The sequence below is a fragment of the Eublepharis macularius genome, chromosome 8, assembly GCF_028583425.1.
Source record: "Eublepharis macularius isolate TG4126 chromosome 8, MPM_Emac_v1.0, whole genome shotgun sequence".
Classification (NCBI taxonomy): domain Eukaryota; kingdom Metazoa; phylum Chordata; class Lepidosauria; order Squamata; family Eublepharidae; genus Eublepharis; species Eublepharis macularius.
Window position 1 is genome coordinate 41,742,570 of NC_072797.1, and position 144,179 is coordinate 41,886,748.

At 43.4% G+C, this 144,179-nt stretch overlaps 1 protein-coding gene across 1 annotated transcript in view; it reads left to right on the top strand.

Moving 5' to 3' along the window:
- Positions 1-319, top strand: part of ENC1 (ectodermal-neural cortex 1) — a 16,518-nt gene extending 16,199 nt beyond the window's left edge. Inside the window, exon 3 of the mRNA XM_054987092.1 lies at positions 1-319. This exon is cut by the window's left edge and continues 2,850 nt beyond it. The gene's annotated coding sequence lies outside the window, so the exon portion shown is untranslated.
- The last annotated feature ends 143,860 nt before the right edge of the window (positions 320-144,179 follow it).

The following is a 144,179-nucleotide window of genomic DNA, read 5'->3' on the forward strand; positions in this document are numbered from 1 at the left end:
GCATTTTGTGGGCTGGTTGCTGTGGAAACTTGCAACAAAGGACAGCCTACCACTTCTGGTATAATTGTGTAGCCCCTTTTTTCTAGACCTGACACCTGTCTGAATAAGAGTGATTAGAGCTGAATAGTGCCCCTTGTGTCACAATTGAAGATGCCGTTCACGTACCCCTCCCCCCCCAAGAAAACCCGTAGAAGTGAAGAAGCAAAATGTCTATGTTCGTGTCTCTTTGTTTGCTACTATATTTTGATGTTTTGTAAAACTGCATTTTTTTCACTATGTGAACTGAAGGTCAATAAATTATTAGAAGTTTTCTCTTCAAGGAACGCATTCTTGAGCTCTTTTTTTCCAGGGGTGGGGGAAAGAGAGAGTTCGACTCTGTTTTTAACTCCTATTTTCTTAATAAAAAAGGGCATCTCCAATTCAGAGTTCACTGATTTGTTTTAAATGTCTGCTTCAGTTACACTTGGAATGCTCCCTTTTGTTCTGTCCTGTCGCTCTTACTATGAACTAGCTCTAGAAGTTCAACAGCTAAAATGACAGGAGCTTTAAGACAGCTCTGAGGACAGGAAATGTAAGTATGTGTAATTTTTTTTTGCCCCTAACCCTCGAAGCATGGTTTAGTGACTGATAATGCTTCTGAAGGAAATTATGCAAGTCAAATCCTGCAAGTTTATTCTGGGGTGGGGGAAGGGGTGCAAGAGAAAAAATAGTGTTTTCTATAGAACCTAGTTTTACTGGTATAAACTAACTTTTAGTTTGAATGTTTCTTAAGTAATATTTCCTATTTCCGTAGTCCATATGTAGTCCCAATGTGGGTTACAAAATATGGGTAAGATCCAGCCAACAATAAGCATATTTAAGTTTCAATTATTTCAGTGGGAGAATTAAAGCGCATTAGTTCCCTTTCCCATTGAACTCAATGGGATTTTAAAGTGCTTAAGTTTAGTGGATTCATGCCCAGCATTCCCAGTCTTGCAATGAAATCTGAGTGCGCCCTGTTCCAAAAGAAAAATTACGATTCCATTAAAGTTAATGGGAATTTTGCCATAAAGGCCCATTAATAGAGCCTGGATGTCAGCCCAGAGTTGTACATGCATAAATTTCATTGCATCATTGGAAATCGCCCTCTTTTTCCTCGAGAAAGATGAGGTGTTAGGTTTCAATGTAAGGAGATTCCTGGAAGTTTAAAAAAAAAAACAGGAGGATCAACTCTCAAGTGCCCATGCTGGGAAGGAAGTTCCTTTGTTAGGAATCAGGATGAGTGAGAACCAGCAAAGCTGAAGGCAGCAGAAAAATAACATAGCTTTAAAAATAAACGCAGCATATCTTGATACTACAGGATACTGCTATCTCAATGCTTTGAGGATTACACTTTTCCTATCTCTGTATCAGGCATCTGACGAATAGAACTTGATTCTCGAAAGCTTATGCTACAATAAAATTGGTTAGTCTTAAAGGTGCTACTGGACTCTTTTTGATTTTGCTACCACAGACTAACACGGCTAACTCCTCTGCAACTTTTCCTATTGTATATTTTTGAATGTGTAAAGATAGACTTATAATGGTTCTCAGAGGTGGACATTTACAGAGGAAAGTGTGTTGTCGCCTAGAAATTGTGGGTGAAGCACTGATGGGTGAGAATGGTGGTATGGAAATACGAATAAAGCAGAAGTGGAGAATGGCTGATTTCGCACACATTGGATAATGCACTTCCAATCCTCTTTATAGATCATTTGGAACGGATTTTTTCATGTGCAGAACAAAAAATCCACCTCAAACGATTGATAAAGTGCATTGAAAGTGCATTATCCAACGTGTGCGGAATCAGTCCAAATGTGAAGAAGACCCTAGCTACAGCCTAGCCTCTTCAGCTCTCTATATTGGACAAACCAGTCCCCTTCGTGAAAGAATGCGTGGACATAAATCTGATGGGAAAATCACAGCATTCAAAAACCTGTGGAAGGACATCTTAATCTCCCAGGATGTTCCATCTCTGACATGAGAGTAGCAATTCTCAAGCAGAGATACTTCAAAGGAAAATTACAATAGGAGATAGCTGAAACTTGAGTTTATTTGCAAATTTGGACCAATGGATCCTCCAGGGCTGAATCCAGACGTAGGATTTTTTCTCACATGCTAATTTTATGCACTTCTATCAAGCTAATTACAACATGTTTTACAGCTATCTGATGAAGGGAGCTTTGACTTTCAAAAGCTCGTTCCCTGGAAATCTAGTTGGTCTCTAAAGTGCTACTGTATAGGAAGCTTCCTGACACTCTTAATTTACAATATCCTACCCTCTGCCTGGATTATAAATACTCCTTCCTTTTTTCACTCTTTGTATCTGACGAAGGGAGCTTTGACTCTTGAAAACTCATCCCCTGGGTATCTAGTCAGTCTTTAAGGTGCTGTCAGATCTGGGTTTTGTTCTTCAACTGCAGACCAATGAGTTATCCTCCAATGTTCTTTGAAAAAGTGCAGGGATATCCTGTCTCCGACGAAGTGTCGACTCAAAAATTCATACTTTGGAAATCTTGTTGGACTCAAATTTTGCTCTTTTAGTGCAAACCCACTCAATATCTACCTGAAACTGTCTCTGAAAGGAGCCAAGGGAGAGGTGTCTGTTCATCTTCATCATTCATCTCAACCCCCCCCCCCCCAAAATCAGGTAATTAACTGGTCTGCATGTGTCAGTTCAATTATTAGACTAGATTCTACTAAAATACTAAACTAGATTGACATTTAGTTTTTTCCATGCTCTGGTCTTATATTAGCATTCCTAGAGAATATTATTACTACCCAGCCTAAGTAGTAAGGGAAAAGCTGAAGCAACATCTGGATTTTCTGTGCATCGGCTCTCTTCTTTCTCTTCCTTCGTGCATTGCCATGATTGTTGGACGACTGGGTTACAAGATTTTAATAAACGTGTTGTTGAAGAGTGCAACAGTGAAGAGTGTTAGGCAGTGGTTAGGCTATCAGAGTAGGACTTGGGAGACCCAGGTTGTTGTGAGGATAAAATTAGAGCCAGTGTGGCGCAGTGGTTAAGAGTGTCAGACTAGGATCTGGGAGACCCAGGTTTGAGTACCCATTCTGCCATGGAAGCTTGCTAAGTTGCTACGCTTAGCATTAAGCTTGCTAAGTGACCTTGGGCCACTCACGCTCTCAGCCTAACCTACTTCACAGAGTTGTATTGAGGATAAAATTTAGGAGAGGAGAATAATGCAAGCAACTTTGGGTCTCCGCTGGGGAGACAGGCAGCGTATAAACAACTTAAGTAAGTACATAGAATAAATAAACTTAGCCTACCTCATGGGGTGACTATAAAGATAAAATGGACTCTGTTACTGAATGGATAATGGATAAAATGCTACAAAAGATGTTGAATCAGTCTATTGATTCCAGTTGCCTAGCCCTATCCCAGCCACTTGGTATGCTTGAGCCAGTGATTGAGCCTAGGCCTGTCTACATGCAAGGCATGCATTGAGCCTAAGCAACTGAGACCGACCCACTTTTTTAATTTCAGGAGATGCCATTTGGCTCTGTGCCTGAAATGTGCGTGTAGACAGCCAGACCATCTGTCTTGTATGTGACCTTCCAAACAAGTCTGTGAATTGAAAGCATCCTTATTTGTTTGAGACATGACCGTTCAAAACGAGTCAACCTCGGGAGCAGAAGGCATGACTAGGCATTATAATTAGTTTGGTTAAATAAATTAGGGCTCCCTTATAATTAGGTTTAGGTTAGGCCTTTAGACCAGTACTGCTTTGAGAATCCTGGGGAACCAAATTAGGCAAAAAAATTTCTCCTATGTTACTTTGCGCAGTTGCCTTAGCAACCATAATCTTTATCTTTGAAGACATAGGAAGCCGTGAAGGAAGGCAAGCAGGAGACATTTCAGCAGAGAGACTGGCTAATCCTTTTCTTACATTGTCAAATTTTGGCGACTGCTGCCTAACTTGCATGCTAGGTTTTGTTAGATATGTCCTCAAATATTGTGCCAGTGGCTTTTATGCACGTTTTGGGGAGATGCTTTAATTTCATAGAAAAAGCCCATGGCTGGCTTCAAAGATTAGTGTGACAACAACTAGATGTTTCAGATCCTAGCACCTGAGGGGAAAACCACCAATGTGGTTCTTCAGTAGAAAAAACCCCGGTTGTATGTATTTTTTACTTTATTTATTGCGCTACAATCTTTTCCTTTTAAAAATTCTTCAATAAATGTTAGATTTCAAAATTCACTTCATCGGTTTTCAGCATCAACGCGCTTTGCTTTATTCAAACACCTTTGTGAAGCTCAGGTGCTGTGCTATTATACTACAAAACCAACTCAACTTGACCCCCCCTCTCCCAAACCAAAAAATGTTACATGCCCATAAGTATTATAACTGGATTTAAAGTACTTAAATACCATAACAAAGCACGGGTATCAAGCTAGTATATGTATATGTGTATATATGTGTGTGTGTGTGGGGTGTGTGTGGGGGGGGGTGGGAGGGGGTGTAGAAAAGCCCAGTAGCTTAATTGAAAACAGTAGCTTCCATTGTCCATCTGGAAAGATTGGAGGGTCGTGCAACAAGCTGCTGAAGCCTCCTTGTAACAGTTTGCAGAGATGTTTGGACGTTTGAAGGATCATCCAGGCCAAGCCCTGGACCTGGCATGTCCCCTAATCTAATGACTTGGACCTGACATGTCCCTAATCTTCTGGAAGGTTCAAGAACTCCATCTGCTATAGACCTTGTATAGAGCTGCCCTTTTTTTTTTTTTTTAAGGATGAACTGCTAATGCTCACATCTTCAGAGAAGGTTCCATACATTGTGCTTCTGCATGCATGCTGAGAGGAACAGCAGGGCAGTCCTGCGGGATCACTCAGTACCGTAGAGAGGCTTCCTCTATGACTGTCACCTTTGGCCTGTTCCTCATTATGGCACACCTTCTGGTGCTCAGCTTGTATTTCCTATGCCCAGCTCTCTTGGTCTGCTGGCCATTGTCCTTGCCTTGACACCGGTAAGGGCATAGGGCTGGCTCTTCCTTCTTTCCATAGGGTGTAATTCATTGGGCCCCACGCTGCCACCTGGGAATTGAAAGTGGGCCCCATGTCAGGAAGGAGTGAATACAATGCAGTATACTATCCTCTCATTTGTTCTTCAGAAGCCACCAGAGGAAGATCATAAAAGGATCATAAATGTTTAGCAAATGGTGCACCCTTGCTGAACATGGAACAGTTGCCTGATATAATTTCAGGTGGGTAGCCATATTGGTCTGTAGTAGAAGAGGAAGATTAATGGTCCAGTAGCACCTTAAAGACCAACTGGAAATCTTGTTGGTCTTTAAGGTGCTACTGAGCCCATATCTTGCCTCATATAGTGTATCTAGATAACAATGTTGTCTGAGCTGCTGTAGCACAGTGGTTATGTAGTTGAGCTGCAAACCAGCACTCAACTTGAATCCCAGTACTGCATACGCTCAGTAGGTGGCCTTGGGTAAGCCACTCCTCTCAGCCCCAGCTGTATTGGGGGGTTAATAATAGGGTTGCCAGGTCCCTTGAATCCCATGGCAGGAGACTGGGAGCCTGGCACTTATCTTGCGTAGGCTGCAGGGTCTTTCCTCATACACTCGTGTATGTTTCCTCATGCACAGGTGTAGCTCACATGTTCCTAGCGTGCGTGATGACTTCAATTCCTGGAAGTGGCATCACATGGGTCAAAGGGAGGCCTGGGAGTGCTCCCGTGCTTGCCAAGGGGCTGAATTGCCCCACCACGGGCCCGATTTGGCCTGAAACGGGCCTGTTGTGGGCCATGGGAGCATGCTGCGGTGGGGTGCGGGGGCGCGCCATGCCACTGGGGGATGCCCCAGGGGGGCATGCTCACCCATTGGCCAGGTTAGTGGGGGCAGAGGGGAGGTAGGAGCAGAGGATCCCCTGTCCCAGGTGGGGGAATGGAAAGCCTAGATAATAATACTGACCTTGTTCAATGCTCCAAGTTACAGCACTAATCTGTCTGGAAGAGCCGTAATAAGCACAGTTGTTATTATTAACTAGACAAAGTAACACCCATGAAGTGCATGGTTGTTAGCCTCACAATTACTCTGTGAAGTAGGCTAAACGGAGTGATACTGACTGCAACAATGTCATTTAGTGAGCTTCATTTTAAAGCTGGGAATTTGAACCCAGGTCTCTCTAAGCCACAGTAGTTTTATGCTGGTGCAATCCTCATCTAGTGGCCCTCTCACCTGTGAGAGCAAAATGGAGCATCTTTAGAATGAGGGATACAAATACCGTGAACCCTAGCAGGTTTTCAGGTAAACCTGCGATGTGAAAGAATTCGTAAAAGTCATCACTGAGGGAGAGACGGGTAGGAGAAGAACTGTACTTTAATCACCTGGCACTAATTTCTGTGATTCAATACCAAGAATATAATTAAAAAGCCCCTCTCCCCTCCAGTCTTCAGGATTTAAGGATTTTTTTAAGAAAAGGATTTCTGTCTTCTAGATTTGTATACTGGCATAAATCATAGCAATACAAACAGTGGTTTCAATACAGACAGCATATTTCTTGCACAGATTGGCTCAAAGGAGGAACCCAGATTTTTTCAGGAACACTGTTATTCCTTAGCTAGTTAAAGAGAGTAGATTAAAAACAGACAAATACATATAGGAGCTCATTGATATCAGGGCTCTCCAGTACTACATGGTGCCAATAATAATAGATTTCAGTACTATAAGGAGTAGTTACTAAGCAATGGGAAATAATCCTGGCTTCTTATTCTAAAACCATCCTTCTGTATTAATTTACTCCCTCCTTTTATTATTTTTTAAAATAAAGACCATGATCCAAGTAACCAGCTGCCTGAAGGTGATGTAAATTTGTACAACTTGCAGCCCTCCGAAACACAAATGTCTCTCTTCTTGTGTGCATGTCAAACACCTACATTTACTTTTTTGGATGCTACACTTTGGGCCCCTCATTGCTATAAGTGGAGACTAGCAGCAAAAGTTCCAAATCTTTCTGTTGTTTGTTATTTTTGCAACGATTCAAATTATCAATGTATTCAGTAAATGTAGCAGCAGCAACAATTAAAGCTATTCTACACATTAGAACAATACAAGGGTAACGTTTTTTTAAACACCTAATTTTCCTCTTGCCAGATGCCTGGAGAATGAGAATGATGTCACCTGGTGCCTAAAACTCAAAAGAGGGCATGCTAGTTACAAGGAGAGAGTTTCACAGAAGTAGATATGAATCATTTCAGATGCTGAGGACACGCAGAACTGGGTCTCTGTTGAAGATTTTAATGGCTAGGTATGTTATGGGAGCAGGCAGTCTTTGAGAAGCCCTGCTTTTACACCATTTAGGATATGATAATGATAATAAATGTACTTATAGTCCTCCTTTCTCACTGAGATCCAAGGTGAAAGTGATATACAATATAATCAACAGCTACAATAATGAAAAACAGGAAATTCAGTGAAAACAGATATAATAGAATATGATAGCAGGAAATAAACAAGCATAAAACTGAGCACAGAGATGAAAACTTTCTGAAACAAAGCATAACCAAATTTACATGGCATGTTGAACCTGGAAACAAGCTGGAACTTTTGAGATATATTCCAAATAAAACATCTGGCAGCTGCGATCTGGACCAGTGGAAATTTCTGAACAGATTCAAATGTAGCCACATCCAGACTGCTCTGCAGCAGTGTAACCAAAGCGTTAGCAAAGCCTAGATAATCATAGATAAATCTTCCTTTCTAGGAAGGAGCACAACTAATGAACCAGCTGAAGCTGCCTAAAGGTGCCATGTGCCGCAAATGACAACTTAGCCTCCATTGGTAGACACCAGTCTCACATCACCCAAGGTTTAAACGTGTTCTTTCAAGGGCAGTACTGCATCTCAATCCATGTTAGCTATTCTGTTCACTGACAATACATCCATCCGATCTGGATTTCTGTGGCCTTATCTGAACCAGCTAGAAAGGAGTAGAGTCCAGTGTCATTAGCATGCCTGTGATATTTCTCACTAGATCTCTGGATAACCTTTCCCAATGGTTTAAAGTAGATGTCAAATAGTGTGCAATATAAGATGGAACTGCATTATCCTATTTCTAGTGATAAAAGCCAAACAGGGAACAAGATAATTACTCATAGAATATCTGGGATTGAAAAACTGCTCTCCTAGTGTTTGTTCACATACAATCAATAATCCAGCAGAGTAGCTCAAATGGTATAAAAGTAATCTATAACTGGCTCTTCTATCTGTGTAAATAGAATCCTATGCCAGAAAATGAGAGTTTTTTCCTTTTATTAGAGCTTGGTGAAAAACAATAAAAACATTCTCTACGAAATCAGACTAAAGCTGTGAGAGGGAAAATGATTCTTCATCTGATTAGCAGTCTTATTTGTAGTCATCTAAAGCTGAGCACAGGTCTAGAGTCAAGATCTGTGGTTGCCTATACGTTCCCTGGCACTGTAATTGGATCTTGACCCCTGGAAGCAGGAGCGCCTTGTTTTCATTCAAAAGGTTTCTGAGAAACCAGACCTCCTAATCTGCAGGAAGGCCTGAATGGAAGCCTTGTTAGAAAGGGGATTAGGAGTCCAGCAGGACCTGCCAATTCTGTGGGACTGTTTGCGAGGGCTTTTGGCGGGCCCGTGCAGAGGCTGCAGGTGGTCCCAGGACCTCCCTTCAGCTTTATCAGAACACACAGGCTGGCTGGAATTCCCTACAGGTACTGAGGAAAGATGCTGCCTGCCTGGAGCCATCTGTCCTGTTTGTCGCTGCTGCCCAAACATACCAAATGACTTTTTATCATTAAAAAAAAGATTTTCCTCATGCTGCTGGCAGGAAAAGATGTCAAGTGAGGGAAAAAAAGTGAGAAGGGGAAAACCTCTCTTTGCAGGATACACACTTGAAAGGCATACACAGCTCAAGATTTTTTTCTGCATTTAATTTCAGTGCTGAAAGAAATTGTTTTATTCTGTCATCATAAACCATCTTATTGAGAGCAGTTGAAATGAAGTGCACCATGCCAATCTGTGGATGGTCACTACCTGAAAATAAGTATCAAATCAATGTTATGTGTTTATTTATTTATGTATTTATGCCATTTGTAGTCCACCTTTTTCACTGAGACTCAAGTTGGATTACACAGTGTGAGATTAGAACAGTCAATATCAGGAACATTTCCACAAACAATGCCATAGGGTAAATAGATACAAGTTCACAAAGACATCGCTTTAGTAGAAATCTAGAAAGATCTGAGTCCAGGAGTACCTTAAAATCAAGCAGGATATACATTTTGAAGAGTCAAAACTCTTCAGATACTTTTGTCAGATACAAGGGAATGTGGCTCTCAAAAACTTATACCCTGGAAAACTTATTGGCCTTTAAGGTGCTACTGGACCAGAATCTGGTTCTTTTTTGGCTACCCACTTGAAATTATCTCCATGTAATGTATTTAGGGTCTGAGTACCAGAAAAAATAATGTTGAGGTCTATATTATTTATAGTAGCCACTCTGTATCACTGGCAAATTCAATAACCTTGGAATACACCAAAATAAATTTCCCTGCTGCCTGAATGTTTCAAGGCCAACTCCTGTAGATGTACAACAATGGCAGAAGTCTCTCCAGAGTATAAGGATGCACAAGTCAAATGATGGCATTTATATTTCAAACTAGTTGCTAAGTAATTAGTTCTGTATGCATCACTCTTTACCAGTTCAAAAGTGTTTCTCACAACACTTGTTGCTTAAAAATTTATCTATGGCAGAGGTTCTTAACCTGGAGGCATTATTGAAATTCTTGGAACAGGTAGTAGTACCACTACAAAATGGCTTCTCGTGTTTTTGTGAAGAGATGCTTTGGGAAAGAAGTGGGCACCAGAAAACATATTGATAGGCATCAGGAGTCATTTCGTAGAAAAAGAGCTGGAGGAACTCATTAGCATAACTCATTAGTATATGCCACACCTCTTGCCATCACCGGAAGTGTGTCATTATTAGTATAACTGATTTGCATATGACACACCCCCTGACATCACCTATCCTTAGGGTTGCCAGCTCCAAGTTGGGAAATTCCTGGAGATCTGGGGAGTGAAACCTGGAGGAAGTGAGGTTTGGGGAGGGAAAGGACCTTGGCATGGCATAATTCCATAGAGTCTGGCAACCCTACCTATCCTGACTGTTTTGGACTTAATCCTGGCCGTTCAGGGCCGAAATTAGGCCCAAAATGGCAAAAAGGGGCTGAAAATGGTTGAAAAGGGGCCCAAAATGGTTAGTATCGGGCTGCGGATGAGTGGGAGAGTGATCCACCTCCCGTCAGAGGCCCGATCCAGGCCGTTTCGGTCCCAATCCAGGCCAAAATGGGCCCAAAATGGCTGAGAGTCATGTGACCTCTTTGGGAAAATGCCAGAACTGCATTCTTGTGCATTCCCCCTCGAAATGAGCCCTGATAGGCATCATATTGGAAATTACTGGCTTATGAAAAACAGCATAAACTTGAGAATTATAAACAGATTTGATACTGTTTGACTGGAAACTTTGGAATGGAATAATGGTTGTGGGCTAGGGTTGCTAGCTCCATGTTGAGAAATTCCTGGAGATTTGGAGGGTGAAACCTGGAGAAACCTGGAGAAAGTGGGGTTGGGGGAGGGAAAGGACTTTGGCACGGCATAATTCCATAGAGTCCACCCACCAAAGTAGCCATTTTCTCCAGGTGAACTGATCTCTGTGGCTGGAGACCAGTTGTAATTCTGGGAGATCTCCAGCCACTACCTGGAGGCTGGCAACCCTATTGTGGGCACTGATTGCCTGTTCTATCCTGAGAGAATTTCCTTTTTTTGCTTCAGTTTCTTTGTTTTTCTTCTATAATTGCATTTACCTTATTGACCACATGAAACCAAACATTTATTAAACCTCCATTAAGTCAATCAGTGGGGACTTGGGATTCTACTGGATTGAGAGGAAAATTTAGGAGGGTCTGTGTGGGATCTATTGCTGGCTTATTCAGATTAGCTCACTTCATTTGTCCAGGTGCCAGTTCTACAATCCCTGAGCAGCCTTCACAAATGAGAAAAGAAAATCAATCACAGCCATTGATGGGGGAAAGGGGATTTAAAAAGGAATCCAGCTGTCACATACACCCCTTCCTAACTTCATTGGGACAGGGAAATGTACAGCAGAATGATGGTATATCTCACGTTTAGCATTACCAAGGAATGCTGGACAAAGAGCAGGAAGAAATGTAGTGCTGCTACTTCTGGTTGTAGCCATGCACTGGCCGACCTAAAATATCTACTTCTCTTAGGTTGGTTGATATAATAAATTTTATTCAGCAGCACTGACAGAAGAATATGAAGTACATGTTGGTGCTTGTCATTGTTTACCTGATGTCAATAAACACTTCAAAAAGACTTGCTATTGTTCACAATCCAATTGTTTTGGTCCTTTTATGAACTTGGAAGGGTGTGCTCTTTTCTTCTTGAAACACAGGAAGCACATTTTAAACACATTCAGAATAAGTACTCATTTATCAGCAAAATGGCTCTACAGGAATTACCTCAGCACGATAAAATCAGCTTCTAGCCCACAAATCTTCTATGGCCAAGATGTAAAAGCCATTAGATTATTCTCTAATAAAAAGGTACCTGCTACCGATTGATCAGGTATTTTCAGAAATCTTGTTTAACATCTTGGTGAATTTATCAATCAGATGTGTCATCAAGAAAAGATACTTGAAGAACATAAAGATGCCTCAGTTGTTTGACTATATAAAAGATCAGGAAATTATTTCATCTACGACAACTACAGAGATATATTTATCAGCTGCAAATGGAACTAATAATGTAACATTTTTTCCCTGACATATTTTGATGAGAATTTTTTACCTGACAGTCAACATGCTTTTAGGCAAGATACTAGCGTTGGTCATATTTTATTGTTTATTTCAAAACAGATATCAAACAAAAATATAATGGTAGCTCCTAACCAGTTAAAAGCATACAGAACATCCCCAAATATCTATTCCATTACAGTAAAGTAGAACAAAATGTGCACCTTGAATGAAAGTGCTCAATACCCATTACTAGCTACCTACTGGCATGAAGATGCTTGCCTTAAAAATTGTGCCTCTACCACTTTCATAGGAGAAGACCCGGAGGGAACCAAAAGCTTAGCCTATATCTTAAACAGCTGACAGCCATCTTCTCACAATTCCCCTTCCTTGCTGAAAGAGACTGTGGCCATGCCTAAGGTATAAGTATCTGCAATAAATGCCAAGATCTTGGCTGCCTAGGCAGCCAGTGGCCTGTAGGTGTGTAGATGTACTTTCGTTTCTGGGGAGAAACTGTGGCTTAGTGTTAGAGTATCTCCTTTGGATGCAGAAGGTCCCATGTCCAATCCTTGACATCTCCAGTGAAAACAGTTGAATAATAGGGGGTATGAAAGATCCGGAGACCCTGGAGAACCACTGCTTGTAGTGATTTTGGTGGACCGATGGTCTGATTCAGTATAAGGCAGGGCTTTTTTTTCCCCAGCAGGAACACGGTGGAACGGAGTTCCGGAAACTCTTGAAAATGGTCATATGGCTGGTGGCCCCACCCCTTGATCTCCAGACAGAGGGGAGTTTAGATTGCCCTACGCGCCACTTGGCGGCATGGAGGGCAATCTAAACTCCCCTCTGTCTGGAGATCAGGGGACGGGGCCACCAGTCATGTGACCATTTTTCTCCGAGGGCAACCCACTGAGTTCCACCACCTCTTTTCCCAGAAAAAAAGCCCTGGTATAAGATAGCATCACGTTTTCATTCTGAAACTGGAGGTGCAGCGAGCAAGTAGGAAAGACAGGGAAAGTGGAGGGGAAAGACAGCAAAGTCAGAGGGTAGGGAGAGAGCAAATTAAAATGGAGAAACATGGGGGAGGGGAGGCTGGAGGGAAGGAAGCAGCAAAAAGAAGGACGAGGGGAAGAGCAGAACTGAGAGAAACAGGTGGAGAGAAGGAAGCAGGCAAGCAAGAGAAGTGGAAAGCTGTGAGGGGCAGGGAAGAAAAAAAGGTGGCGATAGAGTCCAATAGAGGACCAGTGGGGCCAGTGTGAATCCCCGCAGGTCCCTCAGTTTTTAAAATTCTAATTGCATAAAAGCTGTTTGCTTAACATGGATACCCAAACGAATGTACGAGTTATGAATCTGATCATCTCAGTTCCTGTAAAGGAGTTTATCATGTGTTTGCTTAAGTGTCAGATGATCAGGGACTAAACAAAAGAAGTGGATGGTTCTTAATTTCCTGCAATTTGCCCCCAATGTTACATTTATCAGAATATGAGGGAATGATAAAAAAACAGAAAGACTGTGTAGTTCGAATCTGAGAAGAGACACAGTGAATTTGGAGTTTTAAGCTAGAGTTCTTAGCAGAATATAGAATATATCAGAGATGGCCAAAGCTTGAAACATCCTTGAGACATGGCATCTCTTTTGCGGGTTGATGCAAGATTAGCTGGTGTGCTACTTGCTTTAGGAGATTGTTAGTATTCAATGGATTCAGCTTTTAAATGTGCAAATATATTTACATTTCAAAGACATGCCTGCCAATTGTTTCTATTTGCCAGAGACTGTGCTTTTTTCAGCTATCTGTCCTTGCTAAATCATACTCCAGATTTTGTCCTGAATTTTGTCTTTTGGGGATGATTTTCACATTTTTTTTAGTGTGAATTGCTACCCCTGGGCTCTCTGGAAATATAAAAGAACAGGGTGTGTATATATCATCTGTCTGTGGTATCACTACATGTGCCGAGCATGGATGCGCCATGCAGGACACAGCCTGCCCTTTCACATGCTGCAGCTGCTGAAGTATAATTTGAACTGTTGATAACCTATTGTAGGACAATTCTGGCGTTTATTTCAGTATATCTTTAACCAAAAGAACAAATAATCTTCAGGAAAAGGCAGGTAATAGCAGAGAAAATTTATATAGCATTCAGAAAGTGGATAGAACCTTTAGCATTGCATAGCTTTGGAGTGAGAGATGTCAGACAGTGATCCCTAAATAAACTTGAAGCTAAACTACCTTGTTACTTTCTGTAGAAAGGTGTTCTATAAATAAATGAAATAAACCAAACAAATTGGGATGTTATACTTGTCTCCCTATTTTTAAGTCAATGAAATGTTTACGATAGGGTTGCCAGGTTGGTGTAGTGGTTAAGAGCACAGGACTCTAATCTGGACAGCCGGGTTTGATTCCTCACTCCTCCATGAAGCCAGCTGGGTGACCTTGGGCGAGTCACAGTTCTCTCAGCCCCACCCACCTCACAGGGTGATTGTTGTGGGGTAATAATAACACTTTGTAAACTGCTCTGAGTGGGCATTAAGTTGTCCTGAAGGGCGGTATATAAATCGAATGTTTTTATTATTATTATTATTATTATTATTATTATTATTATTATTATTATTATTATTATCCTCTAGACTGGGGGTGGGAGTGGGAGACCTGTCACTCATCTTCTTCTACAACTTTGCACAGGGGCTGGTTGTGCTCCCAAACTTTGCAGAGGCCCAATTTGGGTCCAAATACTATGTCACTCTTAGTGATGTCCTTGTGCCATCCTGGGAGCATGCCTAGGAGACCTATTTCCCTGCCTTTCTCACCTGCTGGCCAGGTGACTGGTGGTGGGGAGTGATGGGTGAGAGCGGGGGATCTCCCACCCCCACTGGGGGACCTGGGATCTCTAGTTTAGGAGTATGCAAAGACAGCTTAATGATACAATCCCAAGAACACAGTTCCAATAGTAAGCTTCATTTAATAAAATGGGGCTTATTTTTGAGTCTGTCTTCTTAGGATTACACTGTAGGTCTCTAGAGCTCTCTTTCATCCAAAAGAAACTGAACTTTATAGTCCTGCTCCTGGGCCTCTTGGAAAAGTATGTGATGCATAATAGTTCCATTGGAGTGATGGAGAAGAGACAGCAAAGAAAGATGTTTCTAAACTCTTTTCTGTAGTTAATGGTGTCAAGCAAGGCTTTACTTTTCTCCAGCTCTTTTTACTATTTTATTTGTTGCTGATGGTATGAAAGTGGGATAAAATATGAGATTTAGGGCTGTTCTTTTACTTCAAAAGGCTACAACTGCCAAATGTAAGTGCTTGAAAAAAATGTGTCCAGATCTCTGGTTTGCATCTGTTGGTGCTCTAATAGCAGGTTCTCAAAAAGTGATAATCACTTTCGAGAGGAATGGGTACATTGTTGCCTGACCACTAATAGGAACAAGTCACAGTTTTTGTACCAATCAATTCAATGTAAAATTTATATTTCACCAGAATGGGGAAAGTAAATATTGGCTGAGGCCCAGTTTCAGAGGCCCTTGTAGCATTATACCCCCAAAGTGTAAAACGTGAAATGTAGTGATGGGGAGGGGTATTTAGAGAGCTCCCCCCAACAATTTCAGGGCCTAACCAGTAGTTTATTTGGCGTATGCATAAATCCAGATCAGAGATTGGCTATGCACTATATATATATATATATATATATATATATATATATATATATATATATATAAGACAAGTGTCCTGACTGACTTATCAACACCCAGCCCAAACCTAGGAATGTGAAATTTGGGCAGGACATTCCTTTTGTGGTGTAGAGGCTCACTAAGAAGGGATTTTAAGAAAATTGCCTCCTAAGGGGGTAAAAAGAGGTAAAATGTGTTTTCCCATAGAGATACAGCTTCCTGTGAGGCTGTGAGGATGCTCATCCCCCTCCCCCGCCAACCCAGCCACTCAGCCCTGAAGTCATTTGCATATGCGGCCTTGATTGGCCATCAGCCCAACATTCAAAACAGCATGCAGGACATATGCAGTACGTGACTCCCAGTCATTGAATGTGTCCTGAGGTAAAAAATACACCTCCCCTCTAGGGTTGCCAATCTCCCTGTGGGGCCTGGCTTTCCTGTGTGGCTGGCAGGCTGATGGGTCAGCTGTGGAACTGTATTCTGAGATAAAAATTAGATCAAAGAAACTGCAGACTGTTGAAGAAAGACAGTACAAGACTCCTGAAAAGGGATTTTAGATAAAAGTCAGTATGGCAGCTGAGTTTTTAAATGTTCATGGGAAGATGGTGCATGACCTTTCTAGGGGCCATTTCAATGCGAACCTCTCACATGAACCTGCCGAAGTGCCCACCACACCACCCCTCCCTCAATCCAACTCCACTTCACACTTATTGCAGCCATCACCTCTTACTGCCCCCAAGAAGCCTCCTGGCAGACGTTGTGCAAGATATACCAATGCTAAAAGGAGGAAGCAACTTAGAGATGGAGCAAAGAAGTATGCACATCGTACTCCTGTGGTGCACTGAGCAGCAGTGGGCAAATACCAGCAAGTCCCAAGTCCATGGATGGGCTGTGCAAGCGTGCCATTCTGACCCCCAAGAACAACAAGGCTGCCATCATTAATGAAACACAAAACTCCCTCGAAGGGCAGAAATGGAGTACAGATCTGTGGACTCAGTGGTGCAAATGGATGATGTGGTCCACTACCCTGTGGACTTCCTCAACATGCTCAGCCCTCCTGGCTTCCCAGCCCACAAGCTTCTCCTCAAAGTGGGGGCTCCAAAGTGGGGGGAAACCACCAATGAGGTCTACAAAGAGGTTCTTCAGTAAAAAAAAAAGGTTGTATGTATTTGTCACTTTATTTTATTGCACTACAATCTTTTCCTTTTAAAAATTTCTTCAATAAATGTTACATTTCGAAATTCACTTGGTCAGTTTTAGGCATCAACATGCTTCGCTTTATTCCAACACTTTTGTGAAGCTCGGGTACTATACTATTATACTACAAAACCAACTCAACCCCCCCCCCCAACCAAAAAATGTTATACATACATACATACATACATACAAACATATTATAACTGGATTTAAAGTATTTAAATACTTTAAAGTATTTAAAGTAGTTAAATACTGACCCGTTTTTATCCCCTTAGGGGGCAAATTTCTTAAAATCCCTTCTTAGTTGAGCCCCTACTCCATAAACGGAATGTCCTCCCCAAATTTCACGCTTTTCGGTCCAGGGGTTTGGGCTGGGCATTGATGAGTCAGTCAGGACACTTGTCTATATATAGATTGTAGTGATACCGCTCAAATATATCTGAAGACCCTTTCCTTAAGATGTCCCATCTTACCTCTTCTTGTCTTTTATTATTTAGCTTGATGCCCGTGCTTCGCTACGGTATTTAACTACTTTAAATCCAGTTATAATATGTATGTATGTATATATAACACTTTTTGGTTTGGGGGAGGGGGTTGAGTTGGTTTTGTAGTATAATAGTATAGTACCCAAGCTTCACAAAAGTGTTTGAATAAAGCAAAGCATGTTGATGCCTAAAACTGACCAAGTGAATTTCGAAATGTAACATTTATTGAAGAGATTTTTAAAAGGAAAAGATTGTAGTGCAATAAAGATGTCCCATCTTACCTCTCCTTGCCTTTTATTATTTAGCTTGATGCCCATGCTTCGCTACGGTATTTAACTACTTTAAATCCAGTTATCATATCTATGAGTATATAACGTTTTTTAGTTTGGGGCGGGGGGGTTGAGTTGGTTTTGTAGTATAATAGTATAGTACCCGAGCTTCACAAAAGTGTTGGAATAAAGTGAAGCATGTTGGTGCCTAAAACTGACCAAGTGAATTTCAAAATGTAACATTTATTGAAGAAATTTTTAAAAGGAAAAGATTGTAGTGCAATAAATAAAGTGACAAATACATACAATCTTTTTTTTTCCTACCGAACGACCTCTTTGTAGACCTCATTGGTGGTTTCCCCCCACTTTGGAGCCCCCACTTTGAGGAGAAGCTTGTGGGCTGGGAAGCCAGGAGGGCTGAGTATGTTGAGGAACTGCACAGGGTAGTGGACCGCATCATCCATTTGCACCACTGAGTCCACAAATCTGTTCAGTTGTGTTATCTTTTCAGTAACTGATACTGTGGACTAGACCCATGCCCCTGAGGAAGTCTGTTGTTGGACGAAATCTGTGTGATCTAATAGCTGGCCCCAGTTTGGGCTTGGAAGATTTTGCCACCGTCCACTGGAACATCTGTGAAAAGAATTAAAGAGACAGCATTTAAGAATTGGATACAAGATTTTCTACATTTATAAAGGACTTACCTGCTGGATAACTTTTGGACGCTCTTGGAATTGTCACATATTGGAGTGAACTGTGTGTTGTTCATTCCTTGTTGAATGTACTGAGATTGTATGATTGTACTATGATATATTGTATATGAACGGTTCTAGAAAATTAGCACTTAGGTACTTTAACTTTTGCACTACTGTTGAGTAGTGCAATTATATTGCTCCTGGTAAACATCTCCAGAAGGAAGGAGCTGCCCCAGTCTAATAGTTTAATCCTTGATTTCTTGTTCTTAATCCATAATGAAATCAACAAGGAATTTTGAATTATTATTGGATGTACCCATCATTTGCACTTAGAAAAAAAATGAATTAACCTCTATTGATGGATGTATTAAAAGGAAATTACATTATATGATCCTCTGTAAAGGATCCTCTGTATATGGATCCTCTGTATATGATTCCTCTGTAAAGGAAAATTGCATGCCTTTTGTGTGCAACATTAAAAGCAGGGGAACCAAGGGGATTGCATTTTGTAGACAGAGAAATGGAGGTTGCTTGTTTATCCCCACAGCATAACAGAAATGAAATACAAGCTATTGAGCAGAGTGAAACATATTTTCAGAGATAGTCTTCTTATATGATTATTCATCTCATGTAACCACAAGCTGAAATCACTTTGCTTCTTTAGAACAAATATCTGCCATTGAGCATGCTGCTAAGAACAACATGTTCACTATGCTCTCAGCATAGCATTTTAATAGCATTCCTCCTGGTATTTTTAAAAGCTTTTCTGCACGATAAAATTTTCATTTAAAGCAGCCATTGTTTTAATCAACTGCTGCATATGTAGTATATTGTAAAGATCTGAAGTCCCACAAAGGCATTACATATACCACTATGTTTAGGATAAACTCTAAACCAAAATTACCATTAATTAAGTAATTAGTCAGAATTCAATTATCTAGAGCATAGTTCCATTTCATTGCCCTATTGATAGACACAGAACCATTTAGTGTGTTGTTAGAAGGAGTAGGTCTCCATGTAAGGAAAGAACAAATTTGGCAGACCAAATGGCTTCTTGAACTGCAGGGATCTTTCTAATGGAAAACATATAATGGGGTTCTGGAATTTTCAGCTAGCAAAAACTGAAGGGTAGATGCAAAAGGGTGGCTACCTAATTTGCTGGAATAAAGATCTGTATTGTTCTCTCTTTTTCTACTGCTCCATTACCTGAATTGATGGCAGATCTAAGCAATTGTAGGAAAATAATATATTATTATGCTTAAAATACATCAGCAACTGATGGTAAGGAGACTCCCCTTGCTTTGTTCTGCCCCATCTGAGGGCAGCTGCTCTGGACCTTCCACGTGGGTTGCATATAGATAAATGTACTGTTCAACAACTCAGTGAAAAACATAAAATTAATGACAATGGGGGTTGTCTTCTGTCCCAGGTCCTTTTAGTTCTTTCACAGAATGAAAACTGTAAGTGGTAATTGGCTATACATTGGGAACCTTATTTACTAATGTGTAGCTATCAACAACATTAAAGGAACAAAGTTTTAGAGCCACTTCTCTATGCACAAAAATGTGTCATCGGGGTGGGATTTATCCCTGATGGGAAAAATCAATAGACTTCTGGGGCTGTGTTATGCCCCAGGTGCTTTTCAGTTTATTGAAGTAAAGCTACAAATGATAAATTAAGAAGACATTGTTTACTAATATACAGGTGACAATGTCCTAAGAGGACAAAATTGTAAACCAGCCTCTCTGTGCCATCTGTCAAAAGAAGGTGCAAGTGGGGTGGTCACTGAGTCCAATATAATGGGCATGAGGTACACATGAACATGCACATTAGGGATATTCAATAAAACACTTATTCAAAAACATATTTGATTACACTTTCTATGAAATATTTTAGTAATATAAAGAGTGTTTATATGCAAAGATTCCTCTAATTACCACACTGGAGTTTCCCTGCCCCGTTGAAAAGAACAACATGTGGGCTATGTGTTTACGTATCTAGCAGTCAAAGAAGAAAGAAAAGAGGAGCTAGCAAAGAAATGCAAAACATTTACAGGTGGAGCTCAGCAGAAAGACAGTTGCAAACGTTTGTGCCCCAAATATACAAATAGTACTGTAAGAATATAGCTCTGCTATGGGTAGCCTGTGGATAGAAACACAGAGCTGGAAAGGACCCTAAGGGTTATCTAGTCCCAAAGTCCTGCACAATGCAGGAAATTCACAGCTATCCCTCCCATGACCCCTGTCCATGTGCAAAGAGAGGTTTTTCAGACCTCTATGAAGTCTTTGCTCCTATTTTTAAAATATATATTCAGAAATATTTTACTTCATAGTTTAGGGGCACATTCATTTGAGAAAAATCATAATTAACTTCCATGTTACCCATTCTTCACCTTAAAATTCTTTTTAACAATCTCCCCATCTTTTCTTTGATATTTCTTCCATCCAGATTCTTGCAGAGAGATTTACTGTACTGTGTGGAATACCTGCAAAAGGAGTTAACCACTCTAGGAAGTTGCTAGGTAACAGAAGTTGCTGCATCACTGAACATCCAATGAGAGATGGTTCTGGTGATGTAATGTTTCTGTTTGGTTTATGCTGATATCATTGTAGAGGAAGCCAACATGCAGAATCGTTCAGGAAACAAGGGAGCAATTCGACCTAATTCAACCTGAATGAACTGATAAAAGATTGGTGTGGTTCTTATTTTTCTTCCTGTATGGTTGCAATTCCAAGACAAAAAAGCAAGATATTGTCTCCTTAAAAACACATCAACATTCAACATTAACACAGAAACATTTCATGCCTGCCCTGGGAAACAGCCAAAAATAGAATCCTCCAGTGATGAATTCTTCCTCTTCCTGCCATAATTCTTTGGAGAACACACTATGGGATAAAATGTAATCATTTTGCCTGTTTTTTCACCCCTGCCAGGCACAGCCATTGATGAGGAATGGAGGTGGATAAACTCACAGTGCGATCATATAATATTATGTGATAAAGATTCCTAGACATTAAGGCAAGAGGGCTAGAACTCGCCCCAAGTGCAACTTTTAGTGGCATCACCATTTCTGTCTCTCTCCCTCCCTCTCTGCATGTCTACTTCATTTATTCCTCACCTTTCTACCCAATTGGGACCCAAAGCAGCTTACATTGTTCCCCTCTTCTCCATTTCACCCTCACAACAATCCTATAAGATAGGTTAAGATTGTGTAACTGGCCCAAGGTCACTTGGGCCAAACTTTCTCAAGCTTTCATGGCAGAGTGGTGATTTGAACCTGGGTCTCCCAGCTCCTAGTCCGACACTCCAACACCATGCTGGCTACCATGGCTTTATTGATATGGTTTTAAATCTGTAGAAATACATACTTTCTCCCCGCTCCAAGAAATCTGCTTGATGAATGGCTGTGGCTACGTCTGCATTCTATTGCACGTATGCATTCTTATGTTCATGGGGTCCCACAACAGACAGTGCCACATGCAAAGAATGCATCAATTGATAAACTCTCTTGATAAAATTGTAGTAGAACAATTATGTTTGTAAATTGGAGCCTGGAATAAATCTCTAGACTGGACTATAAAACAACAAATTGACTTGCACAAAAAGCCATATGGGAATGAAATGGGATTTTATGAGTAAGAATGAAGCCTTTGAGTGAATTGAAATCTAGATGAGCATTACAGGACACACAAAATATTATTCTCCTGATATAAATAATATGCAAATAGTTTGTTGTAAAATGATTACCTTTTTTTAAAAAAAGCTGTCTTTGGATATATACTTCATAATCATGGCCTAATCATATATAAAATCACAGTGAAGATCAGAAATCTGTTTCCGTAAAACAGATATTTGCACTTAAGTTAACATTAGTCTCCTCTACAACTTAGTTGTGTTAAAATTCACATTTTGAATGTACTTATTTATAAATGAGGTGGGAGATCCCCCGATCCCCCCTTCCCCCCGGCGCCCACTCACCTGGGTGGTGGAGGGGTGTGCTCCCTGGGGCATCCCTCCCCAGGTGGTGCAGCACGCCCCCAAGTGGGGGTGCGCTCCTGCACCATGAGAGCGGGTGGCAGCAGCGGCGGCAGAGAGAGAGCAGGTGGCGGTGGCAACAGCAGGCTGTTCTCACTGCCGTGGTCACCACAGGCTGCTCTCTCGTCACTGCTGCTGTGGCCACTGCAACCCACTCTCTCGCCGTGACCGCCCCTGGGCAGCCCATGGCGGCAGGGACAAGGGGTGTGGCGGCAGCAAGAGAGCGAGCTGCAGTGTCTGCAGCTCACTCTCTCGCCACTGCCGCCACTGCCCCTGTGCAGCCCACGCCAGCAGGGACAAGGGGTGTGGCAGCAGCAGCAGCCTGCTCTCTCTGCCCCTTCCTGGCATGCATGACGTTGTCATGCAGGGCGCCCTTTGATGCTGCGTGATGATGTCACTCCCAGAAGTGCCATCATCACACACGCTGGGAGCATGTGCGCGCTTTGCGCACACGTAGCAGACCCTTGTAGGCAGCCACAGAGGAAGAGCCAGCAGCCCAGTCTCCCCTGCCAGGAGACTTGAGGGAGCTGGCAACCCTATTTATAAGCAGAAGGAAAAAAGAAAACCGAAGCCTCAAAATAAAAGCATACAATAAGCACACAATGAAGCCACTGAAACAGAAATATATCAAAAGGGTGAATATAATAAATATCAAAAATGGTGTGTACTAATTAAACATCAAATTGTATATACATAAACTACAATCATACCAATAAATACAATGAACACCAAGGTGCTCACAGGCACCAAAAGGGGTAATACGAATATAAGGGTGCACGCAGGCACTTCCTCACAAGTAATCCAAAAAATACAATGACAAAGGGATAATACCAATATAAGGGTGCACGCAGGCACTTCCTCACAAGTAATCCAAAAAATACAATGACAAAGGGATAATACCAATATAAGGGTGCACACAGGCACTTCCTCACAAGTAAACCAAAAAATACAATGACAGAAACAGTATCAGGGTGCATGCAGGCACTCACATAAATAAGAGCCAGTAAGGGTGGTTGGAAGGAAACCACCCAAAAACAGAAGCGGCTATAACGTCCAAAAGTAAGTGCAGTATGAAGAATGCAGAGGATGATGGAAAACAGATGTCCGACGTGCAGTCAGACTTCATATGCCACACCTACGGGATTTGCCAGCATATAAGATCTCACCCCGTTTCGTGAATACTTCACTTCTTCAACAGGCACATATTTCTTGTATACAATGTTGCAACCAAACCAATCTCACAAGTCTGCCTCAATGAAAACGCTCATAATGGTTTTAATGCGGTGACCATGGTCACCACGGGTTGCTCTCTCATCACTGCTGCTGTGGCCACCGCAACCCGCTCTCTCGCTGCGACCGCCCCTGTGCAGGGACAAGGGGCAGGGACAAGGGGTACGGCAGCAGTGAGAGAGTGAGCTGCGGTGTCTGCAGCTCACTCTCTCGCCACTGCCGCCACTGCCCCTGTGCAGCCCACACCAGCAGGGACAAGGGGTGTGGCAGCAGCAGCAGCCTGCTCTCTCTGCCCCTTCCTGGCATGCATGACGTTGTCATGCAGGGCGCCCTTTGATGCTGCGTGATGATGTCACTCCCAGAAGTGCCATCATTACACACGCTGGGAGCATGTGCGTGCTTTGCGCACACATAGCAGACCCTTGTAGGCAGCCACAGAGGAAGAGCCAGCAGCCCAGTCTCCCCCGCCAGGAGACTTGAGGGAGCTGGCAACCCTATTTATAAAGCAGAAAAGTCATAGAATATCATAGTAGCTAGATTAAGTGGCAGTTACTAAATACATGATATGCCAATTGCTACATAATCAGAGTTGATATCTGGATAATTTCAGCATTCAAACTGAAGCTTAGCATAAAGTAGCACATCTTAGCACAAAGTGTCTACTACTTTGTGAATTGTTAGCGTCTGTATGATAGCAGTACTCCTCTGCATTGTGCGTGTCTCCCTATTGCTACTTTAACATTTCAGGAAGACAAAGAACTGATTAAAGTCTTGAGAAGAATGACATGATATAGGAGGACTGATGCTAGTAACCTTTAAACTCCAGTAGATGAGAACAGTGCGAAGGCATCAGTGATAGCAATGGATTGTTAAATTGCAGCACTGTTGGTATACTGGTACTACATTAGCCACATCCAAACAGTTTGTCCAGATATAGTGTGCAAGCAGCTTCTCTTTTTCCTCCTGCCAAATGCTAGCGCTAGCAGTCAGCTCTGACCCTCACACTAATAGGGAAGCTTATGAACATGACTATATCATAAGCCCCTCTCCTCATGTTTTTTAAATACAGAAACATTGACTGGCGAGGCAGGAAACGATTGCCAACCCCCGTCTGGGAGCATGTGAATCATAGGCAAGACTGGCTATCAGCTGCACACCCCTGGAGATGTGCATAGATGTAAAGACGAAAGGCCTTCCAGGAGTTCCTGAATTAATCAGATGCGCCCCTGCCAGTCTTCCCACATCCACTCACTGATCAGGGCTCTTTCAGGGACCTCATAAGCCCCACCTGTCCAGCCAACTCACAAGGAGACCACCTGTTTGGGTAACACTAGAAGAACTTTTTCTTGCTTGGCAAGGGAGAGGCGCTTCTGAGGTTCTCAGCCACGTTAACCTTATTTCAGCTGGCTGAAACAGAGCAAGCATGGTAGTTCGCAGTTTCATTGGGCCACACTCTGCCTCTTCTCAAGGCCCTAATTGTCCTGGCAGGGGTCCTTTTACTACACTGTTTCATATTCGGAGAGGTAACACGATGTCTAAAAAATTATGTTTTGCCATTGTTTCTGGCACATTACCAAGGAATCTCAGACTAGTGTTTGTGTCCTAACAATTTGGGGCACAGTCCAAAAGTTAGGAAATCAGTTGTGCTTGAGGTTGCCTCTGTAATCATCATAAGGGGGATATAATGCTAGTTTTAAAAAGAGAAATGTCCGGGTTTTTCATGTACCCAGCTCAACACTCTAAGATATATGAAAACAAAAGTCCATGCACCAGATTTGGAGTGAACTCACTGAAATTACATAATCTGGTTCATTTATATAAATGTTATATCTGTGCCACAGCTGGGAAGTATGTAGTTTCTTTCATAAGTATGCTTTCTTAGGCGATTTAAAAGCATTTTAAAATGTGAATGTAACAAATTAGCCCTGTTGCTTTTAATTAAAGAGGCCAACCAATAATTTTAGTCATGTTTATGCAATACTTTTTTTTCTGTGACAGCTTTTAATCCCTTTCTCTTTGTTTTACTTTATACTGAAAGGCTTAAGAAACAGTCTTTAATTAACTAACTGAAAATGAGACTTCTAACCCTGAGAACTAGAGGTAAGAAAATCCGTTTAATTACAGGAACCTGATTTAAGGCTGAGGGTGAATGCTAGTTAAATTATAAATACCCTCTTTAAATTAGGCCTTCATTAAATGTGGGGAGGTGCTGTGAAGTCCCTTAATTTACATCAGCAACCTGTTGGAGCTACAGCCTCGGCTTTGATGGAATTGGTGGGAAGTTCACTTTCAAAATTTTCCCTTTGTTTAAGAATTAAACAGAGGAAACTAGATAAAATAGGATTGGCTTAATTTAGGGTTGTCATGTAAATTACTTGAGCTCCTTTGCCCTGTCTAATTTCTTTAAGGGAGTTTTTTGAGGCTTACTTCTAGCCTCATGTACCTCTGGTAAATATATATAATGCCCCAACCACGTGCTTTTTGGGTGTTCAATCATAAAGATGTCAAATTAAACAGGAAGATTAGGATTTGTATTAAGCATGTTGTGGTATATGTAATTTTGTACATTTCAAAGTCGATATTGCAAAGGTTTTAAGAAAAAATCATTGAAAATCATGTGAAAAAGCAATTGTGCCTTGGTCCTTAGTTTTTCCCTTATTGGGCTAAACACAAATTTCTGGTGGCTTTATATCAGCATTGGTGAATACATTTCTTAAGTATGATTTGACTTTCTATCTTTTCTTCAAAATGCTCTTGTGCAACCTGTAATTTTTTTGCGCTTTACATAAATCAATATATCTAATTTTCAACGTGGCCAAATCTGTCAGTGCTTAAATCTGGATATTGGAGCCATGAACTGACAAAACAGATCTCTATGAACCTCAGAAAAGGTTTGCAGAAAAATCTGAAATCTAAAAAACAAAACGAAACGAAAAAACTGAAGGGTTCACTCCCCATAAATAATAGGAGTGCCTATAGCTTTAAGAAGCAAATACCATCTGCATCTATTGCCAGGCAACTACAAAAGGATTGACAGTTGAAGCCTTGGTTTTTGTTAGGAAAAGGCAGGGGGAAGGGAGAGATCCCTTTCCAGGGGTGTTTTGGCTCTTGAGGAAGGTTTCCTCACAGTCTAGCCTGGCAGCAACCACCAGGTGACTAGATACCATGCAGGTTCCATGACTCACCCAGACTCAGCTTCTTGCTACTGTACAACAACAGCCATCCCATGGGACCTGATATGCTGTAATTAGAGTTTCAGACTAGGATCTGGGAGACCAAGGTTCAAATCCAAACTCTGTCATGGTTTCTGAGTGACCTTGGGCTAGTCATGCATTCTCAGCCTAAACTACCTCACAGGCTTGTTGTGAGAATAAAATGGAGAAGAGGAGAATGATGTAAATTGCTTTGGGTCCCCACTGGGGAGAAAAACAGGATATAAGTGAAGTAAATAAATAATAAATACAGCTGAAGATGAAGGGCAGATAAAAGGTAGGATGGTGGGTAGGCAGGGGAGAGAGGGGAAAGGTGAGGATATCGGAGTTGTCAGGAGGAGGGAAAGAGGAAATAGTGTGGGAAGGTGGATACACAGGTAAGTGAGGTGCCCCCTGCATGTCTTTGCAGGTTCCTCATCACACAACTGGGAATAGCCTGGTGACTGGCACTGTGCAACTTGGCCATAGTTTTCCTGAGTAGAGGTAGGTGAGGCAGATAAAGGTAGGTGGGTTGTAGGGTGGAAAGCAGAGATGTAAGGAGGAAAATGGGAGAGGCAATAAGGACTTTCAGGGAACAGAAAGAGGAAATATTGAGGGAAGGGGCATTATACCCTGCTGAGGTTCCTCCCCTCCCCAACCCCGCCCTCTCCAGGCTCCACCCTCCAAATCTCCAGGAATTTCGCAACCTGGAGCAGGCAACCCTAACTCCAATAAGAGTCAGACCTGATTTATATACACAACAGAAGTGGGGAGGAATGTTACAAAGCGAGTCTTGTAGTAATATCAAATGTTAAGATATTAAGAATAGTATTATCAAGATAATCATACTTAATATAAACAGGAATGCTAAGTTCAAGGGCTTAGTTTCCATTGTTCGTTACACAAACACTTAGGATTTTTAAAATATTTTGGTTTTATTTTTTTTAGAAAAGAATTTCACAAGATATTTGTTAAAATAAAAACAAATGCAATTTGATTTTTTCATTAAAGAATAAATGTATCTGATTTATTTCATTATATGTTAAAAGGAAGTGTATTGATGAATTAATTTAGTTCTACCCATCGAAAGAAGTGAACACAGCTTGCAGTTTATGAACTCTGTAATGAATGTTTTCCAATGTTTTCACAGTTCTACAGAAAGACAAACTTCACTGATCCTGGGCAGAAGAATCCTGAGGGGCTGCTATACCAGAAGACTGGAAATGTTAAGCCAGCATAACGTCTCCATAGATCAGTATTTCCCATTTTTTTCTTTGAAGAAACCCCTATATTAATTTTTCAAATTCTGAGGAACCCCTATCTATGAAAACATTTACAGGCCAGAAAAAGTTGATGCTGAGGAGAACAATTCAATTATGACTAAATTGTTGTCAAGAAAATTTACCTGTAAAGGGCTGCTATATGTGTGTGTGTACCTCAGTTTACAATGTAAGAAAAAAGTGAAGCATTTCCCTGTCTTTTTTGTATTATCTACTTTTTTCAAATATCAATATATCTAATGAAAATAAAGTTTACATCCAAAGTCAATATAAGGTCTACTTTTTACTTATTTATTCAATGATTTCTCACAGAACCCCTGATGATGTCTTGCAGAAGCCCCAGGATCCATGGGACCCTGGCTGGGAAACACTGGTGTAGATCCTCAATAGTGATGTATCTTTGGCCCCAGGGACTGATACCCTTCAAACAGTTCAATCCTAAGCAGAGTTACTCCAGTCTAAGCCCATTGATTTAAATGGGCTTAGACTGGAGCAACTCTTCTTAGGATTGCACTTTAAGTCCATTATTAGGAATATTAGGAACGTGAAGCACATTTATTTTTCACCATGGCCCATGTTACAAACTGATGTCCCTTATCTCAAGGGTATCTGATAAGCCCAATAAGCACTCGAAGCTGCATGCATGTTTAAGGATGCAGTGACTGATGTCTGATAATATTTAACAATATTTCCTTCACAAGCATCTCTTACAGAAAACTCAGTTCTATTTTTGTCATGCTTAAATATTCATAAACCATTTTTACTTTATAGAGGAGTTTAACATTTAACTTCCTATACTTCTTCCATCCTGTCAAACACATTTTGATATAACGAGAGCTACTTGTCTTCCTTGATCAAGGAAATTTTGAAGCCCAGTTCTCACAAATTGTTTGGCAGGATGTCAACAAATCAGTCCCTTCTTGTGGGCAAAATAATAGCTTGCTACTCCACTTGGACAAAGAAAGGGATAAGACAGAGAAAATCTGCTGAAAGTTTCAATCAGTTCTGCTAGGGAGAGACATAAGGACAGACTCATTGCAGAGTCTTTGGCTGTAATTCAAAGAATACACAACTAGCTAGCACTGTGTACTTTGGAGCTTTGGGTTTGTGTATCTCCAATACCAATCCCTTTTACTTCTTATATGGCAACTGGCTTTGGAGAGCCATGGCGGTGGCCCGGTGCGAGTGTACACACATCACCACTAATCTGCTTCTTAAAGGGATTTGGTAGAGGTTGGGAGGCAGCCGAACAACCCTAAGGGAGGCACTGCTACTGCACTGGTATCCATAGCAACCATGCCACTGTAGCTCAAGATGTCACATGACCATGATGGCAGGGCAGAAAGAACCTACCACTGGCTGAAGCAATGGAGGTGTAGATCAGCACACAGCCAACCCCTGAGGCATGGGAGGGATGGGATCCACTGTTTACATCCTACTCTCTTTAAAGGCTCAGACTGCTGTCAAGCAGGAATGGAGCACCAGATAAATGGGTGGGGTGGGAAGAAGTCCTTTTGTTCAGTGTGTGGAGGACCTAATCAAGGCTGCCCTGATACATGCCCCTGGAGGTGGCAAAGTGTGCAGACACCAGGGCAGTGGCCCTGGGAGAGGAAAAGGGTACACTCAGTCAAGCCTGTGCTGCTGAGCTCATTGGCAGGACTGCCATAGAAAGCAGTCTCTTGGTGACAGGCCCGGTGACAGGTTTTCTGATGCCTGAGGCCGGGGGCAGCTTCAGTGCTGTTATTGCCCACATGCACGCGCACCTGGACTGCGTGATGACATCATGTGGCAGGCAGCTGGGACAGCGTGTGTGCGCCTTCCCAGTTGTCCCACTCAGTTGCCCCATGTGCTGCCCCGGCTGCCTGCTGTGTCTGGCCCGCAGCTGCTGTGTCCGGCCAGGAGCACGGGGCAGCTGAATGGGAGGGCTGGGAGGCTGCAGCAGCTGCGGGCCAGGCACAGCCGGTGGCCTGGGTGGCACACGGATGGCTTCCTAGCCCTCCAGCTCTGCTGCTGCCAGCTCTGCGGCGTACGCCTCTGCCCCCGGCGCCCCCTCTGGCACCTCAGTGCTCAAGGCGGCTGCCGGACCTGCTTGGTGACGTGCCGGCCCTGCTTGGTGACTCCAGGCCACCCCCTTCAGGGGAGCCTGTGGGTTGTGCTGGGCCACTACTACAGCCACCAGCCCCCCCAAGCAGCCCTTAATGTGTGCCTGGCAATCCTAAGCAACAGCCACCAAATCCTCCAGGCGACTGCCCTCTGCAACAACATGCTGTTCTCTCCAACCCACTTGCCAGTTGCCTAAGCAAGTTGCACCCTGGACCCTCCTGCATGGAGCAGAGGGGAATTATATATGCCACTGTATTCCACTTCTGTTTTGCTGCAGAACTCAACATGGGTGCAGTGGCGCTGGGAAAACCAACAGCAGCTCCCCACAGCATGAACACCCCAAGGGCAGGGCCCTTTCTCTTGGTCACATACAATAGCAGACTAAAGGGGAAATGACAGATTGGGCAGAGGAGGCGGGCTGAGAGTGGTCTCGAGCCAATGTCATTCATTCTCAAATGAATACAGAGGGAGACAGTTGAGGAACGACTCAGACTTTACAAACACGAAGGGAATGCCTGGATGCATATTGCCAACTCCCTTTGTCTGGTATACTTGTGCCTGTGTCTGCTGGTCCCAAGGGACTTTCAGAGGCCGGTTGAGCCATCCCTTGTCCACAAGTGAGGCTGACTCACAGGCTGCCTGAGGGAGAATGCTCCTGGGGCTGAGCTGGAAATACAGTTTGAGAGGATCCCCAGGGCACTGTGATGGCCATGGTCCCAAGTTTCCCTGTTTGATTGCTCCCTGCCTGAAAGAAAACAGAGACATGTGCAGCAATAGCATGGGGCTCAGCCTTGTGCAAACTACAGTCCAGTTTGCTGTGCCTCAGAAGAGTCCAGGGACCTGGTGGGGGGGACAGAGAGCCCACTGAGGCAGCTGTTACTGGCATCCAATGGACATTTGCCCATCCAGTGAGGAAGTGCTCTGTGACAGATTGATTTTCTTCTACTGCTACTGCTGCATGGGGCTCTCATCTTGCCAGGGAATGAGTCCCAGGGCTGCTTGACCACCTTAAAGGGGGAGTACAAAGATCCAGCTCCCAGGCAACCTGATCCACAGTTGTGCCCAGTCCTTGCTTCTGAGGGGGGTAGGTCTGCCATGTAGAGTTCAAACAACCCTGTGCGGAGCTGCACGCATACCTTCCACTCCCCTCCGTCCCTCCTCTGGGAGCCTGTTCCATTGTTAGACATGGGCCTAGAAGGCCAGGCTCAGGCTGTCCCTGTAACACACCACTGGCCTAAGTTGTGGAGGCCACCATTGTGAGGGTGATGCCTGGCCTCGTGAGGGAAACAGGGGAGGTGGATGTGGATGAGCGAGCTGAGACAGGTGGATCCCCAGCTCCTTCTCTTTTGTCAGTGTGTCCTCCTCACCCCTTTGAGCCCAGTCTCTGGAGATGGGGTACCTATTAGAGGTCTGAATATTAGTCAAATACTCTGGACTTTGCTCCCCCTTGGGTTGTAAAGTGCTCACCCAATTTTGCAAAGTGCATCAGATGACATTCTTTGGGTGATTTTCAACAGGCAAGAGGGAAAAGAAACATCAAGAAAATCACCCTTTAAATCCCCAATACAGTGACAGAATAAAAAAGCATGCAAATTCCACTGAGTGACTCCATTGACCCTAGCACTGATAGTCAACATAACTTTGGGGACTGGAATAATAGGGAGGGTTATGTTCTGGCAATCTGCCCTAGTCAATCAGAATACATATCTGAGAGATTATGCAGGTAGGAATAAACACATATATATACCCTGGTCAATTATCCATGCCTCCTCTAGGAAGTCTCATTTCAAAAAGCCAGTACAGCATTTATATCAAAAACTGGCATGACCAAGTGTGACAGTCTTCATGTCTTAAAGAAGCCTGGAAGGGCTGTAGAGACACATTTGCAGGACTGTTCAGGGTTAATCCCTCTCAAAATCAGAAAGCTTTGCGTGGCAGGCTACTCTAAGGCTCTAAGGCTTCATATTAGGTAGCCTGGGCTGGAAAGAGGAGGGTTTTTTTCAGTCCAAGTAGAGATTCAGTGTGAAGGAGTTGAGAGATGGAGCCCTCGCAGAGAACAGTTTCAATACCGGCCAAAGAACTGGGAAAGTTGGCAAGGAGGTTTGGGAGGTAGGTGCAGACTCCCAAATGGGCCAAAGAAAGAGCTACCTACCCAGGTAGCTCTGGAAAGTGAGAGATCTCTGGTCAGGTGTGGTTGAAACTGCCTGTAGAGACCTTCAGATTCAGTTCATGACTGAAGGAAAGCACTGGTGTGTGAAGAGAGCAGGCTTGGGGCACTGGAAAGTTGGTAACAGCATTCCTAACTCCAGAAGAGAAAGTTGGTAACAGCATTCCTAACTCCAGAAGAGAAAGTTGGTAACAGCATTCCTAACTCCAGAAGAGAAAGAGAATACTAAAAGAAAGCCAGAATGCTTGGGGAAAAACAAGGGAACCAAAGCTTCAAAACATAAACCTTTAAGTAGTAGTGAAGAGCATAAGAATAGAAGTGTGTGCATGTTTTGAATTTTACCACAGAAATTTTCAACCCCTGACTTCATTTGACCTTTCCCCTCTAATGTAAATAAACTATTTAGTTGTTTTTGAAATTAAAAAAACCTCTGGTGCTATTTCTGTGGGTTTTTTTCATCCTCTCCATTAAAAGAATATATCTTTGTAATATCAGATCTGAAGAATTCTTGCAAACATGAAAATGTGCACAGTGTTTTGAGTCATTTTTGTTGGCCCCAATAAAAAGCTGTGATTGGGTTTAGGTTTTAGATTTTGTGCAGGACAATCCAGATAGTTTACAACATAATTTTGTTTTATAGAAGCCTAGCTTTCTGGACTCACTATGGGTCTCGGACTACTTAGATTAACATGTCTGTAATTGTAAATATAGGTTTCATTTGTAAAAATTCTTATGAAAAAGTCTAAGTAGAAATCATTGATATATACGTATACGTATATATGAAACATACCATTAAATATGCAGATAGTTACCTATGTCACTTCATTATTTTATGTGAGGCAATTATTGTTTCCCCTTAATAATAGTTTCACAAACCAACCAAAAACAGAGGCTATTTATGTCTTCAGAAGTGATGCACCCATGGAACTCCTTTAAATCACGTAAAAATGCGGAGCCCGTCCTCCCAGGGTCACTGAACTGCAAACTCTTGGATGATCCCTGTGTTGTGAGGAGACTGCTGAGGCTGATGTGACGGTGCTTTGCCAGTTTCAAGAAAATCTACAGGTCAGTAACCTTTTCTTTCTGACCTTTTAACTGGCTCTAGTGGGCCATGAAGACCTAAATGCCATTTTCTTTCAGATTCTTGGGAAGCTTCAGGCCTCTTTAAATCTAATTCTCCCTGAGAGTTTTGCTCTCATATATTCAGGTCACTGATATTGCAACAGCAACTTTCAGTCATGTGTGAGAGGGGAAACCTTTTGGGCATCCATGCAGTTGCACTACATGACACAAAATGAACAAGTAGTGGAATGTTTCCGTGTGTCTTTCTGAGCAGACAGAGATCCCAGTTATCTGATTTGCTTTTATTTTAGGATAAATGTCTTAAAGGAAGCCCTATGCAGACGTTCATATGAGAGTACAAATAATGCATGGATCAAAAGAAAATGGGTCGGCTCCGATGGCTCCTTCCCTAATGTCTGCATGTTAATGCTCCTATTTGAACAGTCCTACAGACACATGGGCACGTACAATACATACCATGCAAAAGTGAAAGGCAAGGATCTCTACTATGTGTAGGCTGGTCTCTGTATATGAAGCCTGAACATGCTTCCTGGGTTCAAAGAGCCAGTTTGGAGTAGTGGTTAAGAGTGCACGGAACTCTAATCTGGAAAACCGGGTTTGATTCCCCACTCCTCCACTTGAAGCCAGCTGGGTGACCTTGGGTGCTCTAGGAGCTTTTACCCTGCTGGCCTCCCTGCTTAAAACTTTGAATTAACTGAACCTCAGTAGGGCAAAGGCTCCGGAAGGGGAAATGCCAGAAATGGTGGAGGGAGTGAGAGAATCCGTCCCCTCCGGAGAGACCCCTGCTGGCTCTGTCATTTAAAACTACACTTCCCAGCTTACATTGCGTCCTGACATGTGAAGAACATGAGTCAAAAGTATTGTGTAGAGAGACTCTCAGTTTCACTGACTTTTTGAATATGCTTCTTAAGCTCCATAATTCAGGGTGCTGCTTTGCATTTTCTGTTCCCAATCCCACCCTTCCCCCACTTCTGGCAGAATTCAAAGCACAGATTTTTACCTTTAAAAACCTAAACAACTTGTCACAGATTTCCTTGCCTAATGGGTAGCTTTGGGCCTTAAGCTGTCCTTTAAAATAAGACAATATTATTTGAAGCACCACCTCCTCCCACTGTCCAGACTGCCCGTTAAAATCTTCCTCCAGTTCTCTGCTTTTTGTCCTCCCACCCACAGAGTTGATGGTGACCAGAGACAGGGCCTTTTCAGTGGTGGCAGTTCATCTCTGGAACAGCCTTCCCCTTAATGATTGCTTAGTGCCTGCTTTATTGTCCTTTAGGACCAGACCCGAACACTCCATTTTACCCATATTTTTAAGAGAGGGTTTCATCTTTCTTAGTTTTTATGGTGTCCTCTTACGGATATTGTTTCCAGCTCCTGAATATTATTTTAGGCTGTTTTTATGTTTGCATGTTCATATATGTTGCTTTTTATGATTTTATTGTGCTGGTTTTACTGTATGAGCTACTTTAAGCAGATCTCTGGAGAGGTGGCTTGTAATTTAAAAAAAATAAACATAGCAATCTAATTCTATTTTTGTTTCTGTACTGCATGGAATGCATGTGAGGTATCTGTGTGCATCATGGTGTTGTGTATGATGGATCACATGCATCTCCCTGCGTTGTTGTTTTTTAAAATGGCAACAGAAGATAACCCTTCTCCAAAAGAATTCTTCTGCCTACTTATTGCACTTATTCTAGTGTGGAACTCGTAATGAACATTGTAATAGAAGTCACTTTTGTGTGGTGCAAAACAGGACAATTGCTAAATGTTGTTAGACAGCGCTCTGAATCATACCCTTCAAATGCCTTAGAAATGTCTATGGAGTTATTCCTGATTATTCAGCAAAACAGCCCTTGAGTAATCGAGGCTCCTCGGTTTCCTAATGGTTTTAGATTACAACCTGAATTAGAGATGTCAGATAGCCAGGAAAGAGATATTTTTGCTAGACATTTTTCAAGCACACAAAGCTACTTCTAAGGGCAGAACTATAAGTTACATGAAGAGATCCCTGATTCATTTTCTGACATGTTTTAATATTCAATACAACCATGGGTGGAGGGGAACAGTTCCTCATTTGTTTCCTGATCTAAATTCAAGCACCACAGAAAGAAAAATGCAGGTGTCTCTGTGTGATTGATAAATAGATAAATAAATGCCCATCCACCCCATCCCCTGAACAAATAACAGGGGAAGTGAGAGAGAAGGAAACAGGGAAATGGTTGTTAGAGAGTGTCCAATTCGCACATCCTTCCCTGACCAAATTCGCAGCCCCCCTCGCCTTGACTGCATGTAGCTTTTTAAATTTAAAGGTCAGGTCTTCAGTTGTGGATTTCCTCACCTAATAGGTAGCCTGGCCCTTAAGCTGTCATTTAAAATAAGCCCATATTATTTGGAGCACAAAAAACTTGATGCAAAATGTGTCTCTTATAGAATGAATTCTGCTTACCTAACCAAGTATTGGTGACTATAGCCTTGGGTGAAATGTCCTTTGTAGAGCAACTACAAAGATAAATTGGACCTAGGCAATGGGAGGAGATGAGGCAGCATGAGAAGGGTGAGAAAGAGTGATGGCAAAGGAATATCACAGCTAAAAGAATGCTCAAGAAGAGAAGGGGAAGTGCTATCCAAATGGTGCCTGCCTTCCTGCTTAATTATGTTTATTGGAATAAAGCTCTTTTAGAAATTAAAATGCTTGCTCCTTGGAAGTGAAGGAATTCCTTGCAGGAATAACTCCAGCCTGTGTAAGCCCGTAGACCACTAAGTCATGCAAAGACACCGACAGCCCTAGGACAAAAGCTCTAGTTGATAAGGGAGGGAGAAGGGAAGCATGAGAGCCAAGCTACAAGTGATGCCTTACACAGGTTGGACACTTGTCAGCTTACCTCAAGTTTTGATGAGAAATGTAGGCGTCCTGGTTTTACAGCTTGGCTCTCCATTACAGCTGCAAGACCAGGATGCCTACATTTCCCATCAAAACTTGAGGTAAGCTGACAAGTGTCCAACCTGTGTCAGGCGTCACTTGTAGCTTGGCTTTCAGAAACTGGATAAGGATGAACCCAACCTCCTCTGTCTCCCTTTCACGTGCACCCTTAGCCAAGGTGGACCAGAGACCCCCTCTTCCATTACAACTTAAACTTCTCTGATGTTGGCGGCATGCTACCAAGTTCTGATCCAATTTGGACATAAGAAGCCCCAACATTTCCCCCACGACTCCTGTCTCCTTAGTGATTTAGCACAGGTGGCAAACCAAGGCAGCAGGCAGAAGGGTGTGAGCTGAGTGCCAGGGGAGACAAGGATGGTGAAAGTGTACCAAAGTCAAGCCAGTTCACTGCTCCTGATACAGCACATAGGATGCCTTTGGATTCCTGCCCCAGTGTTGCTTCCAGAGCAGAGTCTTGCAGTGTGAAGCATAGCGAGGGATGGGATGGAGATGAGCTTTTTTGATTGTTTGTTTGCTTACTTGCAAACACAGGTGATATTTGGTGGCTGGGGAGAAAAGAGTAAATAAAAGCAGTGAAATTATTGGCTGAAGGAAGAAAATAAGGACTTTATTGTCGGTCTCTTCCCTTAAAGATGAAGTTCTTGCCTTTTCTCAGAGATACCTGAGAAATTTATGTGGTTTCCTTTGCAGATTATAGTGACTCTGGGCTATTTTCCTGTTTCCTATACATTCAAATCTTTTTATTCATTTAAAAATTAAAGATTTAGGATCTAAACCAATTATTTGTGCATTACAATAATTTCGAAGAACTCCTCCAGAAGTACCTCTGCTTCCACTATCTTTTATTTGTTTATATATGTGCTTGGATTTGCGTATGTGTATTGTTAACTTTTATTAAATTAAAAGTTAATGTGTTAGGCCTTTTAAAAATAAGATTATTCCTTTCGAAATAATGAAATGCTTCTTGTAATTGGTGGTCGGAAGTGGTGGTCTGATGATATAGTAATGGAGCAATGGAAAATATGTGGACAAGAGGGTTGAAATTTACATTAAGCTCTAGTATTAAAGAAATTTTTTACAAAATGATGTATTGTTCGTATATGACTCCTGAAAAATTGGCTAGAATGTATAAGGGGGCGTCAAATGTATGTTGGAAATGTGCTAAACAAGAAGGGACATTTTTTCATATTGGTGGACATGTAAGAAAGCAAAGAGTTTTTGGTTGCAGATATAATTATCGATTCAGAAGATTTTGAAGATTAAAATTCAGTTAAAACCAGAGACTTTTCTGTTGGGAACAACGGACAGCCAGTTGGAAAAAAACTTTAGAACTTTGTTTTTATACTTTATTAAGGTGGCAAGAGTACTTTATGCACAAAAGTGGAAAACTCCAACATTGCCTACAGTGGAGGAATGGTGGACAAAAGTTTTGGAGTTTGTGTCAATGGCAAAACTTACTGCATTGATTACAGAAAAGACATTAAGTGTGACTCTAGAAATTATATATACTTGTTGCCAGGGGTCATTTCATAGAAAGAGAGCTGGAGGAACTCATTAGTATAACTCATCAGCATAACTCATTAGCATGTGCCACACCCCTTGACATCACCAGAAGTGTGTCATTAGCATAACTGATTTGCATATGCCACACCCCCTAACAGTTATCCTGGCTGTTTTGGGCCCAATCCTGGCCATTCAGGGCCGAAATTGGGCCCAAAATGGCAAAAAGGGGCTGCAAATGGCTGAAAAGGGGCCCAAAATGGTCAGGTTTGGGCCGCTGCTGAGCAGGAGAGTGCTCAGAGGCCCTATCTGGGCTGTTTCGGCCCCAATCCAGGCCAAAACAGGCCCAAATGGCCGAGAGTCAGGTGGGTGGGGCCACATGTCATGTGACCTCTTTGGGGAACTGCTGGAACTGTGTTCCTGCGCATTCCCCCTCAAAATGAGCCCTGCTTGTTGCGGAGAAAATCGGAACTCAACCTGTAGTGTAGTTTAGGGTTTCCCCCCCCCCCTTTTTAATTATATAGATATATGTATTTTAAGTATGTCTTATGTTTAGAATGTTGTGCTTTTTCTTATTCTCTGTTTATAGTTTATAGTTTATAGTTTATAGCTATTATGTTATGGTTTATAGCTTATAGTTTAAATAAAGAAAATTCTACCTGGAAGTGGTGGTCTGAAGTGTAGAGGTGAAAAAAACTTTTTCTGTAGTGTTTCAGAGTTAGGACTTGCACCAGAGAAAGTATACAGCTGAACCCAACCCACTTGTTACTTTATCTTCTTCTTCTTCTTCTTGTTTGCAACATGGGTTACAAAAGCATCAGAGATCTGCGCATGTGCGGCTGAAGCAAATGCATATCCCATTTGTTCCAGTATGCTTACTTGGATTCCACTGACTTAACTGGATGTGGGTTTTGATAGGAATAAGAATGTTCCTATCTGGAGACCACAGCTGTTATATGCAACTAGAGCTGCCCAGAGGGTCACACATTGGCTTTAGTAAGGTTTTCATGTGAAGAACTCTTTGTTTCTCAGGTTCTCAATGCATTACAACACTGATAAGTTTTGCCATTTAGTCAATATTTTTTCTGATTTATAATCTTACATTTTCTATGCTGGATCCCATATCCCTGTGTTGTGACAATTTTTTTAAAAAAAGGAAATGTCATTTATTCCTTACACCAGTGAGTTATGTGTTTTAAAGTGAGTTCTGCCACAGAATGAAACAAGTTTTCCTTGACAGATTGCTGTGCTACTGTATTTGATTTCAGTTTTCCATTGAAATGTACAGAACAAAATCTGTTCTGCTTTAACTTGTAATATGATTTCCCTCAGCAAAGCAATCATATCAATCATCTTTGGCCTTTTAAGTATATATTTTAAAATGAAACAAGTTCAATGGGCATTTTTCAGGTTGACCTTTGGAACTGAAGCCTGAATAAGTCATGTGTAGATTTTAATGATAAACAAATGGAACACTAAAGGCTAGTTTTTTTCTAAAGCTTGTTCAATGCTTTTGATGGAACTGCCTTAATTTATAATTGTGAGGGAGGTAGTTTGGTTTAATGCTATCATGGGGTACTCATGGGTAGGTGGAACCATATGAATGTAGATTTTTAAAATTCTTGTGAAACTCCCCTGTGGGTCATTTATTTAGGCAGGGATGCCAGTTACCTGCTGATGGCAGCCAAGCTCCCAACAGTTTGCCCCTCTGCCCACTGATTGCTGATGAGGAAGCAGGCCACCCAACAGCCCAGGCAAATGGGTGCATGTGTTTCACTATGCATGATGGTTTCACTTTTGCTATGTCTTCAGCTGATTCTAAAAGAATCAGCCCAGGCACAAAGGGCACATGCACACCCACACTCTGCACAATAAGTGGTGTCTTGGGCACAAGGAATGTCCAGAGGAATGCCACCTTCCACCCTCCCACTGGTCACCTGAAAGACCTGGCAATCCTCATTTAGGGGGCAATGTTGAATAGTAAATGAATTGGCATGTGAAATCCCACCTTTAGGCAGATCCCATCACATCAGCAAGGGCTTAATTTAAGTGCTAGCGTCAATTATTGCCATTTCTGAATTTACATGTCAGAAAAATTCAAACCAGAAGCCACTATAGTTTGCTAACCACAGGCCCATTTGCTAACCAGGGGCCCATTTCATAGGATTATGGACTGTTTCACACTTGTACGCTTGTTGCTTGATGACTGCAGTATCAACTGATAATCTGCATGTATGAGTGAACCATTAGATTTAATGCCACAGATGGATCTTTCATATCACCCCAACAGACTGTTAATGGACCTTTGGTCCATTCAAGTTAACCTGTTTCACAAAGTTGTCCAGTTGCCTCAAGGGCCACCAAACAGGGCATAGAGGACTAGGCCTTTCCCAGATGTTGCCTCCTATTACTAGTATTCAGAGATTTACTGTCTGTGCAAGTGGGGGTTCCCTATAGTCATAACGGCTGTAGCCACTGATTGACATTCTCCATGAGTCTATTGAAACCTCTTTTAAACCTATCTAGAAAAACAGTCATCATGAGATCAAGTGAAAAGAAATTAAATTATGCACACGAGTGTGAGAATCAACCATTTTAATGAATGTTACAAATGGAGCACTGAAGATTTAAGATGTTCAATCAGGTTTATGCCTGAAGGCTCTTCTTCTTATGAAATAACCCTGTTTCAAGCTGCTATAACTTCTTATCTTGCTCTCTGTGGGACACATTTTGGTTATAATTTTGAGGGGATTGAGAATAAGAACAGACAATTCTTGCCTACTTTGGTCAACTCTTCAGTTTATAAATTACGACCTCTGTCATTACACGGGGGCTGATATTTCAAATAAACAAACTCAGCCATACCATTTGCTTTTTAGCATTCTTTTCCCCGTGTCATGCTTCACGTTACAATTTGGCTATTTCTCCATCTTCTGTTATTTTTACTTCAGTAATTGCTTATTTTAGTCATAAACCTCTACAAACCTTTACCTTTACTGAGAGTGTTTGGTACTTAAAACTCCAATGTCCTCTTTGTCTTTGATCTTTCTTGGGCTTTGTTGTCTCAGTTGAGGGATTGTCCATTATGGGATGGTGTTTCCACAACATTTGATTTTTCCCATCTGCTGGTTGCTTTCCTGGGAAGATTCACAACCTCTTAAGAGTGCCACTCTGCATCTGTGAAATGTGATTAAAATACCAGAGACTTCCTCTGGAAGGTTGGTTTGGTAAGCCTGAGTCACTATCTTAAAGTTCAGCTCTCCCATTTTTTCCCTCCCACTTGGATGCTATTGCTGAAACAAATTTCAGTATATAAATCCATAATATTCTCTTTTTCTGCAAATGACTCTGTCTTTGCAAAAAAAAAAAAGGCACTAAATGGCATTTATTCAGTAGATAATAAATAAGTATATTTATTGCCCTCTTAAATAGGCACATCCACTTTTACATCACAAGGGAAAGCCTAATGAAACTATAAGAATACAAGGTCATATTTTTTTCTTTTACTATAAATAGATTGCTTACATTCTGGTTGCACAGTCTGTAATAATAAATTATGATTATTATTGTTTATAAAGAATTTCCCTTCCTGTTACAATTTATTTTTATTTCAGATGCATGCCATTTCTGTTCTATAAGTTTAGGGTGACTTACAATATTTTAAAATCCCCATCAATATATATTATGCTATATATCTTCATAAAATCTCTGCCAAATGACACTGAAATCACGTATGCTTTGCAAAGTCTAGGAAGATTGAATGTGAATGTAAATCAGTTTTCCTGCATACTGTCAATTTAAAAATCCTGTGGAAGCAAATTTTAAAACTGTATATTTGTTTTCATACATTAGAAACTTCATATTTATGCATTTAGAACTGCCTTTGAATTTTCCAGACATGCACATTAGGGTTGTTAGCACAAGGCTGGTAGCTGGTGGGAGACTTACCCAGTTGGGAGGGGGTGTCGCCGGTGACATAATGATGTTTATTTATTTTATTTATTTATTTTCAATTTTTATTCTGCCCTCCCCACATATCCAGCAGGCTCAGGGCTGGTGACATGCTGACCTCCCTCCCCATATGCCCAGAAGTGACATCAGCAGGTCACTGGGGATGCTCTAACATTTGGGCTAGAACATCTCCAGTGATGTGCTACTGACATCACTTCCAGAAGCATGGGTTTAGGTGGGTAGACCTGTTGGACTGCAGTAGAACTAGCAGAATTTGAGTCCAGTGGCACCTTAAAAACAAACAAGATTTTCAGAGTGTAAGCTTTTGAGAGTTAGAGCTCCCTTCTTCAGGAGCATGGGGAGTGATGTCAGTGTGTTGGGATGCTGCCCTTCCCCCAAATCTCCCTCCATTTTTCTCTCACTGCTCAATTGAGTTTAAAAGTGCCATCCTAAATAGAATCAGGGCTCATTTCGAGGGGGAACACACCGGAAAACAGTTCCGGCAGTTCCCCAGAAAGGTCACATGTCAGGTGGCTCTGCCCACCTGACTCTCGGCCATTTTGGGCCCGTTTCTTCCTGGACTGGGGCTGAAACGGCCTAGATCGGGCCTCTGACAGGTGGTGGATCACTCTCCTGTTCAGCAGCAGCCCAGTCCTGACAATTTTGGGCCCCTTTTGGGCCATTTTCAGCCCATTTTTGTTGTTTGGGGCCCAATTTTGGCCCTGAATGGCCAGGATTGGGTCCAAAGCAGCCAGGATAGTTGATGTCAGGGGGTGTGGCTAATGACACATTTTTATCTATCTATCTATCTATCTATCTATCTATCTATCTATCTATCTATCTATCTATCTATCTATCTATCTATCTATCTATCTATCTATCTATCTATCTATCTATCTATCTATCTATCTATCTATCTATCTATCTATCTATCTATCTATCTATCTATCTATCTATCTATCCCCCCAAAGCAGCTCACATTGTCTCCATTTTATTTTCCCAACAACTTGTAGGGGAGGTTAGGCTGAGAGTGTATGACTGGCCCAAGGTCATTCTGCAAACTTCCATGCCACTGTAGAGATTCAAACGTGAGTCTGTCAGAGCCTAGTCAAACACTCTAACCGATATACCCACTGGCTGGATTTGCTTAGGATAGCACTATAAGGGACGTACATTAATTCAGCCTCAGTTTCAGAGATAGTTGCCCAGTGCAGGGAACTGAATGGTTGTAGCTGTGATTATAGCTTTGCAAAGGAAGGCCATTACATTACAGGAAGAGCTTAATTACACTTTTATGTTTATTTTATGTAATCAGCCCTTTATAAAAGAGGCTTAGATATGTTTCAGATAAATATATAAGAAGAATATGAATGTGAATAATGTATGCAGTTCTGTGTGATGCAGGCTTTCCCCACCATGGATGTGCAATTAGATGAAAATGTGTAAAATTCCTGTTCTTAAAATAATTATACTGAATCTGAATTTAAAAATTAATGACCCGTTGAAGTAATTTGGAAAGCTCTTTAAATGCTTGGTATCCTGGCCATTGGCTGATGCTACTATTCTATGATGTCAAGAGTCGGGGAGAAGAGAGAGTGTCATAAGATAATGTAAGTAACATACAGGCACGCTTGCTGACCAGCCGGCGGGGTGTATCAATGTCACCACCAGAAAAGACTATGCTGAGGACCAATATCAAAGGTCAGTGGGGTTGGAGTTTTGATGACACTTGGCCTGTCTCCAAATGGTGGGAGAACCTGACAGTAGATTAGAAAATGCAGCACACTCTGCAACTTTCTTCAAGAATGGCTCCCAATGGAAAATGAGATTATCTTTCCCATGGAGCAAGCAACAATGGAGAGGAGGAAAAGAAGGAGATGTTGATGGGAAGCCCTTTAAATACCCTATGTGTACGCTATGGACTGCAAAATCCTTGCAGCTGTCCATGACTATACAGATCACAGATAGAATTCAGTGCTCTGAATTTCTTCTTATCACTGTGTGGTTAGAGAGGCCTTTCAAATCCAGTTTGTAGTACTTTGTTTCTATAATTGCAAGCAAAGCCTCAACTTCTTCTTTGTAACTTAGCTTGCCAGTCTGGGCTCCCATATTCCATTCCTGCCTGCTCTGTAAAACCACCTGTCTTGTTGGTAGGGTTGCCAGGTTCCCTTACACTCTTGGTGGGAGGGGGAGACCTAGCACTCACCTCTTGCTTGTGTGCTCCTGGGGCAGTGCATTGTCACTTCCAGGAAATGAGGTTGTTGCACAGGACTGGAAGCACACAAGCTGTTTGCAGTGAGCTGATTTGGGCCCCAAATGGGCCCAATTCAGCCTGTTTGGGGGCCAAATCTGCCCTCTGTGAAGTACGTGCACATTCTCAGCCTAGAAGCGCATCTGGGAGGCCTGTTCTCCTGCATTTCCCTGGTGGTGGCAGCGGCGGTGGCGGGAGGGGGGAGGATGGGAGCGGAGGAACCTCTACCCCCACCAGAGGACTTGGGGTTCCTACTTCTTGGAGTATCAAAGGCTTTGCTGTGCCTGGTCTGCATGTGCAAATTGCCTATGAGCCTTTTCTCCTATCTGTGTGAAATCTGGGTAAGGAAGACCCCTCCAGAAACCCTTTGGCTGAAGGGTACAATCTAACAGAATGGGAAAAGGTTAGGCAATTAAAGTCTGTTTCTAGCTCAGGGTGAGTGACATAGTAACAAATCTGTGTTGCCAGTTCCAAGTTGGGAGATTCTTGGAGATTTGAGGAAAGAGCCTAGGGAGGGAGGGTGAGGTTTGGGGAGGGGAGGGACTTCTATGGAGTATAATGCAATCGAGGCCATTTTCCAAAGTAGCCATTTTCTCCAGGGAAACTGTTCTCTGTTGTTTGGAGATCAACTGTAATTCTGGGAGATCTCTAGGTCCCACCTGGAAGATGGCAACCCATGAATCAAAGACGTAAATTCCAAATCCTGTGATCCAGAGACTTTCCCCCTTAATACTTCAATGTTTAGGGTGCAGCAGACAAGATGCTGGATGTGAAAACAGACAAGATGCTGGATGATCTATGACTGAACCTTCCCAACATCTTTTAAAACACAGAATCAGGACAGGCCTGATCATGTACACAGGAGGCCATTGCCTAGAATGCCAGGCTATAAGGGGCACCAAATGAGGTAGAAATGAACTGATAAGTCTTATCAGTTTGATGTAATGGTTAAGAGCGTGGGACTGGAATCCGGAGAACCGGGTTTGATTTCCCACTCCTCCACTTGAAGCCAGCTGGGTGACCTTGGGTTAGTCACAGCTTCTAGGAGCTCTCTCAGCCCCACCCACCTCACAGGGTGTTTGTTGTTGTGGGGATAATAATAACATACTTTGTAGACTGCTCTGAGTGGGTGTTAAGTTGTCCTGAAGGACAGTATATAAATTGAATATTATTGTTATTATTGAATGTTATTATTATCTCTAGATTTCAGTTTTTTCCTCCATATTGAATGGGGGAGGGGGCAAAGTTATAGTTCGCTGAAGCTCCAAACCCCCCGAGACTGGCCCTGAATACCTTATGCTTTCACCAATTGAAGGCAACTCATCACACTATTAAAAGAGGGTAAATGATGTTTATACTTCATCATCTTTAAATGCTAACAACAGCACAGGGTGATGGTTTCAGTTACCAAAATTGTGTAGGGATGGAAGGATTACAACCCCTCTGCTCTTCCCACATGGCCCTGCCCCCCCTTTTATGGCTTCCTGTTGTATTTTCTTTAAGATTTCCCCCATAATTCCTGTACAATTAACACTAATTCTGATTTAACTTTAACTCTACTCCTTTCACCCAGACTATTTATAGAAAAGCATCAAGGACTTTTAGGATCAAAAACAGTTTGGGATAGTAACGGGACATGCTAAGCACATAGATATTGCAATAGCTTCTAAACTGGTTTAATTGCTGTGTAAAAGTGGAGGGTTAAGCCAATTTAGCTGAATTGGACAAGCCCTCAGTGGGAGAGGGGAAATGTTCAAGTAGGGAAAGATGCCCTGGGCAATTCCTGCCAGAGTCACAAGCTAGAGTGGAGATAATTAGTTAATTTTCAAAAATATATAAAGGAAACGATTCAGGCACGAGACCCTGTGTTTCCAGACTTTTTTGCTAAAATCAATAAAGCTGGATATGTTTTTTCCAAATTAATTTCACTTTGGCAGGTAGTAATTTCTCAAGGTACCAGAGGGTTTTTTTTAAAGGTGACTCAGCTGACACATTTCAAAGGCCTGCTTATTGAAGAAATAGTATACCCAATGGTACACCCAAGAAAATTGCTTGTTGTTCAAGGAAACTTGAACTGCTTCTTGTTCAAGGAGAGAAGACTTTCAGGGCATTATGTGAAAGATTTACAACTCCCTCAGAATAACATCTTTCTCTTTCCCTCTTGCATTATTCTCAGGAAAGATTTTTATAGGAATAAGAGTACAAAGGATATAAAAGGTGAACTCCATGCTAGGGATTATTAATAAAGGGCTTGAAAATAAAATAGCCGACATTGTAATACGTTTGTATTGATCTATGGTATGGCCTCATTTGAAATACCCTGTATAGTTTTGTAGGAGTCCAGTGGCACCTTAAAGACTGACAAAATTTATTCCAGCATAATCTTTTGTAAGTCAGAGTTCATTTCTTCGTATGGATCCCAGGTCCCCCGGGAGGGGGATCCTCTGCTCCCCCCCTCCGCCCCCCCTCACCTGGCCAGCGGGGAGGAAAGGTGGGGGATAGGCCTCTCAGGCACCGAAGTAGCAAAGAAAGGGTGAGTGCTGGGCCCCACCCCTCCTGTTGGGAGGGTAAGGGGACCTGGCAACCCAACTTCTTCAAATGCATTGCATTGCACTGGTTACCATTTCTCCAAAATAGACATTGTAGAACCAGAGAAGGTGCAGAGGACAGCAATGAAGTTGATTAAGGGATTTGGAACACCTTTCCTACAAGGATAGGCTAAAGACTCGCTAGCCAAGATGATCAACAGAAATCTCCACATCAAGAGGCATTAAATCTATAAATACCAGTGTCGGGAAGTAATATCAGGCAAAAGTCTTGGCCTCTATGTGCTGTTTGTAGGCCCTTTTAGGCAGCTGATTGGCTACCGTGTGAAACAGGATGCAGGCCTAGATGAGCCATTAGTCCAATCCAGTGGGGCACCTCTTACAGTTACAACATTTTATTAAAGAGTTTATAGTAGAGAATAATTTCATAGACAGTGAGTGACCTCAGTTCAGAAGAAGTTTGTTGCTTTTGAGTCCCATTGAAATCAATGAGTTTTAAGTTTCTTCATAACTTGTTCCATCTATTTCAATGGGAGCTGTTTGAATAACTTTTTCTGGATTGGGATAATTGAATTTGGATGGAAATCTACTAGATATGACTGTATAAACAATAAAATATTACACAATCCCTGTGGAATGAACTTGCAAACTATAGTTTGCTTCAGAACAGCTTCAATAAATTGGCATTCTATAGCACTCTGCTATCTTTTGTATCATCACGTCCCTCTGCATCCCTACTTCTGTTTCTCCCCATTTCCTTTGCACCCCCAGCTCTCTCAGCAGCCCCATATTTCAGCTACTCCCCTGTTTTTCTCTGTTCCTCCTAGAATTCTGTCGTCTCTCATCTGCCATAGATCTCTTGACTCTCCTGTCTCAAGGTCATAGCATTAGATCCTGAGTTGGTCTGAAGAAAGGCAGGGATATCAATATTTTAAATAAATAAAAACATGTCGCTTGGTTGGGGTACTAGTGGTGTACCTGGAACAGTGCTTCACCTTCCCTCAGAAGGTTTTCAAAAACAGTTTTAAAAATTGTGACATGAGAGCTTTTGTTTAAACACAGGGAGCTTATTTTAGAACAGGAAATTTCTGGATTCAAAGAAGTGGCAGCAGATACCCTCTAAATGTGGTTGTGTTGCAAACACTCCAACCCCTCCTGCCTGAATTCTTCCAATAAGATCACCATCACACTTGAGGCATCTAGGAAAATGTCTCCACGGTGACTGCTAGCATGGCAGGGGGCATAAAGAGGGAAAGGAATGACTTTAGGAAGCTCTTATTGTTTAAAGAATGTGCCCCTCAAAAAAGATAAAATGATTTTGAACTTTAAAATCCTGTTATATCTCATACATTTCTGGTGCTAACCATTCATAGACACTACACAATATAAAAACTCCTCAGATGGAAGTGGGGGTTATAGAAATTTGCTGGCTATAAATAAATGTTTGATTTCTTCAGCCTGCTCTTGAAGCCTGTTGTATGCATGCAGTGAAATGGGATAATAGAATCCTGTGGTATTTGGGTAGATGATACCACCTGAGATTGCAGGTACACAACATCATTCTTGAAAATGCTCCACTATGTCAAAGACACCCTGCAAGTGAAGAACTAGAACACTGAACAGACCATTTCCAGCCCATCCTGCTCCTTTTGTGCCTTTCTTCTACATATAAGAAACTTGTAAAAAATGAAAAAACACATTCAGAAATATTTCCCCCTCAACCTATAGTCTGAAGTGATGTGATACGTCTACCCCCCACTTTATTTCTACTGCAGTTCTGATATAGACCAGACCTGAATCCAGGGACAGGAACAGTAGTGCACAATTCAAAGAGCAATAATAACACTGTCCTATTCCCATTTCCACTTTTGTTGGGCTAGGTTTTGAAAGCCCCACCAACAATGGGTATTTAGAATTCACTTGGGGGTGGAGGGAGAACCACAGATTTTGTGCAAACCTGGTATAGGGCAAAAGATGAAGTCAGAAATAGAGATGGGCATGAACAGAAAAAAAACTCGAACATGATGTTTGTTGTTTGTTGCCATTCACAAACAGGGACTCATGAACATGACCCTGTTCATGAACATGTTCATGGTTGGTTGTTCATAGGGGCAAGCAGGCTCTTCTCCTGCCATCATCCAAGTTTGGTCAAGATCCCTACTGCACCACTCCCAGAAACCTGACCTGAGCAGGCACCAGGAAAGGTATCAATAATAAATAATAGCTTGGCCCCAGAGCCTGTTACCGAGCAGCCCCCCCTCCCTCCAGAGGCCAGCCACGAACTGGGTCTGAGTTCTACACTAAAAGACTGCCGTGCCTGTGTTCCTCTAATACACGTGTCAGTTTCATATCTGATGCTGCAACAGACTGACAGTTCCTGGACAATTGCTCTCAAAACTCTTACGTGGCACTGCCCTGCTCAAGCTTATATCTGGACTCTCCTGTGTGATGCTGCCCTGTTGCCAACCATGGACTGTGTCTTAAACGCTGCTCCCTTGCCTGCCATGAGAGCTTGCCTCACTCTGGGCTCTAGCTACGCTGCCAGCAGCCAGACGCCAGCCAGGGGAAACCTTCCGCGAGGGTGGCCAGGCGCTCCCTGGCCAGCTCCTGCCGGGAGCCTCCCGTGGGCTGGTTGCCCTCACTACCAGACAATCTGCGGGTAAGCCCTAGCCAACAGCCAAGAAGCAGAGGGGAACAGCCTGCTTTGGGAAGCCATTGCGAAGGAGCGAGCAGATCACGTACGCTGCAAGAGAATCCCACTCTCCTCCGCATTTCTTAACACCTATCCTGAATGGAGATTGATCATCAGTCAGCCAGGGCAATCAACAAGCGCACATCAAAGCAACCTTTGCACTCCGGACTTGAAGGCACCAGGATGGGCGCTGGGAACGAGCAAACGTCCCGGTTCCCCTTCCTCCTCCCCTCCCCTCTCCCTAAAGGTGTCATTTATAAATTAATCAGACTTCAAACATGGTCCAATCAAGGCTGTCCCGATGGGCTCAAACCCTTTGATTTAAGTCGTGAGAACCACTGACAGGGGCGCCAGCCCCTGGGTGCTTTGAAAGTATATAAGCTAGCCCCTCAAACCTGAGGGTGCGCGTGCGCCAGCCCCATCCCACTTCCTTGCTGTCTCTCCGTGATTCCAGTGCGGGCGCTGGATCATGTCACGTCCATATCTCTGACATGCCTACTGCTTGTGAGTATGCCCTTTGTCATCGTGGGGTTCCTGCTCAGGTCTCTAATGTTCATACTCTGTATTTCTTAGATCTTGTATGTAATCTTGGATGTGTGTGTAATTTCAGGCATATGTCACATTATTAGAAAATACACGTTATTGACTGAACATCTGTAGTCTGCCTCTTTGTCACGGGGATTTCTGAAAATGGACCTTGGTATAGCTGGCTAGATCCGCGCTGTTTTAGTTCTGGACTGCTAAGCTAACTCCCCATCCTATTAATAGAGCAGTTCCAGTAACAGATTAATGGTGGAGAATGCGGGCAGCCCGGTTTGTCTGAATCCAGATGAGTCGACACATTTGTTTTCGGCAAACTGACGTAGAGGAAAACTTTTCGGAACTCCGTGCAAAGAGAGCAACCTAGCTTAGGGAATTAAATGTGTGAATGCGTTTGGCTCTAGCGAGCATCTATATGCGTGGGTTGGCTTGTCCCCTTTTCCTCCTTCAGCCAGTTACGGACAGATTGCCTTATTTTAACTGTGGGCAAGAAACTCTGTGCTGGTGAAGTTCCCTGGCCACTTCCCGGGCCACCTAAACGCGTCTATGTGGGTGGGATTACAGAAGTAGGCTCCAGTTTTCATAAGCAACACATATAAAACTCTCTCCCTCTCCTCACCCCCTTTGGAAACCCTTTTAAAAGTCCTTGAGGACTAAGAGGAGAGGAGCTCCGAAAAAAAATAAGTCCCTGGAGAGGACGGTGTAATCCTGTGTATGCCCCTTTAAGAATCCTTGAGGACTTGTAAAAGCCCCTGGAGAGGACTGGCTTAAAGGACCCCCCCCCCCATGGGCATTGCATCAGTGTGCAAAATAAAAATAAAAATAAAATAATAATAATAAAAATGTACCGTACTAACACCAGAGTACCCCACTTGGAGAAGTGGGTAATAAAGAAAGGAAAACACCCTTGGGAATCCTGTCCAAATAGCTAGAGATGCTTTCCAGGATTTTTGTGGAAAGGAGAAACCCAATTCGGATGATGAGGAAGACAGGCTCTTCCAAGCCGGGAGAAATGCTAACCTCCCCAGATCAGCCCTCAAAGTAAGCATCCCTTGCCAGCCAGCAGACACCCCCCCACTCCGCTGCTGAGCTTGGAAAGAAAACAGTTTCCCCTCTAGAGCTGAACATCTAATGGATTGTAGAATTCCATGAAGAAACTCAGACACCCTAGATTTTATAATATCTAGTGCAAAAGGTAAAAGAAAGAAAGAAAGAATTTTGTGTAAGGAAGCTTGTATTTGTGTGCATGAGGAATGGTAGGAAGTGACTTCTTGCCATCCGGCAGGGATAGCAGCTGCAATCTGTTCCCCCTGTTTATGTGTGGGTGTGCAAATTGTGTGTAAGAAGGGCCCCTTGCTTCTCAAGGGACCCTGAGCATCTTCAGGAGGATTGTATTTTGTGGGCATTTCCAGGCTGGGTGGTGGTCTGGCAGACAGCGCAGGACAGTCTGTAACCTGGTGTTAACCCTTGGTACCGGGGAGACAGCAGGAGCAGATGTGGCCGGGTTCTGTGTGCGAGACATACACCATACTTGAGTTATGGTCCAATTTACTCCCTCCACTCTCAACTTCTGACTAGTTCAGGGGCCGGGGAAGTTGCTCGGTGTGTTAGTGGTTGAATTTGTAGGTTGAATTTGATTGCGGATAGGTGAAACAGTCCTTCTGCTAAGAATTCATCCTGGCCCCCTCTTTCGCTAGGTCTCCCAGCAAGGGACCTCAGACCTAGTGGATGCAGGTAAAAGGCTTATTTGTTGTGTTGTCTAGGACTGATTTTTCTGGTAAAACTCTGATTTGGAATGTTAAAATGACACCTGAGATAGGATAAATGTGTTGTGGATATTGGGTAAAAAGGATGATAGTTTAAGTTAGAGAAAAGTGATTTAGTTTTGGAGAAAGGAAGTCTAGCCTCCAAACGAGAAATGGCCCGTGCTACCACAAAGGCCGTCCATGATAGAGTATCTTCCCTAAAACAACAATTAAGGGAAGACAGGTAGCTGAATTTCTGGCTGCTCAGATTAAGGCCAACCACCAGGCTTGTTGTGTTAGGATGAGAGCTCTGGAGAGTCAACTTGGTTTGCTTAGAGAGTTGATCGCCTCTACTCATTCCAGTGACTTGCCGAGACGCTCCCTCTTGACCTGCTCGCCTCCTGATGCCTTGGCCAAATACTGCCAAAAGAGAGCCAGAAACTCAGCAGAAGTAGAACAGAGTCTTTTAACCAGGACCATAAGAGATTTTTATGGGCAGAACTTAGGAGACATGGCTCACTTCTGTCCTCCTCAAGACCTCCTTAAGAGAGGCATAATCTGTCATCCGCAGACCTCCTTAAGAGAGTCAAAATCTGCCGTCCCACCTTAAAGCGTGAGGCCTGTGTTAACCCTCTCTGCGCCTATTTGTCTCAACCACCCGACCTGGGTCTCCATGGTCCGGGAAGCTAAATTTACCCAAACCTGAAAGGAGAAGAGATAGAAATTCTTAATAAGGGAAGAAGGAACTGACAGAAAACTTAGAAACTCCCTCAAGAAATAGAAAGCTTTGTAAATGGCCAGTTTGAAGAGAAAAACACACATTGGCATGAAGTGTAATAAAACTCCTGGTGTATAGTACTATGTGTAATAATACTCCAGAGGATAGGATAGGACTTTTGAAGCCCCTCCAGTCTAATGCTGAGAGCAGCAGAAGAGACTGTGCTTCCCTACCACGGAACTAGAAATTTGGCCCAGCCTCTGAGCATGTGCAGAGCTTAAAAAAAAAAAAAGAAGAAGCCATTCCCCAAGCAATTGTCTTGGCTCCCATAGAACGCACCCAGCCAAGCTATGCGGAACCCACCGTGACTGGGCCCTACAAACCAGTCAAATGGGAGCGCAAATGCAGCCCCCTTAGGAGACCCAAAATGGCGTTAAAAATCACTGAGGTCAGCTAGCTTGGTCTCAGCTTTCCCGAACCAGCAACTCTGAAGAAAAGATTGTGTGGTGCATCTGTGGTTTAATAGTATTTGTACTGATTCAGAGACATTTGTGCATCGGTTTCCCCATTTTAAAATACTTAAGCCCAAAGTTTAGTGAAAAGGTGGAACCTCCAGTGCCAGGAGCAGTCATGAATGTAGTAATGCTCCCAGGCTGAGATCAGCCTAAATAAAAGTGCTCATTGGTTTCCTCTTAGAACTTGGAATAGAAAGGACCCAAGAGTAGTAGAACGTCTCCAGGATGGAATGTAAATTCGGGTCCCCACAACCCCATCCTTTTTTTAATTGTAAGTCTCTCTCTCTCTCTCTCTCTCTCTCTCTCTCTCTCTCTCTCTCTCTCTCTCTCTCTCAATATGTTTATGAACCTCTGCTTTCAGAGGCACTTTGTTGTACCCCACTTTATGGAAGTCACTGGCCTTCTGAAAACAAGGGGGGGAGAAATAGCCTCTCCCACAACCCAATCCATTGTTTTCAGAAGCCCAGACAATCTTGGTTAAAGGCATAAACCCAAAATTATTACATCATCATTGCATTATTGTTGATTACATGCTGCAAGACAAAATTTTTCCCGTAGGACGGATCTTTCTTTAATAAACTGCCATATGCCCGGTTGAATTAACCAATAGCCTACCTTGCAGGAAGGGTGGTGCCTTTGAATAGCTGACAGCTGCACCCACCCCATTCTTTTGTTTGCTTAAGCCAACTCAGTACTGGCATATATATATATATGTATCCCCTTTTGTTATATGTCTAATAAATGGACTGGATTGTTGGGTGAAATGTTAATATTGGATGTTAAGTAGGAGCTAGATGGTGTGTGTAAAGAATAATTATTAAGGCAGAAGGAAAGATGAAGGCAAGCTGTATATTTCAGTTGGTCTAATAGGAAGTAATATGTAGAGGTAGGATCATTTGGTATGTGCAAAGAGGTTTAGAGATATTTCTGAGAACTGTTTGGAATAAAGATATAGAGAATTAACGCTTTGAAACACCCGGCAGCCAGTGTCCTCTTTACTACTGTACAATTTACCTTGATGCTGACCTGCTCAGCAGCAAGAAGTTCTTCCCCTCCCCCTTCCCCTTTTTGCTATGTTTTCCTTTTCCAAATGCTGTTAGTGTTCTTGTGATTCTTGAGGAAGCAGACATGAGACCCTCCAGCAACCCCTTTTGGAAACCTACCTACGGAGCAGCCAAAGGAGCAGAATTTGAGACTCCTTCGCTGGCCAGAGGCTGCCTCCGTTTTTCTGGCTGATTTGATTCAAAGGCCAGCACCAGCTCCATGGAAGGGCAGCCCTCTCTTCCAAGGGGACCCCTCATTTTTTTTCTCTTTTTGCTAAAGGACATGCGTGTCATTCCATTTTTGTTTTTGGGGACATTGCCGCTTATTCTGTCCAATGCCCTTTCTGATACAAGGGGGGGTGTAAACACTTTCCTTCCTACCTTGTGTACCTAGTTGCATTTCTTTTGCCCCTCATTCGGTTACTTATTTGATTGAATGTATTCCTGAACTGAGTTCATCGATCTATGCTTACTGTTCAAATTGATTTTGATCTGCTTTTTACATTAAGTTCATTGGGTGTTAAGCTAATTTTTATCTTTGGTTTTTCCTTACATTATTGAATTGTTATTTGCCTTCTTAATTTTGACCTGCTTTTTGCAGTAAGTTCATGAAGTGTTAAGCTAATTTTATCTTTGGTTTTCCCTTACATTATTGAATTGGTGTTATTTACCTTTTCATTTGTTCTATTCTGACTCACTAGTTATGATGATGCTTGTATGTTTACATAGGGCACTGCCATTTGATTGGATTCCTTGCCCTTCACCAACCATATCTGATTCCAATGCCTTTAATGCCTAGGGTTAATTCATAGTATCCCATTCACTTAGTGCTTTTGGTCTTTGTGCATCATATTGTTGCATTTTCTTCGCTTTAACTGTTTGCATCCATGTTCATGGTCAATGCTTTGCTGTTACATTGCTTTAAGGGTTGCCTAGAAATCTTTGTGTATTTCTCTGTCACCTTCATTGCTATGCCTCTCACCTGTCAACTCTCAGGCAGGGGAAGCCACTATACTGGTTGAATTAATTTTGATATGCTTTATTTTTATCAGTTGCTTTTTATATGTGCTATTTTGACATAATGCCCTCATTTATTCTATGCTTGTATGTTTTTGTGGAGCACTGCCATTCATTCTGATTGTTTGCTTTTCACTGACACTATTGGATTTCCATTGGACTCTCGCATTGATTATGCTGCCTTAATGCCTGTGTTACTTCACTGCATTTCACCCTGTATGTGTATACATATTGTAATGGCTTACTAGTATTATATGTATAAGAGCATGCATGATTTATGTGAATGAAAGATGCTTGTGATGATGCTCAATGAGGCTGTCTGCCCACCCAGCAGCTCCCACCCAAGCTGCTCTGATGTATAGCCCCCTTGGGCACTAGGGGGGGAGGTCTCTTTTATTAGGGCGCCTCACCCCTACCAGCCTAGCTACTGCATGCTCAGACTACAGGGAATGGAAATGACTCCATCCACCTCCAAGCTCCACCAAGTGAAGACCCAGCCAATTGACCAGAAGCTGTGTGCCTAGAGCTCCTCCTTGATCCTGCACTGCGAAGTGACAGCGGAGTGGAAGTGTGTTCTTGTTTCATGTATTCATAGGCTGAATGAGCTTGTTTCTGTATATATATGCGTAACCCAGTTTGACAGCTATACTGTAAACTGTGCCTCTGTGAATACTGTATGCTTGCATCTACCCATTATTATTGATTGCATGTGACTATGGCCTACTGATGGTGTATACTATGGCTGCTGATTCCTACTGGTCGCTCATTGCTTATTAACCACTATAATTGATTACTGCTTATTGGTTACTACCTTTGATTATTAATGTAATACTGAATATTAAGGTTTAGCCCTCCTCAGCTGGAGCCCCACCGCTACAGGAATATCCAATCTGACCATGCACCCAATTGTTGTTATGTTGATCTTCCAGGTCTTGGTGCTCTCCGTCCATCCCTTGCGTGTTTTATTACCATTGTTGTTATGAACCATGATAGTTGTGTGTACATTTATGCGCATGGACTGAACCAGTCCCATGGACACTTTGCCTGCCGGACACCGCCCTGAGGCCCTCTTGTGGACTAGGGGGGGAGCGTTCCTCTCTACCTCTCGACCCACGATCTGCCTCCAGACGGCCACCTGTGGCTCCACCTCCATGAGGACTAGAAACTGTGTGCCTGACGCCTTGTCTACCAGCCCACGCTCCAGCACTGCAGTTCAACGCAGATGTCTAGGGGAGTGCACAGACACATGGACTAAGTTTGCTTGTCTCTTGTATATATGCAACCCAGTCTCATAGCTGTGCTGTGGACTGCGCCATCTGTGATCTTTTTCCTCCCCTGGTCCCTATGGACTTATTCCAACAACTTGCCTTCTAGGAAGTGTAGTCCTATGAATTTAGTTCCCCAAGTTGTATGCCGTATGAATTGTTCTCTCAAATCCGTTTTCCTCAACTATAGTGCTTTTAGGTATTATTGTCATTATCCTTGTGTTTGTTTGTACTATGAACCACATTATGTTTTGAGTCTATGCATATTTTATTTCGTTATAAAATGCCCTCAGCTTAGCCTATGGCCATACCACCAGTACCCATGTCTCTGCTTTGCTTTTGCTTTTGGCCATATATGAAATAACCATGGTTCTTATGTATGCATCTGTACCACTGTAAGCCACCTCTGAGTCTAGCCACATGGGAATGATGTCTGTTCATGAATTGTGATGCGATGTCTAGTCTTGTATGATTACTTCCACCCTCTATGAGTGGATAGGTCTATGAATGAATTGTTTTGTGTTTACGAATTGCTCTTTTATGAATTGCTCTGTACCCATGAATTACTATGCATTCATGAATTGCTTTACACCTGTGTCTGGGCTTATGAGTTGCTATGTACCCCTCACCCGGAAATGAGATGTGAATTGTTTCAAACCATGTATGATCTGCCTCCCGCTTTTACCTGAATGAATTGCCTTGTGTTTTTATAACCACTGATCATTCTGTGAAATGTCTCTGCCCTTAAGTATGTGCATATGAGTTATCTTGCATATTATGAAACTGTGTATTCATGCTTGTGCTAACGGGTGCATCTTGGAAATATGTGTGTATGTGTTTATGTACATGTGTTTATACATACCTATATGGGTAGCTTTCCTGAGGTGGACACAGAGATGTGCAGCCCATTGGCTGATCTAAATTTTGTAATCTGGCTGTGTGGTTCTCCATACCAAATTTGCGAATGACACCTCCCCTTCCTCCCCCCTTCCCTCCCCCACCCCCTGGATGCTCAACCACCAGAGGTGCCACTCTTGCCCAACAGTGAAGACATGTTCGGGGACCGACCCTCCTGAGTCGGGTAGTCCCCGAGGGGGGGAAATTGTTACCGAGCAGCCCCCCCTCCCTCCAGAGGCCAGCCACGAACTGGGTCTGAGTTCTACACTAAAAGACTGCCGTGCCTGTGTTCCTCTAATACACGTGTCAGTTTCATATCTGATGCTGCAACAGACTGACAGTTCCTGGACAATTGCTCTCAAAACTCTTACGTGGCACTGCCCTGCTCAAGCTTATATCTGGACTCTCCTGTGTGATGCTGCCCTGTTGCCAACCATGGACTGTGTCTTAAACGCTGCTCCCTTGCCTGCCATGAGAGCTTGCCTCACTCTGGGCTCTAGCTACGCTGCCAGCAGCCAGACGCCAGCCAGGGGAAACCTTCCGCGAGGGTGGCCAGGCGCTCCCTGGCCAGCTCCTGCCGGGAGCCTCCCGTGGGCTGGTTGCCCTCACTACCAGACAATCTGCGGGTAAGCCCTAGCCAACAGCCAAGAAGCAGAGGGGAACAGCCTGCTTTGGGAAGCCATTGCGAAGGAGCGAGCAGATCACGTACGCTGCAAGAGAATCCCACTCTCCTCCGCATTTCTTAACACCTATCCTGAATGGAGATTGATCATCAGTCAGCCAGGGCAATCAACAAGCGCACATCAAAGCAACCTTTGCACTCCGGACTTGAAGGCACCAGGATGGGCGCTGGGAACGAGCAAACGTCCCGGTTCCCCTTCCTCCTCCCCTCCCCTCTCCCTAAAGGTGTCATTTATAAATTAATCAGACTTCAAACATGGTCCAATCAAGGCTGTCCCGATGGGCTCAAACCCTTTGATTTAAGTCGTGAGAACCACTGACAGGGGCGCCAGCCCCTGGGTGCTTTGAAAGTATATAAGCTAGCCCCTCAAACCTGAGGGTGCGCGTGCGCCAGCCCCATCCCACTTCCTTGCTGTCTCTCCGTGATTCCAGTGCGGGCGCTGGATCATGTCACGTCCATATCTCTGACATGCCTACTGCTTGTGAGTATGCCCTTTGTCATCGTGGGGTTCCTGCTCAGGTCTCTAATGTTCATACTCTGTATTTCTTAGATCTTGTATGTAATCTTGGATGTGTGTGTAATTTCAGGCATATGTCACATTATTAGAAAATACACGTTATTGACTGAACATCTGTAGTCTGCCTCTTTGTCACGGGGATTTCTGAAAATGGACCTTGGTATAGCTGGCTAGATCCGCGCTGTTTTAGTTCTGGACTGCTAAGCTAACTCCCCATCCTATTAATAGAGCAGTTCCAGTAACAAGCCTGGCAGCAGCCCTGGAACTTGAAGGGGTAGATCCCTACCACACCACACACAAAGAAAATTCAAGCTCCAATGCACTCTCTCTATCAAAATGCCAACAGCAGCTGTCTCTCCCTCTCCACTATCTGCAAAGCCAGAGCTGGGAGCCCCCTCCCCCTGGTCTTTGCTCCCTTGTAACAAATTTGGAGCTCCACACTTGAAAGGAAGACCTGGCTATCAAGCTAAATTGGGCTTAGATTGGGGTTTCCAGGGCAACAGCAGGAGTTCAGACAGAGTTCAGACAATCCCTGCCTAAGTTGCCAAGGGAATTGATTGCAGGTGCCAGACTGTCTGGCTTGACGAACAGCAATGAACAGCAACGAACAAGGCTTGCAACGACCACCTGTTTGTTTAGAACGGGGCCTCATGAACAGCTTGTTCGCAAACAGCAGATTGTGCTGTTCGTGGCTTTTTAAAATTCGTATTGCTGTTCGGGCCCATCTCTAGTCAGAAATAAGAATTAAAGGGAAGTATAATTTTTGACATCACTGATCATGTCAGAGATTTTCATTTCTTTTAGCAGTGTACTGATCTTGAGCAGTCCTCCTGTAATATAGTATGATTGCTGTTATAATGCCCAAAAGGATTTAGCTATAAATTAAATATTATGAGACATGAGAAAGACAGACAGGCATTTTGATATTATTTTACAAAAACTGCCCCTAACAACTTCATGATGTCAGAGCAAACACCAAAAATGCTTCAGATAAATCCCTCCTTACCTATTGGACTGTTGACAAAAAATCAGAAGTGAAAAAATCAGAGAACACAACAGCCAGCTGAACTAGAGAAAGGCAGATATGCTTTGAAACAAGTCTGTGAGAACTAACAGCATCCATTTTGATTTTTTGTCCTCATGAGAATTGTATGAACCATATCCTTATCAACATAAATAAATAAATAAATAAATAAATAAATAAATAAAATGTCAGAGGCCCCTAGTGTCTTGAATGGTCAGTGAGAACTACCATACCCTCGTTTAAGGAAGAGCAGGAAGTCAGGCCAAAATATGAAAGTTTATCATGTTACTAATTGATCTGCTCTTATGCATAGCAGAGTAACCAGCACTAAAAAGGGGTGTGTATGTCTTTCCAAATATTTCTCTCCATCAGATGAATCTACATGAATCTACCCAGATATTTTCCTCTTTATGTATCCCTGTTCCTTTTAAAACCTTGTTTCGTAACAACAACAACAACATTCAGTTATTTTAGTTACAAGTAAATAACAATTTTCTCCCTAGGAGTATAAATATTGTTTTATTTTCTGTTGGAATTAGCATCAGGGCTAGCTTTAGGTTCTGTGGGGCCCTGAAAGAGATTACACCTCCTGCCCCAATGATCCTCCTTCATCTGTCCACTACTCTTTCTGTTCACCACACACATCCTACTTACCAGTAGAGGCGGCTATAACTAGCACTGCTCTGTTTCCTCAGTTTCTCACTAACCAGTAAATGGCAAATTATTTCAGAAGTCCCTGCATCGTCCCAAGGCCCTTTAGGATAATCTCCCATTCCCTGTTGAGAGCAGATGAGCCAGTCATTGCTGGATCATGTTTATGTGCAGATGTGGCCCAAAGATTGAGATGGATTCTTTAATAGCAGTGCTAAAATCCCAACAGGAGAGTTTGTACGGGCTACGGGAAAATCACCGCACACTGTGTGGTGTGCAACTGCATATGAATGGCTAATCAACTACCATAATGTGGCACAATTTAAATTTAAAGCATCATGTGTGGACTGGATTCTTACTTTTTCTCCAACTGAATTTTATATTTCTTCATATTTGAAACCAGGTCCTAACAACTGTTAATCATTTTCGTGCCACACACTTTTCTGTAAGCATATGGCATTTGGCATAAACTGAAGTTTAAATGAAAGGATGAATGATTTTCTTTTGTCTATTAGACCAAATGCAAGAATGCATCTCATATATCCCACATCCTGCCTCACAAGAATCAGGCATTCATTCTCCATTAAAAGCATAACTCCCTGGAGCCAAGGTTCCGGTAGCATGTGATAGCACCATCAAATGTTAAATTATCTGGTGGTATGTGGTCCGAAGCTTGAGGAAAACACTGTAAGTAATGGCATGTGGAAAAGCTCCCTCAACAAGCATCCCTTTAATCATTAGTACGCTTGCCTGTTCTCCTTGTCACATACTGAGTAGATACACACACAAAGCTGTCTGATAAGCTTAATGTGTAATCTTTTCTTGGTGAGCACGAAGAACTGGCTTAGTCAACTTGGAAGCTCCTGTGTTCATGTTCTCTTAGTTATTTTTCTCCATAAGTAAATAAACTTGGATATAGAGACTCTTCATAATGAAGCTGAAGTTGGTTGTCAGTGGCTTTGTAGGAGGACCCAGTATCTGTCTACTTAGATGACAGAGTCCTCTGAATTTGGAGGCATATGATATCTGCTCCTATAGTCTTTATTTTGGGGTACAGAGCTTTTTAATTCCCCCCAGGGCTTTTTTTCAGGGAAAAAAGGTGGTGGAACTCAGTGGGTTGCCCTCAGAGAAAATGGTCACATGGCTGGTGGCCCCGCCCCCTGATCTCCAGACAGAGGGGAGTTTAGATTGCCCTCCATGCCTCCGAGCGGCGCGGAGGTCAATCTCAACTCCCCTCTGTCTGGAGATCAGGGGGCGGGGCCACCAGCCATGTGACCATTTTCAAGATGTTCCGGAACTCCGTTCCCCTGCGTTCCTGCTGAAAAAAAGCCCTGATTCCCCCCAATATTTGTGTTTTGCTCTGCAAATAAGGAACTAGGAACTGTGAATAAGAAACTGGGAACTGGGAACTAGCTTCAGCTTCGTCTTTTAATAGGCTGTCCTGTGAGTGAGAAGTGCTGTAGTTCAGCGGTAGAGCATCTGCTTTGCATGCAGAAGTTTCCAGTTCAGTCCCCGGTACCCCTAGTTAAAGGCTCAGGCAGTCGCCTGAGACCTCCACATAAGACCCGGAGAGCTGCTGCCAATGTAGACAATATTGACCTTGATAGGCCAATGGTCTATGGCAGCTTTGCATGTTCAAAGGTGTGTGATAGCCATGTGCACCGGCCATGGATATGTTGCTTTAGACATGGTATAAATACATGTGCATTTAAGCCCTGTTTATTGTACATGAGGTGGCATTAGAGCACCTTTACTTCAGAATAAGTAATATGCTTCCTAAATTTGAATGTATTCAAATAGTAAGCATCCTTCAATTCCAAGGGCGGAGGGGGACACACAACACAATTAAAGAATAATTTTACACACACACACACACACACACCCTTTCCCCTGAGGTCTGAAACAGAAAGGCAGGAAATGTGGGGGAAATTGCTATTATGAAATATTTTCTCTTTAGGGATGGTAAGTAAAATATTGGTTAAAGTAATTTTTAAAATAATATTGTTATAGCTGGTTTAAGCTGTTGCAAATCTTCTATGGTCATTATGTTAGTGATAATAGTGTTACCATTGCATTTGCATTCAAACACAACTAAACTAGGAGGACTTCATGCTGGAAAGGTACTTTCAAATGTGGCAGAATAAAGAACAGTTTCAGCTATTTGGTCCAGAATTGCCAGACATCCTATATAATCCTTCAGTTAGAGAAGACATCAGGGGATATCAAAATTCTCTCCATGGTGAGTAATCTGTGATGGCACATCACACATAACAGTGATTGTGATAGTTTGATGCTGCATCCATTAATGGTGAACATGCATGTTTCACCTGGGCCATCATTAATTAAAACGGCTATGAACTGCAGCTGTGTTTAATTATGTAAATGTTCTCAGTAAAAGTTAACACTACAGGTATTCCACCAGTGTTAGAGCATCTGCATTAAAGTTGTGGGAAATGGTCTTTGTGTTGTTTATTTAATGTTAAATGTGTCTTTTCTGACAAGCCATCAATTCCGTTTGGTACATGCTGTTCAACATTACCTTGAGATAAAAGATTTACTTACCTGTCCTTCCTGCTTCAAATACCTTGCGCTGATTTTTCCATTTCCTTGTACACACACCTGTTGAGCCAGATAATTTTAACTTTAACACGATCTGAATTGGAAAAAAAAACCCCTTAAAGTGTCTTAAAAGGAGCATTGGCTCTAATATTCTCCTTAATGTGGTTAGGTTGAAATCCCATGGCTGTAAAAAAATACAAGGGCTATGGGGACTGTCACTTGAATACCCAAGGGACTAATTAACACCTTATTGTTAGGATTAAACATTATAGTGTTTGCAGCAAGGCCCTTTAAATTGGTTTTTGTAGTTTGTAGTTCAAAGTGTGACTCCATTGTAGTTTGTAAAGGAAGTGGAGATCAAAGAACTTCTAGAACAAATAATTACATGAAGGCAAATTCCATCTGATATCGGAAACTGCTCTGAGCTCTCCCTCCCAAGACTGACTAATACTTTGGCACAAAGTAGCATGTAGGAGTATGAACGTTACAAAGGACAGATTGACAAGGGGAAACACACCTCTGTTCTAGGGATTTCGAATGATTTCAGACCAACGTATTCATTTTGCCCATCTATAGGGTAGCTGACGGCTGTGTCAGCAAATCCATTAGGAAACACTTTATTCTCTGAAAGGATAATTCAGAAACATATCTGACACCATTTGTGTAGAGCTACCATTTAGTTTAGACAGTCTGTATGGGGTTGGTTTGTCTGTTTTTTAAAAAGTTGAAGTAAAAGAAAAAAAAAAGCTGGACTAAATATTGGTGGAATTGATCCAGCACACAGGACTGGAAAGGAAATCCCTGCTTTTAATGTAATTACAGCAAATTTCTTTCTTTATTTTAATAAAATAAAATTACATATAATATAATACCCGGTTTAATCAACTGAGTAGTAATGGAATTCCAAAACAGCATGAAGATTGAGCTGCTGTAGCATAATAGTTAAGTGGTTGGGCTGAAAATCAGCACTCTGCTGGTTTGAATCCCTCTACTGGTATGAACTCAGCAGGTGGCCTCTCAGCCCTAGCTCCCCAGCTGTCTTTTGGGGATAATAACAGCACTGAATGTGTTCACGGCTCTGAGTGGGGCACTAATTTGTCTAGAAAAGTGGTATATGAGCATAGATATTACTATTATGAAGATTGACCATTGAGAGTGAATGTCATGAAGTCTTTTGTTTTCGTACCTGCCTTTACTTCAATAGATTTTTTAAGTTATTCTAGAACTGAGTTTTAGGCAATCTATAATTCTCTGGATGTCATCTATCCAATGATATTCTCTGGATGTCATCTATCCAAATCTTATCATAGGGAACATTTCTATTAAAAAGTTATATAGAATTATATAAAATATAGATGCATTAATGAGGTTTAATAGAAATTTAGTAAAATGAAATTATGGTTGTCCCCCTTCACTCCTGTACTATGAGGTAGATTTTCCTGCCAAAATTCAGTCTGCCTGTTTGGGCTGAGCCGCCCCAAGTAGCGTGTTAATTTTTGTGGTTTGAAAATCTGTTTGTCCCACCCTGACAATCAGATATAATTTTGGCTTTTTAGCACAGCCCAGGAACTTGATAGGGAGAAGCAGGAGCCCTTTTCCTTTTTGCTGGAAATGGCACTGGAGACTGTATAACGTTCCAGGGGAAATAACTTAATTTAACAGGCAGGAATTGAATAAGTGTAGTTAGGGAATGAAAATGCTGAGGTAAAATGTTGTTGGTAGTACAGAATACACTTTGAGTAGCGGGCAAAATATTTTCATTGAAATTTTGTTTCTTATATTCTTGATTCTTAACAGTGAGAGGTGTTTTACTTAATACTTGAGTTACAGCAATTAAGTTTCTTCACAGAGTTTCTTATGACTGTTCAGGTTTTCTGGAGACAGATAAAACTGTTTTCCCTTCACAACAGACCTGAGGTCCTCCTCAGAGCCAACTCCCCTTTAGAAACTAGGCGGGAATTTATTTGGTGTAGTGGTTAAGTTTGGTGCAGTTTGGTATAGTGGTTAAGAGTACGGGACTCTAATCTGGAGAGCTGGGTTTGATTCCCCACTCCTCCACCTGAAGCCAGCTGGGTGACCTTGGGCTAGTCACAGCTCTCTGGAGCTCTCTCAGCCCCACCCACCTCACAGGGTGTTTTGTTGTGGGGATAAAATGACATACTTTGTAAACTGCTCTGAGTGGGCATTAAGTTGTCCTGAAGGGTGGTATATAAATGGAATGTTGTTGTTGTTGTTGTTATTTATTTATTTTATTTGACTTATATCCCGCCCTCCCCACTAGTGGGCTCAGGGCAGCTCACATCATCATCAAAACACAATAAATTAATAGTCAACTTTAAAAATGGATTTAAAAACTTATATTAAAATACTCCCGCGCCATTATACATAGGCTACTTTGGATACTAATAAAAGACCTGCATAAGTCATAGCTGTGGGTAAAATGCATAGCTGAGGGCAGTCATAGAAGAGGTAGAGATCTTAGATAGGATGAGATGGGACACCTGCTGGTCCTCAACCAAAATTAATCTTCTCTTAAGAAGATATAACCCTTCCTCTTTTGGGTTGAAAGGTAGTCTAACCTACTATCCGATCACTCTTGCCAAAACACTCCTAGTTCTATGGTGTCTGTATCAAGCAGGCTTCAGCTTCTGCTGACATTTATACTAAGAATTCCTAAACAGAATTCTTCAGGGCAGTGATGTTACAGTTAAGGCAGGGCTCATTTCAAGGGGGAATGCCCCGGAACGCTGGCAGTTCCCCCAAGTCAGGTGGCCCCGCCCACCAGACTTTGGACTTTAGGCCAAAATGGCCTGGATAGGGTCGGTGCCGGGTGGGGGAACCTTCCCCCACCCGGCACCGACCTGATCCCGGCCGTTTCGGCCCCAATCTGGGCCGAAACGGGCTCAAAATGGCCATTTTTGGCCATGTCTGGTTTGGAGAATTTGACTTTGAGTCCTACACAGACACCTTGTCCATCTTGAAATCTTACCCTAGTCCATCTTGAAATCCATCTTCTTCATACTGCATGCAAAAAGAATGTGTGTATTTCTAAATCTTCCCTGTTATGTCCTTTCCTATTCACTTTTCCGTCTGGGTGAGTCCCTAACTTACTGCTGAAAACTGCTTTATTTCCTCTCTGCCTTTTGTGCCAACATTTCATTTACAAGTGAAGATTCTTTGAAATGACCATCGCAAATCCTCTGCTTACTGCAAGGCTGTTTCTATTGTGGGAAAGAAGAACAAGTTTATCTAATGCAAATGTTTTGACATAAACTGACAAAAGGCAGGAAGCTGACACTTCATAGTGACTGGGAATAACTCCCTGGGCCTGGAGACGGCTTTTGTTTCCAAAGCGTTCTAGTTAAGAACATAGGATGGACTTTGGCTTTTGAATATCCAAATTTTGCCGTGCTACTGGAGCAGTGTTTAAAAATACTTATCTCTGCATTTCATATCAATGCAGAAAAAGTATTACTTATTACAGGAGCTAGTGTCTAATAAGCAAGGGAGCAGGACAAAGTGTTTCTAGGAAAAGTAGAAAGATGTTGAAATCAGCAACAGTCCAAAAGGTTTCTGGCGTGAGATAACTTACTAGAAATGATTTTTTAAAATGTTTTTTACTCTCTACATGGTCAGTTCCATTAAGGCAAAAACCCATTGTTCTGTGAATGCTGTTATCAGAAGCATATTTATTAACACATTTGTTTCTTACAGGATGGCAGAGGAAGTGCTGTTTCTATAAAAAGATCCAATCATCAGGAAAAGGTCCATTTTCCAAGTACAACAATGAGATTTATAGGTACATTAAGTGGAAAATGATTCCTGTTTTTCAACACCTTGCTGCGGTGTTGGGGTAATTGGAGTATCTTTGGCAGATTCAAGGGTAATTTCCTTCTTTAAGATCCATGTAAAAAAAGCATGCAATCCCCATTAACCTTACTGGGAGTTAATCCCTCCCTAGAGGTCAATGACGTTTCATTGGGGATGAATTTACCTTGGTGGGATGGGTGTACTTCAGAGAATTCACAGAACCATTACTCTGCATTTTAGGTAATTGGGGTTTTATATGAAAAGCAAATGAGATGAATTCCCTTGAGGACACACTTGGGAGCCATAGCCTTTCACTACAAATGTGGTTTCACGGGAATTAAAAGGATCAAAGAAACAATCACAAAAAATAAGCATTAACAAGGACAGTCTTTTGAAACTGGAATTGGCTCCTAACAACAATCTTGTCAGCAAGAAATTGGCCATGCTATACATGCATATGTGTGTGCAGCAACTCCTCCCAGGGGGTTCACATCATTTCTGTGGAGATGTTACATGGAAAATTGTTAGTTTACTCCAGGCTTGACCTATCAGACCAGATGCAGTCTCCTCTTCCTTTACTATGGTCTGCAAAGTATTTGACAGCCCCCCTGTTTTTTTGGCTGCAAGGCAATCATTCAAATTGTCAAAGAAGCCATTGCTCATATTTATTTATTTACTTGACACCACACCTTTCTCCTCAGTGGGGATCTAAAGCAGTTTATATTTTTCTCCTCCTTCTCCATTTCATCCCTACAACAACCTCATAAAGTAGGTTAGGCTAAGAGTATGCGACTGGCCCTAAGTCATCTATCAAGTTTCCATGGCAGAGTGGAGATCCGAACCTAGGACTTCCCAGATCCTAGTTTGACACCTGTCCCTAACCACTATGTCACACTGGCTTTAGAGCACAAATAGCATGATCCCTTACCTGTTAGGCAGAAGCTGGCTGTTGGCAACTGTGTATTGGGTATTACCCACTCTTTTTGAAAGAACAGTAGCCAATGTGGATGTTTTGCCAGATGGGTGCCAAAACGCCCATGCTGAAGTGCCCAGAGGAACCGGGCAGTGCATCAACCCATTGGATTAATTAATCCCTTGTTCTGAAGGAAGCTGTTTCTCCATTCTTCTTACTTGGGCGTGATAAAACTCCCAGCAAAGAAATGTCTCCTTGTGCTCTTTCCATTCATCCTGCAACAGGCACTTGAGGGGAAAAAAAACAAATGGCTTGTATTGGCTTCTAATCATAAATCACATTAGCTGAATGTGGAAGGCAAGACCTTTGGTTGCCTTGTAAAGTGCAAAGAAGCAAGTCACATTTTGGGGATTGGATTGAATCTTGACAGTGGTTTTTTTAACCATATCATGGCTCTAAATGTTAAATTACATAGCTTGTTACTGTAGCCTAATGGTAGAAGGAGTACACATTTCGATTGACTTTCAGCACAGTAATAATTCACAGCCCTTGAGGGTGTCAATCAATCAGTGCTTCTATGGACTGCGTGGAGGGGAGATGCTTTGTTCTGGGCACTGGCTGCTTGCCTGTTGTGCCTTAGGCTTTGTGTGATTCTTCCCTTGGGGGAGGCTCTGTCCCCAGAATGCAGCCATCATGGCCTATTGTCAGCAGGCCTAGCAGGGCAGTGAGCTGACACAGGTCATGACATTGCCTAAAGTGATTGTATTCAGGATCCACAGACAGAAACTGCCATTTGCGTGCTTAACCTCCCGCCAGCAGAAGCTCTGTGTGCTTTTGTCTGCAGCAGGAGACTCCTATTCCCCTCTCCATTGGTCTTAAAGATGAAGTTTGTAAAAAGAAAAAGGTTCCTTAAGAATGGGAAGGAAGTCACAAAGACATGAGTGACAGGAATCGTCTGCCCAGAGGCAGCCGGTGTGAGGAGAATTTGCCTGTTCAAACAGAGGCCATTGTCTTGGGTATTTGAAGAGCTGCGTATTCATTAGATCTGTTTCCATTGGGTTAATGAACTTACTGGTCCAGATCCTGTTTCTTTTCTAAGCAGTCAGTTGTGTAGTTCAGTTTAACAGGAATGTGTTTGCGAGTGCGTGGGGACCAAATTCTAGAAGCAAGAAGTTTCCACAGAGTTCAATACTTGAATCAAGCTTGGTTAAGATAAGAGAGAGATATGTTATTTATTTATTTACATTACTTATAGTCTGCCTTTCTCACTGAGACTCGAGGCAGATGATGCATGAAGCCCCTTGTGGCCTTGGTCTGGCATATCTATGCGACTGCCTCTCTCCTGATGTTCCGCCATGACAGCTCACCTGAACAGGGTCTTCGCCTTGCACATGGGAGAAATCAACAGCTGTCCGTACACTTGCATTCTCTGTGGTGGCTCCTCCCCTGTGGAATGGCCTACCTGAAGAGGTTATGAAAGATCCCACTCTCCCGGCTTTCCACAAACTATGCAAAAAATGCTATGAGTTTCTCTTGATCTAAATTAAAACTTCAAGAAGGGATACTTAGGAATTGTCTCAATTGCCCTTAGATTGGCTGTGGTCCTCCTGGCCAATGCCCAATCCGACTGATGTGTTGAAAATGATGGTATACTTAGGGATGTGGGATCCAGATTAGTCCAGGTGTTGTGAAGTAATTTTACCACATACCTAGTTCACACCTATCATGTCATGAACCCAACTAAAGGCCAAATTTACTATCCACCCCCTACAGTGTTCAAAGCGCTTCTTGTAAAGTATCTTAGTAATCCTTATGATAATGCTGTAATTAGCATTATTCTCTCCATATTGCAGATAAGAGCTTAGGCAATAGCTTGCCAAAAGCTACCTAAAAAGTTCAATGAGTTCATGGCAGATATGAGTTGAACCAGCACTTCCAGCTTCACAGCTCACAGTGCAACCCTAAGCAGATCTATTGAGAAGCCCACTGAAATCTACTCAATGGGACTTACTGTCAGGAAAGTGTTTGTAGGATTGCATTGCCAGTCTCTCAGCAGCTATACTACACGGATCCACTCAACCTATGTATTAGCATACCAGTTTGATATCTAGGGGCTAAGACTTGCATAGTGAAAGGGGGAAGAGAAACCTTGAAACTATGAAGAGGAAATTTTGATTCAAAATTGCAAAACAGTTTATGCTTTTGCAAATACAGTCTGGGGCATCATTTAATCCAATGGGTGCGCAAGTAGTAAAATAGTCACCTCTTGCTTAAGGATCAGAGACGTTCATGGTAGCCATTACTTTTTAGAATTTTATGGAAGGATGGCCAAAATGACTTGAACTGCAGTTTGGCTGTCCAGCTCCATCAAATCTCCGGACTAAAGGCTAGAAGCTTGCAAAGGGCACTCTGGTTTGGTGCAATGGGCATTGATGGGAGCCTGAAGGGGCCTTATTTCTCTTCTTAGCTCAGCCGCTGACCTGTAGAATGACTGTCAGAAGCCTAGGTCAGGTTTTTAATCAGGGTCAAGCCAGGTCAAGAACTCAGAGGTCAGGAATCGTGAGAGAGATCATCGTCAAGGCTGAGGAGTCCAGTCAGGTCAAGAGCCAGGAGAATGGGTGTATATGTGAGGATCCAAGGAGATTAGGCAAAGTTGAGGTCAGAAGTTGGTAAGCCAAGAGTTCAGAGTCAGGCTATGAGGCAAAGACAGAGAAGAAAAGGAATGAGGCTTTCTAATTCTAGAAGGCTCTAGAATAAGGAGCAGGAAAAGGAAAGATCCTAGAAACACATTTTAATGTTTAAGCATGCTACAAGTCATTAAAAGAATTATTTGACTGAAGGTTTGATGTAAACCAATGCACATGTTTACACATTTAAAAATTGGCAGTGCTGTACATGCCAGCAGATTTGCACATGTAACACATGCATGTACCAGTGTGGTATAGTGATTAAAGTGCCACTCTGCCATGGAAGCTTGCTGGATGACCTTAGGCGAGTCACACATTCTCAGCCTAACTTACCTCACAGGGTTGTTGTGAGGATAACATAGAAGAGAAGAAAATAATGTAAGCTGTTTTGGGTCCCTATTGGGAAGAAAGGCAGGGAATATACAAAACAATCCAATCAATAAATACCTGACACTTGCATAAATATGTGCACTAATAGTGAAATTCTATTCAGGTTTACTCAGAAGAAAGTCCAACTGTATTCAATGGGCTTACTCTCAGATAAGTGTGCACAGGATCGCATTGTAATAGACCCAGATCCCTTCAATCTTTCCCCTCCCCCTTTAAGTTGAAGATTTATGGGCATATTGCACAAATGGGTATACACTTGTGTATCATGTGGGTATCTATAGGCATGTCATCTGTTACATAGTGGTGGCTTGAGGTCAGATCTATTGATCCTCACACATTACATTATTTCAGCTATATATTTCAACCCTTTCTACACTCTACTTTGCATTTAAAGTCATGTTCTTTTGACTGAAAGGTGTCCTTACTTTGGGACTTGTATATTCAACACAAATATGCTGTTCAGGCCTGGTCCAAACATTAATAAGACCCAGGGGTGTAGACTTTCCAATTTCCCGGGGGGGGGGGGGCTGGGGCTGGGCCAGAGGCTTTGCTATGCTAAATTCGAACCAGGGCCCAATGACATCATGGGAAGGGGTGTCTACTATCTATGGAGGTGGGGCCATGAGGGATTTAGGGAGGGGCTCCCTACAAAGTTAGGGCGGCCAGGGCACTCCTGGATACCAACCTAACAATGGTCTGGGTCTGGCTTGGTTAAACCTAGGAAAATGGGGGAGTTGGCCAGTGGTTATAGTGGTATCTCTCCTGCCATGTCCTGCTTTTGAAATTCAGTTTTAGGATAGTCACTTTAAGATCAACAAATATACATATTTTGTACATAGGACAAACTAATGGTCACAAATTTGACACTAAGAAAGGCAACACAGAAAAGCCTGTAGGGGAACATTTTAAAAGTTTTTCTGGACGTTCATTTACAGGAGTCTTGTTTGTGCCTTATTCATAAGGGTGACTTAGTACTGAAATTCACTAAATTATGGCATCACAGATGCCTTCATTTGCTAAATGCATGAAGTCTCTGAGCCAGGGCAGAATACAAAACAGTTGCTGTTCAGACTAGTAGCAATCTTCTTCTACTCACTTCAAACTCATATCCTATAAGTGAGCAGAAGCACATTTTGAGGCAATTCAGAACAGTGCCCAAACCTCAAAGAAAACTCACAGTTATACCACCTAGGATTTGAAGTTACACTGAATGTTTGTTCTAATTGATGTTCTTTGAATGAACTCATTAGCTATAACATTAAGATCAATTTCCTGAGAGACGTTTATGTCCATGAAGAAGAGCCATGTGTTTGAGCCTTGCCTGTCTCATGCTTGACCGTAGAAAGGTCTACGAAGGCATGAGAATGACCTTTCTGAAGCACAGGAAGAAACAGGTATGGTAAGACCTATTCTGATAAGTTTAGCTAATTCTGTAAGTAGCTGATGCAGACATTTTCCTTGTCTGAATAGTCTGTCCTGTAATAATATTTCAAATTTGCCAAAGTGTTTTATAGCTTTTAATCCAAACAACCATCAAATAAAGTAAGACAACGTGCAATAATCTATATATATAAAGACAAGTGTCCTGACTGACTCATCAACACCTAGCTCAAACCCTTGGGCCTAGAAACGTGAAATTTGGGCAGGATGTTCCTTTTGTGATGTAGAGGCTCACTAAGAAGGGACTTTAAGAAATTCGCCCCCAAAAAGGGTAAAAAGGGGTAAAATGTGTTTCCTCATAGGGATACAGCTTCCCTGTGTGGCTGGCAGGGTGTTCTCCCCCCCACCAAACTGCCAACTTAGCTAATCTGCCCTGAGGTCATTTGCATATGTGGCCTTGATTGGTCATCATCCCAACATTCACTATGCAGGACACATGCAGAAGCTGGGGTACTATGCTATTATACTACAAAACCAACTGAAAAAAAACCCCAGAAACCAAAAACTGTTACATACCTGTATGTATTTTAACTGCATTTAAAGTAGTTAAATACCGTAGCGAAGCACGGGCATCAAGCTAGTCTATATATATAAAGACAAGTGTCCTGACTGACTCATCAATGCCCAGCCCAACCCCCTGGACCTAGAAGCATGAAATTTGGGGAGGACATTCCTTTTGTGGCGTAGAGGCTCACTAAGAAGGGATTTTAAGAAATTCGTACCCTAAGGGGGTAAAAAGGGGTAAAATGTGTTTTCCCATAGGGATACAGCTTCCTTATGTGGCTGGCAGGGTGTTCTCCCCCCCACCAAACTGCCAACTCAGCTACTCTTCCCTGAGGTCATTTGCATATGCGTCCTTGATTGGTCATCTCTCCAACATTCTCAAGAGTATATACTTGCTATTGGGAGTCACTGAATGTGTCCTGAGGTAAAAATACACCTCCCAGTCTCTAGGGTTGCCAATCTTCCTGTGGGGTCTGGCTTTCCCCCCAGGAAGGGCTCAAGCCCCCCTGGATTTGGTGGGGTGGCTGAGCCGCCCCCCAGGCAACCAGTGACAAACTCACATGAGGGACTCAGTTACAATAGCAGCTGAAGCACAGCACCGCCCACCCTGTTTTTATCATATTACAATTTCCATGATTCTTTGGGTCTTTGTTCCTGTTTGCTAGTTTGTATTTGTGTGTTTATTAAGAATTTATAATAAAGAAGGAGTCAAAGTTTATATAAATAACTTACAAATAAATGTAACAGAAGAATTAAGAGACACTGAAAGAAGGTATATAGCTTTGAAAATCAGGCTTCTGGAAGGCAAGATTTACACACTTGCAACAATATATGCCCCAAACAATGCAAGAGAAAAGTTTTATGGAAATGTTTTCTGATCCATTTTAGATTTTCAAAGAGAGACATGAATAAGGTGAAAAAAATCAAAGAAGACAAACTTTAATTATATGGAAATGTTACAATTGGAAGATGCTTGGAGGGGGGGAATGCAGATCAGAGGCCTTTTTAAAATTTCCTTCTGCCCTATGTGCAGCTCAAAGAGAACATTGGTAAGGAATGTGCACTCTGTACATGTTCATGCTCTTCATTTTGTTGTTACCTAAAATGGTGTGGTACAGTTTTAAAGGGGCAACCTTTAAAACTTTGATGTAGGATTTGAGGATTTTTTTGGTAGATAGATATTTTGTGTCATCTTCAAGCCTGTGATTTCCTATGTTTGCTGAAGTGGATGCTGATCCAGTTCCTTTTTTAAGTTAATTAATGGCCCAAGCAAGCCTGTTAAGCATTCTTTTTAAAATGTCTATACTGGAAAAGAGGAAGACCTAAAACAAGATGGGCTGACTCAATAAAAGAAACGGTGTCCTCCAGTTTGCAAGATTTGAGCAAGTCTGTTAATGATAGGATGTTTGGGAGGTTTTTTATTCATAGAGTCGCCATAGGTCGGAAGCGACTTGATGGTACATAACACACATACTCTAAAGAGTTGGTCAAGTAGATGTCTATTGACAATTATTCATCACCTAGGCAACAACAGCTAACATGAACTGGTTTCAAGCATATAATAATACTAGCTGGATGCCCGTGCTTTGCTACAGTATTTAACTACTTTAAATCCAGTTATAATATTTATGGGTAAGTAACGTTTTTGGTTTGGGGGGGCGAGTTGAGTTGGTTTTATAGTATAATAGCATAGTACCCGAGCTTCACAAAAGTGTTTGAATAAAGCGAAGCATGTTGATGCCTAAAACGGATGAAGTGAATTTTGAAATGTAGACCTTGAGGGGGAACTGCAGTTTCTTGAACTCGAAGAGGTTATCTGATGGTATGAATGGTATGCGTGGTATGAACACATATAGCAAACTTCTACATGGAATATTTTGAAAAAACAGCTCTAGAATCAGCACTAGGGGTGTGCAAAGGCACACTGTTTCGGGTTTACCCGAAACGAGAATCCGTTTTGGATACAGCAAAACCCGAAACGGCTAGCCGTTTCAGGTTTAGCAGTTCGGGTATTGTTTCGGGCTGTTTCGGGTTTTTCAATGGGAAAATGCCTCCGTCTTCCTGGACGCTTGGGGGAGGCATTTTCCCACCGAATCAAGCCAAAATTGGTGGGGACCTTCTTCTAACTCCTCTCTAACAAACCCCCAAGTTTCAGACCTATTGGACTTTGGGGGGCCATGTTATGGCCCCCCAAACCAGGTCCCCCTATCCTCACCTAAGAAAGGGAAACGTGAGCGTCTTTTTAGCTTGCTGCTGCTAATCTTCTTTATTATTTCCTATGGGGAAAAAATGAAGAGGCAGGCTTGTCTTGCCAGGGTTGGCATTTTGCATGCAAAATGCCCCCCAACCCTCAGGGGCCCTTCTCCCACTTTTCCTCCCACCCCCCACCAAGGCTCAGCCAGCTCCCACTTGGGGGGCATTTCATGGCCTCCCCAAGTAGGTGCTCTCAGCCCCCAAAGTCCACCCGCTACAGCCCCACACAAACCCAATTCCCCCCCAGCTGCCACACACAGACCCAAATCCACCCCCAGCAGCCCCACACCCATAACCCCAGGAACAGGCTGGCAAAGGCCAGCCCTCTCCCTTTGTTCCCTATGCTGGGAACTTCTAAGCTCTCTTTCCCAGGGCAATTCTGCACAGCCCAGGGGTGCCACAATGGTGGGCACACTTCTGAGTGCCAGCTGGTCCCTGTGAAAGAGCACCTGAACCACAGACACCCTCCCTCAAATTCCCCCACCACCTACAGAGATGGCTGGCCAGCCAGCCCCATTGTTCCCTATGATGGGAACCAAATGCACAACAAAGAATAAAACACGAACAACACAAAATAAAGTTTTTTAAAAAATATTTTCTCCCTTTCAAAGTACAAATAGGCAAAGCATTATGACACATTACACCAGCAGTCCCCCACACAGAAAAATTAACACAACTCACTTAACATCAGAGAATCACAAAAACACAATTCCTGTCAAAAACACTTTATTTCTTGAACAGCTTTAGGTTACACAGCAGGGGGGGGCACACCAAAGGGCATTCCAGCATTCCACCTCCCAAAAATAACACAACTCACTTAACATCAGAGAATCACAAAAACACAATTCCTGTCAAAAACACTTTATTTCTTGAACAGCTTTAGGTTACACAGCATTGGGGCACACCAAAGGGCATGGCAGCAGTATCTTACACAAAAATAACACAACTCACTTCATATTAAAGAATCACCCCCCCCAAAATTGCTGTCAAAAGCACTTTATTTCTTTAACTGCTTTAGGTTACACAGTAGGAAGGCACAACAGGGCATGAAAGCAGTGTACTACACAAAAATAACACAACTCACTTCACATCAGAGAATCACCCAAACACAATTGCTGTCAAAAACGGTGAAGTGGGTTGTATTATTTTGTGTAGTACACTGCTATCATGCCCTGTTGTGCCCTTCTACTGTGTAACCTAAAGCAGTTAAAGAAATAAAGTGTTTTTGACAGTAATTGTGTTTTTGTGATTCTCTGATGTTAAGTGAGAGTTGTGTTATTTTTCTGTGTGGGGGACTGCTGGTGTAATGTGTCATAATGCTTTGCCTACTTGTACTTTGAAAGGGAGAAAATAATTTTTTAAAAACTTTATTTTGTGTTGTTCATGTTTTATTCTTTGTTGTGCAGTTGGTTCCCATCATAGGGAACAATGGGGCTGGCTGGCCAGCCTCCTCTGTAGGTGGTGGGGGTGTCAGGGGGTGGTTGTCTGTGTGTCAGGTCAGGTGTTCTTTCCCAGAGACCAGTTGGCACTCAGAAGTTTGCCCACCATTGTGGCACCCCTGGGCTGTGCAGAATTGTCCTGGGAAAGAGAGTTTAGAAGTTCCCAGCATAGGGAACAAAAGGAGAGGGCTGGCCAGCCTGTTCCTGGGGTTATGGGTGTGGGGCTGCTGGGGGTGGATTTGGGTCTGTGAGGGGATAATGTGGGGATTTACACCTATGATAAGACCCACACTAGAACCACCAAGCAATTTTCATGTGTAATTTCATGGGAAGGCTATATGTCCCTTATCATGTTATTAGGATTGACAGGATGAAGAGTCTATACCAGAGCTCTACTTCCCAGGTGGCTCCTAGCACATTGTGACTGCAGCAGTGTGGAAATGTTTTCCAGAAGTAAGGGGTCTTACTTTTGATTGCTGAATCACACTCAAGGCCACTCATCACGAGGCTTCTGTAGGAAAAATTGGATCCAGCAGCCTTCCTGCAAGGTTCTCTTTGTTTTCATGATAACCAAACTCCTGTCTCCTCTCCACCAGCAGCCCTTTGACAAGCCTAAGACACTAATGGGCATTGATGAAATCAGAAAAGCTCAGCAGGGTGTAAGAACTAAGCACAACTCACATTAATACACCACTTCAAGTTCATCTTTGGTTTAATTCTTATGGACTTCCATTGTATTACATCAAAGATGATTTGGTCTAATACATTTTAACATTGTCTTTAAGGAATTCATTATCATCTATGGTTCATTTTGTTACAGCATTTATTGTAAAGCTCTTAGCACACACTGCTGTTTATTTTTGGTAAAAAATATGAGCATATTGTGGAGCGTTTAGTGCTTTTATTGGAAGAGAACAAAAATAAGAAAATGAATCTAATCTAGTTAAGTGATACAATATTCTCCCTTCTCTTGAGCTAAGATTAATCATTCTAGGAAACACTTTATCTTAGGTGCTTAATATGCAAACTCCAAATCTTTGAAGGGTTTAGCCAATAGTGATATGACAAGTTTAACACAAAATGTGCTTTATGGAGATGAATTTAATTATCTTGAGTAACAGGGTATCAAACTGCTAGAGCTTCTTTTTTGTATCAGTAGCTTTACAAGCATTTAAATGTATCAAACAAAGCCAATACTCAGATAAATAAAATCTACAATCCAAGCAACTAAAACACTAAAATTCTTCCAATAATAATGCAAGAAATCTTATTAAATCTTATTAAACTGAGTTATATCAATGGGAGTTTCATGAAATTTGCCAAGAGAACTCCTCATTGCAATAATGGAGATGGTTCATTTAGTTCTTGGGTTGGCAGATAGCACTGGGGGGCGGGTGTCAATCGTCATACTCTCTATCCCTCCTCCATGCAGTTCAAACCCCACTTTGGCTCATACTGCTCTATTTTGCCCTGTGATCTGCTGGCTTCGATTTAGACAAAACAGTTCTGCGAAGCATCCTGTTGTATTGTTTACTGAATTAAGACTGCCAGTTCAAAATAAAGTAATTCTGGCACTTGTGCCAGGCCTGGCAGGACCTGGGGATGGATTCCTTTGGCTTAGAGGATGGAAGCCAGAGCAGATTTGGTGATAGGCCAGAGGGATGAACCCAGTGTTTTTTGGAGAGATATGAGAATGAGGAACAGCAACTATTGGTCTTTCTTGAGGCACAGCCCATTGCAAAAGCAACCATTCACCTATGGTGTATATCCCCTTTCCACTGCCTTAAACCTAGGCTTCTCAGTTGCCTGCCAGTGGTGGGCAATCTCCTGGCAGTTTGCCCTATTGCCTGCCGATTTCTGGCAATTGATGGGAGGAGGCAAACCCCCTGGCAATCATCTGCCATTGGCAGGCAACCTGGGAAACCATACACCTGAATTACCACCATCATGCCAGTCGTGGGCATGCTTCCAAAGTGCGGGAGTGTGCCTGTGGCTGGTGTGCTGACATCACTTCCTGGAAATGGTGTCATTGTACCTCACACACGTGCTTTGCATGTGTGCAAGAAGACAACTCTCAGTAAGTCCCGGGTTTCCTCCCCCCCCCAGCTCCAATTGGAAGGATATCGAGACCTGGGAATCCTACCTAAACCCTGAAGGGCGCAAAATGGTTCTTGCTTTTCTGGCAAATATTCCAAAAGCATAAAAACCTAGCCAAACTTTGTTAAAATCTTTTTGGACATCCAAATACATAACATTTACAAGATCACCCTTATCTACATGATTGTTAAGGAATTGCAAAAGGTTACTGAGGCAGCAACTTCACATTTGAAGAAAGTGTTTGTCATCGAGATGACTTATTAATTTTAAATTTGTGACTTACTCCTAGACTTTTATTTTTGTTACCTCTATTTCACTCAGTTGCTCAGACACCCTCCCTGATAATTGGGTTTGGCAGCTCTGGGTTGGGAAATTGTTGGAGATTTTTGGGGGGGGGGGGTGGAGCCTGGAGAGCGTGGGGCTTGAGGAGAAGAGGGACCTCAGCAGATATAATGCAATAGAGACCACCATCCAAAGCATCCATTTTCTCCAGGGGAACTGATCTCTGTCACCTAGTTGTAATTCTAGAAGATATCCAGCTGCTATCTAGAGGCTGGCAACCTCTAGATAGATAGAGGCTGGCAACCCTACCAATAATAGCCATTTTGGGAGTAACAATCTGTCCATTGTCTTTCACAGTGAAGAGTGATGTCAAGAATTAATTCAGATTGTCTACAATCTCCTTATTCATCTTTCTTCTATGGGATGTCTTCCTTCATCCTCCGTCAAGGGAACATTTGGTAGTGGCAAGAGTAAGCAACACAGACAATCAGCTGGCGCATTTTCGTTCATGACCTGCATCCCATTTTGTGTGCATGAATCACTAGGTCCTTGCTGAGCACCTAGCAAAATGGCATTCTGCTTAGTTTAGTTAGTTTATCTTAGTTTAGCTTTAGCTTCTCCTTGCCACATATTAAGCCACTATTAAAGGAACAGGACATTTTTTCTCCAGGCCTGGAAGCAAAATAAATCTCTACATGGAATGTTTCAAAGCATGGCCCTTGAAAGCGAATGTTCTTGAACAAAGCAGCCACATACACCTACAACAATGAACACTGTCTGCACATTGCTTCACCTATCGATACTATTTAATTTGGGGAGCTACAATCCATGTTACCTCAGACTAGTCTGAGCTACGTGGCACTTCTCCAGAGCAGAGGGTCTGAGAACTGATGCCTAGATCTGCTATTTTATAAATACAGTCTCTTCCAGCTGAGAAAGATGCTATGAATTTGCAAACAAGCTGAAAGAGTCTGGAACTGAGGGAAAGATCCTGTTGGCACGTTTCCACGAACTGTGTAGAGATCAGACACAAGAAGCAGAGGGTCAGGTGGTCTGTAAGTGGGAGCTGCCAAAAATGCAAGTCACATGGCCTTGGCCACAAGAAAGAACAGAGTCTTCTGGAAAATAACCAGATGCTTTTGTGTGCACGGGAATGTTGGGTATTGAAACCTGCCATATGCAAATTACACTCAGGCTTAATTTTCCTAATTCTGTGTAGAAGTAATGTGTACTACATACTGATTGGCACACTGCAGAAAAATATCTGTGTTTTATTAGAGAGTTGATCATAAAGAAAATTGTAAGTGAAACCTAGGTGTTTGTGCGTTTCCATGAAGAGGGATAAGGAATCATTGTCAAAAATGCAATTAGAATGCACAGCTATTTAATACCAGACTTGATTGGTGGAGCCAGTGTGTTGGCTATACCAGTTAGACACTTGGTTCAAATCCTTATTTATCAATAAGGCTCAGTAGGTGACCTTGAGCCAATCATTCTCTTTCAACCTAACCAATCAATCTGATTGGAGAAAGAGTTAAACACATATACCATCCTGCACTCCTAGGAGGAAGGGTGGGATAACAAAATTAACAGATACATGTGCATAGATTAGAACATGAATATTACTAAATGATGACAGTCACTGAAGAGGCAGAGAGGTTATGGCAGGGGTAGGGCATGGAGCTCTCCTGGAATTGCAACAGATCTCCAGAGAGACTACTGAGGTCAGTTCCATGGGAGGAAATGGCTGCTTTGAAGCATGATCCTTATGGTATACCATAAGTTTAAGTGACACTAATGTCCTAGAATGACATCATCATCCCCACTGAGCTCCCACCCCTCCCCTCCCCCAAATTATCCCTCCTCATGCACCAGCCCCAAATCTCTAGCATTTTCTCAAGCTGCAGTTGGCAACAGGGTAACCAGACCTGGCATCTAGAGGGAGACTGGTAGTGGAAAATGAGAGGTGGGTGAGGGAATTCTCCACCCACACTGGGGGATTGACTGGCAACTCTGTGTTTATGTTCCATCCTAACATTATCTTCTAGACTAATCTATATCCTGAACATGGTATGGTAGAGCTCTAGAAACATAACTGATTTCCTTATACTGTCTTGTAGCACACAAAATTTCCAATTGAGCTTGTTCATTACAAGTGTATGTCATAGGCCACTTGCCTGCCCACAGTGGGCAACCTCCCACTCCTGCCCTCTATCACCTACGCTTGATCTATCAAGAAGTGGGAGGAAAAGGAAGGGGGCGATGTTGCTGTGTCTGTGATGAACTAGGAATTTCCCCAATCTCCATGGTCTTTTCCACAGAGATTGGAGGAATTCCTATGTTTTGTGGATGCTGTGACATCATTCCCAGCTGATAATCGAGAAGTGCAGTGCTCCACATAAAAAAGCTCACATTGGTTTGGCTGCAGAACTGGCAACCCTAATATGCCACCCTCTTTTCTTTGCTGTTTAAAATGGGATGAGTGTTCTATTTAGAAAGGAGTTAATTAAAAATATGGAGGAGGTACATGCATTGTATTAACTTGCGTTAAACTGATGCATAATTTACAATTTGACCTTTTCTCACCAAAAGTTTTCTTCTGTCTTGTAATCAGACAAGTATATGTATGAGATGCAGACATTATTGAAAACATTTATACCACATACTTTCATCTTACACTTCCAAAGCTCACAAACACACACACACACACACTCAAATTGTAGCAGCCTAATAAGAGCCTAATTTTACTAGATGCTCAAAACCCTTTCTTAATTTTTGAGTTCATGATTTTCCATTGAATATCAATATTTATAACTGCAACTTTCCCCCCTGAATATTTATAGGTATACAGGGTATTTTCTTTTTAAAATTTTTGTTTTGTGAACCCAAGACAGGTAGAACTCAGTATATAGCTTCCTTCTCTTGTTCTACTGGTTACATATCTAAATATTTTTCCTTTTCCCTCATGCATATTGTTGAAAGTTGATAATTGATTAAATTTGTTCTGTTATACTTAACCTTTAATAAACATAAACAAAAACTTACTTGCAGGTATTGGACATTTTTGAAAGCCATACATTAAAGTCTTTGCTGGCTTGTTGTCTGACTCTTCTTCAGTACCACTTTCTATTTAAATAGGGTCTAATTTGGTTGTTGGGGGTTTTCCGGGCTGTATTGCCGTGGTCTTGGCATTGTAGTTCCTGACGTTTCGCCAGCAGCTGTGGCTGGCATCTTCAGAGGTGTAGCACCAAAAGACAGAGATCTCTCAGTGTCACAGTGTGGAAAAGATGTAGGTCATTTGTATCTACTCAGGAGGGGTGGGGTTGAGCTGAGTCATCCTGTAAGAGTTTCCCAGGGTGTGGAATGCTAATGGCGGGAGGCTTCACTGTATCCTGAGGAGGTTCTTTTGCATATGGATTGGTGCTTGATGTGCTAATCTTCTCTGCAGGGCTATTGTCGGGTGTGGAGTGTTTTGTTGGCCTGGTGTTTTTCAGAACTGGAGCCCATGCTCTGTTCATTCTTAAGGTTTCTTCTTTCCTGTTGAAGTTTTGCTTATGCTTGTGAATTTCAATGGCTTCCCTGTGCAGTCTGACAAAGTAGTTGGAAGTGTTGTCCAGTATTTTGGTGTCCTGGAATAAGATACTGTGCCCTGTTTGAGTTAGGCTATGTTCAGCCACTGCTGATTTTTCAGGCTGTCCAAGTCTGCAGTGTCTTTCATGTTCTTTTATTCTTGTCTGGATGCTACGCTTTGTGGTCCCGATGTAAACTTGTCCACAGCTGCAGGGTATACGGTATACTCCTGCAGAGGTGAGGGGGTCTCTGCTGTCTTTTGCTGATCGTAGCATCTGTTGTATTTTTCGGGTGGGTCTGAATACTGCTTGAAGGTTATGCTTTTCCATAAGCTTTCCCATCTGATCAGTAATTCCTTTGATATATGGCAAAAACACTTTTCCTGTAGGTGACTGTTTTTCCTTGGTTGTTTGATTCATCCTGGGTTTGATTGCTCTTTGGATTTCATTTCTGGAGTAGCCATTTGCCTGAAGTGCGTGGTTTAGATGATTAATTTCCTCATTGAGAAAGCGCGGCTCACATATCCGTCTTGCACGATCCACTAATGTTTTCATTATGCCTCTTTTCTGTCGGGGGTGGTGATTGGAGTTTTTGTGTAAGTACCGATCAGTGTGAGTTGGTTTCCTGTAGACCTTGTGACCTAACTGAAAGTTTGCTTTGCGGATGACCAAGGTATCCAGGAATGAGAGTTTTCCCTCACTTTCTTTCTCCATTGTGAATTGTATGTTCAGGTGGATGTTGTTGAGATGATTCAAAAACTCCCTCAATTCTTCCTCCCCATGGCTCCAAATGATGAATGTATCATCCACAAACCGGAACCATACACTGGGTTTGTGGGGTGCTGATTCTAGAGCTGTTTTTTCAAAATGTTCCATGTAGAAGTTTGCTATAACTGGGCTGAGTGGGCTCCCCATGGCCACCCCATCCATCTGTTCATAGAATTCGTTGTCCCATTGGAAGTAACTGGTTGTCAGACAATGATGGAATAAGGCTGTTACATCCTCTGGGAAAATCTGATTAATCAGTGCAATAGTGTCTTTTACTGGAACCTTGGTAAACAGGGATACAACATCAAAACTGACAAGTATGTCTTGTGGATTGAGTTTCAGAGAACTGATTTTGTTGATGAAATCTGCTGAATCTTTGATGTAAGACGAGGTTTTTCCGATGTGGTCCTGCAGGAGATCTGCCAGATGTCTAGCTAATTCATATGTCGGTGAACCAATGGCACTCACAATGGGTCGGAGTGGGACTGAATCTTTATGTATTTTGGGGAGTCCATATAGTCTAGGTGGCTGTGCTTCAGTCTTGCATAGTTTTCTGTGCGTGTCGGGATGTAGTGAGGAATTCTTGATCAGCGCATTTGTTAGCCTGGTGATTTTGCAAGTGGGATCTCGTTTTAGTTTTTTGTAGGTGGAGGGGTCCAGGAGTTCCTTAATCTTCTTTTTGTATTCCTCCGTTTTCATGATCACTGTAGCATTGCCTTTATCAGCTGGTGGAATGATGATGTCTGGATCTGCATTGAGGGTCTTGATGGCATTTCTCTCCTTGCATGTTATATTGCTGGTGGGAAGCTTTGCCTTTCGTTTCATCATTTGGAGCCATGGGGAGGAAGAATTGAGGGAGTTTTTGAATCATCTCAACAACATCCACCTGAACATGCAATTCACAATGGAGAAAGAAAAGTGAGGGAAAACTCTCATTCCTGGATACCTTGGTCATCCGCAAAGCAAACTTTCAGTTAGGTCACAAGGTCTACAGGAAACCAACTCACACTGATCGGTACTTACACAAAAACTCCAATCACCACCCCCGACAGAAAAGAGGCATAATGAAAACATTAGTGGATCGTGCAAGACGGATATGTGAGCCGCGCTTTCTCAATGAGGAAATTAATCATCTAAACCACGCACTTCAGGCAAATGGCTACTCCAGAAATGAAATCCAAAGAGCAATCAAACCCAGGATGAATCAAACAACCAAGGAAAAACAGTCACCTACAGGAAAAGTGTTTTTGCCATATATCAAAGGAATTACTGATCAGATGGGAAAGCTTATGGAAAAGCATAACCTTCAAGCAGTATTCAGACCCACCCGAAAAATACAACAGATGCTACGATCAGCAAAAGACAGCAGAGACCCCCTCACCTCTGCAGGAGTATACCGTATACCCTGCAGCTGTGGACAAGTTTACATCGGGACCACAAAGCGTAGCATCCAGACAAGAATAAAAGAACATGAAAGACACTGCAGACTTGGACAGCCTGAAAAATCAGCAGTGGCTGAACATAGCCTAACTCAAACAGGGCACAGTATCTTATTCCAGGACACCAAAATACTGGGCAACACTTCCAACTACTTTGTCAGACTGCACAGGGAAGCCATTGAAATTCACAAGCATAAGCAAAACTTCAACAGGAAAGAAGAAACCTTAAGAATGAACAGAGCATGGGCTCCAGTTCTGAAAAACACCAGGCCAACAAAACACTCCACACCCGACAATAGCCCTGCAGAGAAGATTAGCATATCAAGCACCAATCCATATGCAAAAGAACCTCCTCAGGATACAGTGAAGCCTCCCGCCATTAGCATTCCACACCCTGGGAAACTCTTACAGAATGACTCAGCTCAACCCCACCCCTCCTGAGTAGATACAAATGACCTACATCTTTTCCACACTGTGACACTGAGAGATCTCTGTCTTTTGGTGCTACACCTCTGAAGATGCCAGCCACAGCTGCTGGCGAAACGTCAGGAACTACAATGCCAAGACCACGGCAATACAGCCCGGAAAACCCCCAACAACCATCGTTCTCCGGCCGTGAAAGCCTTCGACAATACAGGGTCTAATTTCTTAAAAGGAGCCAACTTTTATATTGTCAGAAGCATTTATTTATAAACAGATGCCTGCTAAAATGAAAGAATAAACCTCAGTGAACAGGTGAAATATCAAATGCAACACTGTTCATTTGACAGTGTTTCTTGTGATATGACTGGCCAAACAGTATTGTAAAAAATACAAATAGCAAGGTTCAAAGTCATACTTGTCACTCTGTTGACATATAAAACTTCAGAAGTAATTTTGTATATTTATGCTAAATAATCCAGATCGAGCTTCTCCTAAATAGATAGAAAGCAGACTGCCATTTTAGAAGTTTCAGGGTAGCAGAGCTGCTTATTTTTATATACTTAACTGTAGCATAGTGGTTAAGTAGTTGGGATGCAAATCAGCACTGTGCTGGTTTGAATCCCACTACTGCCACAATCTTAGCAGGTGGTTTTGGGTAAGCCATTCCTCTCACCTCAGTTCTTAAACTGTATTGTGGGGATAATGACACTGATTTTGTTCAGGGCTCTGAATGGGGCACTAATCTGTCTAGAAGAGTGGAATATAAATGCAGGCATTATTTATTATTATTATTATTATTATTATTATTATTATTATTTGTAGTTAATAGCAACCAGAGATATAGGTGGTCTTTACTGTGTTACAGGAATAGCAGACACTGACCTTTTGTGCCTGTGTCTATGTGCGAAGAATTATCTATTTTACAAAACTAAATAGAAGATTCAGGGCAAAAACAGACTGGTGCAATCAGATAGCAAATCAATCAGCTGAACAACAGTTACTGCCTGAAAACAGAGGATTGAATCTCATGGAGGATTTCCACAGATTGAAGGAATTTCCGCTTGTGGAACATGAGTTCCTTGCCTCCCTGCTTCTGCTACACCCCAATATGTCCACTGAAATTCTGTTCCTGCAGCACAGATGACCCTAGGAACCCCATAATGGGGGGTCGGGGGTCTGTAGTGGGAAGAGGCAAAATATATCACCGCTTCTATACACAGAAATCCTCCATGGGATCTAACCCTGAGTGTAAACTGCTGAATCACTTAGTTGCAAAACTAATGTCAAACCTGCTAGAAGTCACTAGGACTCCCATGAAACATTATGCCATAAGACACACTGCTAAATATTAGGAATGGCTCAGTTTTCAAAAATCAGGTGTTTGAAAAATCGCATTGTCTGCAATGTCTGCTTTCTTTTTAGTTGAGCATCTCATATTATCATAATGATGTTTAAAACAATACAAATTTGGGGTGGTAATATGGAGGTTGCTCAAGTGTTTAGGCAAGGCAATTTAGTCTCACTCGGCTTGCTTATGCTTCATAAACAGGCATAATTCAAAATCAGCCACATGTCAAGTACATGTGTTGCTTTTGCACCTGTGCAGCTGATGCTATGAATCATTCAGCAGCATTCCTCTGGCAAGGCAGAGAACAGCACTCTGTGAAATGACAGGCTCTGTACAGGCTTGATGCCTTTGTGTACATGCACATGTATGTAAGTATGTGCACTAGAGACAAGTATGTTCATCATCATCCAGTCAGAAATGTACTTTCTAGAGACCTTATGTGAACACTAAAGAATGACAACTCTAAATAATTATCAACAAATCCCCGCAAAGCAACAAAACAAAACAGTGATTTTTTCCACCCCCAGGAACAGGTAGCAAAAACACAGATCATCCTGGGTAAATAAAGATAACTGGAGCATATAGGACTTGTGTTTGCTGTACAGCCTATAATTCCACACCAACAAACAACAAAATCCTATTGGCAGCCATAAAATAGAGGTGCAGAAGGACTTTAATGACAAATCATATATAATTTCAGTTTAAAGAATGCTATAATTAAATGCCTCTGATGAAATATAAGTAAAAAATGACTTGCATTTAAGAAGAACATGGCTCCATTCTCCTGCCTAGATATTAGGAAAGCTCTTGTTTATAGCAGTGGATGGTGTGTATGATTAGGGATTCCTCTAATTAGACCGACTGTCTAGACCAAACAGATGCCTTGATCACTGCTTTCATTATTCTTTAATAGAATGTAAAGTCAGTAGTAACATATCACATACTAGTTTCCCTTGCTGTTATTTTCCTTATGAAATTAGACTGACAATTTTAAAGTGCACAAAATTGTCTTTACTATATTTTAACCACTTGGGATATGGATTTAGACATCAGAGCTCAGCCAAATACCTTGCAGACTTCAAAGTTAGACATCAGCTCCCATTTTTTAATCTCAGTGTACATCTACCAGCTTTTTCTCATGCCTGGTCTCTATAATGGCCAATGGGCACAATTCTCTGTGGTTATGAAAGTTCAGATTTTTTTTTTAAAAAAATCATTCTGTATTGGCAAAGTAGAACATATATTGATGTAGGGTTGCCAAGATGCGGCCTGGATATCTCCCAGAATTACAACTGATCTTCATGATCTGAGTCCAGCTGCACCTTGGAGACCAACAAGATTTTCAGGGTATCAGATTTTGAGTCAAAACTCCCTAATGGAGCTTTGACTCTCAAAAGCTTATACCCTGAAAATCTTGTTGGTCTCTAAAGTGCCACTGAACTCAGATCCTGCTGTTCTACTGCGTGCAGACTAAAATGGCTATCTACCTGAAGCTGATCTCCAACCTACAGTTTTCCTGTGGAAAATGGCAGCTTTGGAGGGTCGACTCCATGGCATTATACTCGTCCTCAAACCCTGCCCTCTTCAAATCTCCAGGAATCCCCATCAGGAAGTTGGCATCCCTAGATGACAGAACAAGCTTTAGTGACCATAATCATCAGTAAGAATTCAAGGGGTGTGGCATAATTCAAAGAAACTAGGAAACCCATACAGGGTTTTAGCTAGGATTGCCAGCTTCCCCCCAAGGGCAAACTGGAGAATAGGGGACAACAGACACCCGTGTGAAAGTGCAAAGGGGCAAATGATATCATTTGTGAAGTGATGGGTTGTGCTGGGAGGCAATTGTCTAAAAATCAGCCCAAAACATGTGTCCGGGGTCAGCAGCCCAGCCCCCGGACTTGCTGACAGACAGTGGCAGGGGGCAGTCGGGAGACAATAGTTCAACCGCTCTGACTGGCAAACAGAGCCAGAACCTGCCTATTCCAGGGGGAAGGGGCAAAAGGCCTAAGCCTCAGAAGGCTGGAGGGAGCAGGGAGAAGCCAGCTAGTCCCACCCTCCAGGGGGAAGAGAGGGGGCTAAGCAGGCTAGAGGAAAAGGGCCAAGGCAGGGGGAATAGGGACCCAGCAACAGCCCAAACAGAGCCCTTACCTGCCAAGGAGAAGCAGCCACTACAGCCCAGAGCCACACCCTGGCTAGAGGACAGCAGCCTGGCTCAGGAGTGGCTAGGAGCCGAGCCCCTCCAGGTGGAGCTGCCACAGGCATTCTGGGGGAGAAGATGGGTAGCCCCGCCCAGCATCAAGAAGCAGGCAGCCCAGAAGCTGGCCAGGGCAGCTCCTCGCGAGCAAGGCCAGACATGCTCAGCAGCACAGAAGCCGGCTGGGGCAGCTCCTCATGAGCAAGGCCAAGGAGACCTCAGCTGGGGATGGCTCGCATTCAACCCCACCCTGCCAGCAAGGCAAGGAAGCCAGGAAGGGATTAGTGGTAGGAGGGAAACACCTGAGGAAAGGCACAGCTGGGCCAAGTCAGGAGAGGGAACAAGCCTAGAAGGAGGGCGGGGCGGGGAAAGGAAACCCTATATAAGGTGGCTAGGAAGAGCTCTGAGGTGGTGGGTGTGAGTAAGGAGTGATGATGTGGAGTGAGAGCAGTGCAATGCAAGAGTGGATGCTTGGAGGAGAGTTCTGGAAGGAGGAGATGATGGAGGATGCAGAGGGTAAGCAGGCCAGGTTGAGCAGGCCAGCGAGTGGACTGAGAGGGAGTCTGGGTGATGTATACCACCCCTCCTTCCACAGAGCAGGGTCCTGCAGTATCCCTGGTGCCCCTATGATGTCAGAGCCGGCCCAGCTGGGGCCCTGCCCAGCGGTGGCAGCGACAAGCCCTGACAAGTTGGTGGCCCGTAAGGGGGAAGTTGTTCCGATGCAGGCACCAGTCGAAGGGATGTATCCCAATGCCAGAGCCCCAGCAGACCTCAGACGGTGGCTGGAGGAACGATTGGATGGGATGTGGAGGGAGCTGGAGGCAGCCTTCCAAACAGCTCAGGCGGAGCTAACGCAGGCAGTGGAGCAGCGGGTGCAAGCCTGCGCCCCTGTAGCCTCCTTGCCAGTTGTATGTGCGTTGGCTTGGGAAATTAACCCGCCAGCTGGCAAGAGGGTACAGAGTCTGTGCGCCATTGTGAGGATAGGCCGGCAGAGCCTACAGGCCCTGTTGGACTCAGGGAGCACAGTCTTGGCGATCCACACCCAACTCGTTCCAGCTGCCACCCCGGTGCACCGCTGGATCCCAGTGACAGATGTGATGGGCCGCACCCTGTTGTATCCTGCGGTCTGGGTCACGGTGGAATACCTGGGGGCGATCCGCTGCATAGAGGTCATCAAGGTAGCCCACTTACCCCACCCAATGCTGCTGGGAAGAGATGCCCCGGAGTTCTACAGGCTACTCAGGGAGGCAGTGGTGGGGTTGGAAGCCCACAAGTCGCCCCAGTTCTGCAAGTAGAGGAGGCCGCCGACCCAGACGAGGGTCCCTCTGTCAGACCGGGGGCAGAACCACGGGCTGAGGACCCAGCTGGACCCCCGGCAGACTGCCCATTCCGCGATGCCCAAGGGGCAGATGAGTCCTTGCAGCGCTTGCGAGAGACAGCCGCCCGTGAGGAAGAGCTAGTGCGGGATGAGCGGAGGTCTCATCGGCTTCCTCGCATCAAGAAGCAAGGAGGTGTGTGGGTCCGCCTGGCCCGTGCCCCGAATAGCCAGGGAGAGGTCCGCCAACTACTTGTGCCAGCAGCCTATTGGGTGGAAGTCCTCCGTACGGCCGATGAGCACACTTGGGCAGGGCACCTGGGGCACCACAAGACCCTGAGGAAGGTCCTTGAGCAGTTCTTCTGGCCCTCCATGAATGCAGATGTGAAGGCCCACTGCCGCTCGTGTCCCACCTGTCAGCGGGTGGCAGCCCGCTGCCCGCCGAAGGCCCCCCTCTCCCCGCTGCCCATCATGGAGACGCCCTTCCAACGCATTGCAATGGACTTCATCGGACCGCTGCCACGCACACCCCGGGGCCACTGCTTTGCCCTGGTGATTGTGGACTATGCCACGTGGTTCCCCGAGGTCATCCCGCTGAAGACCATGCAGACCCCAGGGGTGGTCCGGGTCCTGTCCAAGTTTTTCGTGATGGTGGGGCTGCCGGATGAAATTTTGACAGATCGGGGGGGGGGGGCGTTCTGTGCCACGGCCATGCACCAACTCTGCCAGAATTTGGGGATCCGGCAGGTGTTCACCTCGGCTTATCACCCCCAAACAGACGGTTTGGCAGAGTGGCTGAACCAGACCGTCAAGGAGGCCATGAAGAAGATGACGCAGGACAAGCCTCACCAGTGGGACCTGTACATCGACCCGCTCATGTTCGCCCTCCAGGAGACCACGCAGGCCTCCACTGGCTTCAGCCCATTCGAGCTGCTATATGGGTGCAAGCCGCGGGGGATGCTCTCCCAGCTGACAGAGCGCTGGGGGCCCCAGGCCAGAAGCCCTGCTCCCCCCATACAGGAGTATGTGAGCCAGCTCCATGACCGGGTGCAACAGTCCCAAGCAGAGGCGAACCGCAGACTGACTCATGCCCAGGCAAAGCAAAAGGCTGCCTACAACCGGGGTGCGCGGATGAGGACTTTCCAGGCTGGAGAGAAGGTCCTCGTGCACCACTCGGTGTTCCCAAGGGAGGAAGGGGACCCATGGAGGGGCCCCTACCAGATTCGGAGGGTGCTGGGCCCCACCACCTACGAAGTCCAGTGCGGGGTCGGCCGGCGCCGGTGGAAGGCCCTGCATGTAAACCTCCTGAAGCAGTGGCATGAGCAGCCCGAGGAGGAGTGCGGCGTGGCTGAGGACCCCTTGGAGCTTCCTGGCAGTGAGTTGCCATGGACCACTGACGCCCCGGAGTTCGAGGAGCCAAAGGTGGGCCTGCAGAAGGCCCAGCTGCAAGCCCTGTGGACGCAGGTACCGGGGGTCTTCTCGAGGTGCCCTGGGGTCATGAAGCTAGTACACCACGCCATCCCCACCCAGCCGGGGCAGTCCGCATGGTCGACCTGGCGGCCCATCCCCCAGAAGCAGTGGGAGGCGGTGAACTGAGAGACGGAGGAAATGCTGCGCCTGGGGGTAATCGAACTGTCCCAAAGCAAGTGGCGCAGCCCCATCGTCCTGGTGCCGAAGCTGGACGGGTCGACCTGCTTCTGCGTCGACTACCGTGAGTTGAACAAGGTGGCCAAGTTCGACGCATACCCCATGCCGTGGGCGGACGTCCTAGTGGGGCAGTTGGGGCCGGCCCGGTACTTGTCCGCCCTCGACCTGACGAAAGGGTACTGGCAGGTACCAGTGCACCCTGAAGACCGGGAGAAGACGGCCTTCGCCACCCCCCAGGGCCTCTTCCAGTTCCACCGCATGCCCTTTGGCCTCCACGGGGCAGCGGCTACCTTCCAGTGGCTGATGGATCAAGTCCTGGGGGACTGTCGGGACTTCACGATGGCTTACATTGATGACATCATCATCTTCAGTCCCGACTGGCCCTCCCACCTGCAGCACCTGGAGAAAGTCCTCACCGCGTTCCAGAAGGCAGGGCTGAAGGCCAACCCCAAGAAGAGCCACTTGGGGTTCCAGGAGCTCAAGTACGTGGGGTTTGTCATCAGGGGTGGACAGGTCCGACCCCCGCCCGAAAAGGTGGCCTCCATAGGGGATGTGCCCCAAGCACAGACCAAGCGTCAGCTCAGGCGGTTTATGGGGCTTCTTGGCTACTACGGGCGCTTCATCCCCCATTTTGCAACCCGCTCAGCCCCCCTGATGGACTGTCTGAAGAAGGGCAGCCCTAGTCGCCTCAGCTGGACACCAGAGCGGGAGGCTGCCTTCCAGGACTTACGCACCGCACTATCGGACACCACCAAGCTCTGGAATCCAGACTTTGAGAAACCCTTCATGCTGGCGACTGACGCATCGGCCTCAGGCCTTGGGGCGGTCCTGTTGCAGGAGCAGGATGGAGGGAGGGTGCCTGTCTTGTTCCTGAGCCACAAGCTCCAGCCAGCGGAGCAGAAATATGCCACCATTGAGAGGGAGGCCCTCACCATCAAATGGGCCATGGGGGCTTTGCGGTATTATCTGGCCAATAACTCCTTTACGTTGGTGACAGACGATGCACCCCTCCAATGGATGCACTGGATGAAAGAGCACAACCCCCGTATCCTGAGGTGGTACCTGTCCCTGCTGCCATACCGGTTCACCATTACCTACCGCCGGGGGACCAGCCATAGGGATGTGGACTTCATGTCACAGCTCTTTGAGCCAGACCCCCCCGAGCCAGCGTCCAGGCTAAGAGGGGGTGTGTGTCCGGGGTCAGCAGCCCAGCCCCCGGACTTGCTGACAGACAGTGGCAGAGGGCAGCTGGGAGACAACAGTTCAACCTCTCTGACCGGCAAACAGAGCCAGAACCTGCCTACTCCAGGGGGAAGGGGCGAAAGGCCTAAGCCTCAGAAGGCTGGAGGGAGCAGGGAGAAGCCAGCTAGTCCCACCCTCCAGGGGGAAGAGAGGGGGCTAAGCAGGCTAGAGGAAAAGGGCCAAGGCAGGGGGAATAGGGACCCAGCAACAGCCCAAACAGAGCCCTTACCTGCCAAGGAGGAGAAGCAGCCACTACAGCCCAGAGCCACACCCTGGCTAGAGGACAGCAGCCTGGCTCAGGAGTGGCTAGGAGCCGAGCCCCTCCAGGTGGAGCTGCCACAGGCATTCTGGGGGAGGAGATGGGTAGCCCTGCCCAGCATCAAGAAGCAGGCAGCCCAGAAGCTGGCCAGGTCAGCTCCTCGCGAGCAAGGCCAGGCATGCTCAGCAGCACAGAAGCCGGCTGGGGCAGCTCCTCGTGAGCAAGGCCAAGGAGACCTCAGCTGGGGATGGCTCGCATTCAACCCCACCCTGCCAGCAAGGCAAGGAAGCCAGGAAGGGATTAGTGGTAGGAGGGAAACACCTGAGGGAAGGCACAGCTGGGCCAAGTCAGGAGAGGGAACAAGCCTAGAAGGAGGGCGGGGCGGGGAAAGGAAACCCTATATAAGGTGGCTAGGAAGAGCTCTGAGGTGGTGGGTGTGAGTAAGGAGTGATGATGTGGAGTGAGAGCAGTGCAATGCAAGAGTGGATGCTTGGAGGAGAGTTCTGGAAGGAGGAGATGATGAAGGACGCAGAGGGTAAGCAGGCCAGGTTGAGCAGGCCAGCGAGTGGACTGAGAGGGAGTCTGGGTGATGTATACCACCCCTCCTTCCACAGAGCAGGGTCCTGCAGTATCCCTGGCGCCCCTCTGACGTCAGGGCCGGCCCAGCTGGGGCTCTGCCCAGCGGCGGCAGCGACAAGCCCTGACAACATAGTGCTTGGGGCATTACCCTTCACTTCTGTGTCATGCTGGAAATGATGTCATTTGCCAGTGCTGTGGGTAGGCAGGGGTACACTTTTCACACATGCCTCCCCCATTTCCTGGTGCCTCCCCTCTGCCCGCCAGGTAAGCAGTGGCAACTAATGGGGACTGGTAGCAGGGGAATCTCCTGTCAAGAGGGGGCCTGGCAGCCCTGGTTTTAGCAATAAATATATATGAGGCCTTGTCAAACAAATCACTTGCTTGTGATCTGCAGGCCCACTTGTTGTCTTAGAAAAACACATAAAGGCCAACATTTTCTTTGAGGCTCTAATACCAAGTTCTTGACCACTGCTGGGGAGAAAGAGACACACCAGAGGAATTATGCACACAGAAAAATGAGAAATCATTATCTACAACTTCTAAAATTTCCCTCTTCCTTTGAGATGCAGGAAGCTCCATAATTCCCCCCTTTATGACTAGGATTTTATGAAATATAATATCTTTGAACTATTATTTTCTCTTGGGCTCTCTGAAACAGTTTCCCACCTGCCCTTTCATACAGCAGACTGTTTAAAGTTGTGTTAAGTGAAGCTCTTGGCTATTGGCCATTTTAAGGTTTTTATTAAACAAGGGAAGCGTTTCAGAGATGTGGTTTTGAATTTTCATTTTTTAGTTACTTCTTCTTCTTCTGTTAATATACCCCTGCAGTTTCTCCATTTTTAGCTTATGGGCAGTGACCAGTACCTGTCACAAATTCATTTGTTCATTCGTATATTTTGAATTTTAGCTTACATTATCCTGATAATTCACATAGGGTAACAGCACTTTAAAGCGTACAATAGGAAATATTAAATTGAAATACAAAGTATCATGTACTGCATCCATCCAATGTTGGCTTAAATCTAACCACTGAAAAAGAAGGAAAAAAGAAAGGTTTATAGTGTTTTCTTAAGAGAGACTTAATTTGGTTTACGTTTTCCATATCAGGGAAATTTAGACAACTGGGAGCCATTATTTTAGTCACATTATTTGAGCCACATACTACGTGACATCTGAAGACATCTCTAGTCTCTGAGGCTCTTAGAATGTGACCTATTTGAGTTTCTAAAGTGGGAAATAATACATCCCAAAGAAGAGAAGCAAGATGCTTCCTGTTTCTACTCAGGTGACTGAAATTGTTCATAAAAAAAGAGGAAATGCATGCCCATCATGTCATTAGAATTACACTTCTTGGATGATGTTTGAATAAAAAATGGATGTTTCCCCATAGCATCTCCCAAATTCACACTCACACACTGCTAGTGGCCTTTTTGAAAGTACATTTTGGCTTGACACTGTAGTGAAAATATATGTGTAAGCAAAATCAAAAAGAGTCCAGTAGCACCTTTAAGACTAACCAATTTTATTGTAGCATAAGCTTTCGAGAATCAAGTTCTCTTCATCAGATGCATGATACAGAGACTGGTCAAATATAGAAGAGGAGGGAGGAGGAGGAGAGAGAAGAGGCAATTAGGGGGGGAGGGGGAGGGAGCAACCAAAACATTCCTTTGCTAGTATATGTAAACATCTCCCTTTGGTGTGTGGATCAGTTGGCTTCAAAGGAGTTTGCCCTGTTAGTTTGTAGCAGCCAAACAGCTAGACCATCCAATTCCAATGCAGTATGAGCCTTCGATAACCACAGCTCTCCCTGCCAGATGCATCTGACAAAGAGATCTGTGGTCCCCGAAAGCCCACGCCAGGTGCCACTGAGCTCCCCCAGACCCACCTCTGTAAAGGAAATCTGTTACCTGTGATAATGTGATAACCATTCATAGTCCCTATTCAGTCCCATCTTGACAGAGTCAAATTTGCATATGAATTCCAGTTCAGCAGCCTCCCGTTGGATTTTGTTTTTGAAAGGTTTCTGTTGAACTACAGCGACCTTTAAGTCTTTGATGGAATGTCCTGGTAGATTGAAGTGTTCTCCCACTGGTTTCTGGACGTTTCCATTTCTAATGTCAGATTTGTGTCCATTTATTCTTTTGCGTAGAGGTTGGCTGGTTTGTCCAATGTACAGAGCAGAAGGACATTGTTGGCACATGAGGGCATATATCAGATTGGAGGATGAGCAGCTGTAAGAGCCAGAGACAGTGTAGTTGATGCCATTGGGTCCTGTAATTGTATTCCCTGGGTAGATATAGGGGCAGAGCTGGCATCTGGGTCTGTTGCAGGGCCTGGTACCTGTGCTGGTGACTCTGCTGGCCGATTCATGGTTGTGAGTGAGAAGTCGTTTAAGGTTGGGGGGCTGTCTGTAGGCAAGGAAAGGTCTTCCACCCAGGGCTTCTGAGAGAGAGGTATCATTTTCCAGGATGGGTTGTAGCTCACTGATAATACGTTGGATGGGTTTGAGCTGGGAGCTTGATGCCAGAATGTGCAACGGACTCTTGTGATTCAGGCTGCAGATAGGCATAGGCATTCATATCAGAATCTGGCCTGATCAGGATCAGTATCAGTGCTGGGTTTTCTCATGGCAAACAATTCCTCATTAGGAAACACCATTTATACTGTCACTTTCCCTCCCAGTTTCTCCTACGAAAGAGCCACTAATGCCAAAAGCTTTGCGATGCTTATGAAAGAAGCAATTTCATACATTTATGCAAGGATTTAGCACAGATAGCTCTGCAGACTAACTGGTTACATACTTGACTGAAATGATTCCAGGAACAACATAAGCCTAGAGGAATTAAATATGGTAAATGATAAAATATCAGGAACTCAAGAGTGATATAATTGAACCAACATACTTCTCATATGCACTAGAAGTACCTCACTTGCACCTCACTCAAAGCAGCTGCCCCCACTTTACCATGCATTTCTCTTCAGGTAGGTTCAATACGTGGTCAATCACATGAGAGGTGAACTGGTGTGATGTCTCTGCACTCCTCTGTTATTGGCATTAAACAGAAGGCCTTCTCAAACTTTGCTCCATAACACCAAAATGAAGGAATATTCTCAAAGTGGAAAAATGTTTATTTAGGAAAACTAGACAAGAATTTAAATTAATATGAAATTTGTTTTTAAAATGCATTCTTACAAACGCTCGGTTATATATTTTATGTTGAAGGCTATCAAGGGTGGAAAAGATGTTTAAAGTTACAGTGTGTTAATGCTCCTTATATGTGGTTCCAGGAAGCAATATCTTATCTCAGTTTCCCCCAGGTGCATCAGACATGATCGGTCATACTCAAGGAGGGAAGAAATACACTAGCATTGACTATAGGTAGCCAGCCATGGACTTTTATGGAGAAACAACTTTTGTGAGTTTAGAGGATAATAACATCACAAACCATGTGATTTAGAACTAATTGGATTTGAATTTTGAAGACCAAGCTTATGCAGATGATGCAAGAAAAGAAAGGAAATCTGATTAGGGCAAATCAATCTTGGTCTCCAGAAGATATTTGCATAGCTGTCAGACAGGGACAGGATAGCTTGATCAAAGAGAAGTGATACAATGGATGTTAAGTAGGTTGAATCTACAGTTCAGACTAGCTGTCTGGACTTTAGCAGCCTAATGCAAGTAGAGATGGCAGTAGGAAAGCATACAGTCAATATGGCCTAAACTTTGGCTAATGTAATAGAAATGAAACAGATTATCTTTGCGGCATATACCTCTGGTGGACTGAGATCCTATCAATTGATTATATTTATTGCCATCAGTATTCCAAAGTAACAGCTCTAATCTTGGTAAAAATATTACCAAATAATATTGGTGGTATGTCTTTCATGTTCTTTTATTCTTGTCTGGATGCTACGCTTTGTGGTCCCGATGTACACTTGTCCACAGCTGCAGGGTATACGGTATACTCCTGCAGAGGTGAGGGGGTCTCTACTGTCTTTTGCTGATCGTAGCATCTGTTGTATTTTTCGGGTGGGTCTGAATCCAGACAAGAATAAAAGAACATGAAAGACACTGCAGACTTGGACAACCTGAAAAATCAGCAGTGGCTGAACATAGCCTAACTCAAACAGGGCACAGTATCTTGTTCCAGGACACCAAAATACTGGGCAACACTTCCAACTACTTTGTCAGACTGCACAGGGAAGCCATTGAAATTCACAAGCATAAGCAAAACTTCAACAGGAAAGAAGAAACCTTAAGAATGAACAGAGCATGGTTTCCAGTTCTGAAAAACACCAGGCTAACAAAACACTCTGCACCCGACAATAGCCCTGCAGAGAAGATTAGCACATCAAGCACCAATCCATATGCAAAAGAACCTCCTCAGGATACAGTGAAGCCTCCCGCCATTAGCATTCCACACCCTGGGAAACTCTTACAGGATGACTCAGCTCAACCCCACCCCTCCTGAGTAGATATAAATGACCTGCCAACATCTTTTCCACACTGTGACACTGAGAGATCTCTGTCTTTTGGTGCTACACCTCTGAAGATGCCAGCCACAGCTGCTGGCGAAACGTCAGGAACTACAATGCCAAGACCACGGCAATACAGCCCAGAAAACCCACAACAACCAAAATGAAGTTAGCCTCTGCCATAATAAACAGAAATATAATGAAAAAAAATCATAGTGAATTAGATTCACTAGAACTTTGAATAACTGAATTAATTTTTATTTTTCTTGTTCTCAGTATACTACAGAGCCACCTAACTATTTGTTTATAACCATATAAAGATCAGAAACCCCTACAATCCCAAGGAGGTAGGAGAGGGAGATAGTTGTTCAATTACGTTAGCCATATTACAGATGACATCCATCTGGCATTGTGTTATCGTGGTGTAGTGTTTCTGAATCTCTATAGTTTAATGACTGAAATATGAACAGTTCCATACATTAAATTTAATTTGAATTGTCACATGAAACAGCTGCCTGACATGAGCATATCAGTTTTTGCAGATATGAGAATGGTTATTTGTGATCTGATGCCGTGCTCTGTAACTTGTTATAATATCAGAAATGAATTCAACTGTGCATTTCATGAAATTTTGTGCAGAACCATTTGTATTCTAAACAACTGAGAATTTTTAAAACCCTGCATGGAACTGAAATACTTTGGCCAAATCACATTTTTTGTTAAACCCTTAGGATGTAATAGTAAATAGCTCAGTTGTGAGAGCTGTGTTACATTGTATTGCAGCTCTGTTGTTAATTCTTTTAGCCAGCCTCATCTAAGGTGGCAGCATCAAAATTTCAGAAATTGCTCAGATCATAATGTGCTATAGCAATATAAACTGGTAATGTAAAGAGTATCACATCTGTTTCATTTGTGGTGTCGCTCTTAAATTTCAGCACTGGGGAACTCATAAAAAGAGTTTGCTGAAACTTTAAAAAAATCATTGATCTGGAAACAATAATCTTGAGTATGTACAAAAATCTACTTAATAAAACAATAGTTAATAGAATATCTCTCCATTTCACAGCATTTAGGTCAACTCCATTCTCATTCAGAGTACATGTTTAGAAGACAGAGGTTTTGGTTCAAGGCCAATTTGAGTGGTCTTGGAATAACTATTTAGTTCTATCTTCTTTAGGATTATATTATCAAGCAATTTTGGGGATTGAGTTGCATTTAAACTAACTCCTAATTTTATCTTTTAAAAGAATTGTTGGCTGGGAATCATAGTAAAGAATGATATCCAATTATAGCACTATTCAATTGATGAAAAGAGAATTACACAGGTTTCCTGACATTTTCAAATCTCATTTATTTGATTAGTTCTGACCAAAAGAGTGTCCCAAGACAGTGGTTCATGTCTGTAGAACAAAGGAATCTGAGAATATATTAGATCCCATAGGTGATGTTAAAGCAACTGATGCATTTGAGATTTCTCTCAAAGGTATTCATAGTCAATTTATTTTTGAACTACCTCTTTACATTAATTTAATTTGATTTCCAAGCTAAAGAGTTAAACATTAAGGATACGGTGAGGGTAACATATGTTCAAAACTGTTGGCGGATGCTAAAACCAAAGTGATTGTTCTGTTAACACCAAGAAGGATCAACTGATGTACCCTTCTAGCCACAAATAGTCTGAAAATCTGATCAATTAAAAATTAACTTTCATACTAAGAAGATGTACGAATCAATCTATTTTATTGGAGAATTTTTGAGAAGGGTGAATGACCCAATAATAGATCTCAGGAATAGATCTGATTCCTGGCAATGTTGTGCTCAGGATAAGATGCATAACATTAACAAACTTAAGTTAACAACAACTAGCAAACATACAATGATGAATTACAGTGGCATAGCAAGGACCAGGTAGCACAGCCAGGAAGTACCATGTTTAGGAGGGCATTTTTTAATAATGGGGAATAAGATTGTTTCTGAAAGAAACCGTCTGAAGGTGCCCCCTTGCAAAGGGGTGTAAGATTGACGGCTGCTCATACCTGAGGTCTAATAAGATCTGGAAAGCTCCCACACTCTTATCATTCCACAGAATATGTAAAACATAATTGTTCAGAAGGGCACTTTTCTAATAGGAAATAAGATTGTTCTGTGAAACGTAGTTTTCATTGCTTTGTTCCTTGTATTTGTTACATGGTTTATTGCATTGTTTACTTATTTTGCAGTCCTGTTACATTCCTTGTACGGTTTCTGGTGCATTGTTCTCTAATTATGTAACTCACTTTATTCACTGTTAGTTGTATGTTTTCTATGGTTCTTACTGCATAAGTTTAAATTGTGCAATGTGCTTTGAAGCCCCTTCTGCATTATGGACATAACTCCTCATTTTCCCAGCTTGTATGTGGCCATTTGCACCTTTCACCATTTTCTCGTCTCATCCTGCCTCCTTCTCTGTTGCCCCCAAGCATCTATTTCTCCACCATGGGATAAAAAGTGAATCTAAAACTTGATTATTTGATACCCAGATATTTAGCTCCCTATTAGAGGTGGGCATGGATCAGGAAAAACCCATGGACCGTTGGACTGTGGTCTGTCAATTTTCATGGACCACAGACCAAAGACCACTCATGGATCTGCCCCAGTTTGCAGACTGGTTCATCGGTCTGTGTTCTGTCACTTTCAGGGGCCCTGATACCACCCTCTTCACACTTACAGACACCAAACTCACAGCAAGTCTTCAGCAGACTCTCCTCCAGTCACCCTCCAAGTTTGCCCAAGATTGCTGTTCAGATGTCCTAGTTACAGACCCCCCACAAAGTGGCCACCTCCAGGAAACTTCCAGTCACCACAAATGCCAATTGAGTTGCATTAGTTTGCAGCATCAAAAAGTTGCAATGAAAACATGGGATGGAGTTGGAGAATCTTCCTCTGAGAATGGAATCACACCCCCAGAGTGGAATAACGGTTCTTGGGAGCAGGAAACCTGATCTGGGGCTGGAATGGGGAGGGAGAGGTCTGTGCCCACCTCTACTCCCTATACAATATTCTCACCAGTGCCAAAGCAAAAAGAATAAAAAAGGAACTTCCCCATGCCTTCTTTCAAGCCAGCGTTTCATCGATCCTGCGCTGGACTTAAAAAAAAAAAAATTAAAGAGGAAAGAGGGGAGGGGGGAAGAATGGAAAGGAGGGGAGAGGGAGTGGCTGGCTAGATGAGAATAGCCAATCACAATGCAGTGTGCTGGTAGAGACAGGAGGGAGGAAAGAGGGTGGAACACCAAAAACAGAATAAATAGTATACATGGAGAAACAGCCTAGCACAAACTGTATTTTTTTTTTAAAAGTCATGATCTAAAGGCTTGGGGAAAAGCTGCATAGTGGCTGGAGTGACTACTCATGGTGGCAAATCTGGTGCAGAGGGTCACAAAAAATGCTGCACTATGGGAACAGAACTGGCGAAACAGACTCGTGCAAACTCGGCTTGAGTCTTAGCAAAAAAGATGGATTATAAATGAAGAACATTTTTTAAAAAACATAACAGATTCAGCTGTTGATCTTAACTAGGTTCCAAAACACCCTGATTAATTGCAAACTCTGCTCTAGTTCTTATAGTGCACTATCAGGATAGAGGTTAATCTTGGAGGAAGAGCTACTGATTGTGTGGACATCATAAGTGTTAAAATTTCTTAATGGTTTTCTGACATGTTATCGAAGAAACTGGAAAAAGAAAACTTTTTATTTACATACATATGTAAACAGACTAGCTGTGGAGCAACTACATTGTGGTTCAAGGCGTCCTAGCAGTGGCTTTAGCAAAGGCCAAGCAGCATGCTGTATCCTTGTGGGGGAGGGGACATTATTTTCTGTTTACATGCTTGTTCCTTAAGAAATTCAGCATCAATTAGCTGACAACCTGATGACATAATCCACTCACAAGATTCCTGCATAGTACAAATGACAACCACTTGGTTCATTTTGTGGCAGATACAATCCTTTAGGTTCTGATAGGAAGGTAAAGAGTGTCTTTAAGTCATAGCTGACTCTGGTGGGGTTTTCATGGCAAGAGACTAACAGAGGTGGTTTGCCATTGCCTGGCTCTGCAACCCTGGTCTTCGTTGGAGGTCTCCCATCCAATTACTAACCAATGCTGACCCTGCTTAGCTTCTGAGATCTGATGAGATCAGGCTCACCTGGGCTATCCAGGTCAGGACACTGCTTTTGGTACTACAAACAGGGTAAGAGTAAAGAGTAGGCAGGAAGGAATGATGTTTATAGAATGCAACTGAGCAGAAGGTTAGGCAGTTGGTAGCACGGTTCTTTAGCCATTCTCTTCCCAGATCCTTTAGCAGACATCTTTTGAAGCTTTTTTTTTGCCATCATACCATAAAGATTAGAAGTCAGATCTTTTAAAATGAAAGCTAGTACTTCCAGGAACCTGGCTGTCAGGATCTTACAAGGGTCTAGTCAGGTTTGGGGTCCCCAGATGAGCTAGCTTTCCAACAGGTCTAGAGATGAGTAGTACGGTTCAATGCAGCTCAGGGTCAAATTTCAGAAAGAGCAATAGAAGCTTGGAAGTGCCAGAGGCAGGAAGCATAGTCCAAGGCAAGTAGGCGAAAAGGATGGGAAGACATGCTTAGTTAGGCAAGGTTTCCCACAGAGCAGTTTGGACTGAGGTTTGAGCTGTATAGACCTTGCGGGCAAGGACTAGTCTTTAAGCTCAGCTAACAGAATACTCAGTCCACTGGCAGGGCTGGTACTGCAACCTTAGTGGCACCCTCCAGTTGGCAAGCTTGTGGTAGAACTGGAGCACTCTTGGCATGGGTGCCAGAGTCTAGCTGCTTGGAATTCCCATTTGAGGCACATATAGATTCTTACATGACACAGAGGATATGATGTCAGGTAACATTCAATAGAACCCAACCTGTTCTGAGCACAGAAAAGGGCAAAGAATGACGCAGAGCGCTGAAGTTCAACCCGCAGTAAATGTGGCTCAGGACTAAGGATAGTGATCTTCCCCTGGCTAGTTTAGCATTGTGCTCAATAATCCTGCCCTACTTCAAATTTGTTTTTGTTTGATTCAGATGACAACCTGAGCCAGAGAAAGATTCTTGGATCATATTCCTCACCTCTGATCAGAGGCAAACATTACAAGCTGCCAGATTTTACAATATGAGCCCAGTAATTGCAAACTTTAGCAACAACATTACTATTCAGGCAGCATCGTATAGTGGTTAGAGTGGTGGACTAGAACCTGGGATGGGACAACTGAGTTTGAATCTCCATAGAAGATCACCAGGTGACTCTGGGCCTATCACAACCTCTAAGCCAAACTTAAGTCACAGGATTGTAGTTCCGAGGATAAATTAGAGGAGGGGAGAATAATGTGATCAGTTGATTTGGGTTCCCATTAGGGAAAAAAGCAGGATATAAAAAAATAGGAACAAGTAAAGCATAAACCTATGTCCTTTGAGGTATTAGCTACGCACTCAGTCCAACTACAGAATCATGGCAAAAACACAACTCTGGGCACACAAGGAGAGTTATTCAGATACAATGTAGGAGGGAGGCTGTTTTCTCCTATTCCTGGTAGACTTTCTCTTTCGTGAACCCTCACTTGTTCACCACATTCTGTCACATCATCATAGAATGCTGTATGTGCTTCAGAAGCACACAATACACACAATGCTCAGTTGCATGTAATGTTTCAATTTTTTTCCTTTTTTTACAAAATGCAGCCATACAAGCTGCAGTCTAATGAAGGAGAAGAACACATAGTGGTGATTCGTTACTCTTTCCACTCCAGTAGTTTTACCCTGAGGTAAAAGAATACAGGCTACCTCCCTTGCATGAATGCAGCAGAATGTAGCTTCTTCAGCCTTGCCCCACTGAAGTACGACTGGCACTCATTGAGCTAACGTGGGCCCAGCAGACCCAACCAGCAGGAATAGGCTGCTGATAAACTGGCCAATAGAATTTGCCCCTGGCAAGTTGACTGCCCATCACAAGTGCCCATGCTCTTGCTTGTTTTAAAGGGTATCTTTCACAAACAACGTTCACTGAATTTTTAGTGTTAGAACTTAACAGGCGCTCTAATTGAAAAAGAACAGCATTCCCAGACTACTTCTGTCTGGTATTTACAAGATCATCACTCATACTAATATGAAGGGATTGTGCAAGGAAAGAGCTCCTGATACTTCAGCCTGTGATTATGCTGCAACGGTGCTTTCGCCTGCATCTCATTTATGGAAATGAAATACGCCAGAACTACTGGCACCAAGTAATTAGTCTTCCAGCCAGGAGGGGCTGAATAGCACTTTGTTAGCCGCCCTTGAGCCTGTTCCTGGAGGGCTGGGATTGCAATGTGACAGGACTGCAAGGAGCACTTTCCTTGTAAACCAGATCACAGTGGTAGTTCATCTTGTGCAATTAACAAGTGAAGCATGGGGCAAGCCAGAGAAATGAGTCTGGCAAGCCCACTGCTGTAGAAATGTAATGCTGAGTAAGAATCAATGTATTAAAATACCAAGGCAAACTCTTTCCTCCTTTCCTCAGAATTAATTAAGTAGCTGTTGCTGATCTAGTACTGGAGACATGAGAAAGTTATAGCCCCTCCCTTTATTCATGTCAGACCCAATATAATGGTCGCAGGAGTTTTAGTATTTTATTTTATTTGTTTTTATTTCATTTATACCCTGATTTTCTCCCCAATGGACACCCAAAGCAGCGTACCTCATTCTCCTCTCCTCCATTTTTTCCCTCACAACAACCTTGTTAGGCTGAGAGTGTGTGACGGGCTCAAGGTCACCCAGCAAGTATCCATGGTAGAGTGGGGAATCGAATCTGATTGCTAAGATCCTAATCCACCACTCTAGCCACTACACCACACTGCTGGAAAAGTAATAGCAGCAACGCAAGCAAAGATGATAAAGTTAAACAATGTAAGGATGGAGTAGGAGATACAATAACAGACCATTTTTTTCAGACTTCCTACTCAATGGCAGGTGAATGTATGCCAATAGTTCCTTGATAGATGTACATCTTTTTCTTTAAAATCTTAAGGGAAGGCTGTTCCACAACTTGTTTGTATACTTTGACAGAAATTTGAGGAAAATCAAGAACAAATTGTGTACAGTTTGGTGAAGCCCCTAGGGCCAACCCCCTCCCTCCCAATGATGGATCATCTTCCTCCCTCGCTTCCAGTCAACACACCAAAAATCATAGAATCTAGAATCATAAGAACTGGAAGGGGCCTTACAGACAATCCCTGCCCAATGTAGGAAGAGCCTAAAACATCCCCTTTAATTTAATTTAATTTATTTTTTGCACTTTAATTGCTTGGCTCTTTTACAATGCCATTTCCAGTGGTTAACCCACCACCCTGTAGCCTGGCCTGACCTCTTCTCATCACCTCCCTGCTGTTCACACCTAGATGTTAGCTCTGCTTTGCCAGCCTTTCTTCCATCTTATTAAGCTCATGTCCTGGCTGCTGTGTTCTTTATGCAGAAATAAGCATAATGGGAGTTTGGCTGCCTGGGTCAGGTGGAGAAAGTTCCCTCAGGCTTTCCCATGGGCCAGAAGTGCCATCCTCCACATCTTCAGGATACTTGGTAGCATCTAACCTGCAAAAATTCTAAGCCAGTTGCTACCACCCTCATATTCAGCTGGAGTCTTTTATCCCTCTTCCAGTGGCAATGCCCAGTTCCCACTTCCCTGCTCCGATTCCTCAACAGGCCTTTTCTCTCAATGAGAAAAGGCCCCAGACAGAGCTTTTTTTCAGGGGGAACGCGGGGGAACAGAGTTCCGGTACCTCTTGAAAATGGTCTCATGGCCGGTGGCCCCGCCCCCTGATCTCCAGACAGAGGGGAGTTTAGATTGCCAGTGGCGTGGAGGGCAATCTAAACTCCCCTCTGTCTGGAGATCAGGGGGCGGGGCCACCAGCCATGTGACCATTTTCACTGAGGGCGATTTAAACTTTAGGCGATTTAAATGGGCCAGTTGTGCTGCTATGTTCAGGTTTTTATATGTATTTTAAATTGTGTAATATTTTTGGATGTTTTATGGTTGCTAATTTATAATAATTGTTTTATATATTTTAACTATGTGTGCCTGTAATCTGCCCTGAGCCTGCTGGAAATGTGGGGAGGGCAGTATATAAATTTAAATAAATAAATAAATAAATAAACTCCCCCCTTGTTCCAGCTGACCCAAAGTGACATCATTGTGCAGTCCTGAGTTCCACCACTGAGTTTCACCACCTCTTTTCCCAGAAAAAAAGCCCTGGCCCCAGAGAAGGCCTTTACTCCATAGGGAGCTAGTACTGCTTGGCCTTCTTCCTGTCAACCCAAATGGTTCTTCCTCTTCAACTGGGTTGAGTAGCAGTGCCCAGGGGCATGGCAAGTTGTGATTGTACCAGTCCCATTCCCTTAAGGCGTGCGTCTTTTTCACCCTTCTAGGGTTTAAAAAAAGAATCTTTTCCGGCTTACATTATTCTATATTTTCTCCATTCTGGAATGGCATGACTAAAAACCAATTAAGCAAGTGATTGGGTAGAATCAGAGATATACCTCAGATTTTGTCTCCAAAAGGAATAAAAAGGGAGGGGCTGTGAGCATCTGCTTTGCACACGGAAGGTCCCAAGTTTTATCCTCTGCATCTCCAGTTAAAATGATCTGGGAGCAGGTGATGCAAAAGACCTCCACCTGAGACCGTGGAGAGCTGTTCCCAGTCTGAGTAGACCACATTGACGTTTATAGACTAATGGCCTGACTTGGGATAAGGCAGCTTCATGAGTTTGAAAGATGAGGTGCAAAGGAACCTGTTGTCTCTTAGGATTATGTCTATTGCCCCACAAAATGGAAGTGCAATAATGGCTATATTTGCAACTGATCAGGGACTACAGCTATGCTGAACTCTGCATTCTGCAGGCGCAACAAATGCAGGGTGTGCAGTAAATGAAATGGAAATGTAATGTGTGAAAAAAGTATCTAGGTAGAATTGCCAGATGTTGGTCTAGCCTAGAAGTCTCTGTTTATACTTTCAGAGTGGAAAAAAACAACACAAAGCTTGAAGCTTTGAATTCAAATGTTTGGGAAGCTTCTTTCTGTCCAAGGATTCGAGATGGGACAGAAGACATCTCTGGAATCAAATTCGGACTGGGGCTCTGGCTCTCAGGAGCATGGGCCGTGCATTTCACTTCGTAAGACAGCACCTGTTCAGTCTCTCCCCTCCCCTCCCCCTTTATGTCTTGTTCTATTGTTACTTTTCCAAGTTTACCAGTGTGTTCCATTGTAACTGTTACTCTTATAATCCTCAGATTTGGCTCAGGACCGTGCATGTCCCTGGTTTTGTGTGTGTGTGTGTGCCAGACAAACAGGTAATTGTTTGCACAGAGTATGTTCTTAGGTGCGTTTTGTGGATAAGTTCACACCTGGAACAACAAGAAACAGATTGTTTTTTGGCATCTGATAAACACCAAAGTGAGAAATGTTTTTTTTGGAGACAGTTGTATTTTCTGATGTTGAAATGTTCCATACTGTCAATAGATCCCCTTCTGCCATCTTGTCTGCCTGTTCTGACACCCACACAATAAAAAAACCCTCACCTTTTTGTGTGCAATTAAAGAAGGGCACATGGTCTTTGGTGATGCGTTCCAATATATTGTCAAATGGGAAGAAGCAGCTATGACAGAGGTTGTTCATGTTTACAAGTTTCTGGCATAGATGAACTGAGGGGGTGAAATGAACTGTGCTCAGGAGGTCATCTGGTTTAGATTAATAACACCCTCTGACTAAGTGAATTCATTGTGCATTAAGTAAACATGTCCCTTAATTTACAGTGTTGCTTCCCAGTGCAATGCTCAGATCACTGGTTATGCAACTGCTCTTACAGCATGTTTCTGGGAAGAGTGTGGGACAACTTGTCTGCCTCAGGGTGAAATTAATCTCAGAGTGAATGGGAAAATGGATACAAAGCCTAAGTTTTGCTTACTTGCTTAGTGCTCCCTATTGTTTATGGCTGGGTTCAGATAATGTAAAATCGAGGGCTGCACCAAACAGTCATCTCTTTGGATTTTTGGAGTGAGGGTAATGCTTTTGATGAGTAAAACAGCCCCTGCCCACCTTGTTCTCTGCCTGTTCTTCCCTAATTGCACTGCTGCTTCAGTGCAATTATTTTGAATGAAGACTATTCCCTGTATGGAATAGAAGATGCCCCCACTTTATTTGGGAGCTTCCACACAACGCCATGCTCCTTCTGAGCAGGGCTTCTGGATCTTTCCCTTTTAACCTGGGGCTCTGACTTGAAGGGGAAATGGCGTGCTGGCTGCTGGCAGAGAGTCTGTCTAGATGTGCAGGTTTTTAAAGAGTTGGACCTGGGTTAAATGGCTGTTAAAAATTTAAAAAGAGCAGAAAGCCACAGAATGCCTCTGCAGGGAGAGGAGGGGCTCCTTCTTCCCCTCTTCAAGCCGTTTTCCTATGTCACAATAGCATGGAAAGAGTCCCCCTCTTTTTACACAGAATATTCCACATGGAGCAGAAAAAACAGGGGGGAAACTTCTCTCCTCTGCTATTTTGACATGGAGAAACAGCTTGAGGGGAGAGGGAGGAGCCCCTCCTCGCCCACCCCATGGAGGCATTCTAAGGACGTTTAGAGGCTTCTTTACTTTTAAAAGCTATTTCGCAGAGCTGCTGTGTAAGTTGCAAGGAACTCAAGTTGAGTCTGGGGAACACAGACCCAGCTCTTTAAAAACCAACATGCTTAGCTTGGCCCAGAGTCTCCATGTGAAAATTCAGCCTACAGACAATCTGGAAGGGATGGGACAGAGTTTAGCAAAATGTTGGTGGTAACTAGACATGGGCACGATCTGAATTACGATTTCAAAAATTCCCTGATTTTGGCGTTTGCTCCATCGTGACTCAGCTAATCTGTTCTGTCCACGGCAACTGATCCAGCAGTCGGGAGTTTGCTTGTTCGGGACTTGATCGGATATATCGGTTTCTGTTCGGAATTGCAGACACTCAGGCACCAGTAATTAATTCCCGGGGCAACCGAGTCAGGGGGGGAATGAGCTGCCTTTGCCCTCCTTCTGTCGCCCTCGAAACACGAATGGAAGCCCACCTTTCCTTGATTCGCAGGCTTCCTTCCAACCACGGAGCAGCAACCCAGGGGAGGGAGGGGGAAGGGGGTGGGCACAAAGGAAAGGCAAAAGGCAGCGCGGGAGGCTGGAAGGCCGCCTGCGCCGTTTGCCATTCCCCAGGACAAGGGGCATGTGGGGAAGCCAGCCGCCCCTAGTCCGGGGGAAAGGCAAAAGGCAGCGTGGGAGGCCACCCGCGCCGTTCGTCTTTCCCCAGGACAAGGGGGGGATGTACTAAAACGAATGACAGGATTGCCCATTGAAAATAATGGGAGAGGCTTGAATGCCCGTTGGAAATAATGGGAACCTGGAATGCCTATTGACTTGCATGGGCTCCATTGAAACACATTAGAGCAAAAAAAAAGGTGCAAAGAAACCGTGGAATGGATTTTGAAGGAAACTCTCTGGGCCCAGATAGACTGTTCTGGGACTGGATTGACAGGCCCCTGAGTGCAATGACGGCCCCTGAGTGCAATGACGGCCAATGATGGGTGTGACAGAAGGGCTCTGGGACTGGAATGACGGCCCCTGGGTCTGTCAGAAGGGCTCTGAGACTGGAATTATGGTCCCTGGGTGACAGTCAGGGGCCTATCATTCCAGTCCCAGAGCCCTTCTGGCAGACCCAGGGGCTGTCATTCCAGGTAGGGGCCTGTCATTCCAGTCCCAGACCCCTTCTGTCACACTTAGGGGTCGTCATTCCAGGTAGGGGCCTGTCATTCCAGTCCCAGAGTTAGGAAATGAAGTGGTAGGGAATGTTAACCTGATAAACTTCTGTTTGTCATGTGTGTCAAAGGTATTAGAGAAACACAAAGCTTTTGCATGGCTGCGAAATTGTTTCCAGCAGAGTAGCATTGTTGGGGGCTGTTTACCTCAGCTTGTTCAACTTGGAAGGGTGGGGATGAGCTACTAAGGTAATGTAGTAGTAGGGTGTACAGGGATCCCATGTCCCATGAAAGGAGGAAGAGCGGAGGAGCCTGTGAGGAAAAGCCTATGAATGCCAGCCTTTCCCAATGTCCATTATTTTCCTCAAGGCCCATCGTGGTCTTTCATTCTGCTCACCAACCCAGCAATTTCTAGTGGTCCAAGACTTTCTTGGACAAATAAACCATCTTGCCTCACCATCATTCATAAGACAGTTTCCCCTGTTTCTTCCACCCTGATGGCCAATTAATTCCTGAAATAATTGGCTTCCTAAATTTATGTAAAATAGTGCCTTCTGGCAGATGTTTTTTTTTTAATTAGTTGACCTTTATTTTAAGAGCTTGATTAATATGGAAGCAATTTTCCTGTATGAACTTGGAGGTAAAAGTGAGCAGAGATGAGCTGATGCAGAAAACCTGTGCCACTCTCCTGCACCCATGGGTGTCCTACCGGTGCAAGCTGCTTACATTTAATGGAGTACCTGCCGTGAAACGCTTTCTGAATCCAAGAATCTATGCCTAAAGCTGGCATGAGAACAAACTGATCAAAAAGTGGCAAGACGTGTTCCAAGTATGCGCAGCATCCTATTAGCAATCAAAAGGGGTACTTTAACATGGGGGCTGGAGCAGCAGACATTGCAAGGAATACAAAATAAAGGACAGCACAGCTATGGTGTGTGTGCGTGTGTGGGGGGTGAATCAGTGTTCCAAAGCCCTTCTCAATGCATTTTAGTGGGATTTTTTTGTGATGTGTAGAGAAAATAGAAATGGAGCAGCTTGCAAAGTGTGGGTGGGTTGGGATTTTGTGCAGAATATTTAGAGAAAATGATTCTCAGAATATGTGCAGAGAGAAGTGATGTTCCTCTTTAAAGAGAAACTAAAGGGCAAGTGATACGCAAATGTATGTCATGTATGATTTTTTTAAAATGAAAAGCAGGATTAGGAGCAGAGCAAAGGTATGGTTGGGGAGGAGCTATTTTCCTACTCATTATTATCTCCCCTCCAAGCTACATCCCACCCACCCCTGACCCCACATATAGAATTCTAGGTAGTTGTTCACCTTCTGCTGGGATGAATGGAATGAAATAAATCAAGGAAAGAAAAATCAGTACTTCACTGAATTGTTTTGCATGCATGAAATCCCAGTCAGGTTAAACCTCTGGCTAGGCAGAAACAGACTCAGAAGCACAGGTGTCAAATTGACTCAGAGCTGAACTGATGTTACATTTTGGAATGAAAAGGATAGAAGATGGAAATTATCCCTGAGGTAGAGTAAGCAAATATGAGGCTGACATACAGAAATTCTGGCCTTGCTTCAGAAACTCTACCTTTAAGGTGAGAATATGGAAACCGTAGAACTAACGTTAAATGTGAAACGACTCTTCCAATCTGTCCAATGTGACATGCCCAATCGGCAGTTAGAATCATTCCCTGCTTCTGTGCTCATTAAAAGAAAAACCTTTGCTGATGGGCTATGAAATTACAGCTAAATCCTCCCCCATCAGAATGTGGCATTTCAGTGGCGGTTAATGGGGCTGCATGGATGTAACAGGCCTGAATTTGATTTGTGCTGTAAGCAGATAAAGATATCTCTTCTTTGATGGTAGAATGCAGTTTTCATAAAGCTGTCAGCCGTATCTTTGGGTGATAAATATAACTTTTTACAATTTCCTCTGTGGCTTCCAAATCCCCTTCATATTTCTGAGTCTGATATGCTGTTGCAACTGGAAGGTCAGCAGTTCTTGTTCTTTCCTCACTGCTGCTTAGCAGGGCTAAGAGTCGGGGAAAATTCTATAGAACTAGAGATCAAGAACTATTTAGGAATGCTTACATTTTCCGGCAGCTCCATTTCCTCATACCATCTGTGTCCCTGTTCCTCCCTCCTTTTTATGATACATCAGCGGTTTTATTTTATTACCCTCTGTTGAAACTCCGCAGAAGAATCTTTAGCATGGTGGCAATTTCATACAGAGGCTGCAACAAAAATGGGCTGCTTCATGAGTCTAGATAAAAGGTAGCCAGAAGCTGAGTCATAATTTAGTAGGGATAGAAAATGTCTTTATTTTGAGGCTTTTCTAGTCATGCGGATGTGAGGACAAAATAACAGAAATTATACTAATTTCACCCCCATTAAAGGCTTAAGATTTGCAGTTTCATGCAGGCGACTTCTCAGTGCAAGAGTAATAAAGAAGAGGTCTGGGAAGGGATTATCTCTGTTGGAGCAGAGAGCTGTGGCATCTGGCTCATGGGAAGCCAGGAATGTTTTGACTTGATTTCATTGCATGGATGCTCTAACCTTTCCTTTAGTTTTGCTTTGGCAATTGACCACATGTAGCCAAAGTGTATGCACGTCTCTCCTGAAGCTCAACCGGGCAAACTTTCCTGATCTCATATTTTCCAAAGAGGTGAGAGTTGCTTCTTCAGTGAACAGGGGCATGCTGTCCCTTTAAATCTTTGGAAGCTCTGCTCAGTGCTCTACTGTATGTGTCCCCTCTCTTTCCCATCTGCACATTCACATCCTTGGATGCCTGGTCTTTCATAATGGGCAAGTCAATAAAGTTCCACTAGCCAAACCTGATAAATAATGAAGCAAATGTAAGGTAAGACCCAGTTTGCAAAGCCAATCAGCTAAAAGATGCTAAGTTTGCAGTGTTTGTCCCTGTGCTCTAAGAGCCAAGCTACAAGTGATGCCTTACACAGGTTGGACACTTGTCAGCTTCCCCCAAGTTTTGATGGGAAATGTAGGCATCCTGGTTTTACAGCTTGGCTCTCCATTACAGCTGCAAGACCAGGATGCCTACATTTCCCATCAAAACTTGAGGGAAGCTGACAAGTGTCCAACCTGTGTAAGGCATCACTTGTAGCTTGGTTCTGATACTCTCAGCTTATGTTGCCTTCTTTTCCACAGGCCCTGTAGACCTGTGTTTAAGAGAAGCCGGACCTGCAGTTATTATCCGGTGATAAAACTACATCAGATTTCTGGAAACTAAGCTGTAAGAATAACATTGACAAATGTAAGAATAGGGTTGGCCAAACTTTTCTGGTCAGTTGGCAACCCTAGAGCAGACAGGTAATTTAAAAAACAAATCTGTGACATATCAACTGTGTGCTTTATAGTTGATATGTCACAGATTTGTTTTTTAAATTACCTTTTGCTCATTTAGAGCCAAGCTACAAGTGACGCCTGACAGGAGTTGGACACGTGTCAGTTTCTCTCAATGGTTGACGAGAAGTGTAGGCGTCACTTGTAGCTGCTCCGGCCGGCAGCATGACCTCACCTGGTGTCTGCCTCCACCCCTTCTCCTGGAGCTCTGCGGTGTTGGGCTGAGGCCCCGGCAGCACAAGCTCACCCCTCACTGCCCCCTGCAGCTGCTGCCGCATCCAGTCTCTGTCCCACCACCGCACTTTGGATGTGGCTGCTGAGGGAGCGCATGCCTCCCCCCACCCTGTCCTGGAGCCATGCACTGTTATGCACAGCCCGGCAGCAGCGTGAGCTCACCCCCACTGCCCCATGAAGCCACTTCCCTGTACTGCTGCCACACCTCGGAGGCAGCCACCAAGGGAGCGTGGGAAGCTGCGGCCCCGGCAGTGCTCCCAGCTCCTCTCAGCCCAGCAGAGAGAGGGTGGAAGAGAGGCAGATGCTGGGTGAGCTTGCTGCTGGCTTCCTGTGCTCCAGGAGAGGGGGGAGGCAGACACCGGGCCAGCTTGATGCCGGCTTCCCGCACTGTGGGAGAGGGTGGGGAGGGGCAGATGCTGGGTGAGCTTGCTGCCAGCTGGGCATAGGAGCCAGGAGCATTGCCAGAGCTGTGGCTTCCTGTGCTCCCTCAGCAGCCACCTCCAAAATGTGGTGGCAGGACAGGGACCAGAAGGGGGCATGGCTGCAGGGGATTGGTGAGGGGCAAGGTTGTGTTGCTGGCCAAGCGGCAGCCCGACACCGCACTGCTCCAGTTGAGAGGTGGAGGAAGACACCGGGCAAGTTCGGGCTGCCACTGGGGCAGCTACAAGTGATGCTTACACTTTCCATCAACCATTGAGGGAAACTGACACGTGTCCAACTCCTACAAGGCGTCACTTGTAGGTTGGCTCTAAGTGCTTGCTCACATATTATATTTAACTTCACTATTGCTAGAGCAGTTGTTGATCTGGTTTCTGCATGAAACTTTGCATCAACCTTGTGTGTCAAGCCCAATTCTGAGATGATCCACCATTTGGAATACTGGGTCCACTTATTAAACTTAATAAAGGCTAATACACAATCCTCCAACTTTTCTTAGAAAGATTTATGGGTTTTGATTCAGATGCTGGCAAATCTTCATTGTCTGATAATTAAGGCTTCAAAGCAAAGTGTTATACTTTGAAGTCCACTTCATGAACAAGTGCTTTCAGAGGTGTGTTTAGCCTTCACAGTAGAATGGAAAAAAGGGAAATGCTAGCCATTATTTTGATGAGAGTCAGGCTAAATGATAGGTGTTTTTCATCCTGATCATCAAAGCAACCTACATGATTTTATCCCATGTATGATGTTGGACTATGCATTCATCACCAAATAAGTGGGAAAACATTAAAAACCTCATTTGTTAATTTCATTTGGGCCACAAAAACAAATGAGGGAAATCAGCAAATGAAAAAGATGCTGTGACAGACTTAGCTTCAAATGCTGGGATTGCCGGGCAGTAAAGAGGGGAGGTTGATTGACATGTCCCCCCCTTCTGTGGCTAGCCTGAAATGGCAGCTGATATAAGAACGCTGAGATGACAGTTGGTGCTACCAGAGGAAGGGGTTTAGAGTTTGAGTAAACTGGAGAGTGAGGGGAGTTGAGGATCAGCCAGAGAGTTCTCTGTGTGAGGAAGGAAAGGGAAGGTGTATTCTTACAAGATAAATCATAATGTTTATGAAGCACTTTTAGTCCTTGGATTAAAGTGGGACAGACAGCACTGACTTCTGTAGACTCAAGAGATCTGGAAATTATAGGGGGCCAAGGAAGAGGGTAGAAAGGAGTCTACCCTTTGGCACCAGGAACAGGGCTATAGCTGGGGCATAACTATAACTCCTGCCCATTATCTTAAAAGGGTTTTGACTCAGTGGAGAACCCTGAGGTCTGCAGAAAAGGGGAAGCCGTGCTGTGTAGGTGTTAAACTTGGAGCACCTAACTTGTGAAGGAGTGGCAACCTCAGAAAGAACTCACTTTAATATCTTTAAGTCTGATAACACCAACATCTCTCATACAAGCCAGCAACTTAAGAACCACACCAAATGTTTTGTGCCTCGCACCAGTGAAGTATTCAGTTCAAAAACCTCTAAGTTATTTCAGGCCTACGTGCCTTCTTATTTTACCTACTTGTAAATAAACCTTTTGTTTCATTTGAATCTCCCTAAGCCTCGTGTGCCAGTTCCTTTCTAAGGAAAGAGCAAACCCCTGATCTTTCTCCTACTTAGACTTGGCTGGGTAACCATACCACTTATATGATTCTTAAGGGTGGAACAAGAAAGAAGGTTGAAGCTAAACCTCAACCACGCTACTAAAGGCTTCTCAGCACAGTATTCAGCTTCATATGCTTAGTGAGGAGAAGTTTTACCTCAGGGTAGAGGAAGGTCAGCCCAAGCCTGAGTTAGAGGAGGGTTTGTGGCAGATGCCCTTATTTTATTTAGAAAAGAGTCCAGTAGCACCATTAAGACTAACCAACTTTACTGTAGCATAAACTTTTGAGAATCACAGTTCTCTGATGCATCTGATGAAGAGAACTGTGATTCTCGAAAGCTTATGCTACAGTAAAGTTGGTTAGTCTTAAAGGTGCTACTGGACTCTTTTCTATTTTGCTACTACAGACTAACATGGTAACTCCTTATTTTATGTGTAACTCTAAACTTCCTCCTCACCTACTACACCATGACAGCAGGTTTTCTGCCAGGCTAGTGGTAGTGGAGGCCCTCTAGCAAGCATGGCTGCTTAGCCAAGAAGTAGATGACAGGCTGGGGGTACAGAATCTCTTTCTTCCTCACTTCCTCAGCTTCTCAGGCTAATACTGTTTTGATGTGACCATTTTCAAGAGGTACTGCCATGTGACCATTTTCAAGAGGTTCCGGAACTCTGTTCCTCCATGTTGCTGCTGAAAAAAAGCCCTGACTGTAAGTAAGTCCAACTGAATAAAATCAGATTTATCTCTGAGCAGACTTGATTAGGGTTTTATTTAGTTCATTTATACCCCACCTTTCTTCCCAATGGGGACCCCAAATGGCTGATATCAGTTTCTGCTCCTCCTATTTAGTTCATTTATACCCCACCTTTCTTCCCAATGGGGACCCCAAATGGCTGATATCAGTTTCTGCTCCTCCGCTGTACCCGTGCAACAACCTTGTGAGGTAGACTAGGCTACGAGTGTGTGACTAGGCCAAAGTCACCCAGCAAGCTTCCATGGCAGAGCAGAGATTCCAACCTAGTCTCCCAGACTGACCCTAACCACTTCACCATGATGGGTTGCTCTCTAGTTCTCCAGGGTATGCTAAGAATCTTTCTTTCTCTTTACTGGACACCTGCCTGTGTGTCTCCACTGATCAGCAGATCATAAAGAAAAGTAAATCTTTAGCTGCTGCCAGGGTTTTTTTTCTGGGAAAAGAGGTGGCGGAACTCTCAAGAGGGAAATGAGGAAGAAACACACGGGTTTCTTTGAAATAATGTTATTTTCAAGCACTATTGCAGAGTATTTTCAAGAGGTGCCGGAACTCCGTTCCACCACATTCCCCCTGAAAAAAAGCCCTGGCTGCTGCTTGCCTCCTTGAATCAGTGGATGACTCCTAGAATCCCTGCACTTGTGACCCCATGCACTGAACCATTGATCTGTAAGATATCATTATCATCTAGAGTAACAAAAGAAGTATAAATATTGATATCTTGCTGCTTTTTGCTACTAGAGCCATTTTAGACGCCTCAGACAATTTCTGTGCTACTCACTCAAAAAAGTGAGCGAGGTCATGCTTTCATGACAGAATAGAGTTACAGCTCTTTCAGTATTCTAAATAAAGATGTTATGGGCCCTTAATAGGAGCTTTTGTTTTTGCATCCCAGACTGCTGAACTTTCCGACATTTATTTCATAAAAGCATTTCTAAGCAACGTTTCCAAAAGATGTTCTCAGAGCAACACAGAGGTCCGTATTTCTTTCTCTTGCCAATTGGAAAGCTCTACTGGTGAAAAATTTAGCAACAGCTGGTTGGCTCATTAATCAGTGTGTGGAATTTAAAAGAAAAGGCCTAGAACAGTTTATCTGCTTAAGCATACAGTATGTGTAAAATGTGACATCCCCCTGTAGTGGAAACATTGGAACTCAGACACTGTCAGTTACCGAGCTCCCAGCTAAGGAATGTGGCAGAAAGAAGGACACCATGATGACTCTCGAGGAGATATTGTCTGGTTAGGGAAAGTCAGTTTCCATTATGAAAGAGGTGTGAATCTGCTTCCAGACTGCCATAGGCATCATTACCTCATATTGTCATAATCAGCCCAATGGGATAAATTCCCATCATGTATCTTATCTTTCATTTGCTTGCTTAGTGGCTTTATATACAACAAACACCTGGAACAACTGGATCTTTCATGCTAAGTCATTTCAGTGGTAAATTAGTTGCTAAGTAGCAGAGCTAATTCTTTGTACTGGACTTAGGAAAGAATCGAAAGATTGAAAAGATCTAAAATTAAAGCTAAACATATCTTGAAAGAAAGGTCCCTAAGGGCCAACTTACAACATGAATGTTCTTCACACAATTCTGTATGTGGGTACAAAAATGTAGAAAGAAAGCTAAGTGTTAACGGGGCAGTGCCTGTGAAGAACTGGCACTCATCTTATAGTTCATGCCTGATCCTCAAAATATTGAATCCTGTGCAAGTTTAAGACCATTCCTTTTACCAGTGAGGAATATCTATTGATTCTGATAATAGGAACACCTATTAATAACCCCTAGAAACTGTTCCCAGAAGACTGAGACCCACAACAACCTCATCTTGGGTAAACATCAAAATTTGCTCAAGTTCAGCAGATTTCTGCAAGTGAACTCTGTCTGTCTGTCTGTCTGTCTGTCTGTCTGTCTGTCTTTACCCCTCTTTTCTCCACAAAGGAGACCCAAGATTGAAAATCTCTCTCTTTGCCTGATGAATATGAAAGGCCATAATAACCCACAAATCCTTTGTTGCTGAGGTCAGACATATGATCAAATACAAGAGTCTGTGTCTGAAATTTGAGCCTTAATAGAAGTTGGTTTATGTCAATGTCTGACTGAGGTCACTACCCTACACATTCCAGATGAAAACCTATTCCAAGTGCACAAACCATATGGTAGCATGATGCCAAACTTTTGTGTGTGTGACAGGATTATCCACACTGTTCTGAGAGAGTGCAGTATTATGCTTTCCCTTCATTTAGCACCTATAGTATCCAACCTGATCAATGTTTTGAACTTTGATCCCAAACTTTCAAGGCTTCTTCATCTCATAAGGGTATTTTGTGATTGACCAATTGGTAGCTTGCCTAGTAGAGAAAATCCTAGGTGAGCAATCATATGGAGATGTTACATTTCTCCATGGGTTGACATACAATGAAAATGTAGAAGCATTCTTTGACTCTCAGTACCCCCCAATCTCAGTACCCCCCAATCAGAACAGACTTTTTTCTTATGATAAATTTTAATCTTATATTGCTTTTGGATCTTAACCACTTTTAAACATACCGAAAAATCTACACCCACACTGTAGTCCTAATTGTGGCATAAATAGTTTCTTTTCCACTTTCAGTTACTTGGCTGAAGAAGAGACATCACAGAAGGTGCTCATGGATTCTGGGTGGTATATTGAGCCAATCTGTCCCAGAAATTCTGGTTCTATCCCAAATTTCTGCTAAGCATCAGCACACTCATAATGGCTGCTCTCTAAGCTCACAGCAATAGCTTTCTTGTTCTTAATAATAATTTCAGAGTAATTAATGAAGCCTGGAGCTGTTATAGCCTTACTTCTTCCGCCGAATGTGCATGTCTAGATTTGCAGATGGGTGTGTTCCAAGCCCCTGTAACAGAGCTTTCCCCCATAAAACAAGGGACAGCTGGGTCATTGTTTAGAAAAGGTGCCTGCTATGTCAAGAAGAGAAGCTTTAAAAACATCCTTGTTTCAGGGTCCTTTTTCATTCTAGGAGAGCATTTGTTAACTACTTTGGAAGGCATCAAAGGCCTCCATGCACCCCAGTTGTGGACTGACATTGATCTATGCATATCTGAACATTTGTTCTGAACACTACCTTGTAAAGGTAGATGGGAAGGGCTTTTGTGAAAAAGAGTCAGGTGAGACTGTATAGGTGATCTTCTCTACAAGTCACTATTTCTGTCTCCCATCTATAATACAGGGATAGTAATACTGGCTAATTCCTTAAGACTGTTGTAAGGAGGCAGTGGGTTGGATCCTGCCAACTCTTTCACTTGAGCTCACCAAATTCCCCTTTTTATTACAGCCCACTTTCCCATATGGATTTTTTCCCATGCATGTGCTATGATCTCCAGAAGAGCTTTTGGTGGTCAAATGAGACCCTCTCCTACTTTTTCACCAGTGCAAAAGCCAACTGAGTCCCACTCAATGTATTTAAAGCCATTTGAATCTTTAGGAAAATGCATGGTTTATCTACTGGATAGGGTATGGGACTGTCAGCAAATTGCAACAGTCCATTTACTTAACTGTCAGGTCTTGCCAGCTACTTTCCCAATCACTTCACTGCATCACTCCCGTGTATGAGTTAAAGATGATTTTATTAAGGAAAGATATCAGTTCCAAGATACTGCAACATGGCCATTGACTGGAATACCTAAAGACAGGAAAGTCAGTTCAATTATAGGTCAGTGTCCCCTCCCCCAGGAGGGAGAAAGTCAGTTAGGAGTTTAGGCGCGCTTCGCCTGGGAAGAAAAGAGAGGGGAAGGAGAGGAGCACTACTCAGTCTGTGCAGTAGCTTCAAGGACACATTCCCAGGCTCAGCAGGAACTAGGAATCAAAACACTTTGCTTGAAAGAGAAACAGTTAGCAACAGGTTCACACAACTCTAGTTCCCTCTGCACTCCCTCAGAGGTACTGAAGCCAAACACATATGATACAGAAAGCATGAAACATGGCAGGTATGCTGGGGCTTATCTGCCAGATGCCCAACTGACAGTTTAGGAAGTGTCCCTGGTTACAGCCACTCACTCATTCACTTGTTGCCTGGAGCCCCCCTTCCAGAACCTGGACATGGACTTTGTATGAACTGTGCACTACTTGGCACTGAGGCCAATCATATGCATGGAAGGGGAACTTCATGGGATGGGCAGGGCACCCCCCAGCCAGTGCCCACAAGCAACCCTCCCTGGGACCATTCTGGAGTAGCTACTCTGCACCCAGATCAATATGCCTGCTTGCCAAGATGCCAGCTACTGCTGAGATCCCTACCAGAACCGGGATCAGTAGTGGGCCAAGGAGAAGCCAAGTTCCAGAAACAGTCTAAAAAGGACAACTATTTTCTTGTGGAAGCCATGGCACACCAGCACTCCTGTCACGCACCACTTTCCAGGTGTGCCTCCTGATATGCAGATGTCATTGTCCAGCCAAAAGACAAAGGCCGAATCCACACTACCTATTTGATTCCGTGGCTTTTTCGTAATTGGCGTACTATTCATGCAGATACTCACACGCTTTCCCATTCCGCGTGTTCCCTGCCATCACTGCGTCACTATTGCGCCTTCCCTCAAAACCACGTGATATTGGCGGAAATCTGTTTTCTCCTCTTTTTTTTCACAGTGCATAACGGTCGGTATACCGGTAAATCAACCATAGTGAGCAGCGGTTTGCACAGGAAAAGAAACAGTCACCGGAGTCAAGATATCGGTATACCGGATAATTGACCCTTTAAAAAAAAACGGGAAGTGACGAGTGCGGTCAATTCTGATGGCGGAGGATGGAACCGCCCACTGTGACGCTTTACTCAGTGGCGTGTGGAGAACTGATTGCGCCATGAAGACGCACCGGAAGGGTGGATGTGAGGATGCACAGCCTGGTAGCGGAATGAAGGCACACTCAAACTGCTTAATGCTATGGATACTTAATACTGTGCATAAACTGATATGTTTTTGTATCAAATGGACAGTTCACACATGAATTTACATATATTGGTGTGTATTCAACCATTTGTGGACATGTTGGAGCAAGACTTTCCTCCTTACTCATCCTGCTGCATTCCACTGAGGCTTTCTCCCCAGATTTTGTTCTTGGGGGTCAGCTGGCCTTCAGGAACAGCATAGGGGCAAAGTGGGGGGTGGTCTGCAGGAGGGGGAATCAATCTTCTGCAAACAGAAATGCTGTGCTGTTATAGGAACTGCTCCTACCACCTCAGTGGATTGATCAAACTCTCTGCATTGTTCCCTTTGACCATCTGAGACTGTCCATCTTCATGTGACTCCGTACTAACAAGGTTATCTAATGACAGTTGTGTTTTTCTTAAAATTATATAGTCCCTTTCCTATTTTTCTTGCAGTAATCCTTTCTTCTGTTAAGCCTGATGTAAAATATACCTTATTCAGCCCTTTATTTAACTATGAAAACACTGACCTGTTATGAGGATGCCATTGTGCTGTGTGGCATACTTGCTTTGTATTTTTGGCTGGTGTAGGGAAATCATACCAGCTCCCTTTGTTCCCTTTCTTGAAAGTGTTAAGCAGGTTGTTTAGGAAACAGCTGCTGAGCTGCACCTGCCTGGTATTTGGATCATACCTCAGGCCAACAAAGCAGGCCAAAAAGGAAATGTTCCTTGTCCCAAAGTGCACCTGGAAAACAAAATCTCAGTAGACAACAATGTGCCAAGTAACAGAATAAGATCAGGAATGACCTTCACCTCCTAGGGATGTTTTGATACTGTGAAGCATTTCCTTCATCCTCAAACATTCCGGCTCCAGATAGTTACCACTGAGATAGATGGAAATATACTAAAGATTGTGTGTTACCAGGGCAGTAAAATCTATAGTACTACAGCAAATGTAGTGTTAACCTTCATTGCAGGATGGTCTAAGTAAGCCCTGGTGAAAGGCCTCCAGCAGGGGTAAATAATATCTTTGGCTTGAGTGCAACATCTTTATAAGAAAATGGTGGTGAGCCTGGCACCAAGTGTATGTGTATGGGGGGAAGAGATAATGCATGTACTGGACCAGACACAGTGGGAGCAAACCAAGGCCCAGTGGCTCTGCCAGTACCTCAGGATCACCTCAGACCTGGCTGTGGATGTGTGAGTCTGTGAGGAGATGATGGGAACAAGCCATGCTGTTACCTTCTTCCATCTCACCAGCCACACAGGCACTTTGAATATTTGCTTTATCAAAGAATTAGCCCTACATGTCCAGCCAAATGGCCCACAGGCCTACAGCCTTAGTCCTTAGCCAATGTCCTGCTTCACTCCCCTACAGCATTTGTAGACTATAGTCTCACCCAAGGGGAAACTGCAGCGACATTTTCAACAGGTTCCATTGACAAGTTGTATTTAAGTAGAGAAGCAGCTTGCCTGTTCCTCTGCCTGAGCAAGAAGGTGGGAGAGAGATTCAGTTGTGTACGTCCCCACAGACTTCTTGTAGGGCTTTAACTTTAGCCCTTGTGGATATTTATGTCCAGTATCTCCTTTTTTAAAGATAAGGAGGATAAATAGTTATTACAGGCAGGATATCCAGGAAAGAGGGAGCTAGTTTTAATTCTTCCCTCTGCACAGTTTCCTCCAGAAAAATTGACTAAAGTACCATCCAAAGAAAACTTTCCTGGAAGTAAGCCTCACTTAATAGAATTGAATAGGATTTTGAGTTGACCTCCTTAAGATTGCTCGCTATATTATATCTGCTCCTCCACATAGGTAATAGTGGCTGGCGGGGGGATATTAGGGAGATGACACTGGCGGAAAGGTTAACCCTCTTTTCATTATGGCCATGGCCCAAGTCTAATTCTGCTGGAATTTTTTGTCTGGAACTGATCACATTGATATTTATTTTAAACCCTGGATGTCATTTTGTCTCTATTGTAAAGATTCTTCTCTTATTCTGGATTTTGATTGATTCCAGTCAAAAACTGTGTTTAAAAATGTAGTAATCGCTACTGCTAGGTCAGAAACCGAGATTTTTCTCAGCTTCAAGTGTCCCTGGTGCCTCAAACGCTCTAGTATCTGGTTGGGCGACCTGTTTAAACCGAGTGGAAATTCTGTTACATACATTTGATGTGTGAGCTTTAAGAGCTCCTGGAACCTTCTATGAAGTCCACCTCTCATACTCCTGTCTGAAAACACAAAGATATACATTAGAGATGGGCATGAACCAGGAAAATTCCAAACCGTGCAGTTTGTGGTTTGTCATGTTTCATGAACCATGAACTTTCACAAACTTGCCCCGGTTTGCAAACCGGTTTGTTCAGTTTGTGAAAATGTCACTTCTGGGTCAGTAGAAGGTCTGCAGAGAGCCCATTCCCCCCGTTGCCTAGGAAACTGGTTGATTGGTGCCAGGCTGTCTGCAGTGACGAACTGAAATACAAACCAAACAAACCAGGCTGAAATTTATCACGGTTCATGAGAAATGAGCTCCCACAAACCACTGGTTCATGAACCACAAACCAGACCAGTTTGTGATGAACTTTGGTTCGTATTTCGGTTCATGCCTGCCTCTAATACCAATCTCCAGCTATTTCCTACCTACTTCCTAACACATGCACAAATAGGAAGCATGGCACTAGGAGTGTCCCTGACTTATATCCAGGCCCCAAGTTTGGACTAGTAGCTTAGGTCCCTGATACAGGTCAATATGACTGATTTGATTCAATGGGAAACTGAGGCTGTATTTCTAAGAATATTATCTTGGCAGTAAGCTTCATTGATAAAAATGTGACATACTTCTGAGTAGTTCTGCTCATAACTTCTCTCTGAGTCTAAGAAAGCAAACAATAGATTACAAAGATGATGATGATGATGATGATTACAAAATTTGTAAACCACCTTTCTGCACTCACAAGGTCTACCAAGGCAGCTAACAGATTAAAACATAAGTAATAAAACCATATTTTTAAACCATTTAAGCCCACAACCCCCACACCTCATTAAAGCAATTAAAACCTGAGCTAAAATACATACAAAATTAAGAACAATTAAATCTCTGGGCAGGAAGGAGGGATCAGTGAGGGAATGCCCAATGAGATGTTAGATCTGTACCTTCTAGATCCAACGTAATTTTGTCCTTTACATTTTTCTTGAAACTAGTGGAATGCTCAAACCGGATTAGCATCTTTGCAAAAAATTAAATAGCTTTATGACATATCCATCCTTGCCTTGCTTCTGGGAAAGCTTTTTCTTATATTTAGCAACAGAAATAGAATGGGGGGATTAGTGAAGTCTCCAAAAAGCTGAGTATTATATTAATATCAGAAGAAAACCAAAGGTTTGATTTCAGCTTGAGTATAGTTGGAAACTAATATGTTATTATGAATGTAAGTTGCGTTAAAATGTATCAGTTTGAGGACAGAAACACTCGGACAATATTTTAGGCACATGTCATTTTATTTGTAAACTGGAAACAGCTGTCACATCTGTTTTTGGTGCAGGAAGAACGGATAAAACGTGTATATCTATGTGCAGTGTAGCATATTGTCTTCATCCAATCAATGAAGTATTTTCTCCCATAGGATATGTAACTGATTCTTAGTGACACCATCGCTTCTGCTTATACATCTGTTATGCTTTTGCAGAGAGAATAACTTGATAGCTCTGGTCAGACCTTCCTTTCTGATACACATTTCCTCTGAAGCTATCAAGTCACAAGCATGACAGTTCCTGAGTGGGTGTTTTGGGGGTTTTTTTGTTGAGGCTTATTGATTTTATATTGTTTTTTTGTAATCAGTACCAACATCTTTATGTGTAAGAGAAGAAATAATCAAATCCATACACTATTTTCTTACTTACACTGTAAGATTTTAAAAGATTCTATAAACTTAATATTGGCTGTAGGGAAAGTGATATTACTGGTTACCCAAGAACAATAGTACTTCTGAAATTCTGACTTATTGTAATTGCTTAAATCTGAACATGCAGTCAGAATACATGGGCAATATACCTAGAAAAGGTTTAAATGGGAAATGGACAAGGGAATATTATGTTACTGTGTTCATTTGGCTTCCACTGTCAGCTAATCATACTTTAAAAGTGATTTCAGATGATACCTTATCTTGCAGAAACATACCATAACATCCCAGTCATATTTGGGATAAAAGTTCAAAAGTGTTTAATCTGGTGGTGGTAATATTGTGATGGCTTGGTGCCAAGAACATTTTAAAGTATTAGTCTAGTAATAGGAAATTTTTAAAACTATGTTTATAGTCCTCCTTTCTCACTGAGACTCTAGGCAGATTACACAGTGTAAATTGATGTGATCAGTAGGACTGGACAACTAATAAGGATTACACAAATCTGAAACAAGCATAGAATATTAGATTTGATTCAGAATGCAGATACAAGGCAGAAAAATGGTGTTACATCACTAGATACAATGTAGAAAAATTGTATTACACAAAATGTATTTGTCCTTCAAAATAGTATTATTATTCCTTTGCTTTAAAGGCAGAGGAAACTTCAGCTCCCATGCTCCCTGGCAGGAAATGACATACTCTTTCTTCCTAACTGCCACTGACCTCCTACCAGCACTCAAAGGTTAACTTCTGAAGAAAGTAGGAAATGGGTAGGATGTGGTTGCAGCAGAGATGAACACTGTTGCCATGTTGACCCTGAGTTCAAAGGAGACTGGGCCCAATGCACTGGTATGATTTTTTCTTTAATTGGCAAGTTTGTAATCTGAACTCCTCCAATCTGCACATTTGTTCCCATTGTAGCATGCCACTGATAAACTCCAAGTAACCCCTATATGTGAGATCAGAAGGAAGCCTTGAGGCCCAAAGGCTGTGGCTTCTGTGGAGGCTTGTCACCTCTTTTCACAATGCACGCCTGCACATGTTTCTAGTGCACAGAAAACACTGGTTTCTGATGCTCATTGGACCTAACCTGCAGTAAAAACCTAGAGTAGAAAAGGATACATCTGCAGAAATAACCCCCAAATGACTTACAACAGAATGCCATTGCAACAAGGTTATAGAATTAGCATAGGTTCTGCATTCACCTATGATGTGAAAGTGGTTGCATTTTTTAAAATCACATGCATGCATGAATCAATCATAGTTCTCTACAATACAAAAGAGTCAATTGTGGCTCTCTACAGTACAAAGGATTTCTGACCGGAGAAGCACATGGTATGAAGGATTAAATATTTACCTAAGGACTCTATCTGGTCCATGTGGTGAAGGACAATGGGGAGAAGCCCAACCTTGAAAATGAAGGTAGTGCTGACCTTTAAACTACTGTGACTTCAAGTAAAATAAACATTCCCTGCTTAAAACATTGTTTAGGACAGGGATCTCCAACGTGGTGCCTGTGAGTGCCATGGTGTCTGCAGATACCTTTCCGTGCAGGACTGGTGAGGCTTTTGCACAGTAGGGCTTCTCATTGACCATTAGAGATTTGACTGGTTTTGCAAATTAAAAAATATGGCTTTGGCTGCAGCTGCCACCAGTACCAAGATCTTCACAGTGTGACTGGAAGTAAGTTGTGGTGAATGGGTAAGGAAATATTTTAATACAGTATGTTCATTTTTAAAGGCATCCGATTAAACAGAGCTTCTGCCTGAAATGTTGAAGAATTACTTTAAAATGTTTAATGGTTTTTATGAATTTTAGACTGTTGCTGTTATTGTTATGACTGTGATTTTAACTGATGTAATCCATCCTGAGACCATTCACAGGGAAAGCGGAATAGAAATATAATAAAATAAATAAATAAATAATGAAATAAGTACTTCTACAGTTATGCATAACCTCACTCCTTGACATTTTGTGGTTGGCTCCTTATCCTGCAGCAGCCATTTTGTGATTGTACGTGCTATTCAGTGTCAGAATTCCTAGGTGTCAACAGGCTTAAAAAGGTTGAGGACCCCTGGTTTAGGATTAAGTATCATGTATTAGAAAAGGGAATTGTGTGTTTTCGCATTTTCTTTGTACCCTTGTTCAGCCTGAATGCTTGAATAGACTATGTGTGTATTCTTTATATTCAATGATTAAATTTTGTTATATTTTGAATGCTCTGAGCCTGATCTTTGGAAATACACCACATTTATTTAGTCTTGCTATCTGAAGTGCAGTAACTAGGAAGGACACTGGCAAGTTTGCCTGGAGTGCCGTAGCCTGTAATTGTGAAGTTGTGATGGATTCAGGGCTTTTTTTTCCAGCTGGAATGCAGTGGAACAGAGTTCCGGAACCTCTTGAAAATGGTCACATGGCTGGTGGCCCCGCCCCCTGATCTCCAGACAGAGGGGAGTTTAGATTGCCCTCCATGCCTCTGTCTGGAGATCAGGGGGCGGGGCCACCAGCCATGTGACCATTTTCTCCGAGGGCAACCCACTGAGTTCCACCACCTCTTTTCCCAGAAAAAAAGCCCTGGATGGTTTGTTCCTGCACTAGATTGTAGGAACAAAGTGGGAAGTGCAGCAATTAGGCAGAGCCTCTAAACAGCAACACAGAAACAGAGTGCTAGACCTGCAACTCCATTTATCAGGAGATACTCTCAGCTGGTGGCAGTGGTTGCTATCTAGTTAGTTTGTGGCACACCAAGGGAATAAAGGGAAGGGGGAACATCGAGTGAAGACTTTGGACAACCATGGGGTATTCCAACCTCCCAGAGACCAAGACAAAGAAACAGGGAGGGCTTACGAGTCCATTCCTTTATATCCTCAGTCTCTATGGTCTTTACTATAGAGACTGAGGAAATTCCTTCAGTGTCACCTGAAAGCGACATCTCAGTCAGAGGATCCCTTCCAGAAGTTACATCACTTCTGGGTGATATTCTAGGCATTCCCCCAATCTCCATGGTAAAGAGGGATATGAAAGATGTGACATTACCCCCAACTCCAGCCTATGCATGCTCTGCCTTTGAATCTCCAGGCATTTGCTGAAGAGTGGCTGGCAATCCTATAAGATTAAATATATGAAGATGTCCCTAAAAGTTAATTAAATTCACCTATGCATTTTTATCCTGAACTTCAACAGGCACAGTTCAAACAGAGCTAAAGGTATGAGAGATTTTTATGTTTCTTCAGGAGCAGAGGTATCAGGGTCTGATGATAGCTGGAATGTCAATTGATGATATTTTTGAGATGGGCAAATCCAAAGCATTTTCTTTGATTAAAAACTGTGTCCTAGAAATCAATTTTGCAAGATTTAATATTATACCCACAAAGATTTTACAGGGGAGATTTTTGAATAGACCTTATTCTGACAGAATTTGCCCTTGTGGCCTTAAAGAATCGATACATCCTTTCATGTCCTGCTCAAATGTAGGTCCTTCGAAAATATAAGGACTGCTATATTAAGCCGTCCCCTTATACTCCAGAAACCCCGGCTCTTTTGCTTAGTGATAAGCAAAATTCACTTTATCAACTGCAAAACATGTCTCAGTCCTTTTAGCTCTTGTATTCAAAAAATAATGAACAAGTATTTTCCGCTGCTCAAGATTTATGAATCAATGAGCTTCTAAGGGAATAAAAGGAAAGGAAAGAGGCATCAGGGTGTGTCCAGGTGACAGTTTCAGTGTTCTCAACACTTCAGTGCTTTACTGTTCAGGAAGCAAATCAAGAAAAGGCAACAGGCATACATTTTGCTACGACAGTATTGTGCAGACATTCAGAAGCCAACCTTGTACAAAGAGACTGTGCTGATCCTAATAAAACCATAATGTATCTCGTGTTCTGCTGTATGGATGAAAAGGTGGTCAGCACAGGCCAAAAATTTCATGTCTATCTTTACAACAGTTATATTTTTTTTCTAAAAGCAAGAATATAAAAATGTAATTAAACTAGAAAACAATACCATTATAGTAAATAGGGATTCCATTCCCACAGTGGAGGCGGAGGATCCCCCACTTCCACACTCTGCCCCCGGCCATCACTTACCTGGCCAGCAGGGGAGGGGAGGTGTGGAAATGGGCTTCCTGGGTGTGCTCCTTGAGTGGTGAGACGATGTCACTTCCTGGGAGTGACATCATCGTGCTGCCCCAAGAGTGCTCCCAAGTTTTGCAGTGGGCACCCATGCTTGTGCAATGACATCACTTCCTGGAAGTGATGTTATCACACAATTGCAGGAGCACTTGCATGTGAAGAGCATGATGGGAGCAGCAAAAAGGTAAGCCCTGGGTCCCCCCTCCCATCGGGAGGGTAAGGGGACCTGGCAACTCTAATAGTAAAGTAGTATTGTAGCAGCAATCTACAGTATTTTAAGTTCCAGTCCTAAAAGATATTCAAAACCTGCTCAAGCAGAAATTTGTCTGTCTCTTTCTTGTTCCCAACCTCCCTGCTGTTATTTTATTAGATGTTGGCACTCAGGTGGGGCCTCCCATGGGGATATGAATTGGTAGGATTACTTGTATGATGAAGGACACTTCCTAATAAATTGGACCAAGGTCATTTAGGAATGCAAAGGTTAAGATCAGCACCTTGTATTGTCCCTGGAAGGGAATTGGCAGGGAGGTTGGGAACAAGAATGCTGTCTCTTACCATAATCCGAAGAAGTTTTTCTCCAATAATTCCTTTGTTAGGGCTTAGATTGCGCTGTTAAATATGTATTGTTAAAGCTGTAGTTGATTTCATTGTTGGCTTTTAGATGTTTGCCCCATTACAGAATTTTTTTTGTCTAAAGACTCAGTCTCAATCTGGTTCTGCCATAAAAATAACTCGCTTGCTTGAGTTAGGTACCTCTAGTTCTTGTATTATGCTTGTGCCACTAGTACAGTGTGGACTGTGTTGGCTCCAGGACTACAGAGACACACCATGATATGCCTCAAAAACAGCACATGAAAACAAATCATGTAATGCTTTGTTTGCTATATTTCAAAATTTCTCCAATTCCCAGTCCGATTACATTGCTTGTTAGATGGATTATCTGAGTGATTGCATTGATTCACATTGTGTAATTTGCCTTGACTCTCTCTCTCTAGCTATAAAAAGTGTAAATAAATAAATTATTAGTGGTGTGTATATTCAAATTATTGATTAATTGTATGTGCACAATATATCTTTTTTCCATTTTTCATATTTTCCCCATTTCTTCCTTCATGGAAGCATACCTGGTCCCTCACATTTTACCCTCACAACAATCCTGTGAGTAGAGCTGTTAGCCAAATTGCCTCAAAGATGGGGAATTAATAGGCAATGGGCATATATTATGGGATCATAACCTGTGTATACCACGGTCAGAGTTTCTGGAGCATGCACAATACAGGAGTCTAATGCTTTAAAATGAATCACAGTTTTTACTTAAGAACCTTTAAGCTTACAGGGTCTAAGAATCACACACACATTCAATACAGGACTAGGAAAACCAAAGGATGGAAAGGGTATAGAGACGGTTGCATTAGCAGGAAGATGGTTGGTGGGCAATATGTACCTGTCCATCGAGAAGCAGAGATTCAGCAGCGATGAGCAGGAAGCCTAGTGGAGTAACCAGCACTACATGAGGTGGGAAGGAATGGGAGTGAGATCTCGAGCATCTCTCTTGTGGGATCATCAGAGTCTGGAGGCACCTTGCTTCACGTCTTTGTCTCTGGCATCTACATATCAAGAGGCACATCTGGAAAACAGTTCATGACAGGAGCGCTGATATGTCATGGCTTCCACAGGGAAATAGTTGTCCTTTTTAAATGGTCTCTGTAACATGGCTTCTCTTTGGTCCACTAGTGGTCCTGATTCCAGTAGGGATCTCAAATATCCAGAAACTTCCCAATCCAGAATAGGCAACCCTACTTGTGAGGTAGATTAGAGAGAATGGCCGTGACTTTCCCAAAGTCACATGGCCCCTTTCCCTTCATATCACTAAAGGGCCCATGGAATTTGTGTCTTGCTGAGCTTCCAAAGCAATGAGGAACATTGGAATTGCATCCCTGTAATTACTTCCTTTCCTCATGATCCTGCTTGAGTTGATCTGTATTGGCCTAGAATCACACATAGATGTATTATTTGACCCCAGGTAACATGTAAGCCTATTCAAAAACCATGTGCCTAAATGCACAGAGTGATTCCTATGGGCTATACCCATCTACTGCAGGACTTTTCTCCATAACTTCACTATGCTTAACCTGTGGGTGTGTGTGAGGGTGGTCCCTTGCCCTCCCTAAATACCCCATGCCTAGCTACTCTTTACATTTTGGGAGACTGAAGTGCTTGTATTACCAAGGAGCGACCCATCAGTGCATGAAACAGAACACGTGCTAAAATCGAAAGCACTAGTCTAACTACTTGTCTGATCGAATGAATGTGTAAAATCCTATTCTTCAATCTGAGAGGAAGTTTTAATATGGTAATTTTTCCTCTCTTCACCTTTCTGAGGTGGAGGAAGCCAGTCTTTAATTAATAACAAGCTGGAACTCCATTAGCTGCCAGGCTTCGTGCAGACAAGTTGGGATTATTTACAAATCTGTCACACACAGAGAGAGCTCCCAAACTTCAAAGAGAACTCATTACCAGGCTCCAGATTCTTCAAATTACTTTCCCATCCATCTGAATTATAGTTATAAGCAGTTCATAATGAGAATCTAATCACATCCTTTAGATCGCTAAAAAGCACATCGGAGATAGGCTGTGACAAAATTATTCAAATCCAGTCTGATTATCTTCTGATTACTTTTCCTAAGAACAGCTCACCCACAGGCTTAATGAGTTTTTTGATTGAAAAATAAACACCCAAATGAATGATAGAATAACCAACCAATCAAAGCATACTATAACCATTACAATGAAATGTTGCAAGAATTGTTGAAATTTGTAAAAGTGAATGGAATTCTAATTAAAAGGGGGAAAAAGTCCGTTTGGTCTAGGGCACAATAGAGAGGCATTATCAGAAAGCTCTAAAAATGCTCTCTGTTTCATTTCAGATAGCTTTTCTTTATAGTAATATATTGCAACTCCCTAAATTTCAAATTGTCTAGATTCTGTTTTTCTTATCTTTAAAAAGAAATTTGACTGTTTACAATTTCCTTCAATCATCCATATTCATTGAGATTAGCAACAGTGTAAAAAGGAAGTGATAATCTATTGCTCATGAGTTCAAGTATTCTGTTAATTAAAATAGGATTATGTTTAATTTGGATAGCCAAAAATCTGATTCTGCATTAGGGATTGGGAGCTGTATTGGCTGATGAGCCAGCCAGCTGCTCTGCCCCCCTTTCTCACCAAGGTGAAGAAATTGGAGGAGAAAAGTATATTATTACCTACATGTAGGCAAGCCCCTGTGTATTTACAATACATGTGCTTACCTGTATGAAGGAACAGTTTATCCTTTTGTGCTAATGCCAGGACTTGGCTTCTTTTGGTATTTCAGTCCCATATAGCACAAAGTATGGCATGTGTACCACTTTACCTCTCTGGAGAGGGTTAGGATGAAATATAGTCCTGACTGCTCTTCATGTGGCATTCAGTGGGCCATTTTGTCCTGTAGAGAAATTGAGGGCAATAGCTCAAAACTCTGCCTACCAAAGATTTTTCAATTTCTTCTAAAGATAAGAAGATTCCAAGGAAGTACACTAGAGAGAAAAAAACAGCAGTGCAGGTCACAATTGGCATACCTACAGCTTAAAGTGACCTACTTTGCTGGAAAACATTATTCATGCATCTCTGGCTGCATATGCAGAATGTCACATATATAGGAAAAGAAATGTTCTTTAGAGATGTATATTTGGACTCAAATTAAATCAAGCTCACTCTTGAATAGTAACAAAAGTTTGTAATATTAGGAACTATTAGAATAGCTATTATTTTCATACATGATTGTTTCACTAAGAATCCATAAGGGCAGTGAGAAGAGAGTACCACAGAAGATATGATGTTCCTCCCTCCCTTCCTGCCACAACTGATCTTTGGCTGTCCACAATCTACGAATTTTATTTTTTAAACCAATTCTCATACTTCCAGAAGTGACATGAAAGAACTATGGTGGCTTAACTACATGGGGATGGGGTGATGCGAGGGGAGAAGGAGGAACAAGACCCCTGTTCTACCATGCCACAACAGATTATCATAGTCTGATGTTGTGCTGGGGGAAAGATCGTGCCTTCCTCTAGACAAACTTGCTGGAAAGAGTGTGTGCTCTTTCAAAATATGTCATATTATTCATCTAGGTGAATAAGAGAGCAATCTTATGCAGACCTACTCAGAATCCGATTCAAGTCAGTTCAGTGAGACAGAGTGTGACTACAAGTGACTTTCTTCACGTGGAGAACACTAGTTTTTTCTCTCAAGGTTACCTGGGAAGTGAAGTCCAATTGGTCCTTCCCCTCTCTGTTAGAATCGCTGCCTGAAGAGCCACAAGAGGGCTTCGTTTAGGGGCGGGCAGCTGCTACTTTCTCTCAGGGCGTCCAGCAGGCTGCCTGCTCCCGGGGAGCTGCTCTGGAAGCGGCAGTGTCAGTGAAGCTTCAGCCACAGCAACAGCAGAAGAATCCGCAGCAGATCCTTCCACTGTCACTGTGGCTAGAGCTTCACCAACACAGTGGCTTTCTCCAGAGCAGCTCCCTGGGAGCAGGCAGCCTGCAGAACGCCCTGGGAGAAAGTAGCAGCTGCCCGCCCCCAAACGAAGCCCTCTTGTGGCTCTTCAGGCAGCGATTCTAACAGAGAGGGGAAGGACCACTCGGACTTCACTTCCCAGGTAACCTTGCGAAAAAAATCCAGTGTTCTCCATGTGAAGAAATTCACTTGTAGCTTTACTCTTAGTTCCAGGAAAATTTTCTTAGGAATGTATGAACATAGTTGTTCCATGGGATCATCATCTCTCTCTCTCTCTCCATTTCTAGCCAAATAAGAAATTCTTGACAACAATGGTTTCCTTGGTGCCTAACCCCCTCCCTACCCCCAGCTCCCCTTCTAATCTGAATCAAGGTCTGTTTCAGTATATGTTAGAAACTGATGAGGAATAACCTTTCCATGAAAACACTGAGGCATTCCTCATGCAGCTAATATTGATGAAGCTAAGATTGCTTAGAAATGATGCTTTAAGTCTCCGAGTTTTTGTCTAGTGAATCAGGTTGTTGTTAGTCTTGACAAGTGAGAAGAAGAGATGACGTATCATGAAAGTGTTTCAAGATCACTGCTTTCTGTTCTGTGTTTAGAATCCTTTAATGGTTAAAGAACAAATACTTATTTCATTTTTAGTGAGAGAGAGGCTGAGAAGACAAAGAAAAGGTCAGAGAACTTCACCCTATTATCTGTACACTAATTAAGGGAAAGGCAGATGATGACAAAGTATCAGGAGTTCCTTTTAGTTTTGTATAAAATCCATTTTTTGTTTTAAAAGCTCAGTGACATAGAATTGAATCCCAAAGCTCCAGAGGTAGAGCATATGCTTTGCATGTATAAGATCTTCTGGTTCAATTCCTGATTCATCTAATTTTTTTTTAGGTAGTAGGGCTGGGAAAGATGCTGCCAAAGACCCTGGAGAGCAGCTGCCAGTAGGAGTAGATAATATTGGGCAAGATGTCCCATTGGTCTGATTCATAGGTTTACAATAGGAGTCTATCCCAGAATCATGGCTGAGGAGCATAAAATGCAATAATGACAAATGTTTCTAATTTAACTTTATTTTACTCTCTACAAAACAGGTTTAACAAAAGATTTTATAGCATTCATATTATGTACTTGAGCAATTCTTGGAGTTGCTAGACAGTCATTATTTTACTGGGCCAACCAGTAAAACAGCATTCTGGCAGCTACCCAGCACCAAGGGTTGAAAAACCATGAAACATTCAGAGTCAGTCTGACAAAGCTTTTTGGTTTGCTATGACCCTAGTCCCATAGTCATGAGGGCCATTCAAGTCTCTCCTTTTCCATTTCCAATTCTTGTTTCCATCCCTAGCCAGTCTTTTCAAAATAAAAAGAATGAAATTCTAGCCACTGAACAGAAAGTGAGGAAAAACTGTCAACATTCTTCAGATGTGAACAAACTGACAAACAATTTCTAGAAAATTCAGGAGAATATGTTCAATTTAGCATGCTGGCAGAATCTGTGGATATGTAATCTGACCGATTCTTCTGTGCAATATTCATTTATCTCATACTTTCATTATGTCAGAACTTCCCCACCTCCCACCTTGTATTTAAATAGCATCTGAAATGGATTGTGCTTTGGCATTCACATAAAGAAAATTGGAACGTTGTGAGCCGTTGCCCCGCTGGTGTCACTGGTCCCGCCCTCGGCCGTCTTCCCGGGTGCTGCTGGGAGGGCTTCCTTCTGCCTCAGAGCTGGGCGGGGAGGAGGTTGCCATCACCTGCCTCCCCTTCCGCCGACTGGCTGGGATTCTCTCTCTCTTGCTCTCTCTTTCGCTCAAGTCACTCCAGCTTTGTTCTCCTCCCTGGCATCCTTGGGAGCCCTCACCTTTATAGCACCCTCCTTCTCTACCCCCTCCCAGGGCAGCCAATCTGCCCTCGTCCTGCCCCATTCCCAGTGCTTCCCATCCCTGCCACCTGTGCTCCCCCGAGGGGACTGGCTCTGGGCCTGCCAGTCAGGCCTGTGCTCCGCCTCCCCGCCTGGCCATCCCACCCTTCTTCTGGGCCATGCTCAGCCGGCCAGGGCATCCACCCCGGGGCTATGGCTGGCTGGCCCTGGCATTCTCCTTGCCGCCTGGGCTGCCAGCCCCCGCAGTGGCTGCCCGGTGGCCGGGGAGCTGCCCACCGGCCCCTCCACTCTCTCCGTGCCTGGCCGTGCCGCTGAAGGACCCAGCTGGGTGGCGTTGTGGTGCGGTGTGGCCCGGCGGCGTGGTTCCCGTCGCCGCTGCTTGCCTCGCCCCCATCTCCACCGGCTCCCACCTCACCCCTCCACCAGGTAAGGGCCTCCGGCCTGGGGTGGGCGTCTGTGCCCGGCTCTATTCCAGTGCGGGGGGGGGGGCGGGCAAAGTCCGGGGGGGCGGGGAGCTGTTCCGGACACACATATTAGAAAAAGAACATAAACAACAGCCCTTCTGGAGCAGACCAAATGGCCCAACTAGTCCAGCATCCTGTTACACACAGGGGCCTACCTGATTTCTCCAGGAAGTCTAAAAGCAAGCAAGGAATGGATGCCAGAGTTTCCCCTTGTAGTTGCTGCTCCAGCACTGTTTGACAGCCTCTGAGCGTGGAAGATCCATTTAGTCCTAATGACTAAGCACCCACCCTCCAGGAATTTGCCTAATCCCCTTTGAAAACCTGCTAAACTAGTGACCATCATTGCATCCTGAGGCAGTGAATCCAAGTGAAGAAGTGTCTTCTCATAACTGTCCCGACTCTGTTGCTCAGCAATGTCACATGATGCTTCTGAATTATAGTATTAGAGGTTCTCTCTATCCTCACTGTTCACTCCATGCTTCATTTTATGTTGTGTGCCCTCTGTTTAGACAATCTGTTGTGTCTCCCCTTAGTGATTCCCCCCCAACTGAGGGACGAGCAACATCAGCTGCAGATTTGACGTGTCTATAATCTGGCTTCCTATGAGGTAAATCTCTGATGTGGCAAGATGCTTGAGATTTCTGGAAGGCTCAAGAGTAGAGATGGGCACGGACCGGCATTTGCCTACGGATCGCCGGTTCGGGGTTCGTGGGCTTCCACGGACCACGGTCCACAAACTTTTAACGGACCAGGCCCGGTTCGAGAACCGGTTCGAGAACCGGTTCGAGTCAGAAAAGGCCTTGGTTTTCCCACAGATTTTCACTTCAGTCGACTTTCCCCACCAAAGGTTCTCATGTAACGCTCCTTGATTATCACTTTTCCAAAGAGACAAACAACAACTTCCCCTCCCCTATTCTGACTGACCCTTACCCACCCTTGGGGGAAGGAGAGAGACTTGTGCTCCTGTCCAGGAGAGGTGGCTGCCCACAAAACCCACCTACATGGGGCTGCATCAACAAGAGATGCCCTCCCCAGGGGCGGGGAGACCAACTCTCCATGATGGGAAATGAATGGATGTACTTGAGTGAAAGCCAACTCCACAACAGGATCATGTAGCAATTCAAAGGCCCCTTGCTGGAATGGAAGGCACGGGAGGGATGGAAAGGATGTCTTCCACACCTTGAGGGAAGGAAACTTATGCTACCCTGTTCAGAGGGAGCCTCTTTGGGCAGTGGACAACGAGTCCCACCTTAGTGACGTGGTTTGTCAGCTTGCTTGCTATCAAGCAAGCTGACCTGGGCCACTGTCCTACTTCTCACTGGACTTTGGGGATTGACCCTCAGAGGGGCCCTTGCGCTCGCAAAAACAGGATGGTTGCCGATGAAACCCACTTCACCGAACGTGATGCAGTCCATCAAGGAAGCTCATCATGTGCCTTAGATTGTTTTGTCAGCATACAAATCATATCAAGAAAAAGAGGAGGTACTTAGAAGGTGCCAGGGACAGGGCTTGTCGTCCGGAGGAGGATAATATATGTTTGTAAAGCTCAGTCATCATGTGCCTTACACTGTTTCGTCAATATACAAATACAAATCCACTATTTAGGGAGTGAAAAAGGCTTATAAAGAAGTGAAGCAGACAGAGCCCCCCAAAACCTGCTGCCAGTGGTTCTAGGGTGGGTGTTTCACAGAGGCCAGTAGCAGTCTTCCCCCTGCACCTCAAAAGCCAGGCTGGAAATATCCCCCCAAGTCACCCACTATTTAGGGAGTGAAAAGGGCTTAGAAAGAAGTGAAGCAGACAGAGCCCCCCAAAACCTGCTGCCAGTCATCAGAGAGTGGGTGTTTCACAGAGCCTAATAGCACTCTCCCTTTGCTTGCATCTCATCAGCAGCCAAGAAAGAACGTGGGGGAAAGAAGGCAAGAACTCAGGCAGACAACGCCCAAAGCTGCCTTGCACCCACTGTGGGTCTGTGAGTGGGTGGCGTCAGAGCACAATAGAACCCACTGGCAACCCAGAAAAAAGGAAGAGATTTGGGGGGAGGGGGGATTAAGCCCGAGAAGAACCCAAGGACTTGAAAAACGCAGAAAGAAAACAGAGTAACCCGATAGTGCGGTAAAAGGATTTTTTAAAAAGTGCTCTCAAGAAAACTAGAATAGAAAGGAGGAAAAAAAAATTAAACAGGAATGGAGAAAAGAGTAAGCTCTCTTGCAACTGAAGCCCCAAAGCCCCAAGGCACAAGCCGCGCTCTCACAACAAAAAAAAAAACCTTCCCCACAGCAAGCAGTTGCTAAGCTAACTCGCGTCCCCGCGCCAGCAAAATGGAGCAGAGCTTCGCGTGCTTTGTCTTTTATGCAGAAAGGCTGGTGATCTCTGTTTGGCTGACAGAGCTGCCAATCAAGGTTTCCTGGGCTAAGATTGGTGTGTTCCAATCGGGGAAGGTGGCTCCACACCGCTGCCGAGGAAATTGTTTGAGTGGGAATCCTGGCATGACGGGCCAATGGACACACGGACAGAAAGCCCCAATGTTCGGCGGTTTCGTGAGAAAAACACGCACCCACGGCCTGCGTGTTCGTGAAGAACTGGGTAAGTTCGTGACGAAATTAGGTCTGTTATGCGGACCGTGTCCATCTCTACTCAAAAGACGTGTATCCAACAGGTTTGTTGCAGCCCACCAGTTTATAGATGCAAGGAAATATTACCATGGAAGATCAGATCCAGAATGGAAAGGAAGTTATATCAATGACAGTCCCCCCCACCCCAATGTATGCAGCCTGTTCCTCTAATGATTTGTCTCTATTCCCCTTGAATCTTAAGGCACGGATGGAGAAACTGGCCTCCTTCCCAAGATTACGCTCACAGGCTGCCAGGAATTCACAAAGATCTCACTGATACTCAAAGTGGATGGATAAGAATTAAAAGAACAGGATCAAACTCTAGACTGGCAATTCTCTTGGTCACCCAGCTGAAGGTGAGTGAGTGGGCATACATCACTGTGTTTGCATAGTTTCTTTCTGTCTGAGGAAATAAATAAATATGCAGCTGCATTTTGGCCAGCTGTAAAGAAGACATTTTATGAGTCATCCAGGATTGCAGGAGTTAATGATATGATACTGGTGAGAAAAAAGATCTGGACTTCTTTTCCCCCTTCACATTTCCTGAGGTTTGCCATTTAAAAGCAATTTTCAGTTTTGGTGTGTTCAATTTTCTCCCAAGAGCCAAAAAAAAAAAAAAAAGCTAGCTGTGAGTTTGCCTGTACATAATACATTTCCAGGCAGTCTCAATGAAAGGAAATCATTTCTTTAATCAATTTTATTCAAATAGACTATGAATAAATTCTGTGCCTTCATTGTCTTGTGTGATAAAGGAGACTGATAATAAAAAAGTGATAACAATGGGGGGACTGTCGAGACCATGAATGGATTTTATATCTTGCAGTAATGAGGCTCCGGCTGAGTATGGATAAATGCATCCTGCTCTGCTGTGTGCAAGATGGTGTAGAGCTATTTTGAAGACAGTACAGTTTGCCCAGCAGAGAAGCAGGTGTCCTGCCGTTAAACAGCACAACCGCTTAATTTCATACCACAGTTATTTCAGACCATCTTCCTCTAGTTCTTTTTCTTTTTTAAAAAAGCATCCACCGTGTTTTAGTACAGTTTGTAAAACAAACTGAATTTGCATGCATAAAAGGCAAGCAGCGACTCCTCTAGGCAAGGGAAAGCGGAAGAAGCAATGGCTCTCCTGCCGGGCAGCAGCACAGTGGCAATCCTTTTGCATTAGGAACCAGATGACCAGGGGTGGACTGGGTAGATCTGACACTCTTCATCGGAGAAGCACTGGGTCCTGCAAATCCCTCTGCAAAATAATGCCTTGAAGTAGGCTAGAAGAAAGGATATCTTGAAAGATATCCTTGTGCATATTCGCCTCTCTGGTGTTCAGACATTAATTGTTTTGCTTCTTCTCATAAAATACATTTATGTAGGCAGGAAGAATGAAGGCTGTAGCCTTATTAAACAGGCCTTGGTTTCTGGCAGGGAATGAGTGCAGTTTTATCAAAATGGACAGCATTGCACAATCAATTGCCCCAGCTCTCCTGATGCCATAGCAAAGTGTGGGGGTATGAGACCCCAAGAATAATCTTCACATGAGGGCCAAGGAAATTTGATAGTAAAATCTGCAGGTTCCAACAGTCCTTTGGTACATGGCTTTGCTTGTTTCCTGGATAACTGCTACAGAGTACCAGATTATTCCTATTGCATCTCACCACTACAATCTATATACCTGTACAACCATCTCCTGCTATTTTCTAATTATTTCCCATCAAGTATCCAAAAAATGTGGTGTTGATGGTCACAGATAAGTAGATGACCAAGATTCATTCTGTCATGGAGGTTTTTAAACTACCTCCTCTGCCAATTCTTCTTCAAAAAGAAAAATGGCAGGTGGCAATTTGGAGACACGTCTTTCCATAGATTTTGGAGAGCACCAACACAGCCATGAGTCCCCATGCTTATACTTAGAGGGCATTTGTGAAATATACAGCCATGAACAAAAGCTACTCTCCAAACTTCCTTTGATACCAAATACTGTGCGATATTAGTTGCCGTTTGCTAAACCAAACAGCTGCTATTGTTCAGCTAGGAACTCCTTGCAAAAGGGTTAATGCAACTGTCCCAGTGCACCTCAAATTCTTCATGCTGCATGATTCATGGTGGTCTTGTGTACAGTGTACATGCTGCCGTAGTCCAAGGAACTCCCAAGCTGCCAGACATAGAATCAGGTTGTTTGTAGGTGATGATAATTACACGTCTCTCCATTTTATTAGCTAGATCCAGGTGCAAAAGGCAGGGCATCATCATGCAGAACAGAACTCTCTGCCTTGCCATGTGGCTTTGCTCAGGCCTTGCATTGCCAGGGGTCATGCATGTGCAGTGATTATTGCTCTTCTGAATCCACTTATTTGATTATATGCATTATTCATCATGTTTGATTTTCCTTTTTATTGTGCCCTAAAGTATCCTTTTTGTGGGCTTCAGGAAGAAAGATTGCAATCTGGTTTCTCTGTATGTAATGAGCGATTTAACAGCACTTGGGGTCTATATTATTAGTGCTGATATTTAACGAGAAGGTGCATGAATTGTTTAAAGGCTCACAGGGTAGGTTTAGACTTAAAAATCTCTCCCTAATCCTATCTCATTCTTGTTGATTTTTGGCAAGACAGATGAATTAGTTTAAAGACCAATTGACTCAACACTAGCCTGCATTCCTAGCTATTCTTCTTTGTGCCTGTATTTCTACATTTATCCTGTGATTTTCTTTTAAGCACACCTTTCAACATGTCAGAGATAGAAACAGAGACACTTATTCTTACAGCAAGCACCTAGGCAGGGCGGAGTGGGACCAGCAGCACAGCCCCACCTTCTTTTGTGCCTGAGGCATTATGGGAACATCTGCCTCGGACTCTGCTGCTGCTGCTTCTTCTACTGGAGAGAGAGTTTCTGCCTGGTCCTAACCTCCTATATGTAAGAGTTTGTCACATTACAGAGCCCCTTTGTCTGCTGGCAAGAAGAGTTTACCTCCTACTAGTTCTTCCACTACTTGACAACAGGGCCTCGGAATTGAGAGGGAAGAGGGTTTCCACTACCTGGTTCCTTTTTTCTCAATAGTTGAGTTGCCATTTGACTCCTTATAGTGGCCAGTCCTCATGAGTTCACCCTTTCCCCCACTGGCACTCAATGGAGAGGTAGAGAGGAAATGGAAGGAGTACAACATCCTCCAGTGCAGCAGCTGGAACCCAGAAATGACATTGCTGCATTGTACAGCACTTCTAGGAATTTTCCTGATCTTTGTTGTTTTTACTATAGGGATCATGGGAAATCCTAGAGTGTGGTGCAGTGCCATCTTGCCAGTCTCCCTCTCCCTGCTCTGTTGGAGCTGGAGTAGCAACAGGCTTGAAAGGCCATGCCTGGCAACTGGTGGGACCTTGGGGGACATGGGGGCACCAGCAATGCAAGTGCTGTGACATCACTTTCAGGAAAAAATGGAAGTGACGTCACATCACCCTATGAATCTCCAGTGTTTCTGGCAATTCCTAGAGCAACATGACATGTCTTCTGGGGTTCTGTCAGCAGTGACATTATACTAGGCATGGCACTGGCGTTAATTTTTTTTTTACTCCAGTCACCACTCAGAGCTGCAGCAGACAACAAGGGTTTCAAGCGAGAAGTCCCACCACAGCAGGAGACCAGGCAACCTTAGCTGGTAATCCTATCCAACAAGCACTTCTTTTAGAGCCCAGAGGCACCCTGTCTATACCTCTCTGGTGTGGGCTTTTGGCCTCCCTTTTATCCCCCTCCCTGTTAGCCCATGTTCACAGTGTGGGCGAGTCTCTCCTTCAGCCAACAGGGCCTCACCTATGCTGGGCCATGCCCTCAACTTAATCAGGGGTGTTTAACTTAAACAATCCTCACTCCTCCCTTTGGGAGGTTTTGTTGCATCTTCTCCCATCTGTCCCCTCTCCTGTTGTTCTCCCAGGTTGTTAGTGTTACTTACCCCATCCCCATGCCTTTATGGCTGGTTGGCAGTGACCAGGGCTGCCAACTCTCCACTCTTTCACACATTTGCCCACCGCTGTGCTCATTTGCTTACCGCCATTGATGGTTGTAGTGGGAGAACAGGGGGCTGGTAATGGCATTTGACTCCAGGAATGTCATTGCATTTGGTCAATGCTCTAGGAATCCTAAAGCGCTAGGTATCTAGAGCACTGACTGGAAGTAACATCACTTTTGGGGTCGGATACAACCTTGCCTAAAAAATCTCCCAGGGTTGCGGGCCTGACAACCCTAGCACTGCAGTGACATAGGGGTCCTATTTATTTATTTGAAACATTTGTTAGCCACCTTTCTACACTGCAAGAACTAAAGGTGGCTTACAACATAAATAAAATAACAATGATAAAATGAACAAAGTTTAAACAAACTTTAAAAAGACCATTCAGGACTGCCGATGTTCATAAAGTAAGTTAAATCAGTCCTAAATAAAAACATCTTCAGCTGCCTCCTGAAGATCAGCAGTATGGGGTCCAGGAGCAACTCCATGAGGAAGCTGTTCCATAATTGTGGGACTACTATCGAAAGGGCCCTCTCTTGGGTACCCACCAGGTGAGCTTCTCTAGCCGATGGGACAGCCAGGAGAGCCTTTCCCCATGATCTTAATTCCAGGGCAGGAACATATGGAAGAAGACAGCCTGTGAGGTACCCCAGTTCCAAGCCATGTAGGGCTTTAAAAGCCAAAACCAACACCGTGAATTGCACTTGGGAGCAGATTGGTAGCCAGTGTAATTGTTGTAGTTTCAAAACCCATGCGAATGTTCTGAGATTACTGTCTGAGTACTGAATCTAGGATGCTGCCCTTATTGGACTTAGCTTCAGGAATGGCTCTTGAGAACTGAGAGCTATTCAGGTGGCTGGGAGCACTGGCCAAGGCCAGAGTAAAAAAACAAGCTATTGTGCAGTAAAATGTCCTAAAGACCTGTATAGTGATGCCTTGCAGAAACTCCAAGAGTTTGTACTAGCCCAACTGATTTCCAGGCTAGAATTACAACTCATCTCCAGTTTTCAGAGATCAGTTCCCTTGGAGAAAATGGCAAAGAGTCCAGTAGCACCTTTAAGACTAACCAACTTTACTGTAGCATAAGCTTTCGAGAACCACAGTTCTCGAAACCTCATGCATCTGACGAAGAGAACTGTGGTTCTTGAAAGCTTATGCTACAGTAAAGTTGGTTAGTCTTAAAAGTGCTACTGGACTCTTTGCCGTTTTGCTACTACAGACTAACACGGCTAACTCCTCTGGATCTTGGAGAAAATTGCTGCTTCGGAGGGTGGACTGTATGGCATTATACCTTGCTGACACCTGTCCCCTCCCCAAGCCACGCCCTATCCTGTCTCTGCTCCCAAATCTCCAGGAATTTCCCAACCTGGGATTGGCAGCCCTAACTCACCACCTCACCTTATTATATAGTGCTGTCGCTGTCTAGTATAAAAAAATAGAAACCATGCTAAGTCTTAACTGAAGAATAATTGCATCCAGGCTCTCCCCTTCCTCAGGCGGTCCTGATTAAAGTGGAGAAAGACCTCAATCCTGGTGAAACGTGTGGGGAATATTACAGGGGCAACTTCCGAGCTACCAAATAGGCACATCTTTGAGCCAGCTTAGACCCGTCTCAGTGGTGGTGCCCTTGTGGGATGTTTGAAAGCAGCCCTTGGTGCCACTACTATGGCTGCTGAAGTGGGATCTGGTTTCCAGTTCACATAATTAATGGCTTGGATCCCGCAGAAAGTATCTGCTGATGGACTTTCCCACCTTTCCCCTCCCATTGATTGTAAGTCTTTCACAGGAGGGGGAAATCAGTAAAATCACCCCCCCCCCTTTCTGTCAGCAGAAATTTCCACCATATCCAGCCCCATATCTTTGTCTTGACCAGCATATGATTCTTATGACTCTACTACTTTCATACACTGAAATTAGACTAGAGCCACACACAACAAGGGCAAATTTGTCTCCTGGTAATTCTGTGACTGAAGCAAAGATGTACATGTGTTTGGCACTGTGGGTTCACTTGCCCATATGCTATTAATTCTCTATCTTGAAAGGATAGTGTGTTCCTGGCAATATACTTAACGATCCTGTGTATGAGAGAATTTTCTCATTTCTACAGTAATATCCTCAAGGCATCTGCTTTAAGTGTTCTGTGCTTTAGTATTTGCGGGCTGCTACTTGTTCCAGA